This window comes from Caloenas nicobarica, chromosome 2 (assembly GCF_036013445.1).
Source record: "Caloenas nicobarica isolate bCalNic1 chromosome 2, bCalNic1.hap1, whole genome shotgun sequence".
In the NCBI taxonomy this organism is placed as follows: domain Eukaryota; kingdom Metazoa; phylum Chordata; class Aves; order Columbiformes; family Columbidae; genus Caloenas; species Caloenas nicobarica.
Window position 1 is genome coordinate 47,579,577 of NC_088246.1, and position 144,179 is coordinate 47,723,755.

At 39.8% G+C, this 144,179-nt stretch overlaps 2 protein-coding genes across 5 annotated transcripts in view; one reads left to right on the forward strand and one right to left on the reverse strand.

Annotated features, from left to right (window-relative positions):
- Positions 1-3,062: 3,062 nt before the first annotated feature.
- LARS2 (leucyl-tRNA synthetase 2, mitochondrial) lies at positions 3,063-90,601 on the reverse strand. Of its 4 annotated transcripts, none has more exons than XM_065629699.1 (21): positions 90,520-90,601; positions 87,182-87,432; positions 85,221-85,349; positions 75,975-76,066; positions 71,274-71,334; positions 62,832-62,921; positions 58,374-58,517; positions 47,133-47,240; positions 45,448-45,607; positions 42,204-42,308; positions 39,168-39,283; positions 37,912-38,195; positions 34,569-34,667; positions 31,547-31,684; positions 23,654-23,757; positions 22,410-22,592; positions 21,064-21,233; positions 19,964-20,041; positions 17,739-17,850; positions 9,242-9,369; positions 3,063-3,429 (listed from the first exon to the last, which is right to left on the reverse strand). In XM_065629699.1, the coding sequence occupies exons 2-21, from the start codon at positions 87,413-87,415 to the stop codon at positions 3,250-3,252; spliced, it is 2,715 nt and encodes a 904-aa protein (XP_065485771.1). In that variant the 5' UTR covers positions 87,416-87,432; positions 90,520-90,601; the 3' UTR covers positions 3,063-3,249. The 4 variants fall into 4 exon arrangements, with proteins under 4 accessions (XP_065485771.1, XP_065485770.1, XP_065485772.1 ...); XM_065629698.1 differs by having other exon boundaries at positions 39,168-39,307; XM_065629700.1 differs by lacking the exon at positions 31,547-31,684 and having other exon boundaries at positions 39,168-39,307.
- A 52,852-nt stretch (positions 90,602-143,453) lies between these two features.
- Positions 143,454-144,179, forward strand: part of TMEM158 (transmembrane protein 158) — a 1,262-nt gene continuing 536 nt past the window's right edge. Inside the window, exon 1 of the mRNA XM_065629483.1 lies at positions 143,454-144,179. This exon is cut by the window's right edge and continues 536 nt beyond it. Within this exon, the coding sequence (XP_065485555.1) occupies positions 143,569-144,179 (611 nt within the window). The 5' untranslated portion in view covers positions 143,454-143,568.

Sequence of the window (144,179 nt, forward strand, 5' to 3'; positions counted from 1 at the left end):
AGCAGCATTGGCATGTCCATGTCATCTCAGTCACTGGAGATGACGATGAAACGCCCACACCTAACGACACATTTTTCTACACAGTCGTGTCTTCCAGCATATTTCAGTGCCCCCATCACTCCAATGTCTGAGATCCTGCTCATGAAATCAGTGGCATTGGAAAAGTACTTGGTGACCTTTCAGGACTTGGTCAATTTTTATTTTTCCAGAAGCAATGTTTGAAGGCTGGACTTTTTGGAAATTCTGCTGCATGAGCAATTTTGGGGTAGAAAGTGTGCCAATAATTCTTTTTAAAATTTTATTTTACTTAAAATAGAAATGTGATACAGACTTGATCAGTACCATGACCAGTCTTCTATCACCTTGAGTGACAAGATGCAGAAAATGCTCCTTCCATATTGTGGATGTGTTTCTTAGAGTAGTTTGTCCTGGGTCTCTCCTGCTCGGTTTAGCAAATCTCCCACATCTTTGTTGGCTCATCGTTTCATGGAATAAGGACAGTGGCACCAAACCCATTTTAATGCGTGTGATGAAGTGGTGCAATTTGACTGATCACCCACCAGCACCTTCGCTTCTAACTTCTCAAGAATTCCCTCCCAGACTTTGAACTCCCGCACTATTTAGCCACTTCAGGGTCACACACTCTGTGGCAACCCTTTAAACCACCTTCAGCATAAAGATGCATCTGTACCATGACACAAGTAAGAACTGTTAAATAAATGAGAGGCATCTGCGATAAATTATTATTTTTAAAACGCTTGGTAACAGGATACAGCCTGTGTATCAGTATTGGTCCCATCTAAGCACAGACCAAACCTGAGAGTCACAACTATCATAAGATAAATGACAATTGTGCTTCGGAGCAGTCAGCCTTATGAGAAGTTTCAGCAGCTGTCAGGACAACTGCACAACTCCATAGCTGGCACCTCTGCCGTCTCTCAAACATACACTTACCAGGGGATTAGCCTCTGTCAGACTTCCTGCATCATCTCTCTCCCTCACTTTTACCCCCCCTTTTTTGTATCCTCTAGACCACACTGAATTTCAACTTACTGTAAACACGCTGGCGTGACTTCTGGCCATATGCTTTTTGCGCAATTGCCGTTCACTACCTTTCCTTTTTTAGCCTGTAGAAGTCCATTCCTTATTTTGATTTCTGCCTGAATCACCAAGTGACATCTACAATTCGCTTCCTCTGGCAAGAGCAAATACCCTGCCAGTGCTAACACCAATAAACACTGTGGGCTGCTCTCAGCCCTGCAGTGACTGCCGCTTTTGTTTAAAGACACCATAGGGCTGCTGAGCGTACAACGCCTTTCTTCATCCTTGTGAATTTTAAAAGTTTTTATTTACACCAAACATGTCACCTTTCCCCCAAAGAAAAACTCTATTAAAATGGTTCCACAGGGTGTGCTAAACTTTTAAACAGAAAAAAACCCCAAACAAACAGGACTGTGCTGTGCTACAGATTTTGCTTTAAAGGATCTCTTTCACGGACCTTTTAGGGGCTTCTGAACAGGAGTTTTATGAATTTACAACAACATATATGTCAGGCAGACACTGGAATTCAAATTATTTTAACTCCAACTAAAGGCCTGTGTTTGAATGTCTGAATGCATTCCTTTGTGGCTGAGATTTCTGGAGTCTTAAAACTGCAAAGACTGTATCTTCATTATAAATATTCCATTTCTTGGTCATTCTTGTGTCAAAGGACTGCTGAAGAGAAAATCTGCACAAGTGTACTCCAGGAAGAAGCAGAAATCAGAAGAGTTTTGTTGCAGAAGTAGAGACGTGTAGCCTGGCATCTCTGCTACGCAGCTAGAACTTCGGTATCAAAAATGCAGAAAACCAAAATGAATATTGGTGCTGCTTAGCAGATAACTCACACTGCAGTGTGATCTATCTTGATCCTAGTTGCTTAGCATCTGTTGGACTTATTTACTGTTAAGAGGGAGATTTTTGTTGGTTTCCTTTGCATATAATACAGAGTCTGGATGACTGCTGGGCTGGGGGGTTAACACTCCCTCTCTATTTGCCTACCTAGTTCTTCTTGCTGACTTCTTCACTGGCTCATAAACGGCTGGTTTATGGGACTACTTAGTTTAATGGCTGTTAAAGAAAAGACATTCTTACACAATGAACCCTGTAATTGTCTCTTTGGAAACCCTTTTTCAAGCATTTGCTAGATACAATAAACATTTCCATGTGGATATAGCAGCAATGCAGAGCACAAATAAAATGGTTGAAATGAGGCACAAGAATGGCTGCGTTTTATGAAAGTCTGATCGATTTTTTAGAAACATGCTGGCTATTTCCACTTACTGAACCCCTCAGAAAAAAAATAAAAAAAGGAATTTCAATTCGAGTTTTACAATCTAGGCACCACAAGAACTAGCAGCAGAGGCAAAAAGCACACTGTCTGCCTTCCCCACTGCTGCATTTCTAGCAGCCAGCTCATCCCTTTCTTGAATCCCCCCGCGAGTCTCTGAGATGGCTCATGTGTGGGAAGTAATGTCAGTTTGGTTCTGTGCAGCAACAACCGCCAGTACTCTGCTGAAGTTGAATTTCTCATGTATGAGCCGACAGAAATATGCCAGCGAGGAAGGAGGATTCTGGCTAAAGCAGGGCTTGCCAAAATGATCTGACCTTTTTCTTGGCTTGGCTCTGAAACATCTGTGAAATGTATCAAACCACCCCATTCTGGCTACCTGCTGTGTGCCCAAGGCCAGTGACAAAATTCTTTTTTAAACTAACACTCTGTAGTAACATTTTCTTATAACTTCAAATGTTAGTTAATTGTAGGGTACCTAAAAATATGAGATATAGGGAGCAAAGACTGACTGCACCTAACATTTGCTAGAGCACATACCCAAGGCAGTTGTTTAGTCCTGGAATAATATTTGTGCCTCTGCATTTACCCAAGCCAGCTTTCCAATAGGATATATTCCTGAGGCTGACACTAAAACCCCTGCGCTTTGTATCATTTACATTCTGTTACAATCATTTAGTCCTGTGCTTCCTTCTCATTCTCCTGGAGAATATGGACAAACAGCATCTCACTGTGACCTGCTAAGAAACTTTAATTCCATGCATTTCTCCACACTGAAATGAAGACTTAGCAGCAACCTGATTTTAACAACGTTTCTTTCCCCACTGTTACATGAGATCTATATAACCATATCTGGTATTTTTGAATTGGTTTCATATCTAAAGGTTCCAGTTCCTTTTTACAGTCCAGCAGATTCTTCGCTATTCTTGCACTAAGAAGTTGATAAGCGGAGTCCTTGGAGACAGAAAGGCCTTTTTAATGGTTCGTCCTTGGAGATGCTTGGCTCCAAGTTCACTTTGAAGAACTAGCTCGTGGACTTCTTCAAAATTGCGGGCTGCTTGCTGAGGCACAGGAACTTTGCCACAAGCTTTGTTATTGATCTGAAAAAAAGAGACATGCAAGCAAGAAAAATAGAAGTTACTAGACTGATTTACACAATTTCCCGAATCCAGTCCAAAGCATGAATCAAACTCTTTGTTCTCCAACACCAAACTCTCCAAGTAGAAGATAAAATGCTCCATACCTCCTGTCCTTCTACTATAAAATAAGAAAACGGAACTCTGACTCACAAAACTCAAGGAAAATTGAAGAAGTGGCCATAGGAAGTCTTAGTTTTGAAGACAGCAAGCAGCATGCGACTATGCAATGCAGTGATCTTCTAAGTTTAAAGACATGATAGTTACACAAACTGAACAATGAGAGTGAACACAATGGTTTGTTACGTGGGAATCCTAGTTTGTACATACTTTCAGGCTGCAATTTGGATTCTTTACAGCTAAGCGATTCCTTACAGATATTCAAATGCAAGATTCATTAAAATAAAAATATTTGTGGCTGAAAAAACATCTGAAAGATTCACCATCACTCATTTTTAGAAAAATAGGGTTTAAGTCACTATACGTTGCATTCGTACTAAACACGACTCGTTAAGCCAACACCAACCACAAAGATGACAACCACTTGCAAGTTAACGCTTTCCTGTGTGTAGCTGGTTTTCAGAGCAGCTTCCATGCTGGTTTTGCGTCAGCAGGGCAGAATCAAGTAAGTAAAACTGTGTAAGGCCTACAGTGGGAAGCACCTTAATTTATAAAATTGTCTTATAAATCTTTTCTGTTGTCCAGTAAGAGCAGATAACAGAGACTACAGAGCCTTACTGTGTACCTTTCTGGAATTGGCATAAAATTCATTATTACAAAAGCTTTCAGATTTATATGGAGTACTTTCAGTGGATGAATGAAAAGAATATCAATCCCACATTTTAGCAAATGAAATAATTCAAAATTTTTAATCCAGTTCAGTCAAATTACTTGCATAAAAATCTGCTGCAGGTACTACAGATCTTTGACCTTTAGACATCATTGTAACGAGTTTTCAATTATCTAAAAGGAACATATGTTGCTGCATACAACTTGCACATAAAAATGCATACAACTTGCACATAAAAATGCACACAGCTTGATTTTCATCTGGATTTTATTCAGGATACATGTATGAAATGCACCACGAATGAGAGAGACCTACTTCACATACCTAGTTCGTCTTTTATTGAAAATAAAATAATCTGTGCAATTCTCAGAGAGAGGAAGTTGGGACAGATTTTTAAGGAACAAGACGAAGCCTCAAATAATAGAGTTATAAAATCACAGCAGCTGGATGAAATGCAGCTGGGATGAGTAATTTCTGGGTTTTTTTACTAGACTTGACATGAATTTTCAATGATAACGTAGGTAGGCTTTTAACTATTCCTACACACATCTGTAACATGGTCTCATAAAAGGCTGGCTGTGTTAAACTTGCCTTTAGCACCTCGTGCAAAGTAAATCCCTTGAAAAACACAGAAGACTTCATTTTTAATGCTTTTGTGAAAAATAAATACAAGTAGTTCTTTTTGACAGGGCACTTCAGAGAAGAAATACATTCCCCAGGAAAAAAAAAAAAGAAAAAAGAAAATGGTAAAATCCAAATAGATACGGTTTTAGTGAGACTATAAAGCAAGCTTTTGAGCTTGCTGCTAGGACACCCAGCCTGCAGTTCAAAACTATGCCTGCTTAGTTAAAATGTCATTCACGGTCCTCCATGATGCAAATTAATATGTCCCAGTGGACGGAGGCTGGCAGGGGAAACCTTGCCACAACCAGCCTGTTTGGTGCTGTTCTCCACAGAAAAGCCAAGCGGTCTCAATCAGCTCAGTAAATGACTGCCAGCAGTCGTGTTTTGCTAGAAAGGTCGAGGAGCCTGGGCGACCTGACACTGTGTACCTTCCCACAGCATCTCTCCTGATCTTCCCACACCACGCTGCGAGCTGAGTCCAACTCCCTCCAATGGGTGATGATTTCAGCACACGTTTGCAGCATGGCTGTTGTTATGTTGTAGCTATCGCGATGGGAAGCCAAACACATTAACGCCATTCTTAAAATAAGCATCTGTGTAATAAGCATCCTATTCACGTATTCTTTTAGTCGAGGGGTTAGATTCTCAGCAGGACAAATATCTTCTGCTGTGCCTCCGTCTCCCTCCAGATCAGCGTAACCCTCGGCAGCTCCAAGTAAAAGTACCAGCACAAGAAATTGGCAGCTTTGTTTCTCTGAAAAACCACAGCAAACCGCAGGAGGAGAAACAAGTGAGGCTTGGGTCCTTTCCTTCACTGAGGAAGAAAGCTGTTGCTCTTTCTCTTCCTTTCCTTTCCCTTCCTTTCCTTTCCCTTCCCTTCCTTTCCCTTCCCTTCCTTTCCCTTCCCTTCCTTTCCCTTCCCTTCCTTTCCCTTCCCTTCCTTTCCCTTCCCTTCCTTTCCCTTCCCTTCCTTTCCCTTCCCTTCCTTTCCCTTCCCTTCCTTTCCCTTCCCTTCCTTTCCCTTCCCTTCCTTTCCCTTCCCTTCCTTTCCCTTCCCTTCCTTTCCCTTCCCTTCCTTTCCCTTCCCTTCCTTTCCCTTCCCTTCCTTTCCCTTCCCTTCCCTTCCTTTCCCCTTTCCTTTTTCCTTTTTTTTCCTAACATTTGACATTTTATACTATTTTGGATATAGAGGGAGCTAGAGGGAACTGGAGAGGTTATGAAGGATTAAATGAAATCGCAAAAGACTGAAAAATAAGCACCTGGAGGCTGCAGAGAGGAATTTTCAGTTCAACTCAAATATTTTTTTTTACCATTGATGCATAAGTCTTCTGAAAAGTCAAAAGGAAAATAAATATCTGTGCACTTTTAGGCCTTCCTCATACGCCACAGCAAGAAAAATGACACCAACTTTTTTCTTATTTTATAAAAACATTATATAACCACAGCTGCTAACAGTTCTGCACCACCTAGAAAATGTGAGAAATGCTAGTCAGAAGGGTGTTTATAGGATGAAATGCACACTACATTCAGGTCAGATTTTTCACAGAATTAACAACATCGAGTATGATTAAAAATATTCTACTTTGCAGTAACATTTAGAATAACAGATACCATGCACATCCAGTGAATTTAAGTGTCTTTCTTGCAGGCAAGATACAGATCAGTGTTGTATCAGCCAAGGATGCAGTGAGTTGGTTGCTTCTGCTGCTTTGGGTTAAATATGGAAAGACATAACTCCAGCACAGACAGGAAATAATGAGGTATTTTGTGTCAAGAGAAACGAAACCATAATGTCTCAGCAGGCAAATCCCTGGCAGCCTGGGGCAGTTTGATGTCTTGAGAAGAACAGGGTTGTGGCCCAAAGACTCAGAGTGACTGTGCAGCCTTGTGAAGAGACACAGCCTCTTTGCCACCAACTAATTCCTCCGTATGTCGAGTGTTTCTTGGCTTAATGAGGGCAATTCTGTTTTACAGCCATACAAAAACTTACAGTGTCTACAAGACTTTAAAATATTCACATTTCTGATGATTTCTCCCTACTCCTCTGTATTGCCCTTTGCCTTCCTCTTACAGTAGAAAGCCAGACACACCCTCCAGGCACTGTTTTTAAGAATTATTCCCAGTTTAAAAAAAGAACTTGTCTCTCTGGTCTTCCAGTCACTTGCTTTCTCAATACTCGGGCAAGTGTTTACATACATCATATTCTTCCATGAATATATGACTGAGAACACAGGGGTTGCTTTTTTTCTTATTACAAGATTTCTACACAATGCTATGGCTTTGACAAAGTTAACTAGGAAAAGAAACAAAAATAATTTTCATAATGGTTGTTTCAAGGAAAATTAATTTTTATTGTTCTGTTTTCTTTTGTTTTTTGAGAAGGAAGTTTTAATGTCAGCAGAAAAATATCAGTGAAATATTTAAGCATTTTTGTGTTCAGTTGTAGTCTTAAAAACATTAAAACATTGAGTTCAGTGTTTTCCCTGTATTGCTGAAGTTTTTATTTTAAAGATATATTTAATAACATGTTTGCTTTAACCACAATTGCAAAGAAGTTTCTAATTACACTGTTTCTCATTCATGACTTCCTTATAAACTGAACACTGGAATTTAAGATGTTTGCTAGCTGCGCTTGAAGGTGAAGGTTTATTTTAAGCTGGAGCAAAGTGATTATACCAAAGTGAGCTTTTTGTGGATATATGACCTTTTTACTGGTATAAATAAATACTTAATCACTTAAGAAAGGAAAAAAAGAAAGAAAATAAAGCAATAAACCCACAGTGAATATTAGGCTAAGTCTGCTATCAATCCCAGCTGGCACTTCGGTCCTTCTCCGTGGTTTGGGAGAAGATGCCAATTGAAAATTTCCTCCAAAAAGACATACTCTGTGGCCTCTGCTAAGCATATACGTTGAATTTTAGAAAAATTAGGTTTTTAGCAGCATTTCTCCCTCAGTTCAAGTGGACTGTGTCTGAGAGATCTGGCAAGCTATGACATGATTTGCAAAGATACTTGGATTAAGGAAATCTACAGCAACACAACTTCCCCTAAAGGCAACCAGTCTCTTCCCTGCTCAAAACAAAATAGCTGAACAAAAATAACTGAACTTACTCCTCCTACCCAAAGGAGCTAACATAAAAAAATAGATAAAATACAGATGAAATGCACTGCTTCTGCTTCCCTTACATACACACGTGCGGGCACACACACAGAGGATGAAGTTTTACATGACCAAATGACATTTCTTCCAGAGGTGCCATCCCCTTCAATGCCCAGAAACATAGAAAGTGTTTAAGTTGAAACATTTAATTTAAAACATTTAAGTTTACAATGTCTGCATGGTATATTCAAGGTTATTCTTTGGCGAGCAGTGAAAAAGGCAGGAGCCCTGCATCTAGTAGGATGTAGCTACGTAATTCCAGACTGCCACAATGCCTGAGCATGAAGCACTTGAACGCAGGTTGACCAGGAGCCAGTTGATGGAAGAGCTGGTGGATCCCACTCCCTGGCTCCAGGCCCCACAGCTTCTCCACGGCCTGCAGCGGCACTTGCCGCTACTGTGCTCCATGTAACGATAAAGCTTAATGATGCTGAATAAAGACTAGCTAATTAGAGATGTAGGGGGAAAAAAAAGACAGTAAACTGCACTGTGCATGTGCACATACACATTTTGGAAAATTACAGGTTAACTAAATGTAGTTTTATGTCCAGTCTTCTACTGGACTGCCAGCTCTTTCCCTAGACCACAAAGGTGTTAGAGCTCAAAGAGAAACTCGAATGCAGTTCTAACATTAGGACAGATACCTGTTTTTCCTCAGCCTCATTCCTGCAAATATGCTCTGCTGAAATGTGCCAGAAGTTCAGCCCGAGGCAGACAGGAAATGTCATTTGGCAAAAATCACAGCAACCCAACCCAGCTTATGATAAGTTGTATTAGGCAACCATAGCACTACAGGTACCACAAGAAATGTCACCTAATTAAACATTTTTGTACAGGGCCAAGATCATAAATGCACTCACTGTCAGGCAAAAAATCTGGAGGGACCTGTATCTGGATCACAGTTTTGACTGTACTGTCCTTGCCCACAGGTGTTCCTTGGTCAAATCTCCACAGATACTAATATGCATCGCTCCAAAAGATTTATATTTAGATTGCCTCCCTTCCAGACTTGCTACATTTTTTAATTTAGGAAACCACTTTAATTACTCAGCACAACAGTAATTACAGCTTCTATTCTACCTGACCTTTCACTGAGCCATCAAAGAAGGGAACTGACTTCCACAACAGCAGAAGTTCTGCCACCCTCTGAGCTTGCAATGCATTAATTGATGACCACTGAAAAGAAATGAAAACGCCCTTACCAGAACAGACACCTCCACAACATCTGACGGCTGAAGGTACTCTGAGTCTACTTTGGGCCAGGACTGATGCAGCACATCAACATCCCAGTGATGATGAGTACAAAGTTTATTCTGCACATGTGCCAAACCTGGAAAATTAAACCAGTCAAACATTTAGATGTACTGTAACCAGAACATTCTATCTTTGGAATTTGTTTGATAAATAACAACAAAATAAAGTTGGCTTTAAAAGTAAGTCCCTTAGGAGGAAATAACATTGTTTAGATTATCACACAGCACATCGTGAACAGAAATATATACATTGTGAGCACATTCTAGATTTGGATTAGCACTCCAAAACTTTGCCAAAAGCACAGAAGACCACTGTTTATTATTTTAAATTGTAATGCTGCAACACAAGCTGACCTCTACTTCTAGAATCAACCATAATACTGAGGTATTTTTCAATAACACAACCAGCTTGATTAAAATTTTACAAACAACTCAATCAAAATGATACACAATTTTGGCTTATTATTTTACCATCTGTAATATGCTAGTAGTTTCTAAATTTGCAAGTCAAACTACTTACAAGATTTTCTCATTTTTTTTAAGTATCTATTTTTTCAGAAATTAAAGGTGCTATGTAAGAATACCTTGCACGGCTTGATCTCCTTCTTATGATATGTACATTCTGAAATGCTTTATCCTTTGATTTTATTTTAAAAAGCTCCTAAAATGGCTACAAGTGATCACCTTTTATTAAATGGGCTTTGCTCTCCCTAAGACAATTCATTCCTGATTTGTTTAAGTAATAGGAGAATAGGATGCAATTCATTCTGAAGCCGCATTCTTTAACTGAATAAAAGCTTCTGAGTCAGACTTATGTTGCTGTTTACTCCAGCTGTAGGACAAAATGAAAAGATTTCACTTAAAAAGAGGCTGTCAAATACGATCAAGATTGATGATGATTGCTCTTGTGATTCTCACAAAGCCGGGGGATTTTTAAATTAAAACCATTCACTGTGTATGAATAAGAATACAGACCAAAACAGTTTCTAAGCACACGTTTCATTCAGAACTGCAAAATGTATTTCAAATCTCTTCTGGTTTAGGAAACCTCCAGCAAAAGCATAAAGAAAACCCATTAACACAAGATTTGCTGTTGAGACTGAGGTACCTGAAGCTGTTCAAAACACAGCACAGCAGCAGACATAGGAGCTAAACCAACCTGTCGAGAATACATACTTTAATTTACCTAGCTGGATTGTTTAGACTAGAACATTAAATTACAGCAAGCAGAGACATAAAGGGAATGCAGCTTCCTCCAGAAAAATCTGCCAGATTTTTGTCAGCACTTTTTCAGACAAAGCACTTGGGTAAAATGACACACAGCCCTGCTATTTGCTGAATGATTCAGAAAGGGGCAGTGGGGTGGACTGGTGGGAGCTGTTTCTAATGGCAAGCAGGAATGTGCACATTTCCGAAGAATAACAACTAAGCCGCAATCTTATTAGGTAAATAATTGATTAAAACACTTTAATGGATCTGGATTTGTGTAAATTTTTTCTCCTGTGACAGCAGCTCTGAAACTGAAAGAGCAAAAGATAGGAACTCGAGCAGAAAAAAAAATAATCTTTGCATTGGTGATTCATTATCACGTTGTCTTTAAAGACAACAGCTGCTAAATTTTTCCCTTATTGGCTTTTGAACATCTAGATGAGCTCATTTCTTTCCAACTCATCACATGCCTTGTGGTAGAGGCATGCATACCGGCCACTCCTTATTTTTGTGTTGAAGTGGATTCTTCGAACTATTTAAAAACCACTTTCTGATAGAAGTCGAGAGCTTCTATCTATGAAGGAAAACCAGGGTCACTTTTAATCCATGTGGAGGCTGTCAGTCCTAATAAACCTACTGCTAAAAAAAAAAAATGTATTCTGAAGCAGATAAAGCATGACCAAGCACAATGTTGATCTTCGGTTTCATTCTCTTGCTACAAAATGATCTATGAGCTTCTCCATAATAGTAAAAATGTACAAAAGTCAACAGAACCAGTTTCATAAAATGGTTTGACAGGAAACCAAAATGAAGGTTTTAGTTATGTTGCGTGTTTGGCTTCCTGCCTTAATTCACATTTTGTGAGCCGTAGAACACAGAAAACGCAATGATTTGGTTTGCATTTCCAAAATACAACACACACAAAACCAGAAACTTGATCACTGTGATCCAGAATGGCAATGGTCCATTTGTCAGGACCAGGCAGAAGCCTCTTCCAGCCTTCCCTCCTGATTCTGAGATGTTACACAAAAGTGCTGTTTGAGAAGAACTGACCATTTAATAGATGTTTATTGCAAAAACATTAAAAACCTGTTTTACTGTCTTACTGTACTGGAAAGTGCCTGTAAAGTGTGTATGATGAAGCAACATGCATTTTGCTTCATATTTTTTGACTTATTTTGCTATTATGGCTATACATTCTCTTGCAGACGTAGGACAGAAAGACAACTGAGTACCTTTTTACTTACTGTAAGCCATATACTTACACGTACAGTCATCTTTCAAGACAGATCCAGGACTACACTTGTGCTCAATCTGAAGCCCTGATCCTGCAACTGGATCTGCAGCAATGGATTTTTACTGACTAGAAAGCTAACACTGAAACAAGGTTTCCTTAACCAATAACTCACATCATTAGAGTCCAAGTTAAAACAGTAAGTTAAATGCACACTGTCAGTGAGTGTGTTGAGAAAATCATAGAACAGTTTTGTTTGTAAGGGACCTTCAAAGGTTGTCTAGTCCAACCCCCTGCAATGAGCAGGGACATCTTCAACTAGATCAGGTTGCTCAGAGCCCCATCCAGCCTGGCCTTGAATGTCTCCAGGGATGGGGCATCTACCACTTCTCTGGGCAAAGCAAGGGACAGGACAAGTCTAGCAATGTTTCAGCTCATGGCAATGTTTTATTAGCATTACCTGAGTATTTAGTAAACATAATACTTCCCCTAAGGTGCTCTCTGAGGGACAGAGCAGATTCTCATTTCAAAGAGACTTAAGAAGGAAGATGTGGAAGCAACCATGTAGCAGCAAGGTAAGTTAGGACACCAGGGTAATTGTAGCCTTACAGAAATAAAAAAGCACTAGAAAAAATTTGCTGTAAAATTCCAGCAGTACTGGAGCTAGTTTGACACAAAATTACGCAGGCAAGAGAAAAATATGTGAATATGGAGTAAACTGAGTAATTTAGCAAAATCAAAACAGTGGAAATCTGTGTTAAGTAAAAATCCACCACACTAGCAGATGAGCAGATAAAGTTTTTTAAAAGCTCAAAGCAGGATCATGTAACAGTAAGCAGAGATGCACTCTGTGTCAGCATCTTACTCGCCTCTGCAGCCTCTTCCAAGGACAGGACTGTTACCATGTTACTTTGTTCTTGATGCGTTTTTTTTCTATTTAATGAATCTTCCTATTTGACACGATCAGGCAAGTTGCATATCTGAAATACCTTTCTGCAGCCCGGGAGGAATATGCCTGTCGGTTTTATGTGAAATGATCTGCAATCTCAAATAAATAAGAGCACCACAGTAACAGCTGTTTCCAGACAGCTCTGAGAAAAAATGTATTCTACTACTGGTATAGTAGTACAGAACTGGGTAAAGTCAGAAAACCTTATATTTACCCAATACAGTACTAGGGGATCATTTTACGTGTTCCCTAGTGACAGATGTGGAGCACCAAGTAGGGGTGTGAAAAGCCCAGGTTACCAAAAGCTGACTCTAGAATATGCTTCCAATGCAGCAAACTCCACACGAATCCTTTTAACCTTCTGAAAATTATCTACCTTCCTCCAGTTGGATGGACTCACTGTCCTTCACTTTGGGTTATTACTCTTGGAGAAAAAAAAAAAAATTAATTCCAAAGTGTGTTTCTTCTTGCATTTGTGAAGGGGGACTTCTGCATTCAGATTTTCAATTAGAATCAGCAACATCAATTAGCTTCTACTCAGCTCTATTCTTTACAGAAGCTTTCTTGAGCAAGGACTGAATTTAGACAAAGAAATTCTTTAACAGAGCTATTGCAATGATAGTTAAAATGCTGCTACGACAATTATGCCATTACGAATCCCAATAATTATATTTCAATACATCTTCAGATGTGTTTATCATCAGTGTATATCTTTCATGTGCTATCTCTAATAAAAAATGTAACAACTCACAATAAGCAGTTTCATATCCTTGTCAGGACAGCAAAATACTGTACTACTACAAACAAACTAAACCAAAAACCATGTCTCAGATGGTGTCTGTATATTCCTCAGATACAAAGTTTCAGGAAGGAAACAGATTTCCTCATCCTGTTAGTGTTCATAAACTGCCACGATATCAGCCGGATGAACTCTTCCCACAACCGAGGGGCTGCAGTCGCTTTTTATGTTATTAAGTGATAAACCAGTGTAGCCCCTGCACGGTTAAGACCATTTGGTTGACACACCAAACCACTAAAAACTGTTTCTCCTCTAAGCAGGAAAAAAGAACTCCTCCATACTCAAAATATCAAGGCACTGGGTTACTGTTGTTGAGCTGCTGAAAGGTGAGGCGCTTCTCAAACAGCGTTCAAGCAGCTCTTCCCTTCGCTCACACTGGAAATATTTACTGCCCATACTGAAGTATGCTCTTCATCCGGCTCACAAGGGGACCAAACTCTTCATTCCTGCCTGATGCATGAAAACAAGATGGTCACATATAAACTAAGCCCCATGGGAGAATAAGTCTTCAGCTGCAGAAGAACAAAAAATTGCTGTATCTTGAATCTACCTGATTTTACTTCAATTGTACTTAGTAGTTGAACGTTACACCAGAAGAATCCTTGGGGTATCAAACTGAAGTTCTCAGTTAGCAAATCTTATTGGCAAACCAACGAAGGAAACATACTGAACTAAAAATCTAAAATTTCTTATGAACTCTGACGCAACCCCTACTGAACAAGATAGCATTATTACAATCAAAATTACTTATACCACTGATGCTAGTCATTACTTAAAATGTCAAGCAAAGTATATTTAATTAACAATCTAAAATAATCTTTTCGATTTTCCTATTATTTTCACTAGGTAATCATTAAGATGGACTGATTTGCAGTTAAATCTGGCTATAAAGAACTTTTTTGCTAACCAAGAGGACACCTACATACATGTTTATGCACTCAGCCAAGTTTTAATTTTTACAAACTATTGTATTAGAAGACACTGATTAGCTTTTTTTTTTTATATTTCATTGTGTCAAATAGCTTTGAGATTGAAATAGAAATAAATTAAAATGCAAAAAAGCATTTTTTGCTGTTTAAATATAAATGCATTCAGAATGCAAGTATTTAAGAAAATTCATTATATACTTCAAATATTTCATATAACATTTTGCAGTTAAATGTTATTTTTTCAAGCAGAGGAGAATATTTTATGTAATTGCTAAATAAAACTAACAGTATCAGATGGTTTTGGACATCAGATCCTTCAAGATTTTAATATTTACAGATGCTAGCCTCCTTTGCCTAGCTTTTTATTCCAAAACTAGAAAAGGAAAAAAGGTTTGTTGATTTTTTTCAGCACACCTGTCATTTAAACTGAAAAAAATACTATTTGCACATGCCGTAGAGCTTTCAGTTGTCACAGGTTATTTTATTACCTCCACAAAGTTTCATTCCAGGTGCTTAGCCAGAAAGTTCTATAGTTCTGTGGTTGTCTTCAAATCTTTGGCGGAATTAATATAATAAAATACATTGTCAAGGTCTTATTGTAGGTTGTCGTTATTTCACATTTAGTTTTAAATTCTACTGTAATTTCTTCTTAAATGTTTCTTGATCATAATAAGTGATCAGTAAAACATAAAAAGAGAGATTACAATGCAACAGTGAAAGTATTTTTCATCCTGTGAAGCATAAAGCAAATAGTGATAATTAACGAGGATGCTCTTCTCTCTTTTTTAAGGTTGTAGTAAAATTAATATTAGGCATATCTCACTATGTAATCAACTTAATAATGAGAAACATTAATAAGAAAGCAAATTACTTTTCTTAAAAAAAAGCTTAAATATATAAGGCAGCATAATGTGGTTCAGAGTTAACACAGCAAGTCACTATTCCTACCAGCATTCCTATTCGACTGTGAAATTATGTTTGGTATTAACTACAGGGCTTCCAAATTTCCTAGTTTCCCTTTCCCCTGAATAAAGAAAAATGCTCCTTGTTTTCATCACTAAACCAAACAAAATGTAAAGGCTGCATACAAGTTATTTTAGAATGAAATGTCGGTATTTAATTATAAATAAGTTGCTTATGTGTTGTTTATTATTGGCATTACAATAGCAGACAGAGGCTTCCATCAAAGTGTGGGGGTCCACTGCTATATGTGCTATATTTATAGAGCTAATAATATACAAGGTCCTCTTCCTGACTAGTTTACGAGAGAGGAAACAGCACTATCCCTACTTTTTAGATGCAAAGCCAAGGTTCCAAAAAGAGGAACTCTGAGTGTGTATGGAGCATTAAAGCACACAGAAAACTAAACAGAGTATTTAGAAAGCTTAATTTTTATATTGAAATTATTTAAACTAAGAAAGCATCATCACCTATATATAATAAAGTTTAAGAAATTGGTTACCTCAGAAGAGCACCAAGACTTGGTGGAACCAGAGTGCAATTCAGAACATGAACTTGGGGAAATCTGTCTCTAGAATATAGTTGGATATTTTTCACGAGAAATCCCAGGACAGAATTGCTAGATGTTGGCTATTTCAAAAAACTATAGTCTTCTTACCACAACACAGTAGTTAAATGTTTTCCTGATAAAATTGGTTTATAACTTTGATGTAATTTAACAACGACCACGCTAAAAGAGATTGTGTTTTTTAAGTTCAGTCATAAAATTCGTCAGGTAATAATCAATGCACAATCTTTTCATATGCTAGTTGCACTGAATTACAATGCACAGTCTTTGGACCACACAAGCAAAATTTTATCTTTAAATGCAGACAGGAGATGAAGACAATACACTCCCAGTTTTTATTATGCTTCCTTTTCATTCTTACATCAGAGAGAGATCCAGAAAATGTTTATCATTCTCATTCTCCAGTGATTTTAGTAGTAAGAAAAGACTTCCTTCTCTAACATTCAAAACATGACAGGATAAAGCTTTACATTTGACAAGTTATGTTAATTAAGACATCCAAGTGTTCTTTGTCATTTTATCAAATATATTTGATATTTCTGTATTCTCTTAACATTTATTAGAATTTCAAGTTCACAGAGCACTGTAGGTGTAGGAAATTAGGCTGTACCTCTTCTGCCTACATCTCAACCAATGTGGAAAACAAAGTTGCAGCAATTACTTCAATTTAAGTATAATTTTAATTGGATGGTACTTCATATTTTAAGAGAATATTGACCAGAAGTAGCTTTCTCCAGATGGATCATGTCTGATGCTTTTATTAAGATATCTTAAAAATACTGGAAATGAAAACACAGAAAAAAACCCCCACTCTCCCTAATATATCTTGCTCTTTCCAGAGTCTCTGCCCTTATGTTATTGCTTTGAATAAGAGCAGTCTTTCTTTGGCAGTTGTTATTATAGGACCATGCACAGCTCTGGCTTTTAAGTAGCTCTGCTCTGTAAACACTTGAATGCACAACGTTTTAGGATGACTGTTGCAAATAAAACTGTTAAAACAGCATCCAAAAGCTAAAATTAGGTTCAAAACCACAGAGCAATTTGTGGCCAGTCTTAATGCAGAATATATTCGTATCTTCCCACATACATCTTAGGACTTCTACCAACAAACCTTATAAGCAACTACTGAACTCCAGCATGCACATCCCTTATTTGACAGGCTTTAACTGTAGCAGTAACATGCACCTTAGCCCACTCGGGACTGAGACCTCAAGGGTTTACAACTGATAGATCTTAAAAAAGATTTCCTGCCTACCATTCCTGCTCTCTGAGAGCAGTTAATTTGCACCATAACATCCCACAGCCTCTGGAGAATTTTACAAGAGTAGGATTTTTATTGAATACTCCTTTAGCCTTTTTAGTGCTGACGTGGTCTACTGACGTGTCTGAATTCCTGAAAGAACATATTTGTAGTCCAAAGACTCTGAAATGGTTGTTTGAAAAAGGGCTGTTTCTATCCTCAAGTTCAGCTCTTACTACTGCAGTACAGATACAGGAGCAGCTAGCAGCTGGCATATGAATTCCTCATGCAAGTCCCATCTTGAATTTTTCTTCCTTCTTCCTTTGTCTGCCTAGTCTCAAGAAATCCACCCTTGTGTGCAAGGGGAAACTAAAAGCAGAAAGAGAGATCTGGGAACACAACAAGTTTCAAGTTTGTTTAGGAATTATGACAGAAGGTGACAAGAGAGACGAAGAATTCAGGGATAAGTGACACGTGTACTATCTTAAAGACATTTCTGCAAATTTTTTTGCCTTTTTTTTCCTGGAACATCAATAAAAAGTTTATTTCTTGAAATACCTTTCCACATTTCCGATGCAATGTGCGGAGCCATGGGTGCAACCATGACACAGAGTGTAGCCAAAGCATCTTCAAATTCTGCGCTGTGGAGAATAACAGGCCGAGAAGCTTGCTAAGGGTAAAGACAAAAGGAAAATAAAATAAATTGTTAATATAAATACTGGTGGCAGGAAGTAATTTAATTAAGAAGAAAATGCAGTAATAAAACCTCAAATCAATGTCTACGCTCAGGACAGTGTAATTTCACGATAAGTTAGAAACTTATGAAAAGTTCTGGAGAATTAAAGTCAGAGCTCTTGGTCACAGAGTGCTCTCTAACACTTGGGAGCTAATCCCAAAGAGGCTGATGCAGACCCCTGGGGATCTGCTCTGGTACAGGATTCTGAACACAGACCCATGTGGGAAAATGTGGCCCTCAAAAATATTCTGTGTGCTACCACTTCTAGAAGTGCAATCTTAGATAAAATTGGTGCTATCTGAAAAGAGGTGAAGTAAAAGAGCCTAACTGCAATGGATGCAGCATGATTCTTGTTGGGACAAGGTCCAGTTGTACGGGATCCTAGTGTGGCTTAAGTAAAGCTGAATTGAGTGACGGGGTGAAGTTTTAGAGCGGAAGGAAGGTTTGGGAATGAAAAGTGCAGCACAGTCTTTTACAGTTTGATGTTCAGATTGCTTTAGTAAAGTGTTCAGCTTCTCCAGTACAGAAAATTTTCAATTTCTTGCAAAAGGTGCTAGGCTGACAAAATCTGAACCTTCATTCCTCTATTTATTGTATCTTAGTAGAAAAGATATTGCACTAAAAATAGCTGGATAATCTTTTTCTCTCTTTGTCTGTTCTGATTCAGAGACATTACATCCCATGGTAAGTGCAGATCCTGTGTTTACTTTGTAATTCAACCCTCTAATGAAACAGCACAGAAAAATGTCAATACATGTCAGCTTCTGAGAATTATTTGGTGGGTGCGATCAACACCTGTTCCCATCTAAGCAGAAAATTGTCCAAACCCAGTTATTTGTTTGACACAGACCACAAACATTGTCAGATAGCATCTTCTTATCACTGATACAAATGAAGTCAGTGCAAACTAGATTTGAGTAAGTTTTAGTAACTACTCCATGTTTTCTATATTTAATCTTCATCCACCTCCCTACTTCCTCCTTTCAAATGAGACCGAAAGAGGAAGTGTCAGCATGAATACGGAAACTTGTTCTTGAAAGATACTGCACTGACTTCTTTGGTCAAGAAATATGTCAGTGTTCAAACATCTGGCTGGCTGTAGGACACTGCTTGCTTTGTTTTTTTTTTCCTTTTTTTAACATTCACTCATTATCATCCACCAGCCCAAAATGCATCCAAATCACTGAGCTGGAGATAAAGAACTGTGTGTCACCTTCCCAACACCACACAGTACCCCAGACTTAGGTTATCTCAGTACAGCACTTGTGCACACCCTACTTAACTTTTTGTTAAGTTCCTTGGCTTTCCCAATAATCTCCTTGGAATCCATAAGGTATAAGATGGTATTTCAACAAAGAAGTTGAAAAATCCAAATTTTTATTTGATTTCTGGTCTAGATCAGGTTACCATTATATGCCTGAAGGATTGCTCAACCAGATCCAAGGGTAGTAACAAAAATAATGATAATAGTTCATTGTATGTGATCTATTGTCATTGGTAATAAACAACCTAAATTAAAAAATGCTCAAGACTTAAGTTATTTTCACATTTGTTTTAAAAAGGGGAACTCTATTACTAGTAGCCAGTTCAGTAGTGAAAGCAGTCTCTGAGGAATGTAACATTATGTGGCATTTTTCTTGCAAATAATAACCCTTTTCTTTAAATCAGAATGTTTGGTAATCCTATATAGTTTACTACTATACCCAGCTACTATGCAACTTGGTTAAAAACAAAAGAGAACAAAGAACAGAGCTAAACAAAATGTATTCTTTTGAAATTACAGGATGCAGACATAAGCATCAGAACCTAGTGGCTCTAATACCATCAAGCTCTTTCCGCAAAACCCTGTATTTCAGGGTTACAGTGATACCAGAACATGCTGCTTTTGAACTCAAAATTCAATGAGACTCTTGACTTAGTAGCAATGTTTATGATAGTAAATGACTTATGGAAAGCTGGACCTATAGTTCAGGCAGCTCCTGCTTTGTATAAAGACTTACAGGAACAGGGTCTGAGAGGAAAAATAGCTTTGTTATCGTGTACTTACATGGAGTACGTTAGTGAGGCTCATCAACCAGGAAATAGCTGCATTGAACAAATGATCCTTTGTGAAGCACTCTGTTACCTTGTATTAGAAGAAAAGGTCTATCAGCAACTACTTAAAATTCTCAAACATGGAATATTTTGGTTTTAAATGAAAAAGAATTATCGATAATCAATTTCAATCTGTGAAATATGCCCACCTTACCTCTTACATGAAAATCACTTTGGCATGCCAACACATAATGTATGCAATCACATGTGTACAGGAAAATAATAATCATATAAAAATGCAGTAGACAAGCTTCCCCTCTGTTTCAGGATTTTAAAAGCTTCAATCAATGCCAATGAGAACTGTGTATTATAATCACCCTCTATTTCCTTTAATAAAATATCTTCCCTTTGCCAAACAAGAGGCATGTAAATCCGATCACGCTAGTGAAAGCTTGTCCACAGATCACAGAATTATAATTCTAAAGTCTGTTAAAAGACCTGGAAGGTCCCTCACCAGAGGGTTTAAATCAGGGCAAGTTTTTATCCAGAGAAAAATATTTTAAGCTAATTTTGCAGGTATTTATGTCTCCTTTTGAGTCTTGGATAATTGAATTGACACTAATCACAGCATGAGACAACACATAGAAGAGATGAACAATCATTTCAGTAATTTTTTTGTAGGATAAGCTAATATATTTTCACCAACTTTTTTTCATTCTGTATGAAACAGCAGGCATGGTAATGAGGTGTGAAGCAAACAGATCAAAAGCTTTTGTTAGGGATAACCTGCATAACTTACCTATAGCTTTGCTACTGGAAATGGGGTTACTTGAAACCCAGACTGATAACATTTTAATGACATAACATTTGACCCTTTAAATGAGGCACACGGCAGAGAAATTTTGCCAATCCAAATCTTACAACTTCGAGAAAAATTCTGCCCCGCAGAATTTGCAGGTAAATAAAGTTACATATACAGAGAATAATTCACTTACAATTATGAGCTACTCATCTAGGGGAAAATACTTATGGCTCTTAAAGTCAAGCATATGGTTTTACCATCAGCAGTAAATTATTTAACCATTTACAAAATATGGAAGTGCTTCTTTTAACCTCAGAAATCACCAGATTCTTCTGCTCCCAGATCTTTCTGGCTTCAGCCTTCTCTTTCTTATTCAGAAGCTCTCGATTGGGCATCGTTCCAGAAGTTCTTGCTTCAATAAGTTTGGTTACAAGCATCCAGAGGCGCGTCTGCCATCTCTGAACGCCTGGCATAGCATCAGCTGAGATTAACGAAAGATTGCAGAAATAAATTTCAGTTACAATGAATGAATCCAGAACTTTAAAGAAAAGCAGAACAGAAACCAAATGCTAAACATTTTTTTTAAAAAGCCCCGTATTTTAAATAAAAAATGTCAACACAATGAAAAATGTCTTTACAAATAATGCTGGGATGCCTTAATGGGAAAAAAAAAAAATCAATAAGATAAAATATTTTTCTTCAATGACTTTAAAACATATATTCAGCAAGAATATTTGCTAAATCTGTAAAATAACCAAGTGTTATATCGATATTAGAATGCTCATCTCATGTTTTAATGATTCAACAAAATAGTTCTATGTGCTCTCATTTTTCCAACTCATCGAAAAATACAAACACACATACATATACATATGTGTATGCACATACATATTTTTTAAATTGAGAGCTTTCTTCTAGAACTTGATTTTAGAAATTCTATATACTTCTGTTGCTACAGAGATGCTACTGTGCAAATGCATATAGGCTCTGATCCTTGGTACTATCTTTTGATACAGCTTAGTTTGGGATGGGGATATTATAAAGCTGTTCACCCTGACCCTTCAGGCATCTGTCTTGCTCCATGGCTGCTCCAAGAGTGTGTTTCTGTGACCCAGGGACCGTGCTACAGAGAGGCCCCAGGCTACTCCTGCTCACAGCCAGTTCCTCCGTGTGGGATGGTGCAGAGCCACTCGTGAAGGTACGGCTTGAGGTGTGGCACTGATGTGACTTTAGCTCTCTCTTCCAGACGCGCTGTGTTTCTACTAGGCTATACCACACTACACTGCACAGTATCAGCATCTCCTAGGGCATCCCAGCTGGCAAGAGATTCCAGTTCTGCTCGAGGAACTGCACTTGAAAAGACCACCACGGCTACTACTAAACGGGGAGAAGTAAAAGACATGTGACTTTAATACAAGTGGATTATCTGTCTGATTGCACTAGGTGAAAGACTTCTTGTGTATCTGGGAACAGTAAAATACAACCTGATTGACTATGTCTACATGATCCTCATGAACTCTCAGGGGTGGCACTGGGAGTACAATGCTCTCCGCAAACTTTCCATCCCCTGTTCATACCAGATAATCTAGACACGGTACTACTTTTGTGTTTAAAATGTAACATACTAGAAAAACAAACAAGAAACAATCTGACTTACTTTTAGTATCCCACAAAATATCCTGTTCTGGAGGAGCAGCAAACAGAATGTAAAGACGTAGGGTGTCAATGCCATATTCTTTCACTAATTCTTCAGGGTCTATTCCATTGTGCTTAGATTTGCTCATTTTTTCCCAAGCAACTTGGAGCTTCTCACCAGTTTTTAGGTGAACTGGCTCAGTTCCTAAATATTAAGACATATGCAAAATATTAAAACAAATTTTGCTCATTTGTAACAGCAATTAATTTTGTTGCCTAAGCATAAGAAGAAACAACTATTTATAGTGATGTTTTTTGGTTTCCAAACAGCTTATAGAGGAAAAACATCCATTGTAAACACCCTCTTCCCTCCCAAGTTATTCCTGCTTTAATGTTTTAACGCAAGTAATATCCCAATGCTCCATTACATCGTGACAGAAAGTCTCCTTCTACCATTTGGAAGCTGTATCTGGCACTCATCCTGTGTGCTGCCTTGACAGCCCCTGAGTTTTAAGCATTGTTCTAACCATGACATTTAAAGCCTGCTAGATAGGTGTACTGCTTTGGTACAATTCTGACCTGCACGTAGCTTTTATAAACATCAGATTTATAGGTTTCAATTACAGTAAGTTATTCTGACAAGAAGGTAAACATAAGGAGGTGGGGTTTTTTTGTTTTGGTTTGGTTTTTTAACCAGGAGAACAGTGAAAAAACAAGGTTGCATGAAGGGAGTGCTTAAGGGAGGCAAATACGACCAAACCACTCTTCTTGTTGCAGGTCCCCAAGCCAGGACCTGCTGCTCCAGCTTACGCAGCAAAGGCACTGGACAGAACTTGAGAAACAGCACTTTTTTGTATACACATTTTACATTCCCAATATCTACTGAAGACAGCAACATCTGTGTTAGCTTTGCCATGGTGTTTTTGTAGGTTATCTGTTTGCTAGGACTACTGGCACCATTCAGCAAGCTGCTGAGCAGTGTCTTAACAAAACTGACTTCTGATCTTTTGGACTATACTGGAACTAAAATAATACCATAGCACTGTTTCTGTGTTTGGATGCAATTAAAAACTGCTGGATTAGTAGAGTCTCTGTGCACTCAGCAGTGCATATGAATCCAAAACTCACAGAAGTTGCTCTCCAGTTTAAATATTACAAGGATTCATTTTCTCTTCCAAATTTTCCCAGCACTGAGCCTTGTACAGCAAAGCAATCCCTGAATTTCTGGATGTACCTATGCTGATTTTCCCATGCAGTCTCTCTTACCAGTGAAATCAATCTCCTCTCTCTTCAAACACTGGCCTGTTGTTGTTAGTCTGAATGTCTGATTCTTGATAAGACCTTGAACCAAGAGTTTATGGAAAGGCTCCCTAAGGAGAGAAGAAAAAAGAAACTTGCCTGTTGAAAAGAGCTGTCAAAAGCATACTTTATGATAAGCCTCAGGTGTCGAGCCAATCAGGCACAATTATTCAATAAAACAAGAATTTCAAGTTGACTATATATAAATAGTTGTCACCTTAGAAAGAGTACTTTGTGCATTTATTGATGGTGTCTGGCTGGCAAGTATAAGTATTTCTTTGTATTCTGCACACATTTGTGCATCCTGATTTAGTACTGAGTTATTCTAACATCACTTTTCAAATCAGCAAATGGATTATACACAAAAGTTACTCGGCCAACAGTGCAATTTCACTAAATTCAAGCTAAATCTCTATGCGTAAAAGCATTCAAGTACCTGGCCTCACTGTCTTACAAATATTTAGCACTAGCTTCTCTCTGAGGAGCACAGTATTTTGAACGAATCAAAATCTTGCTGCACATTTCTTTCTATAAACAGAGAAGACAGTTTCTCTAACATAAGCACTTGCATGCCTTGTCCCTTTGCAGAACTAGTCATGAAGACCTAGCTGTAAGAAAAAAGTACACTAGAAAAATGGCAATGCTGGAAAGTTCATATGTCTGTGGATCACTTTTTTAGCATCTTGAACATTAAACCTTGACTTTTCTAGCAAAATTCACATCAGGAAGAGTAACATCCCATCAAATGTGTGAATGATAGAGCCAAAGAGACCCTTAAAAGCACAAAAGCTAAGGGTAGTAGTGCACTCAGCAAGAAAAAAGTGCTAAGTAAACACTGCTCTGGTTGACAGATACATTATTGCGGCCACCTCCTTTAATGACCTTGCATTTCTAATTCATCAAGTCAGATGTTTGCCACTGTTTTCTCTGACAAAAAAAAGGCAACAAAGTTAATCTCTAGAGATTTTGGCCCCCACTCAATAGGCCAGGAAAGCAAGGCAGTTCTACCAGCAAGCCTAAGAAGAGTAGAGGCCTAGGAGGAGGTGTGGAGCCAGGCCCAGCCGGCATACACGGTCTGGAGAGTCTTCTCCTGGGATCCTCCAACACAAAGACATTGGTGACCATCACATTGGAGGACGTGCAGCCCAGCGCTGGTTACTATTGACTTGTGTCTCCTAATGCCTACATGTGTGCTTGACGTCAAGTAATCCGGATCCCCCCCACTTCCACCTAAAGAAGCTCCACACATCTACCAAATCAACTTGTGTAAAAGGGATGCATTCCTCCTACTTACATATTTTTTTCAAAAAGCTGAAATAAAACCATCTAAAGAAGAAAGAGTAAAACCAGACTTCCACATTTTACTTCACATGTACAAAAAAATCATAATCTAAAACACTACTCACTTTTAAGGAGTTAATTTAGTATTTTACATTATTAGGAAATATAAATTGTATGACAATTTATCTCATGATTTAAAACACCATTATTTAATAATACAGTTAAAGTATTATTAAATTATATAACAATTATGCATGTTTTCACTTATTAAAGCAGGTATCTTCCAAGCACTAGTCTTTAAACCTTTTTGATGACTCTGAAGAAGATATTTGAAGGAAAAGCCTTAAACTGGGAACGTGACAGGCTTCATACTTTATCTTCAACATATTCATGTTTGAACATGGGTTTCCTTCCTTGCATATTTTGTATACTTCTAAATATTGTGTAAGTACTGGCACATAGTGGTGTATCATTCAGTCACCAAGCAGCACTAACCTCTGCCATGCCACCTGGCTTTATCAATGATATTAAGTAAGAGTAGCAATTCAAGCATCTCTATAAGTATTTTCTAGACAATATTTCACAGGTTGCCTGAAAAATCCTGTTGTTTAGAAATAAATCAAAGGAACTTAAGGAGGTGAGAACTGAAGTCAAATTTAGACAGTACAAGCAAGAAAAAGTATTTTAAAAATAGGAGGCAAGAATTATCTAAAATCTCAAATAATTATCTCAAAATATGCAAGAGAATTAGAAGATGAAAATCGGGAACAAACCCCTTGTAATTCTGTCATCAATAAATGGTGAAAAAATGCTTCAGGAGATAACTGTTCAGAATAAGTTTCTTCTAGAAACTAAAGGTATAACACCAAGGAAAAATAAAAATATTTTTTCCCCGTCACTGCGTATTTCAGTCTCTTCAAGGTCTCACACCATTATTAAAATAGCTACACTTACTGCTATGTAAAATAAAGCTAATGAAGTAGCCAGAAAATCCAAATCAGATAGGGCTCTCCACAAGAAGTGACTTTTCAAGGAAGACTTGTTTTTAATGACAAAGAGTAAGCTCAGATCATACACCAAGTTAGTAAAAGCTGAATGCAGGAATAAGCATTTCCTATTTTTGTTTATGCTGACAGAGGCTACAAAAATGCAACACAAAATACATTACCAAGTATGGGGAAAAAAACCCCCGACGTGTTCCTAGTGGGAGACTGCAGGAGAATGGAGACATGCCCAAAACGAGCAAGCCAGAGCCCATCTAACAAACACAGGGCTCAGTAACAGATCGAGCCCTGCATTGGATTTCTCCTGCAGTGCACAGCGTTTTTGCCAGTGTTGTGGTGGCTCCATCTCACGGTGACTCTCAGAGTTACACGTTAATTTACATTGATAAAACCGAACACCTAAAAACCTTCCTCTTTGAAGAAAGCGACGTGTTTCTTGGCTGCAGAAGGGAACTACCAAGACGCCGCAGCACATCAGGTGTGACGTGATTCTGATCTAAATACTGCAGCACCAGTCATGGCCTGGTGTCATAAACACCTCCTGAGCCACACCACTGCAAACACCTGAAGTGAAGCTGTGTTCAGACAGACATTTCTGGCGCAGAAAACGAAGGGGTGGCTTGAGTTCTTTGAACACTTGATTACACTTCAGATTGTAAGGGTGCTGGAATGGGATGTGCCTTCACCTGCCTGTGAAATTGGTTTGTGCCCACGCTGGAGTACGGGCACCATGGCCTGATTTGTGTGCAGCTTTTGAACATGTACGTCAGATGGGACCCCACCGGTGAAGTCTGCTTGACACCTCCCAGAAGGATCAGCTGTGCTAGCCATGAAGCGTGTAATCCATCTTTTTCCTTTCAGTGATGTTCATACACAGGTTCATTTCTACAGCAGACCAATTTCTCTATACAGGAGCACGCAATGGATGGAGGGGCAAGCGTGACTGACAGATCAGGGACTCCTGCTCACTGCCAAGTCCTCAGGCTACTCGTTCTCCTCCACGCACCATGAGTAGGACTTTCAATCCAATTATGAACGATCTGCCTGGAAGGACTCTGTGGAGCCTGCCACAGTGACAAAGAGCAGAGTCAGAAAAAGGGATGGCTCTGGCAAGGGAGCTCACTGCTTGTGTTTGCATCTCACACTTCTCGAGCGGCTGAGAGTGCCCGACGGTGTGTCCTGGGGCCAAGACAAGACCTTGGTCAGTCACTGCCAGCTGAGTTCAGGTGCTTGTGAAACCTGCAGTCAGACCTACATGTAACAACCTGGCAATCCTGTAGAAAGCCAGAAATGACTGAGGGATGTGGGAACTCATCATTTTAGGCAGAAAAAAGATCAAACAATATTGAACGTTCAGATTTTACACAGCCAATAGCTGAGTGCTTTTACTTACCATCAACACTATCGACAAAGTCCCTAATGAATGCAGAGAAGCTCTAACATCCTGCCTTTACAGGATAAGTTATTTCTGTCACACACTTATCCTCTTTTATTCTGTAATGTAGCTACGTGAAAACAGTGCCTTCTCTATCACAGCCAAATCTGCTGACTTAATGGCAACAGTAAACTTTTTTATTGCTTTATAATCCTCCAGGGAGTATGTGCTAGATCCCATTTCCAATTATTCATCAGGCAGAACCAATTACTAAAGCCTAGGGAAAAGTCAAATCCTGTGTAACTTGTATTTGCAATAATCCAGTTGAGCAGGTGTAAGCGAGTGTGTCAGCACAGGCTCACCATGGTGGATCAGACTGGAACCGAGGAGGAGGCTGCTGGCCCCAGCTGCCTACCTGGCCCCTCTTCCAGAGGTGGTCACAGCTGGGAGGGCTGACCGGCTTGTGAATTAATCCCAGAACCAATACACTTTACAGACCAGATTCCTAAAAGAAAATGACATCAATTTGGGCTTAATCTGTTGTCACATGTACCAATACCCAGAGGGTGCTATTTATTCTGCCTTGTTATTACTGAGGAAATAAGCAACACTTCCCAACATCTCCAGTTCGATCATTAAAAATATAAAAGATCATGTCCCATCATCAGGGGATATTTAAATGATATTCACACCTTTACAATTTCAGATGTCTACAAACATTGCATTTTTTATGAAAGCATGTGTGACATCTGTAAATGAATGGCCTACAATATTTCTATTGTAATAATGTACATCATATCTGAAGAGATTGCTTTGAAAATCTAAACTATGAAATGTTAAACTTTAGGTTTCACCTTCCTGATTATATTAATAGCCATTGGTACAGAATTTAAGACTACCAGAAAATATTTCCATGGAGTTGAAAGCCAGAGGATAGGAGCCAAACAAGGAAAATTTCCCTGAAGAATTAATAGGGTAATAATAAAAATTTGTCAGGATATTAGATAACACTTTAAATGGTGGCAGCTCTCATTAACTGAGATGTAGCAGAATTTTATTAATTTAATCTGTGAACAAGACCTAATCAGCTAGAGAAAGACTGAAAATGCACAAGAGGGCAGTGTTTTTCAACATTTTAATGTTTTCCCTTGAAGCTGTGGGCCTCAGCACCATGACTTCAAACTTCCTAACAATAAGCTTGTTGTTTCTAATCACTCTTTTCAGATCTCTCAGACCAGCCCTTGAGCTGTCCTAAGAGAAGACTGAGCAAAAGTGGCTTCTGACCAATGCTAAAACATATTTTAAACATGTGGTCATATTTATAAAGGAGTTGAGATTTCCATATCAAAACAAAATCCTAATTTAACTTCATGACTTAAAAGCGCCTAATGCTCCAAGTGCATAGAGCTAAAGCAAGCAAACAATTTTGTGCATAATGATGAATTTGTTACAGTCATCTTGTGTTCTGAGCACAGATATAAGCAGTACGTACAGCAGATCCTAGGGGCAATGCTGCAACATATCTTCACGTGTGCAACAGTTCTTGAGATTGTATATGGCCTCAAAGGAATTCTCTGCAGTCTTGCAAATTACTTCTACAGAAAGAAATTTTCTTTGCTATTGTCACTAGACATAGTTGAGTGCTTCTTGAGCATTTTTTTCATTGAAGTTAAGAGGTTTTTTTCTGCAATTTACCATATGTAGACCAATCTAGGCACAGTGCTTTGGTATTACTGCTCTGTCACAGCAGAGTATGAAAAAAACACATTTCAAATTCATACAGGTACAGAATCACGGACTCTTAAAATAACTAGGCTGGAAGGGACCTTTGGAAGTCATTTGGTCCAACCCCTTTCTCACAGAAGACCTAACTTCAGGCTGCTCAGGGTCTCATCCAGCTGAGTTTTGAAAATACCCAGTGATGGGAGATCCTCCAATTTCTCTAGTCAAACTGTTCCAGTCTGACCACCTTCACTGTCAAAATTATTTTCCTTCTATCCAGTTGGACCTTGCTGCAACCTGTGACTGGTTATCTTTTCCTTTCTCTGTACACCTCTGAGAAGAGTCTAGTTCTGTCTTCTCTATAATCCTCCTGTAGCAGACTGCAACTAAGCATGCTTGCCTGTTCTTGAAGATGAGTTTTTTGTCTGCCTTTCTCCACTCAACAGGGACATTCCCTGATCAGCATGACCTTTCAAAAACACTTGATAACAGTCTCACAACGGTAAAAGCCAGCTTCTTCAGAAAGCCAGCTCCTTCAGCACCCTTGGATACATTCCATTTGGTCCCACGGACCTATATGTGTCTGGTTTACCTAAGTGATCCCTAACTCAATCCTGCTCTAAAGTGGGTAGTGCCTCTCTCCCTCAAACTCTCATACTAAGCACAAACCTTGACAGTAAAGGCCAAGGCAAAAACTGTGCTTTGCTACTAGGCTCTTTGATTTTGTACCAGGCCAACACTTGCCTTGATGTTCCTGTCAGTGTGTCTGCAGAAGCCCTTCTTAATGCCTTCACATTCTTCACTGGTTTCAATTGTAGATGAGCTATGGCCGCCTCTAATTTCACACTGCCTACCCAGTTAATGCTTTCACATTCTTCCAGGGGTCGCCCATCCTCGCTTCTCCTTTCCATACATTTCTTTAGTGCTTGATCTTGCTCAGGAGGTCCCTTTTCAGCCAAGCTGGCCTCTTCCCATACCTCATAATTTTCTTGCACACCAGACTGAACCACTTACTTTGCAAGCAAACCTCCCCTTCCTTGTGGTCTCAGTTTACAGTGACAATACTTCAGCCACCATAGTTAATGTTGTTTTAGGAGGTGAAAGAATTTGACTAGCAAAAGAACATTTTGATGCTGTGTGTTATAGCTCCACTAGGTGGCTGAAACATGAGGACTGTAAAGCCTTTTGTAGAACTGATAACCCTGAAATTGCTAGCAAGGAAAAGCTCTGAAATTCTCTGCTTAAAGGAATAGTGCCTATAACAGAAAGGATCTGCTTTGCGAGGTCCACTCCCTTAGAACAGGAACAGCCTTCCTGCTGCAGTTGCGCAAGCTGGAGACAACAGGATGAAACACAGGTACACAAATCATCCACATCCAAAATCCCAAATACAGCTTTCACTATAAACTGTTTTGCAGGCAAGAATGAGTGATGAAAACACATCTCCTGTTTTCATCAAATTATTATGAAGTAACTCAGGGAAATATTCTGCTGGCTCCACTAACTAGTGCATCTTCTTCTGGCATACAGCTACTTAAGTTTTAGTTTTGTAGAAAACTGCTGCATTCAAGAGAGTTCAGCGCCAGGTGTATGTATGTTCCTCTTTCCATCAAGTTTTTAGAGTGGATACTAGTAAAGAATGAATGCATACAAGTTTCCAGCTGAGAAATTACTGAGCAGTTGTTCTCATGGGATCACCCATTCTGACTCAATCTATTCAAACATCTCTGCTGACGGGAGAACTGGACAGGGCATGGGGCAGTATTTCACTATTCTGACACTAGCATTCTCCCTGTTAAGGCATTCTTGAGATGGCATTTTAGGTCAAAAAGAGGGCAGAATTTCAGTGGTAATGGGGACGTCAAGCTGGGAACCTGATAGGACAAAGAACAGAGCACCAGATGGCTCATCTTCCTGCCTCAAAGTTTACCTCTAACCAAAACAGAGGATAATGAATTAGGCTATAGCACCATCACCAACAAGAGCAGTTAAAAGTAATTTATATAAAAGTCATTAAATAAAAAATTATTGGCAGATACATATATTGCTTTTGCTTACCAAAAACTATTTTGCACTGTTCAGCTCCAATACTGCAGTGAATTACAGAAGTGCTCATTTTTCCATGTATGCATGGTTACACTGAAATTAATGGTATTACTGTGCATGAAGTTACCTAATTTGAAATAATAGCACTACTCGGAATGCCTGAAGTTACTACTTTATGCAAGCTTTTGCAGGTTGAAAATCTAGAGCAACATTTTATCACTTGCTCTGAGCCAGCTAACAGTCATGTAATAAAAATGCCATGTATGTATGCACACAGAAAATGCAACCGAGAAACCAAGTAATTAGCCAAGATTGACAAGTAGGAAAATTAAGGGTTATTCAACGTAATGTTCTACCATCATAACAATGCCCACTAACACTCTTGCTAGTCAAATTAAAAATGAAAGATTTTTATAGGAATATGAGGCTTACTTGTGTTTTATCATCTTTAGGTCACGGCAAAAATGGTTGAAAAACCTTGCATAGAATAAGTGCATAACTGCATGCTCCTTTCCTCCAATGTACAAATCCACAGGCATCCAGTAATCTGCTAAGTCACTATTAAAGGGCCTGAAAAAACACAATTATAGAAAAAATACAATGTGGAAAAGAAAGATCAGCTCTACTAAAGTAGCTCATCATACTCGACTAGACAGTATTATTTAATGAGATCTATAAGTGTGTAATAAAACTTTTATTAATGCTATCAGATCTCTTTAATTTTTAAGAAGTTACATGCTCATTAAATCACAGAAAAAAAATAATTGCCTCTGAAAAGCAGATGCACGAAAATATTATTTTAATATATTTTAGGGAAGCAGCTAAGATTTCACATACATTACCTGAGAAAGTGATGAAAACATTTGCTTGCTCTTGAAATGATTTTTTTCATAAATACCCTGTGGCTACCCTTTAGTTTTTTTAGTGTTTATCAAGTTTTACATACAAATATATTACAGTGAAAAATAAAAGACATGCCCACTCAAAACCAGGGTTTTTTTTTTAAAAACATAGGTTTGCATTGTTGCCATTAGGGGGCAATGAAGCAGCTAACTACAAGGTTGCAAAACATTTTGAAGAGTCAGATGGTTCATCGTACTCCAACTGAAGTATGTTCTATGAATCTAGAGCAAATTTGTCATTTAGAGCATATTTACTATGTTGTCGGAGGTCACCTGCATGGTTTACTAGCATTGCTTATTGCTTCATTAAATATTGTTATGTCTCCTGTAATGGGCTCCCGCCTTCAAAATACCATTTGTATGTATGTTCTTCTTTAATGTATGCTTTATGGCCTGATTCTAAGAAATTTACTTGTTTTGACACCTTGTTCAATTATTCCATCAGTAATTTTTGTTATAGCAACACTTTTTTCCCTCACAATGAGCCCAGAAGCAAATAGTGGATCTGAGATTCATGTCTTCAGAGGAACAAAGCAAAACTAACTTGTTCACAGGGTTCCAAAATCAACAGAGTATTTCTCTCAGATTCTAGACCTGTGAAATACAACTTGTAGAAATAAAGGGTTCATGTATACCCAGCTTAGTTAAAAAAACCCCAAATAAATAACAAATCAAACAGAGGTAGTGATCGAGTGCAGAAGACCATAAAAGTAGTATTTCGATATAAAAGAGATTTAGCTACAGTAAGCTGTTACTTTGACAGCTGGATGTTACATCGGACTTATTTCACCTTCAGCTTCTGGAAAAGTCCCTCTCGTCCCTGCACAAAAAATATTTTAAACTGTCACTGGAGAGGAATAATTTAATAATATTAATAATAAAGCCACAGTATCACTAGAATATTATTAAAACTAACATGAAATAAAAGTGTTCACAGAAGATATTTCTTTAGTTTAACTGGTGCTGCCGATATATAAAAAAAGTATAATTTGCCCAGCTATACTAGATCACATGGTAAGTAGGATGTACCCACACACTGCTCTGGACAACAAATAAGTAATAGAATCAAAGACCAGTTTGGGTTGGAAGGGACCTTCAATGCTCATCTAGCCCAACCCCCCTGCAATGAGCAGGGACATATTCAACTAGGTCAGTTGCTCAGAGCCCCATCCAGCCTGGTCTTCAATGTCTCCAGGGATGAGGCATCAACCACCTCTCTGGGAAACCTGTTTCAGTATTTTACCACCCTCATTGTAAAAAAATTTCTTCCTCATGTCTATCTAGCCTGAATCTCCCCTCTTTTAGTTTAAAACCATTACCCCCTGTCCTGTTGTAACAGGCCCTCCTGAAAAGTCTGTCCCTATCTTTCTTACAAGCCCCTTTTAAGTACTGAAAGGCTGCAACAGGGTCTCCCTGGAGCCTTCTCTTCTCCAGCTGAACAACCCCAACTCTCAGCCTGTCCTCATAGCAGAGCTGTTCCATCAAATCCCCAAACACCCCTACATGTTGGTATGAATATCCAAAAAATGCAACTCTGTCTTCCTCAGACTACATAGTAGACCTGTTCCACTAATTCCTCTTTAGAAAAACCAGGGCTATCAGCAGCAGTACTACAGGCAGACTATGAAGCAGAAAAACAGCTTAATAACTACATCTGTCTTCCCACTCTCTCCATGCTGCAGCCACTAATAAACAGCACATGAAAAATCTCCTTTCATTAATTATGCATATAGTCAAAGTGCCAACACAGCAGGAGCTTGCTGAGATGCCACTTCACTTTAGGTCTGTGGATGAGGAAATAGCAAGAGTTACAGGAATTCCAAAAGAGAGAAATGAAGGTGATGTTTTTGGCTGTGGATGTTACACCAGACTATTCCTCTTCTTACCAGTGGAAAAGCACTGTCTGTCCACACACTGAAATACTCAGTGTATTGTCAGGGAGGGTACACTCCATGCAACTTACCACCATCTCAGAGAGTCATGGTAGCAGTGGAACTGGCTGCCCATGGAAGTGGTGGAGTCACCATCCCTGAAGGTGTTTATAAGGCGTATAGACGAGGTTCTTAGGGACACGGTTTAGTGCTAGAGTTAGGTTATGGTTGGACTTGACGATCTTGAGGGTCTCTTCCAACCAAAATGATTCTCTGATTCTGTAGTAGGCTGCCATTCTTGGTGGCATCTTCCACTAAGGACTATCTTCAGCTCCTCAGCTGAACATTTCCTCTGTGCCCTCCCCCATAATGCCCTTTCATGCAAACTTCTGCCCTTGCCTGCTTACACAGTTATGTCTACACATTCTGCTCTTGTAGAACTCCTGGCATGGGCGCAATGAAACGCCACAATTTTAGAGCAATTCCTAGCCTACCCTGTGCTGTGCTCATGTCAGAGCATGGGGACAAAATCAGGGCAGCCCAGGGGTTTACACAGCCTCTGCAAAAGGCAGTTAGAAGCGAGAAGAACAAGAGTGTTTGGGCTCTTTCCTCTTTCTTCCTTCCCTTCGATTCTGTGAAGGGGGCTGTCCCAACCAATGGCCCTGTGCCTGCAGCCCTCACCTGTCCGTGTTGTGAGGGTCGGTGTACCTCAGGTAGTACCAAGAGGAATCGACAAATGTATCCATGGTATCGATTTCCCGCCGTGCTGCTGCCTTACACCTGAGGAAGAGAGAAGGAGAAAAGTTATTTTTAGAGAAGTGACAAGGTTGGAAGAAAACAACTATGTAGGTACAGAGTGGCCATGAAGACATTTAGACTGAAAACTTAATGGGTGTGGACAGTCTGAAGACTGGTATGTTCAGAAGAAGCCCAACAGAATTAACAAGGCCCACTCTCCTTCCCTCTCCCATCCAAACCAAACAAAATGAAAACGAGAAAGAAGCCTGAACAGCTATAGCATCCAGCAATAGTGGAAGATGGCACTGCACCTGATAGCCCACTCCATAATTCCTGGAATTTTTTAGAATTGCCATTTTAAAAGAAATTAAGCAAGTCTTAAAGCACATACAAGCGCACTTCACAATATTGTTAACGGGAACTCAAAATATATCACACTCATTAGGTACCAGCAGACAAATCATTTTATAAACATTCAGCAGACAGAGCAGGTCGTTTCCTCTCTGAGTGTCTGTACAAAAAGGTGTTTGTGGATTCCATTTATCATCTCTAGAAAAAATGAACTTAGTTCAATTTCAGCTTTCACCAAGATGTAACAAATCTCTTGTAGATCTTGTAGCGCAATTTTAATTTGTGATTACTGCAAACCAGTTTTTGCCAGTAGTTACATTGGTAGACCTCAGAAACAGTTTTAAAACAAATTTTAGAAGCCCAGGTTACTTTCTGCTAGTTTCTCCCTAGATAGAAATTATATGTTTGCAGGAGCCAATAACCACATTTCATGAATTTCCACTTGTTGTAAACGATCCTTCTTAAAACTATTACTGTTAAAACAATGGGTTTATTCTAGTATAAATAAAACTTTGCAACCTGTAACAAACTTGCACACAAATGCCACTGGCTCTATGTAGCAAATGTATGAAATTTATAAAGGTATCTAAATTTAAATGTATGTATATGTGTAATAAATATACGTAATAAGTGGGCACTGGCTATTTAATGCTTTCCAAGTGCATATTTAGTCTGTGATCAGGCTTGATAACTGAGCTGCAACATGTATCTGCCTGTCTGCCTGATACTTTGGCTTGGCTTGCTGAGGCAAGTTTAGGAGAGTACCACCAATTAACATTTTCCTTTTCTCTGTCTCTGCCCCAGGTCCTTCTTCACCAGCAAGTTTTTCTTTCAGTGGCAATAATGCAGCAAAGTAATTTTACTTCTAACTGCTTTTTTTAATGTAGAGTAACTGCTTTTCAGTATAGAGTAACCATTTCATTAAGTTGTACTTGGCCAATGTAAACTAATACTGTATTACATTGAAACAGAATGGCTTTTCAGTCAAAATCAAGAATACTTTACAGTCATTGAACCATAATTATACTTGCTTCATGCCTCTGATGTTGCCTGTATTCTAAATGGGCATAGGTCACTAAGACACAGATAGCATGAGCGTAATTCAAAATTATACAACAGGCACAACACCGCTATCTCATTAGACGACCTTGAGACAAGTAACACAATTACCTGGACTTGTGTAACGATGATTAACTTGGGCATCTCCTCCCATTTATGATTGCCTACATTATTCTCACTCAAATACTCACAGACTTCTGTATCTTTCCATCTTGCTTTCCTTATTAATTCTAGATATTAAATGCAACTAATGAAAAAAAACCTATGACTGGAGAGAAGGACTAAAGGAAGGGATTACATAATTTCTCAGAGCAAGCACTACACACACAAAGGCAACAGCTCAAAGGATTTGAAACTGTAGCAGACATATGGATGAGCAATACTGAAGATAGCTGTCAAATAGGTGAGAGTTAAGCCAAATAAAGGTGTGAATTTAAAAAAAAAAAGTTAATTTCAGCAAATTACCACATTTTAGGCTAAGAAACTAATCCTGTATGCCTTTGTTTCTGACTAAACAAATGCCCTTGATTAACTTCTAAGTAGGGCAGCCACAATAACTATCTAGAAGCCATAAGGATTTTTATACATCAAAAGTACCTTGTTGCCTGGTAAACAACAATATCATTTTTGAATTAAGGTCAGGAGGAAGCCAGGATTGCAGACAGGGACTTACAGTAACTTCAGAAAAATTTTTCACTTGAAATTAGGAATTGTAGACCAAGGCATTTCTAGAGCTTTTACTAAACCTGTGGATTGTGTTAGTAAGGCTTCCCTGCAAGTGTTACACTTTAAAATACACTAACTGTATGTAATTTAAATAGGCATATCTGAGAAGAAATTTTCTTAGCAGAAACATGGAAGTAAATGTGTATTTCACATAAAATGCATGTTATCAACAAAGGTCAAAATATATGGTCCCAGAGAACCACAGAACTGCTATGCATGAGCTACCTAATTAGAAATGAAAACCACACTGATATTCTATCCTGCAAATGTTAAAATACAGTGAGATACTAAAACTGCTGCATTATCAATGAGAGCCCTAATGAAATTTATTTGTCTGATTCCCCTTCCCATTTGGTCAGTCCGTTAGCAGCAGCATTGCACTGCACTGCTGATTAAAAACTTCTCTGGGATACCTCATGTTCTACCAGTTCTTCTGCAGAACCTGTGTGCAAACTCCAGTGTACAGAGTATCTCAGCAGCCCTCAAGATTAGACAACTGGTTTTCGTGACATATCACTCAATATAGGCTGTTTCATTTCTTAAACAGCTGGACTACAAACAATAAAGATTATAACACTGACAAGATGCATATACTTACTGTCTCTTTCAACCTGAATTACATGCTGTCACCTCTAATACATAGTGAATGTGATTCTTCATGATAAAGAATTATATAGCTGAGGAAACACTTTATTGTTGGACTGTTACTAAGAAAATGAACATGATGTTAGTTTCCTTAACAAAAGGAAACAATTCAATGATCATTATAAGCTTTATATGAGCTCTGCTGGTGAAAGATAATGAAAATTCTTGTAGTAAATGAAGTGAGAAATACTATTAAGAAATGGAGGGCAGAGGGAAATCATTCTCTTTTCCCTTTTTCTTTCCCCCGACTTAAAAACAGCAAGCTTCGCTTCAGCTTGTTTAAAAAAAAATACCAGTGGGTGTTGTGTTGCAAAAAAACCCGGAGTTTTACAGAGTATATAAGAAAAAAAACCCAAACCACCTATGCTGGGTGAGACTAAACATCATTCTGGAGTAGCATCCCGTCTCAGAGTGGTCAGTTATCAACACTTACGGAAAGAGCACAAGAAAAAGGCACGTACGAAGCGATCTCTCCCAGTCTGCAGCAAATGCAGCATTGGCTCACCTGGGACAGGGACAGTTCACCCATTCTGGAGCACTTTCCAAAGGGGAGGCTCCCTTTCCCGTGAAGGTGGTCACGTTTGGCAACACCACAGGCAAGTCTTCATAAGGTACGGGGACAGTGCCACATGTCTGGCAGTGAATGACAGGAATAGGTGTTCCCCAGTACCGCTGTCGAGATATTAACCAGTCTCTTAATTTGTCACTTGTTAGGTCTCCACCTATTCCTTTATTTTTGGCCTGCTGGGTAATAGCTTTTAAAGCCTCCTGACGAGTCATGCCTGTGATCTGATTAAAAAAAAGAGAGAAGAAGAAAGAAAAATGTGTATTTGCCACTGGTGAAAATGCAAGAACAGACAAGAAAGTCACAAATGCAATTTCTGAGAGTCAAAGTTTATGAGCCTCATATTAATTTTCCCCTTTCCGCTGCTTAACATCCTTCTACCCAAGAGACTATTCACTATATACCAGTTGCTTGATTCATTTAAACCCTCTTACTCAAAGGGTAATTTTCTTGATGGGCTGAACAGAATAAGGCTGAGAAAGAGCACTGTAGATCCCTTCAGCCTTGATTGGCAGATATTTGCATTTACTGCTGATGTTTCAATCAACTGCTGTATGCTGAAACTTCCAGAATATCATCAACACAAGGTAGAGACTGAGGAAATATGGATGGTAAACCAGCTTCCTTTCTCCTGCGTGCATTTGGGGTTTTTCTATTCTTGCTTTCACACACATCTTAACCACTTAGACCCTACCTGCCATGCAACAGAATATGAGCTTTTTGTCTGCTATCAAATGCATTTTTTTCAAGAGCCGTAATACAATATATATTTTATTTAAAGATAAGATTTCTATGTCACTTCAAGCAGATATGTTACCATAAATGCTTACACCACATTTCAGTAAATATGTGGAAAAAGGACTAATATGTTAATATTTAGCTTAAAAAATTATTGAGATGATGAAATAAGAATCAATTTTTAATCTGAGTTTAATGATTAAGTTTCTATTATAAAACTCAGACCAATACTGTACCTTCCTCTCATGTACAAAAGGAAAAAACTCATTTTATTGCTACAGAAGAGCCAACATATTTAATCATTAAATCATTCCTAGAAATTTGGAAGCATAAGCCCAGTTTGATTTAAAAAAAAATAAATCCCTTTAATCTTACAAAGTATTTGGCACTCTTGAGAGAACAGACTTAGTTTGCATTGTTATCGTAAGTTGGAAAGAACTCCATACTTGTATACCCACCTCCCCAGAATTAATTACTTTCTCCAAACCATTTGGCAATGTCTCAATGACTTCAGTAAAAGAAATGCCCAGATCCTTTGCTACTGCAGCATCTTCTGCACTTGTACTAGGTATTCCTAGGGGAGGAGACAAAAAAATGTCTGGGATTGACTAACATGGCTATCAGTCATCAGTTTCAACATAAAACATTTTATTTCTATGCTACCCTCATTATAATGACTTATATTTGCCCAAAGGAGTTTAAAAATTTAAGAACAACAAAAATGGTTTCATGTTCTCTAAGCAGTGAAATTCAAGCAGCAATAATTGCAAACACATTTTCTTTGCTTCTCTGTAATCCAAATGTTCATCAATGTCCTATCTCAGAAAATGCAGAAAATTAGATGGTTCAAAAAAAGTCTAAAAGTAAAGCTATAAAATTTGGATAAAAATTTCAATTACATTATATTACCTAAATATAATATATTTTAATAATACGGATTTAAATTCTATTTGCTAATATGAGAAAGAAATACTAAACAGTTGAAATAGTCGTCTCATTTCAACACTAAATTTAATATCTAATTTTATAGTTTATTGAAATGTACCACATCACAACAGTCTCTAACATTACTACCCCTTTAACTTATTATTAGGAAAGCCACAATTTGTTTATCATCTCAGGAAAGCAACTCAAATAACATCATTTTTCTATTCAGAATATAGCTACTGAGAGCACTTCCTACTGCTGTTCAAATCAGTCATAGAAGTCACAGTATTTAAGGCCCCTGGTGTTTTCTTTCCCTTTGCATCTTATTATTTGGGTCACTCATACATCTTTAATACAAGTTCCTCTTCTAAGCCATGTAGACTTCTTTTTATTATAGCAATTTACTAGCAACATAGAAAGACACAATATTTTAAAATATTTCTTATTCATATTGAGAGATGATGACATCTTCCCTCTGATTTTGCTGCATGTATTTTGAAAGATATGTTGTTCTGCATTGGAAACTGCCTTTCAGGGTGAGTTAAGAGATTTCTTAACTTTGTTATCAGATATATTCTGAAATAACACTGAGATACTAATGGATTTATTATTTCCACAGGGAGAGACATCTTTCTGCATATTTTTTCCTTTCAGTCAGAATTTATTTAATATTTTGAGCAATCTTGCACAACTGCCTCTTTAAAAGGCAATGAAAGTTATTTCAACAAGCCAATGCTAACATCAGGTTGGTGAAAACTACAGACAAAACCACTCAAAATATTCCTCAGCATGTTAGAATTATTAACATGCAAACTACTTTATTCAAAACCAGTTTTATGACCGTGTTTGCTCAAGCAATGAAATGTGTGCTACAGTAAATACATGAACTCTGTCAATATATGGAAGTTTGGAAGCAGATAACTAAAGAAAACCAAGCAAAACTCCCCTGGGGCAAATAACTCCCTAACTAGCAAAATAAGGAATTGCTATTTTATCTTTCCAGCAGATGTACGTTCTTGCCATTTCAAGGCCCTGCTACAGAATAATGTATGTATCTTAATTTGCCAGAGAGCCCTGCGGCCTGCAACAGGTGGCTTCACAATATGCTCCACGCATGGAAAAAAGCGGGCCCCATTTTTTGGTCTTCCTTCTTTTGCAAAGATGATGCTATTAATGTACATTCACAAAGCTCAGCAGCTGGCATCCAGGACTTCCTGGGAAGACCTGAGCTGTTTCCAACAGACATAAGGCCTAAATACGTGCCAGCGAGCAAGCTGGAGGCTTTTAAAGAAAAATAAGATTGGGTATCTCAGTTATTTGGCTGCTCTTACACGAGGGAAGGTTCTGGTTCTTGAAACCAGATTCATTCCTAAAGAGTAAGACGAAGGCATAAGTAAGGTACACAGCCCAAGTGGATCACTTCCATCAGCCTGGTGACAGTCTTTCAAGACATTTTTGCACAGTCAGCTGGTTTTATTCAGTCCAGTTATTGTGCAGGAGCAGCTAACATTGGCGGTGATGTAGAAAAGAAAGTAGCAGCTCCAGGGCAGGAAAGAAGTATCAGCAACAGGGAAACAACAAATGGGAGTTAAGGGATAAGAATGCAGTGGAAAGGGGGAAGAAGAGGTTAAGAACTGTTTCCCATTAGGACTGGCAGAGAACATCGCCTACTGCTTGTGGCTGAGACCACAGCAAAGCACAACAGCAAAAAGAAAGTGTAGCGGGTGCTATTGATGAAGATACACTTCGCAGATTAAAATGGGCACCACTTTTAAAAGTCAGTACAATTTCTAGTCTTGCAGTCACATCATCTAACCATATGAACTTAGCTGCCTAAGTTGAGGGGCTAAGCTCCCTGTGCAGGAAAGGAGTAAGATAAGCTGCTTCATCGATGACTTTGAGAAGGCCATGACAGGCAACTTGGAGTATCCTCTGCCAACACCCTTCCCCCCACCTTTATGGAGCCTCAGTCCTAATTTAGGTGCCTAAACTATGGGAATGCTTCCTTCGGAGATAAAGGGTCTAAGATAACTGTCAAACAGAATAGAATTATTCTGAATAATTTTACTGATCTCAACACAAATATTATCAGATAAAAGTCAAAGTTGGAAGTTGTGTACACTTACTGTTTGAAACATTTCTCTATAAGGATGCACATAATTTAAACGTAAGACAAAGAAAGCTAAATGTTTGGGTTGTTTGCAAATTGTTTATGTCAAACAATGGTACAGTTCTGTTTTGATTAAGGATGGTGAGAGGCAGCCAAATACACACGCACTGTAGGTAATCAATCTTCTTAAGATATACAGATCCTCAAATTTAGCTCATTAAATGTACTAATTTTATAATATTTCCATTAAAATTTATCATCCTGTAAATCTCTTCCCCAGACAGATCCCACGTAGTTACTTTTCCCTTCCTTCTTCACTAATGAAGAACAGTAACAAAGAGCAGAGTTCCAAAGGCCAGAAGAGAGTTGCTGTGTTCTAAGATTTACCATAACAGTATCTGGTGCTCCAACACAGCAATTGAAAACTATACTACTTCACACATTAAATGTCACATACCTATTTTAGTAGTGAGAAAATTCTCAAAATTGGGTTTTGCTGAAATGACTACAGGAATCTCCTGATTGGTAAGCAAATTCACGGCTGTCACTGAAGTAAGGGAGTCTGAAATCAAATGTAATGATCACAGTAAGTAAAATACACTAAGAACACTATCTACTATTGAAACTCAGTTTATCTTAAACATACATGAAATTTAAATTAGAATTTTGTATAATAAGAAAGAAAATTAAAAGCCTAATCACATTTCTAAAATGTTCAGACATATTAAAACCTTCAGTAAGTCTAGCTGATAAATGTTCATTATTAGAAAACATTCTTATAACAAACACCTGAATAAAAACAGAGTAAGATTTGAACCATAATAAAAAAACCCCAGTGAGTCTTTGACTACTATTCGTGTGCTCCAGAGTTGTCATAAATTGGGTCTAAAAAGCCCTAAATTATATACTAGCAGACATTACAAAATTAAGCACAAAAAAATACAGTTATTCAGATGAAACTGAAGGGGAGCATACGTACTACACTTATGACTTGCTTTCTTACTGAAGAACTACAAAGTAAGAGAAATATTGGCCAGTGTAAAAAAGAAATCTAAATAACTAATTGATTTCCAAACAGAATATTCATATTAGAGATGAGGAACCCAGTGTCCACAGGAAAGGGGAGAGAGGTGAGAATCAAAGGTGATAAACTGAAACTGATTTACAATGTGCAACTTGTGGCTTGGCAAGAAGAAAATCAAACCTGAATACCCTGAGTATTCAAACCCCACAGCTCAATTTGGACCTGTTTCCAACTTTTTCAGTGCCTTTAAGTCGATGATAATTAACATAATTAAATAATTAAAATAAATAAAATATAGACTGCTAAGAGCTTCATTTTACCTATCTTCATAGCTAAGCTGAGGAAAGTTTCAGCCTGGTATTACTATGCGTAAAATCTGCTTGAAATAAAATAACAGCATTTTACAGAATAGGGCTACTATATCTCATCAGTCTTGTTAATACAAATAATATATTTATATATTTCTGGTTACTACTTTTTCAAATTTCAGGTCTCTGAGACACTCATATTCTGGATAAAATCTCTCACATTGAAACCACTGCACGTAGTTTTCCTCCTCTCTTTAAAAAAATGTATAAAAGGAACCATTTCACTCTTTAAAACAACTAAGCAAAAAGCCTTGTGAACAGGATGCTGAGTGGGTAGGACAGTCTGCTTTTAAAAATAATTTCTCTCTTACATCCAACAATAATTTTGATTTTATGCTGGAACTTGAAATAATAACTCCAGTTTATGAAGGCACTCTTTCTTTTGCTCATTTGCTCACATTATTATTATAATAGCTGTAAAGAGATGATATTACAGTTAGAAATGTAAAAGAATGTATGCATAGTATTATAATGAGATAATGAACAATATAAGGGTCAAATCTTTATCTCGGATACCTCACACCAACAAAACTAGAAGACTTATCAGATTCTAAATTAACATAAATTTTGCTAACTGTAAAGGTATTAGAACTTTAAGCTACTCTGCCATACAACATCTTTTTTTCCTCTCCTAGAAAACTCAAAAACATACCCTCCTAATTATTTAAATGAGAATACAGTGAAGAAAGGGAGTCACAAGACTATTTCTTCTGAAAATAAAACAATTAAAATTTCAATGTTACTGCTGAATGTTTCAAAAATATATTGTTTAATGTGAAAATATGGTCTATCCGAGGCCATCAAAATTTATTTTTACTTAAATGCCATTGTTGGCCCTTCATATGTACCATGGCTGAAATGCAAATCTGAAAGTCCATGTAGAAATTATTCTCCTTTGTGTTCTCTTCTTTAGAAAATACCAGTCTGTGCCTTTGAAACAGTAAGAAATATCAGCCAGTTGCAAATGAAGAATGCGGATAAGTATATTTACAAATAGCAGGAGTATACAGTAATAGCAGAGTTATGATTCTGGAATTGTGTCCACTTTAAAGCCTCTTTTTCAGGGAATTACAGCTGTCATTATTCCAGATCAGAGTTTCTTCACTTAGCTCAAACAAAATGTGAAGTATATTGTCAACAGACACACAAAAAAAGCCTTTCAACTATTTTCACATAAAAACAATATTAAAAATATACTGTTGTCGTTATTAAAAACAAGTTTTGCACCTGTCTGGTTTGGCTTAAAGTGCAAGGGCCAAAGATACAGGCATGTACATAGATGTGCATTTTGGGGGTTAGTGCTTTCATTTAGCTGAACTGTAAGAACAGCAAATTTGTTCCTTACTAAAAATTCTCCAAGCTTTGCTCAGCTCTGAGGCAAGGTCCCCACATACTCAACACATTCAGGCTCCATTTTTTTCTGCTGGCAAGAAAACCTTTCTAAAGTTATAGAAGTGAAATACTCAAAAATAAAGCAGGTTCTGTGCAACCATCACAATTTCCCACAAGATTCCTGCTTCATTGCTGTTGACATCAGATATTATATAGACTTGAAGCCTCAGCTTTACCAGTGAGGAAAAAAGTAACTATTGAACACCAGCCTGAAGTAGAAAGAAGAAATAATCAGTATAAATTGTATTTACTCTTGCAATTTTCAGGTTTTCCAAACAATGAGAAAATAGTAGATGCTAAATACAGGCAGAATCAGTGGTAGGAGCCCTCAGGAAACCAGTTAACACCAATTAAAGAATTATCACTTATTTGTATCCTCTGTACAAGTCACGACCTGCCATAGGGATACTCTGAATTTCGTATTAACTAAGGATCTGCACAGCAGAGGATTATTTTGCTACCTATCAATGATCCACTTTGCTATGTATTAGTGATCTATTGCCCTCTTTATAATCCCTGTGACAAGAGGAGATCATCGCTGGTGCACGAGTTGGTTCTGCTGTCTTTGTGCTAACAACAAATCAACATTTGGCCGTGAGATTTTTCCAATGGGCTGACACAGTCAGAGTTGGACTATTCACTTCTGGTATGCTAAGAAACAAGAATCTGTTCCATTGCTTTTATATGCTATGAAGTGTCAGACCCATCATAAAAGGAAGAATCCTAACATAGCTGCTCTTACCACATCTGAAGCCAGGACAGGCTGATGTGCTCCTGTTTGACATGTACAAAGAATCAAAAGACCTGTTCCCTCTCAACAGGAACAGCTCCTGCTCAGCTTGACATGCATTCTCTGAAGATCATTCTCTAAAATGGTTACACTTTTACAACACAATGCAGTATGAGAAAAATATCACCTTTCCCTGGGATGAACTCCCTCTGAAAGACTTCCTTGAGACTGCTATTCCCATGCAGCAGGCTGTGACTCGGTAAGATGTATATATGAGAAGCTCCATAAATGGCTTCAGGGGTATAGGTGTAAGCTGCCAGCTTCTCTCCTGTTACTTTACCATTAACCTGAAAAAGAGCAGAAAATATCCCCGATTAATTTATTTTTTTTCTCCATTTGAAGTGCAGTGGTTTTAGATTCCCCTTCGTTTTTATGGAAATAACAAATCTGTGTAGAAAATACACGATTCTGAATAACAAAGCCTGATGCATTCCTACTATAGGGAAATTTCACAATCAAATCTTTACAAAATTTACTTTGAGATCTTGACAAAGTTGCTTTACAGTCTTGCCTCGGTTTACCCAAATATATATTAAAAAATTCTATTATAAAATAATATGTAATATTACATTGTGCTACTGAGTTATATTCAATCCCTTGTTCAGTAATCTGGAATCCTTCTATTCCCTTTTAATGTGCATGCCCTGTTTCCAAGAAACAGAAATGAGATGTTACCTCTGAAATCTAAAGGGAATTCAAAAATTTTCTCAGCTACCAGGTTTTCCACCACACTTCTCTGATGAAGTCAATGCTGCAACTTATGTACAGAAATAAAAGAATAAAAGGTGGCACAATATTAAAAAAACTGGATATAATATATGGGTAATAAACTCAGGAGAGTGCTTAAGAATTACCACCTGGCACTATTAACAGGCTTTATATTTTAGGTCAATTAACTGTGAAGTGTATGGGGGTCTTAGAAGGAGATTTTTCTGCAATCATTATAGATAAATATTTTCAGAAACCATTGATAAAAACAACTTTAAAAAGGCACCTTCTAGCAGTGTGCAATTCAGAGGTATTAAGAAAGTTTAAGCTGTCTCAAATTTGAGTTTCTCCCAAGATTCAGTATTTTAAAATAAGAAGTCACTTTTACAATATTAGACCAGAGTAAATGAGCACAATAAAGCTCTGAAGCACAAAGACTGAAATTCCATCACGGTCTCTGAAAATCTCTTTTGTCACTATCATGTTCAAGAAGCCTTTTGCATCTCTTGAGAAAAATGAGAAAATCTGAAATACTTCTGTAGATAATTGCAATTTTCTTAAAGTTTCTCTTTGCCTCCTATCCTTTCTATCTATCCAGACTGCTCTGTAGGTCCATCACTACCTACAATAATTGTTTGGTTTTCATTATTTTAATTATTTTATGTAGTAAATGAAATAATGGACAAACATAAATAAAGTGGCTTGCCTGAGGTCAGCCTAGGTCTGACAGAGAAGGAGCTGTGCAGATAGGAGCTAAAGCCCAGCTAGATCCCGGCTCACTTGTGCAGTGCCACTTGATACTGCTCTCGGTACTGCTCTCCTACATGTCCTAAATTTCAAGAATGTTTACTAGCTGGCATGTACTTTGGCACAAATTTGGGCCAAATTGCATTCAGTGTTGCACTTGAACACACAAACTCTTTCTCAAGGATGACAGCAGGGAGCATCATCTCTTGAACTCACAAGTGGGGCTCTTCAGGAATTTGTGCTGTTCTTGGTATGAATGTGCCCAAGCTTTTTAGATCTGAAAATCCGTTCCCATTATGCATTTCAGGGGTTGTGTTTAGCCCAGCCAAGACAGCTGCATTGAAATTTCTGACTTACCTTTAGCAAGAAGTCAAGAGAGCATCCAACACAGTCACCAATCCAATTTGCTTGCATTTCTTTTATACCATACCACTCGGGGAGATCGGACAAAGCATCAAACATAGCCTGATGCAATAAAAGAAAGAATTAGGACATTCAACTTTTGTAAGCATACAAACTAAGACTACAGGTTTAATTATAACTAACGGCAAAATGATAAGTTTTTAAATGAGTTTTTATACTGCTGCTGCCTCAAATTCATCTCTTTCAGAAGAAAGTTAACATGGTGCAAGCGAGAGGTATGATGTCTCCGACAGAGACCCTGTTATTAAAAGAAGAGGCCTTCCTTTTGTATGGACCAAGCCTTAAACATAGAACAAAACCCCTAGATGAATACAGACACAGAGAATATTCCCAATATGTGTAAACTGCAGGAAGTGTAAGTGACCCAATGAGCTGAACAAGATTACGGATACATAAGAGATGTGCTTGCAGATGTGAAGACTACATTTGGATTAGTTGTTCTAGACAATAGCCTGGAGATGGCAGTCAGACAAAGGACATTTACATATCCTAAAATTTTCGAGCTCTGACTTAAAATGGCAAAACAGAGTTTCCAGCTGCCTATCTATTTTTCATATTTCATATTGGTATTTTACCAAGCGCAACAGCCTGTAATATTGAATGGGATCTTTCGTTGATATTATCTTGTACAAAAAAACCCCCAACAACCTAACAACCAACAAATCATAATAATAAGGGTTCATATCAAATTCAAAATATAGATAATAATATAATGACATAATAATACAATAATATAATAATACTTTATGCAGCAGAGAAGAAATAAAGGGTTGACTCCTCCATTAGCCGTCATGTTCAATAGTCAACCTGTAACTTCTATGTATACTTTTATACTCAGCAAGAGATTTATCCATATATTTAAGTACTTTCTGACGTGTGGCACGGAAGCATAACAGACTATTCCAAGTCAACTAATATTTGCTTAAACAATTTGAACAGTATGTTTCTAATAAAAGAAATATATAAAAAACTAAAGGAGAAGATGTACAAAGGGATCAATAACTCAAAGCTCATCTCATTTCCACTTCATAATACTTCATGTTTTGGTTATGAATACTATATGACTGTCCAAAATCTTTACTTTGGCAGAAATATAGCCAGAGGCAGGAGTCACTCAGACTCAGATATGCTGAACAATTACAATTAGAATCTGAGAATAAGGCAACATGTTGAATATTTTTTCCTTCAGCTGTGAGTCCCAAAATCAAAAGTGCAAGCTCTTTACTATCTCATTAATTGCTAACAACCTGCAAGGATGGACAGTAGCTATTATGTGCTGCTTAAACTAAATAGTGGGTAATTACATCATTAGTGAATATATAGAACTAATTATTTTTCAGCTGTTGTGTTTTAACTACATTCTTAAACATTTTCAAAGTGAGATGTATAAAAGATATCAGAAGGATTACTTTCTAGTTGCTGCTCTGTTGTATATCTATCATTCAAAATACAGCAAAGGCCATGTCTCTCATAAATCATATTACACTACCACTTGGGATTATTATTGCTCTCTACATCTTTAAGAATCAAATTAATTTTTGGTAATTTATAAACAAAAGAATGGTGAGGTTTTGGAAGGTTTTAAATCATACTGTAACTTTAATCAGTTTTAGCTCACAATTGCAAATATACTATAACACAGAGAATTCCGAGTTCTCATTATTCTCACTAATTTTAGTGTTCCAGAGACTACTGAGCTTTATCTGCAATGAACAGTCCATGTACATATACACCTACCAATGAATAATGAATAACTGGAGAGATATAGATATATACATAATACTTGGATACATGCTTTCTAAAAATTTTATGCATTTTAGAAAGAATGAATTGTGCCAATACACACAGAACTGGCTGGACACATTAGCAGATTTTTCTAAATTCTCCTGCTTGGATATCCATCCTGATCTACATCACATTTTTCTGGCAGAAGCAGCTAAATGTTTATGTGCTCTGCTGAAATTGTACAGTCTGTAATTGCCTGCCAGCAAAACTTCCTAGATGATTTTTCACTGCAGGATTATATACAACAAGATTCTTAACACCAGTGTGATAATGATTTTAACTCTAGTTAGTTGGCCTTATTAGGAGCTATAGGCTACGGTCTGACCTAGCCAAATTAATCTCTTAATAATGCCATTACTTCATGCAGCTAAATACAGTAACAGGCAACTTAGCGTCACCTAAATGAAGATAACAAAACTCACTCTGCATGATGACACAGCCCAGCAGAGTTTGCAAACTCAAACCCTTCACATCTTAATATGCACAAGAACAGTATTATAGCATGTTAAAAAAAACAACCAAATAAAAAACAACGAGTAAAAAAAACCCCAAACAACAACAAAAAACCAAACCACTAAAAAAATTGCAGCATGGAATTATGATTCTCTGTTCTTTGTACTTAACACACTTTTGCTTTCTTGTCAAGGCTACAAATGGCAAGTGAAGTAGAAAACAAACAACATGTAAACCACAGAAACTTTACGTAGTGTTATAGAGACAAAGATATACAGTATGTATACTGCTAGCATGTTAAGAGTGTTTCTGGATGGTAAATTAACTTAGGATACTCACTAACAGGAAAGTAGAAAAACACATTAATTCTTACACAGACACAAATGCACTTGAACATTCAAAATTCATCTGTGCAAATTAGGACGTTTTAAAAAATTGTGTAAGAGAAACCCTTTAAAAAAACTACTATTTGAAAAGTTAAATAGTACCTCCATGTATTTTGCTTCCATGTTCTTTTTTAAAATCTCTGCCATCTTTGATAAAACATCCTCTGAATCATTAAAGTAGTCGTACTAATTTTGCTCCCATTGTTATTTTGCAATTACTGATATGATTCCTTAAACAAAAATCCTGACCCTTAAAGGTATGTACATAACTCCTAGTCATCTGTGCCACAAGTTTGTTAACCAGGTAACACAGAAAAGACAATCAACAAGAAGATTCCCAGCACACAGGCTAATAAACAAAAGTAAAACCACACTGGATTCTGCAAGGGACAAAGAACAATAGCAGTATTACAATCCAGTAAGCAGTGAGTGATAATCTGATAGTGAGAAACTTGGAAACATTAGATAGCGGAGTCTTTCTATTTTCATTTTTCACAGCTCAGAAAGAGACAACGAAACTTTAAATGCAAATGTCTAATTAGTGGAGAAATTACTGTCATCTTAATTAAACACAAGTCAAGGTAAAGCATAAGTATGTTTTGCCAGTCTTTGAGATCTAAAGACAGACAGACTCAGGAAAAAGCTAAACAAATCAAAGCTATGTTTAGGGATGAGAATTACTTCAAGACTCTTACATTTTTAGGAAAGTTTGATATAAGTGCTGGAGAAGCTGATGATTCGAGATAAAGTAATGTTTCACTGCTTTACTCTTTCAGAATATCTAGAAAATTCTAGCATAGATAGAAGATGAAACTCAACCAGCTGAGCTGATTAGACAGTGACAAAATCAAGATAAGTTGCGTGAAAATTCACCACAGACAATGATGACCAAGTCTGAAACTAGAAGCAAAGCAAGTGGAAAACTCATTTCACATATCCAGGTGTTTAGTTTGTTGAAGATTCATACAGAAACATAACTTCAGTTCAGTAATCTTCAGACAGAAAAACGTCCATCAAATAAAAGAACAGAAGTGCTTTATAATTTCCCAAGAGTATCTTAACTCCAAAAGTCCCCCTGCTTGTAGTTCAAAGAGGGAGGATTCTGCAGAGCACCTAAAAAATTCGTTCTCTGACTTTGGGAACTAAAATTTTTAGTATGATCAATGCCTGCCACTAATTTCATACTTAGTGAGAGTGTTTCAACTCTTCTATGACAGTAAATGAAATAAAGTGAAAAATCTAAATATAAGCTATAAAGCCAAATGTTTACTTTATTTTCAATCAAGACACTTTAATGAAGTTCGACGAATTTGCAACATGACAAGAAGACTAAAATAAAAAGGTCAGCAAAAAGTTTCATTTCAAAAGCATTCAATCCATTAGCAAAATAAAATTGTCTTCTACTAAATTAAAATAAAATTTAAAAGCTTTGCTTCTGAGGAAGAGTCAAATAAATATTCAAGATCGGTTTGGATTAAAATTAAATTCTTCACTTTATTTGATCAAGCTCCCAAAAAAGTAAACAAATATAAACTAAAGATCGGACAAAAATAATTTAATACAATTTAATATATTAACTAAAGTACAGGAAGTTAAAGTTAGGCAGCCCACTGTTTTATTTTGTACTCTGTCGCACAGTCCCAACTGTAATTATGCAGTACGGCTTCTGATGGCATTTAATTTCTTCTTGTTTGTTGGGTTTTGTTTGTTTGTTTGTTTTACCTTCAGTAGTTTCTGCCTGTACTATCCTAGGTCACTGTTGACTCTTATTTCCCATGTGTCAAGTATACTGAAAACATACATTAAAAAGGAGCAATAGCATGGATACTGTGTATACGTCAAATTCTTTCTCTTAAATGTCTGAACTGTCAGCAGTTTTCCCCTTTCTTTACCCTATAATTTATGGTCAAACACAAACCTCTGGTTTAGTTACATAGAACAGAGGCAAAGAAATGATTCCTCAAAAGCAAAATGTAAAGCCAGCGTTCTTCTCCAGATTTGCTCTCCAGAGCTGTTCGCATTGTTTTCAATTGCCTAAGAGAAGATACTCCCTTTCCAATATAATGAAGCCTATCTTTGGGATAAACGAGCAATTGATTTCATAAATATAAAAGCTCTTTAAAACATTTCTTATCACTTATATTAATAGTAGTACTGAGCATTCACTGTCCTGATTAATCTTATACCAACAGGAACTTCAATCTATATTGCTGTAGCATAAAATGAGATGCTGCATTTAAACTAAGGTGAAAAGATCAGCCTGGTCTGGGTACCTACAAACAATTTTCTGTCTTGCCAAGCTGACATTTCTTTATTAATGGAACATTAAGCAAGCTGTGGAGTGCTCTTAGTCCCTGTCCAGGAGAGAGCTCTCAGCCTCACTTGAGAGGAAAAGTTCCAAAGTGAGGTTTATCAGGCCCATTCTGTTGGAAGAAGACAACTATGGGCAAGAGCCCAAGTGTGGGAAGTGAAAAAAAATCACACATAAAGCATGAAAAACAAAAGAGACAGAATTTCTATTCGCCTCAATGACGAGGCATTACCTTATGTTATGAAATCCAAAATACTGTCAAGATTCTTAACATCCTAAAATGCAGTACTTCAGTTTCATTACCATTCTGCTTAGTATCTCACGAATAGAAAATTTTAAAAATCAAGCAAAATACCATTATGTGAAATAATTCCAAATCTATTCAGACCAGACAAAGGGGCTGTCAGATGCAGTGCAAACCCAGAGAAAAGCTGTACAAGAACTGGTAGATCATTTGCTGTTTTCCCTTCACGGGGTCAGCACCATACTAAACATCTCAGTTCCTGCACTCCACGGAACAGGAGAAGGATTTGTCTCTAAATATCTGTACAAAACCCCCCCTATAAACAAACAAAAATCCCCAACAAACTAAGAAAGAGTACTACTTATCTGTATGGCAACTGTAAATTAAAGTGGTAGAATTTTCTAGGCCCTGTCACTTTCCCTAGTATTTAAATTAAGCATACATATACTATCTTATTGCTGTGCAAAAAAGGGAGATGATTCAAGTAAAAACTTGAAGTTTCAAAGTTGCTTCTATTTTATTTTGTGCAAATAAAGATTATTTTCTGGTTATTTAGGTCATTTCTGAAAAGTAAAATATGAAAAAATATTGTATAAAATTATTTTAGGAAAAACATGGACTATGCAAAACCTAACCTTACAGATTCTGATTTGAGGACTCAGTTGACTGCGCATAAAAAAACCACAGGAGCAATTCACAGGTACACACAGAAAATATTAACATTTACAGATAGATTTTTCCAATGAATCTGCCTACAGATTCAGTTGGGTAACCATAGCAACTAAATGTTTTAGCTTAAACATCTCAAATGCACAGACAACAATTTGAATAATAATGTCATCAGTTAAGGCATTATACTTTTATCAAAGAAACCTGTCAAAAGAAAAATGACATTTAAAATGTTCTTTAAAACTCCATAAAGCTGCTAGACCATTTCATATGTACTTCACAGTTTAAAAAATGGGTCACGATTACTTTATTACTTTACATAACCAAAATGCTATTTGCTAAGTGTTTAAAGCATGGTCAGTATTTTTGCCCTTTGAAAAAAGTTCATTGCCAATGCTAAATTGCCACGTGAGCAAACACTGCTTTGTTGGCATTTTTTATTTCAAGAAAGGACAATGAGCTGGTGCAGTAACAATAAAGAAATCAAAGCAAATCCACAGATGATTCCTCTAGACACAACAGAAATCTAAAGAATAGAGTGTGCAGGAATAAAACACTGACTCTTGTAACACACGAGATGACTTCACAGCCCATTACTGATCAAGTAACTCCTTGTTGCTATTTGACTAGCAATTTAAGCTTTGCAGATGAAGATTACCTTTACTAGTATTTGTTTTTATTAAGGTTGTGATATACAGGAGAAAACATAAAATGACAAACGGGTGAAAGTGAGGAACATAGGTGACTAGAAAGATCATCAATATGGAGTATAAATACGTTGAACAGTTACAACAAAATAATTTGTGGATGCTCCAAATAGAAAATATGTTCATTATTGCTAGCTGGTAATTTGCATGAAGAATTAAGGGATGGCAAATTCATTAAATGTATTTTAAATGGAACCTTGCCTATGAACCACTGTTATGAAATAGAAACTTACATTTTCCTCTAAGCCACACAGGAGAGGAGTTAGTTACCAGAAATAAAGCTTTTTTTCAACATGCTTTCCAACTATGTCAACTTAAAGAAAACTCAGGGTTAACTTCTCGAAGAACAGGAAACATATTTGCAGAGAGTCTTGTTGCAGAAAAAGGGCACAGAAAGTAGAGCTCTCTGACATTTGATGTTGATTTTCTGTAAACTTTTGAGAGGAAATAAGTCACCGCTGAAGGTGCAAGCAAAAGGTGACCAAAATCAAATGGCTTCCCCCATGAGATACCAGAACTAGATAAAGGCCTCTCTGCAGAAAGCTGAGTGGAAGTAGAACATACTTAAAAATATTAACCCTCTAGGTCTAAAAGTTGCCAAGGTGGGAAAAAATACAAATCTTTCCCCAAAAGGTTCAAGGATTAACTTACTATCAGATAATGTCTTAGTGCCTCCCATTTTTAATCTCAAAATAAAAAGTAGTGAAAGTTTAGTGGGTAACAGAAATCCAGCCATACAACACACTGAGAGCCTGATCCACCTGGCTCTCTACATTTTCCCAAACTTATCATAGGAAAAACATCTCACACAAGGAAGGAATAAATCTGCTCTGTACCCATGAACTTGTGCAAGCTGTGAGATACAGGAAATAGAGGGCCAGGTGAGTTCTGATACAAATTCTGGCAGTATGGCTCGAAAACCTAAAAGCTGCTCTATAGTGACAGAAAACGTAGGTCTTCAGATCAGAATGATTTTGACCACGCCAATCTGGCACCATCTTGCCTTAACTTTCTGGACACCTTCAAAAGAAGCAGAAGTGGACTAAAGATGTTCAAAGGGCAATTGACTCAGAAATGGGGAATAAAGACCTCAGGGCCAGACAAGGTCTGGAAGAGCAAACTTCGATTGTTGTTTTCTTAACACAAAAAAAGTTGACCATAGATTTGAAATCCCCAGTGCTATTAAAGATAATCTTTATAATGTCCTCCCAGACTTCCCATTTACAGGAATGTGGCATAGGGTGTATCATAAATAACCTCCACCATCTAAGCCTAGCTTGGATAAAAATGTTCTCTACTACGGTAGCATCTTGAGCCTTCAGGTGCCTGAAAATAACTGCAGAGAAGGTACTACACACACATTCATGGCAAGCCCCCCAAAAAAACAAAAAAGGGAAGTGATATACATAACAAACCTAATTGTTGTACTCATTTATCATTAGAAACACAGATATCTGAAGTGTCTGAGCAGCAAAGACTTGCAAGAAAAGGAAGTTTTGCTGGTAGTGGTTCTGGTCCGTGATGTAAGCCAGGAAAAATCTCTTTATGGAAATGAGTGTCTTCAAGATCAAGAGACATGAAATAATCCCCACTGCTGAAGTGAAGTTATTTGCACCACTAATGTTATCATCCTAAAATCATATTAGTGATTAAAAATCTTTAGCTTCTTAAAGAGATGCCCCTATCCTCCACACCAATTAAGGACTAGTCTGTAAAATCTAAACCCTCTGCTCCAAGATGCTCTGTAAATGACAAAGTTAAATGAATGTCTCTCAATAAAGCCTGGTCTCCTAGCAAGGGCTTTTGAAAAGAGGTGGGGAAGAAGGCTTGAGGAATACGCTAGGAAGAGTGACTGCTGTAACCATGGTGTTCAACACTATGGTGTTTAGGACAATAGGGATTCAGATCAACTGTCAACAGCCTGGATCCAAAGTAAAAGTTTACAAAAGAAACAGATATAGAAGGAGGGACTCATGTCTCTTACCATTCCTTGAAAAGTACTGAAATGACTACTGTAAGGAATAAAGATATGTGTACAAAGTTGAGTTTCAAGGATAATTCATCAAGATATTCAGAAACAGGAGCCAAAGTTTTAATTTGGCATCTGTCAAAATGCTTTTGTGAAGCTTCCTGGTTGTGCCAGTGTGGGCACAGAGTCTCTAAGAGATTGAAGTACTTGGGCCACAGTTGGCTCAGAGACTGTCTCCCTCTGAAGGACAATCTATAATTGTGGCATGCAGTTCATTGGCCATTCAGAGCTGTATGGCCAAGACAGTCTTCTTCAGAAGGTAAGACACAACATACCATGTTGTCTAGCCTCTTGCAACTGGAAAGAAAAAATTAAGTAGCAAAAAAGGGCATTTATTTGTCTTAATTTTCCAAAGCATGAAATCCATCTAATATCAGATATTGGATTTGGAATAGCAGAGGTAATCTGCTACTCTTATTTGAATGCTGGGGAAAAAAAAAAAAAAGATATTTTTCGCCCCTCTACAACCAAATGTTTAAAGCCCTTGCCAAAAGAAGCAGAGTGAGACTCTTTAAAATCTGCCAGAATCACAGCAACAAAATCAGGAGTCAGTGGAGGGTGAGTGAAAAGGAAAATCCAAACCACCAGCTGATACTTGGTAGCATCTGTTACTATACAAGAAGTGGGAGCACATAAAGGCAATGCTTGCCAAAGCACTTGAGCTGGGAGCAATATGGCATCATTTATCAGCCTGGTTGTATCAGCTAGCACAGACCCTATAATGTCAAACAAGCACAGAACAAACTATTGGGAAACTTTTGCAGAGATCTGTAGAGTACCCAACCGTCCCCTGTAGTAATGCTTAAAGGTTTTGTAGAGGTTGGTATAAATGGTTATCCCCAAATAAAAAGTAGAAGAAGCTCTCATTCATGGTGCCATTAAGATGTTAAAGAACAAGGGTTGTTTGCACTTTTGCCCTTCATGTAGGTAGGGGATGTGGCAGTTTCTTGAAGTGACATCTTTAGGGGGGAAGATGAGGGGTTGTTGTGAAGGCACAAGTTCCTTCTTGGCATCTACTGCACCAACTTACTGGAGAATGACAAGTGGGAGACCTGAACATCCCAAGAGCTGATGCCTTTCCTGTAATGACATGACAGACACTAAAGACAAAAGATTAATCCTCCTCCCTAGAAAAAGGTGGATATTGACCAAGACATAATAATACCATGAGCCAAGGGTGTTTTCAAGGTTAATGAAAAGCTCCTCGGTTTTGTCTTCTGGTCTTCATAAGTAAAACTTCAAGGCTGATTCACTCCTCTTAGGAGGAGATGAATGAACAGTGATTTGCTGCAAGCACAGATACAGCCCAGAAATACCAGTCATTATTTCCTATAACCTCTATAACAATAGACAATAGACAAAAGGTGTATTAGTAAAGGTAGAAACTCTAGTGAAGCTCCAGCCTCAAATTGAGAGAAACAGTGAGTTGGGGAAGACCCTGAAATATCACAAAGGTCATTATGACATCCGGTGACAAGAGCACCAAGAAAAAGCTCAGAAGGTTGTGATCATTTTGTGATTATGCAGACACACTCAATTTTTCCTTCAGCTCTAGCAAATGTTCCCTCCTTACTGTCAGAACAGGCAGCAGAATCAGAAAACATGCATCTCAAATATTGTCTTTAAATAAGAGGAATCAAAGCATGACACAGGATATCTAAGGTTTTTCTCTTTATTATTCTAGAGTGAAACCTAGAGTGAGACCTGGATTTCTTCTCCCTGGATGATGGTGGAAATTTGGTCTTCTGAGTCTGAGGCTCAGGAGAAGGGTCAAAGATGAATTTTTAATATTTTATTTGGAATAATTTTCTCAATCTGTACGTGAAGTCCTAATACACAGAGCACTTGGATGGAATAAAAAATTCACTCAGAAAAAACCAGGAGTTCTATCCTTTAATTTTAGAGAGCATAAAGCCAGTACAATTTTGTTGAAGAACTCCTAGATGTGGAAGCTATGTTCTCCCATCTCAATCAAAATTTCAGCTCATAACAAAAAAAGATGTCTAAATAACATGAAAATATTTTTAAAGTTAGAGATAGTCAAACACAGTAGAACATGAAGTAGAATCGAAGATCCAGATGAATCTTCAATAAAGAGCAGTTAATCATAAAGAACATCCATTTCAGACACATGTTGAAATGAATGCTAGGTGACATAATGTACTCCACTGCTTATACCGTGCCCGTAAGTCCAACAGGTTGACAGACAAAGAAGTTTTTAGTTCAAAAGATTGCATAGCTGTACACTCAAAATATGATGCAGAAAAACACTTGATGGTAAATATGGCACGACAATTTGTGAATGCAGAATTCATTCATTCATTCACCTCTAATTTATGCTTTTAGATTTCTTCAAAACTTAATCCCACACCAAATACTTAAATTCTTATAGAAGTAAAAAGCAAGACTTTGGGAATAACAGCTTCTTACATACACACATACACAGGTGTAGACCACGTATATTATTATCTAATTACGTATTACACAAACATGCATACATAAAAGACCACATTCAGCTTGATGAATATTTCTGGATGAAAAGTTGCCTCTTTTAAGTGCTACCACAGTTACCAAAAACTGTATTCTCATACCTTTGCATAAGCAGTAGTTTTGATAAACCACTGTTTGAGGTATTTCTGTTCCACTTTTGCTCCTGAACGCCATGAATAACCATTGTCATCCACCTGTTCGTTAGCTAGAACAGTCTGATCCACTGGATCCCAATTAACCAAAGCCTAAAAAAAGTTTCAGGAAAAAAAATATTTTCAGTAGTTATTTCAAAATAATAATCTTACTTTTCAGACACCAAAAGAATTACCCAGAAACATTCCTTGGGCCCCTGAGTTTTCTACATTTTGATGACACTCATTTGAACCAGCGACATGGAATCGACTGAAGGTGTTTTGGATAGTCATCTTCTCAGAACTTGAAAACCTGAAGAATGCAGTTGGGAGCATTTGCCTTGATTGATTATGCCAACTGTAAAGGCTGACATTTATTATAACATTAAATAGCTACGTCTTCCAACTGACTATACTGCAAACTACACAATCTGATGCTTAAAAGCTTGTCCACCACTATGTTCAAAAGTGTTGAGTCAGACTGAGGGGGATGGATAACCAAGGATCTCCAACTTGAGAGGACAGAATCACAAAGAAGTATTACAGTGGTCAACTACATTTCAAGTAAAATACTTGACATTTCTGCACATAGCTTGTCAACTGTGTGAATTGCTTTTGGAATCATTTTTCCTTATCAACACAAATATATTAAAGAAGATTTAAAGTGACATAAATATTGGTGTTCAACTCCACAAACCTTGCTTTTGGGGGGCTAACTGAAATACCAGACATAACATACTGGGGGGAGGAAGTAAAAATAAATAAATAAATAAATAAACAATCGAACTACTCCCCCCCTGCCCAGAATTGAAAAGTTTAGCTCATCAGTTGTCATAAAGGATATAAGTCCACAGAAGAATTCTAAAGAGTCATTCCAGAAAGAAAAAAAGCAATAGAATAATCCATTTTATGAGTGTTATTTAGTATTTGAGCTAAATCAAAGTTGAATCAGCCTGACTGAAAAAACAGTAGCTCCAGCTCCATAGTGTTCAGCTGGGACTGAGTTAATTTTCTTCCTAGTAGCTGGTATAGCACTGCATTTTGGATTCAGTATGAGAAAAACGTTGATAATACAGGGCTGTTTTGGTTGTTGCTAAGTAATGTTCATACCAAGTCCAGGACTTTTCAGCCTATGGGGTGTGCGGGGTGTTTAGCTGGGTTGAACGACAACAACATTAAACATAATTTCAAAAACTGAAATGCATTCTCTGGGTATGGGGAGGACTTAGTATCTCAGTCTAAAAACTAATCACTGTCCTCATATTACTCACTTTACATTTTCTCTATCACTGATCACCTTCTGAAATGCCCCAGTCTCCAAACAACTGATGTTATTTAGTTTTAAATATGCTATATATTCTTAGATATAGTAAATATCACAACCATTTTACAAATCTTATAGCGAGGACAGCAGAAAGGCAGATGCATGGATCTTCTTCCTTAGGAATACTGTCACTGGTTTTGTTATCCGTGTGTGGTATGTGTGTGTGCATGGACGAAGTCTGATTACCTACATTGATTTATACCACATTTATTGTAATTAAATGAATGAAAGTCATTCTTTGATAAAAAACAACTCCCTTTCAAATGAAGCTTGTGCGAATTCAGTGTGACACTGGAATTTCTTTTTTTTTTGTTTGCCTACCATTTATTTGTTACCTACCAATAACTCCACACTGGTTTTTCTAAAAGCCTCCTGAAAATTCCCTGGGAAACTAAAAGCAATCAATATATTCAACTATTGCAGATCTATTTTCTAAACTTTCAGAATACACAACTTCTTCAGTAATGATACAACACATTATGAAGTTGGCTCTAAAGTAATTATCTTTTAAAAGTTCTGAAAAAACCTACATCACTACAAAGTTAAAATAACAGAGAGAGAGATGTCAGATAATATTAAGAAATAATAAAATGCCAGCTGCATAAAGCAGTATTAGTGTATGCTTGTATTAAATTGGCTATGACTCAAAGTTGAGAAAAAATACTGTTTCTCTTTCGATGATATTGGATCATATTTATGATTAAAATTTTAGAAGGTAACTAAACTGATCTATATGAGTATAATTATTTGGCATAACATACTTTCATTATTCATAACAGGAAGATTTACCTAAATAAATAATGCAAAACAAAGCAAATATGCATTTAAGAAATCTGTAGCTGAAAGTTCTTCTCTGTGAATTTTTAGAGTTGCAGTTTGTTCCTCCTTCTCTCATAGACTTTTGACTAATATCCAGAATGTGGATATTAAATGAAATCCTTAGCTCCTACTTGTACCTCACACAGGTAACTTCTTCACAATGACAGCCTCTGAAACTATGGCCCCAAGAAGCTGCTAAATGTCATCTACACAAAGAGAGCTCAGCACAAAAGTGTATAGACACCACAAATTAGTTAGATCTCCTCACTAAAACAATGTAGATCATATGTTTTTAAGATAGGACTCATCACATCTAACTTCAGGTATCTAAGCGTAAGTATCTGTCTCCAGGTTTAGTGTCTATAGTTCCACTACAGTCTACAGATAACTAATAAAAATAATCAAGGGAGTCTAGATAGAAATTAATCTCAATCTAAATAAGACACCCACATCTGGCCATGTCAATAACCTCTACAGTACATTACGTAGATCAGTATTGCAGGAAGAAGAGAGAGGATTTTGCTACTGTGAATAAAGATGCCCTCTATGGATGCTGCAGCAGCCAGACAGACATTGTTAATTCTCACTAATTCCAGCTGCAGGACATACTGAGTCTGTGTCTCCCTACCGGGGTAATTTCTGGCCAGATACACTCCTGGAACAGAGCGTTAACTAGACTAATACTCTACATATATTATTCTTCTCACCACTGTAAAACTATGAATCAGCTCCTTGTATCCAAAATGAAATTGTAAGACAGGAGACTTCAAGCTGTGCAAAAGTACTACCCAATATATATATTGCAGGTAGGCTGAAGACACGGGATAAATATATGCCTTAATTACATATGACTGTTTGAAGGGACCCTGGGTTATGGGCTATCTCTGCCATCTGTTTCCTGCCAAAAAGTAACTGGTTTATATCCACCAGAGATTACATCCCCTACAGGTTGACAGCTGCTGATTTAAGTCCTCAAACTGATCCTTGACTTCTAAGAGGGAAGCAGATCCAATCACTGGTACCCAAACACCTCCAGGATCCCACAGTACTGGGAGGCTGCATGCAAAATTTGTTTTGTATATCATTATTGCTTCTAACGAAACAGCAAGCCTTGTGCTTTTCAGATTCACCTGGGATCACTTGTCAAGCAAAGTTACAGATAAAAATAAGTTTGTTACGGCAAAGCTAGGGGTTCAATTTATTTACCACAGGAAAAAGAAGTAACCACTCCCCACCCACCCCCCCTTCATCCCCCAAACCCAGCATGTTAGGACATATCAAATATTGAATCTTTTTGCTGGCCATTGTTTGAGGTCTCTGAATACATCTTGCTTATGGAAATAGAAGTAGCTCAGTAACACCCTGCCATTCCAAATGCCACCTTTCACCATCAAACTCTTCCTCTGGGTTCAGAGAATAATTAGAGTTCATCCCTAATTACATCCTACAGGGTTTCCTGGTTTCTATAAAACACAAATGAAACACCAAAGCATATTTAAGAAATCTTAGTTTCCATTTTAAGCTAGAAACATTCACTAAATTGCAGCTTTGTTTAGGTGCAGCTGTTCAGGTATTTTGGAACTGCGTTGCCTTGGCTATATGGAGAGTTCTTTGGAATGCTCACTTAACATCTTTGTTTCACCTCCTGCTTAAGAAGTTAACTGAACCCTTCCCTTTCCAGATAGCCTGATATACATTATTTACAAAATAATATAATGTCAATATTTTCTTAATGTACTCTAACAGAAAAGCAGTTGTGATAATCTTATAGCATCTAATATTTCTGTAGTATTTGAGAGATCACAAATAGTGTCCAGGAACTGGATAGTTAGGCACAAAAGCTTCAACTATCTTATGCTATGTTATGTTACACAGTTAAATGATCTTGTTGCTGAAGAGAATCCTCATGATCACATTATCTTATATGTTTTCATGAGAGGAAAGTTAAGAGCAAGAAAATTCTATATTAAAGCCATGAATTAAACTAATAGCAGCTATATTCTGATCCTGCACTTCAAGGAAAATCTCTGACAACAAACATTTCTGATGTGACTTGCTACAATACCCACTCATGTTAGTTAGTTACATACAAAATTTACCTATATATAAAATTCGGTTATATAAAAAGTTCATTGCATTTTGCAGTGATTTAAAACCAATAGAGCACAATAAATACTCATCCACTTAATGAATGTGAATGGATGATCAAGAAATGTGCCACTGACATAACGATTGACTTGAGTTAGTGCACTTGCAAAGTATTAAAGGTCAAAGTTTGTACCTACCTCTTTTTGATACACTAGCCCAGCTTCAAAAAGCTTAAGAAAGAGATATTGTGTCCATTTGTAGTACTCTGGTAAGCAAGTCATTATTTCCTGCAGAAATGAAAGAAAAGAAAAATTCCTAAAGCTATTCTTAGTATTTTCTTATGGCGTTTTAACTTAAAACAATTAACTCAGGCATGTATAATATATGCCACAGAGAAAACATAAATGCAATTTTAGGTAATGTTTAGAATGAGGGATATTCACCAATACACAAAAACAGAGAACATGGGCTTTGTGTGGGTTTGATGTGCAAAGAAAAGCTTTCCTGTTAACATGGAATATAAAAGCCCTGTAAAATCAATGCTGATAGATGTAAGAACAGAAGATGAATGGAAATGACCACAGCTGCCTGCCCAGGGAAAGAGCCAAATTAGAAGAAAGCAGAATTCTATCAAAGAAGTCATCTTGGCCACGTTGCCTTTTCCTCTGTTGCTCAGCGATGAAAAGCAGAGCAGAGACTGTCGAGTGTTTCAAGGCAGCAGGGAGCTGGCTGCAGAGAAGCAGGCAGACCAGAGGAGCCCACAGCTGAAGCAGAGATGGACAGACAGACAGCAGAACACCACTGAGGAACCGAAGCTGTTGGCAGAGTGTGGGAGGCAGACAGGAAGGAATATGGGGTAAAGACTCTCAACTTCATGAGGAAAGACCTGCAAAGGATACCTCGCAATCAAAGGTCAAATAAGCAACTGTTTCAAAAGGCAGGTCAGCTCCAGGCAGGAGAATGCTCTGGGTTAATGTGTGGAGAAAAATATAAGAATTGTGAAAGAATTCACAAATGAGAGGATTGTTAAGAGGGAAATAGAGACAGATAAAAACCAACATAAGAATAAGGAATGGGAGTTAGGAGAAAAGCAAGTAACAATATAGTGGATTGTTTTTTTGAAACTTGCAAACATTTTACAAGTTTTTAGTGAATTCTAACAATTAAAAAGAACTTATCACCTGCTTACAAAGTTCCATATTTTACATGTTTGTTCTTAAAAAAAAAAAAAAAAAAATTTGCATTTCAAATAAACATTTCGATATGTAGAGGGCTACAGGATTACATGATTACCCAATTTTCTCTATGTGAACACCATGTTTTATAGGCACAATGGATACACATACACTTTCACTCACATATTATAAAGTTTGGCCAAAGTTAAAACTGTGTCACTCAGTATTAAAGCTCTAATTACATCATAAATATGTCACAATAAACAGATGCTATTTCCCTCCTCAGCAGCTTTCCTGTTTAACTTGCACATTTCTACAAACTTTGTCTGACCACATTTGAACTTGGTGAAGTGGAAGATGACTCCTACACTGAACTTCAAATCAACAAGAACTTCTCATGATTTTACAGTTACAAGGTTGACAGCAAACTCCTGATAAAATTTGTTCCTTTTGCAAATAGTTATCAGCTACCTGAAATATATCAAAACGTGAAATGTCTTTCACCCAGGCCTTCCTATCATCTAGGCTTTCCACTACACACAACATCAGCAATACCATCTGCTACTCCAATGACATCTGAAAGACTCTAGCACAAAAATTTTATTCTTATTCTTCAACTTTATATTCCAGTGCTGAAACATTGCTTTGAACAATTAATATGACCTTTGAATAGATACGCCTCAAAAGTGTGTATAAGAGGCTTTCAAGACCAGAAAGAGACATTTAATGGCAAGTTTTCAGCACAGCATGTGAAGTCTTGGTAATGCAAAACAGTTGCTTGATTAAATTCCCGTGCACTGCATGGAAAAAACCACTTGATAAAAGTTCTGATTTCCACCTCTCCAACTAAACACTATCCATTTAAACTTTTTTCTTTCTTTCTTTCTTTGTCCCCGCTTCTCCACACAGTGGAGTTCTTCTGCCAGTGTGATGCCACTACAGGCAACAGAGCTTCATCACTGTAATACGACAGACACAAAAGAAGAGGGACAATCCCTTTTGGTCTAATATAAGATTATGTGACCAACAGGCAAACAGGTTAAGGCAAATGGAGTGAGTTGTCAAATAAAGATAGTAAAATGGACTGAGATTTGTCCTTCTGGTCCCGAACAGCAGATATGTGCCAACTGAAACAAAAAGAGATGACATTTCTCAGTCTAAACAGACAGGCTTAGGACACGATACAAGCTAACTGCTGGAAACAGATTCTCTCTCACAGGTTGTAAATTGACATTTTTTAGAAAGAAATGCAGCTGTTATCACTGAAGAAAATGTGTTGTGTGGTCATTTAGCTTCAAAAAGACCACTCAAGCTCATTATTTAACTTTATAACCATGAAGGTTTGAAGCGACATCTACTCAGTGCTTGCCCGGTCACACCTGGAATACTATGTTCAATTTTGGTCCCTGTTGTGCAAAAAAAGATGTGGACAGGCTGGAGAGGGTCCAGAGAAGAGCCACAAAGATGATCCAAGGACTGGGAAGTTGCCATATGAGGAAAAGCTGAGGGAACTGGGTTTGTTCAGCCTTGAGAAAAGAAGGCTCAGGGGAGATCTCATCGTCATGTTCCAGTATTTAAAGGGTGGCTACAAAGAAGATGGACACTCCCTGTTTACATGGAGTCACATAGAAAAGATGAGGGGCAATGGGTACAAGTTACTCCTGGGGAGATTCCGATTGGACACAGAGGGCAATTTTGCACCATGAGAACAGTCAGCAATTGGAATAATCTCCCCAGGGAAGACACTTTTAACATTCACCTGGAGAGAGCACTGGGCCACCTTGTCTAGACTCTGCTTTGCCAAGAAAGGTTGGACCAGATGATCCTTGAGATCCCTTCCAACCTGGGATTCTATGATTTGCAATTAACAAAGAGAGAGAAATTACATCATTACCAATGCCGATGACAAGCCAGCAACCTCTTGTCAATCTCAAAATGTGTTTTGTTTTCTTTTCTACCGTTTATCAGATTAAGATTTACGGTGAAAAATAATTTTCCATGTATGCCAGTTACTGATCTTGATTAAATAAATGAAGTCTGGTAAAAAGTTTCTATTAGGCTGCTATCATGCTTAAATTAAGGTGAATGTTAATGTTTCTATTTATACTTCATGAGCATGGCAAAGATTTGCAGTGCATTAACAGAACTGACTTAACTCAGAAATACAGAAAAGGGCTTATAAAAGGGTTTGCAAAACAGCACAATGGAGCCCTTCCACCCTGCCAAAAAGTGTAACTTTCTGCTTCTCATTTGTGAGCTGAGCACTAGCATATCAGTGCGCATACAGAACCCCACATCACAAAGCAGTTCAGTGAAAATATACAAACAGGATATTGGCATATTTTCTCCAAAGATAAAATATATACTAAAAATCAGAACTCTTTTTACAAATATGAAATACTCTGCTCAGCTGTCCACTGCATGTGCTTTTCAGTGCTCTGCGAAGGATTCAGTGATAACCCATCACCCCAGCATTCCAGAAGGTAATATGAAATGAGAGGAACAGCATCTCTCTCTTCCTCTCCAACCATTTTCCCTTTTCTTTTGTCAGCTTGCTCGTTAAAAAGACTATCCGACACTGTCACCATAATGCATCCTTATCATCAGTTACTGTTACTACTCCTTATTCCTACAGGAATTCCTACTGTTACTGTTCCTTATTCCTAATGACATTCATTAAAATGACTAAAACAAACGACCTTTAAAAGTGGTCTGCTTATAAAAATAAGCAGATATAGCCAAGGTATATGACAGATCCCTATTCTTACCAAAAACTACCCTGCTAAATCCCTTTATCACAGTACAGCAATCTGTTTCTTACAAATAGCATGATGGAGGTGTTAGTATCTTAGTTATTTCTGCAAATAAATTCTCGGTTACAGACTAAATAGTTCAGATAAGACAGCAGTGCGACTTGGGAAGTAACTGGTCCACCTTAAGATTAAAGTGCTGTTCATTATTAAAAAATCTGATGAAAAAAATTCCAGCTAGCAAAACCATGGGAAAACCAACTGTAAAGAATCCTGGATAAACAAAACAAAGGAAACAAAAAACCACAAACAAACAAACTGGATGGAAGATTTTAGTCATTAATAAAGGAAAAACTAATTTTCGAATGCCTTGTTTTATAATTCATCATTTGTTATAAATCTGTTCCATTCTTACAACTTTCTATTATGTAGCTCTGAAGCTAAAACTGGTTTCTGTTTGTTGTTGGTGGGTTTTTTTTAAGAAGGTTATACCTTCAAGCTACTTTCATGGTTGTTTTTGTTCATTTGTTTTTAATAAAAGTAACATTTACAGGCTGCATGAAAGTGTTTATTTGTTGTAAGAACCAAGAGGCTTTGTGAACAACATTTAACTACACTAGAGAGAAGTAATTTCCTAGTTTATTACTAATAATTTTATTTCTAGCACAGTCTGATGCTAGCCTGAAGACTGCCATGTTGCACTTGATACTTATTAAAAAGGCGATAAGGAGAAAAAGTCTGAACATATTTTTTCCAAATCTATTTGGGAAGATTAAAAAGTCTTTAATCTATTTTTTTCCTGTTTTGGTATTAAAGGGCACGTATCACCTCATCTGGAATTATAATTATTTGATTTTGAGAGGGTTAGAGCTAGCCCAAGCTACATTTCTAAATTCATTTGAATATTTGTATTTCAAAGGCCCTTAGTTTCATGCTTTATTAGCTGCAAATGCAAACGTCGTGCAGTGCCTACATTTTGGAGCTTGAATGTCTTTCCTGAAAAAAGTAGCCTTGTATCAACAGTTTCCTTTTTATTTAATTACAAGTAGGGTGACTGATTATCAGTGATACGTGGATAAAAAGAGAATTTAATAGGTAATGCTTTAGCTACTGCTACAGCTTTATGCATGCTCAGGCAGTGCACAAGAACGACAACTTCAAAAGTAAACAGAAAAATATCTGCACAAAGAAAATCTAGCAAATATTTCACCTTTTTAATGTAGAGAGCAGAAGGGGAACATTACTCTTATGCCAAAAATTATGTTACTTGGCATGCATGACTTGAAAAGGCTAAAAAATGTTGGCAGTATGAGCTACCTTCTAGAGGAAAGTTACAGATTGATATCATAATACAGTGGTGAACTGATGGCTTGCTGGGAACACGCATTCAGTCTGATGGCACTCCTGAGCAAAAGAAAAGAAAAATATTATACAGTCTCCATCCCTTGTTGCTGATTATATGAATATTTGAAAATTAGATTGCCTAATTCCCCTGAAAATAATGTTTAAGTAAGTGGTAGGCAGTTTGCTATGCTGTCTGGGATGGTATTTTGGAGAAATCTGATCACCAGAAATGCCTAAATTATTATTATCTTAAAACCAAAACATAACTACAATGGTTTTTATTTTCCAGGTGTTTTTCACGTCTCTCAGAGGCATTTCTTCCATCCTCAAACTGCAGCTTTTCAACCCTGGATCTAACAAACATAAATGTTCAGAATAGAAACGTTCTCTCTCTTATTCATTATTTTTTAAAAATCTCTCCCCCAAATCACACCATTTTCAAAGCGATTTAAAAACATAACATTTAGTACTTGAGGCACTTAAAATACCTACATGTTTCAGGGAAAAAATATCAGATCACTATTAATATTCAAAACTACTCTAAAGCAAAGTACTTACAGAGCTATTTTATGTATTTAATTGCATTTTTAGTTTGCTTACATTTTCTGTTTAGGAGAATAATTTTCAAGTGTCTTTGCAACCTCGCTTTCTGAATTAACCTAATTAGCTTTTAATAATGCCTTATTTGTGGTACCTTACTGGTTAAGTAATTTCACTGACTGCTACAACATAAAAACACTGTTGCATTTTGATTTGTAAGACAGAGGGAACAATGAAAAAATCCAGATGAATAAAAGGAAACTTCTAGTATCTCAGGTGCACTGGGATTTGTTCATAATAATTTTGCCAAGCAATAAAACTACAACTAGTCTTCATATTCCTGGACAGGACTTTCTTGAACACCAGACATGACTTTATAAGCAGTCAGCTTCTTCAGCACAGCTACATGAACAAGGTGTCCAAATGTACTTTTTATTAATTTCACACTTTTTTTTTTCCCTTAACATTTGTAAAATGGTAAAATTTACTTAAGTTTCCTTCACATCATCTCAGCATATACTCTAAGCTGGCCACAGAGGACAGAGACAGTTAACATAAAAGGTTTGCACTTTAAAAAGGCAATTCACTGCACACTAAAATAGGGATCTCAGGCATGGGAATGGGTTGCTTCCAGTATATATTTGCTAGGTATTACGCTCTAGCACAATGAAGCAGCACATTTAAGAAACACCAACGAAATGAAATTAAAAACAAACTCCTGTTTTGTACAATAGTCTTGGTTAATTAGACTAACCCATATAAAAAAGCATATTTCTTGCATTTTACATAGGACTTGTGCTAGTGGGTTTGTTTGCATTGCCACAGTATTTCGTAAGCCACTGATTTAGTGCCACACAAGTACAGAATAATTAAAAAAAAAAATTCCTGATCCGAAAGAGCTCACTTTTAAGACAAGTACCCGCACAGTGCGGTGCATCACTGTGCAAAGATGCCTGAGCCAGCCCAGCAGCAGCGCAGCTGAGGCAGGAGATGCTCTGCCCAAGACTCTTCAGCCTCGCAGAGGAGCAGCCTCTACCATCCTGGAAAATACACCCGCAACAGCTCAGCCATGCTGCTTCCGAAGGCAGTTCTTTCATGGCTAGCTCAAGGATCCATGCATTTGGAGATCATGTAATACAGATATCCTTCAGGCGTCATACAATTTTTTGCGATGAATAAACATACCTATTTCGAATTGTTACCATTCAGGTCACTCTTACTCCAGTTAATAAGGCAAGCTTTCTAGGTAAAATAAAAAATAATAAGCTAAGGAGTGAAAATTCCAAAATTCACTGTGTTTCAAGGAACACTTTTCAGCTGTTTTAAAAATCTTACCTTTCAAAACCACAAACTCTGTGCCCGTAGACCATTCTAAATTATTTTAATTAAGCAAATGTTCAAATTAACTTAGTTGTACAGCATCAAAGCCCTTTCCACAAGTATTCATTAACCAAAACGTGGTTTACTAGAAAAGCAAAGGTAAGCCTCAAGTAAAAGGCACAGATGAGGAATTACTTTCCCCTGCACACTTATACTTCCTGCCATGGTTTTCAGCACTGCCAGTTCTCCATCTCTTCTTCAGAATGGAAGGGTTAAACAAAAGACCATATATAAAAGTGAATTTTCTCAATTTTATTGAAAGGTCCTCTGCAACATTCAACTCTGGTGTGTTCCATAATACAGTCTAGTCATATGATTTCACTGTTTTGAAGTACTGCTGTGGGTTACACACACAGAAAATCTCTGAGATACTAGCAGTTTTCAATACAAGAAAATAATTGTCAAGAATGTGTACAGTAAACCTTCCACAACAAACTTTTTATTTTCAGAGCAACTTTTTGGTTATCAAGAAAACAAAAATCTTTCTAAAAAGGCTTATACTGAAAATCTTGGCATATATATGACACAACAAAATATGATTTTTAGATATAAGACATACAAATAAACAACTTCACCTTCAAGATTAAAGAAAACAAATGGCAGGTCTCAGACTGCCAGAAAACGAATCCTTTTCCTTTTCAAATCTACAATACTGCTATAAAAATCCAAGATTAGCATCTCCATCACTCTATTCAGCTTCATATTAAGGTGATAAGCAACGGGTATTGCTGAGAATATAAAGGTAGTGACTGACTTTGATTTGCTGGTAAATGCAATAGCCTTACAATTGCTTCAAAATTAATTCCCTTTTTATCTTGAAAATGACATTAGCGTATGTCTGATTATGTTGGTAAGGTTTTTTAAGGTGAACACCTGATTCTCAAGCATTAGTGTTTCAGGTAAAATTTCTGTTTTCCAAAACGGTCATGATATTAACACATACAAAAGTGCGGACTTGGGCTTCAAATTTAGAATAACATAACCAAGCCACTCTTTCAAGTTACTAGCTTTAAACCCTTGAGTATATTATAAAAATGTACACATTGAAAAAAACACTCCTCAAAGCATATATACCTTAGCAAAAAGGCATGCTGCTTCATAAATATCTATTTGGATGACTGCCTAACTTCCAACACAGAAAACTGCTACTTTGAAAGAGCCAAAAAAGCAGAGGAAAAAATCGAATGCAAAATGGAAATTACATTAAAGAAATATTCTCCTAAACCTTGAGATCATCAGATGATGACAGTATCTCAAAAATAAGAGAAGTTTGATAAGAAGCTTGAGAGAAGCTCAATTTCCCACTTTTTTCCAAGTGTTTACAGGTTAACAACTTAAACTGCTTGCTTTCAAAGACTTCTACATATATTGTAATAAAATGGTGAAATTCCATGTTTTTCTATGTTCTATAATACAATAAAGCAGCATCCCTTAAAAAAGAAAATCTTACCCTTTCCCACGTAAAAGACAGACCTAGTGCATCAAACTGTTCCCTCATGTGTTGAATATTACTGCAAAAAATAAAAAAAAATATTAATTCAAAAATATTTATATAATGCGATCATGTTTAAAATCAGATGCTTATGAAGTTGTGAGAAATCAAAAGCACTAGTTAAACTCTAAACACTGTTATCTCACTAACTCAAGTAACTGTCAGAAATAAAATAATAATAATAATTTTTAAAGTCCCTAGTGCATTCTAGTTCAGTTTCAATGGCTGTGTGTACAAGACAATGATTTTTCTTCTCCTGATTTGGACATAACTGAAAGGCAAATATGGCACTGCAGTTTGAGAGAAACATTCCTGGAGTATCACTTCTCATTATTTTCAGTTATCTTCATTGCAGTTGAGTAAAAGGGCACTCTGAAATCTTCACAATGCACTAGGATGCACTTCCACAATCAGCTTAATCCTGCTCTACCCAGGCAATGACATCCTGGCTGTATTTTGCTTTGGCTCTAGTGACTGTGTGGCTATAGAATCAGCTCACCCATTCAACTGTAGACATGCCCTACAAAAACTTCTCCAAAAATCCCCCACCAGTTTTCTTGCTTCCCTCTGATCAACAGACTGATCACACCAACATTGTGGTCGCAAAAGTGGCTGAACCAACACAAAAGAGGTGGTGGGAAACATATATCCTGAGAGGTGACAATGAACCCTTAAACTTCTGGTGGTAGCACAGCCATAGATAAACTTAAGTCAACTGTTAAACTGTAGGACTAGACCTTGCCCCAGATGGGTTATATTGCAAATGTAAAATAAGATAGATCAGAATATACAGCAAAGCTTTAGTTTGAAAATGTACTAAATACCGTTTACTAAAATACTCACAACTACATAATATTAACTAGTGACCCGGTGTGGATTCATTCACATACCTTAACATTGCTTAGAATTTCTTACAGACTTTTAACTTTCTACTAAAATGCATTATGTCAGATAAAGTATCATCTATCCTCCCACAGTGGTTAATTTGAAAGCCATGAAACCAAGCATTTAATTCTGATCCAGAACAAACTTGCACTGCTGAATAACTGTGTTATGCAAGTATCACAGAATCACACAGAATCACAGAATGTTAGGGATTGGAAGGGACCTCGAAAGATCATCTAGTCCAATCCCCTCGCCGGAGCAGGAACACCTAGGTGAGGTTACACAGGAATGTGTCCAGGCGGGTTTTCAATGTCTCCAGAGAAGGAGACTCCACAACTTCCCTGGGCAGCCTGTTCCAGCGCTCCCTCACCCTCACTGTGAAGAAGTTTATTCTCATACTTGAGTGGAACTTCCTGTGTTCCAGTTTGTACCCATTGCCCCTTGTCTTATCATTGGTTGTCACTGAGAAGAGCTTGGCTCCATCCTCGTGACACTCACCCTTTACATATTTATAAACATGAATGAGGTCACCCCTCAGTCTCCTCTTCTCCAAGCTAAAGAGACCCAGCTCCCTCAGCCTTTCCTCACAAGGGAGATGCTCCACTCCCTTAATCATCTTTGTTGCCCTGCCCTGGACTCTCTCCAGCAGTTCCCTGTCCTTCTTGAACTGAGGGGCCCAGAACTGGACACAATATTCCAGATGTGGTCTCACCAGGGCAGAGTAGAGGGGGAGGAGAACCTCTCTCGACCTACTAACCACACCCCTTCTAATACACCTCAGGATGCCATTGGCCTTCTTGGCCACAAGGGCACAGTGCTGGCTCATGGTCATCCTGCTGTCCACCAGGACCCCCAGGTCCCTTTCCCCTACACTGATCTCCAACAGGTCGTTCCCCAACTTATACTGCAACCTGGGGTTGCTCCTGCCCAGATGCAAGACTCTACACTTTCCCTTGTTATATCTCATGAAATTTTTCCCCGCCCAACTCTCCAGCCTGTCCAGGTCTCGCTGGATGGCAGCACAGCCTTCTGGCGTGTCAGCCACTCCTCCCAGCTTGGTGTCATCAGCAAACTTGCTGATAGTACACTCAATTCCCTCATAGTACTGGTCCCAGTACCGACCCTTGAGGGACTCCACTAGATACAGATCTCCAACTAGACTCTGCCTCACTGACCACAACTCTCTGGCTTCTTCAGCCAGTTCACGGACCACCTCACAACCTGATCATCCAGTCCACACTTTCTCAGTTTAGCTGCAAGGATGCTGTGGGAGACTGTGTCAAATGCTTTACTGAAAACAAGACAGACCACATCCACTGCTTTACCATCATCTATCCACCTGGTAAGTATCCTGTAGTAACAGCTGCAGAACCCCAGCTATACTAGAAAAGGCCTGTCAGTAGGGCCATATCAGTACAGGTAAACCAGGAAATTAATCTCAATTCTCTTAGGGACTCACAGCTTCCACTGGGAGAAGCCATACTTGCAGTAATACTGCTTTTATTAGTCCCACTCAACATGAACTGTACAAATAAAAAAATTTCAAATTCGAGTGTATTTCTATAAAGCTTCTGCCACTATATTAATTCCTACTAACAAACATTTCTGTGTGTTTTGTATAAGTAACACTGTCTTCAGTTCATTTTATGGGTTTTTTCCTAACTTTGAGGATGTAAGACGTAACAGTCAATTGGAGCTCATTCTACATCATCTATTCAGAAAATTATGATGCTCTGAAATTTGGTTGTTCACTCCTGAACCAACTAAGTTGAAATGCTTACAGTGTGGCCCCTTCCACATGAGTGGCTGACTGTGCTCCAGGGATGACTAAAACGCATCAGGTTGCTATCACACCACCACAGCTTCATGTTCAGTTCAGTCATCCCTGCGGCAGGCATGAGAAACATTCAGGACAGGCACAGTGAAGAAAACAGGAGACAGCAATTATGTCAGTGGTCAGAATTTAAACTGCTGGTATGATGAACCATCTGCTTTCCTTAGCAAGATCCAAAAATTTGGGTAGGTAAATAATTTTCCTATTTGGTTGTCATTATAATCAGTCTCAATGATGATGCACTAACTTGTCTGTTTGTCGTTATGATATCATTATTTAACTCTAAAAACTAGATGATCACTCTTTTCAAGACTAAGGAAACTTTCAAAGTAAAATTTTCTTCCACTGTAAAATATTTTGTAATTACCAGATGAACTGCTTTAAGTGTATGCAACAACATGCACCTTTTTACAAGAAAAGAGAAAAACAGGAGAGCACAGACAGAAGCAGAAGAGAATCAGCTCAGGCTGTGCCCTGCTACATGTTTTTTGATATGGTCCAGACAAACAGCTTAGATGAGACAGGCTGAGCCGATACAGCCCTTTGCTATGGCACAGTCTCTCTGCACCACATGCTCACTGCTTTTCTGTTGAGACAATTCAACTCAGTCAGCTGGCAGAACAGCTTTCTTCTAAGTTAGCATGCTGGGTCAGTCCAACAAGATGTTCTACCAGTGACAACACTAGTACAGTAGGTGAGGAGGGACCACATAGTAGAGAGGAGGGGAAAATACCGACACTTTTGTAGTCAAAAGTACTTAATGTCAGCCTCGTCTCAAAACTACAATCTTCACTTCTTTGTTCTCATTTATCATGTAGGTAAGGATCACAGTAACCCTCTATCTGGTGAAGTTTCCATCAAGATAACAGAGTTAAAACTGAGGGACTCACATAAAACAGATACATAGATGTGTTTTACAGCTGAGCTCCAGAAGAATTACTGAAGGAAGACAGAAATCATCGACTTACTGACCATCCTACAATATAATTGATAGGCCACAACACACTGCACAGTGATGTTTCAGACTCACAAGAGAACAAAACCAGGTTTTTGTGTCTTGATGGTAACTGGTTCTCACACATATTCTCATCTAAACCATACATGAAGGAAATCTTTTAAAAATTAGTATAACTAACTCAGAATTTGTGTGCAGTGCACTCATGCATTCCCCCTAAGTGAAATCAGTTGCCATCACATTTTAGCTGGCAGAGTATCAAGTATCTTAACATGGGACCAGAAGCACAGAAAAAAAGAACCAGTATTACCAAAGAAGGAAACGGATGAAGGTCTGAAAAGATACCACAGCTAGATTACTGCATCCAGAGCACAACAAACAGCTTCACTTAAGAAGATTTGTTTCTGAGTCATTTATAGAAATTAAAGTTTATTTATATAACTTTCTAATAATTTCAAAGCCTATTAGGAGAACATAACACCCAATTCTGAGATTTAAAGCCCAAAATTTTCACATAAATCATCAGCAATAATGGCTGTTTACCACTTTCCAAGACCCAGTCTCAAATGAAAAAACCTGTCATCTTTGTCTGTCACATGTTACCGAAAACTGCTAGTAAATCTAACCACATAGCTCATAATTTTCATCTGTGTGTTCTGTACTAAGATTTATATTGCCATAATGAAATTCCGATTTATTTCTTACTCACTGATTTGGGTGTTTGGGAAATGTCACTCTTTCAATATTCTACCTTTTTACAAGTTAAAAGTAATTGAGATGAAAACCTTGAAAATCATCCTGATCCATTTGTTTTTCAGAACTCAGTCACCTGCATAGTCCCATCAAACACTAGCAAATAACCCTCGTTCTTTCTGTACCATCTTTCTTCTGTGCTGGTTTTGCTCCATTTTTTGTTGGTTTAGGGGACGACAGTACAGGTATTCACAGCCGGAACATCATATTATTTAAATTCATTAAAAACTACCTTTGTGTCCAGCTTGCAGGATGAAGCCCATGTTCAACGGCAGCATTTTCTGCTGGTAAACCAAATGCATCCCATCCCATTGGATTTATCACCTGTCAGCAAAAACGAAAAACACAATCTTACGCAACTTTCTGGAATGGCATCAGCAACGCGCACAAGCCTCTAAATAATGAACAGTGGTTTGCATTCAAATAATAAACGGTGGTTTGCATTTCAGCATTTGCTTTGTCTGAATTGAACCTCTTCGAAACATGCCCACTACAGCTATGTCTGGTTTACAAGATGGATATGAAGCACACTGGTGATCTACAATGCGATATTAGAGGGTGCTTAAAGCTTTATGTACTAAATCCTCACAATCAGTTCCCAGTTGACAATAATAAAACTCAATCCTTTGTAAATTTGTGTGGTGGTCAAAACTAGTGGCTGATGCTACCACCAAACAGAATCAAATATTCATCCTAAAGAAGGAGAAGAAAAAAGCAAGCAAAACTAATTGAACCAATGGATTTATAACTGTACCTGATGTGTAGCCTACTTATTTTTTCTTTTTGTTGAAGAAAAACAAATACCCTATGATAACCTCAAATCCAACAGATGAAATGAAGAGAATGGAGAAAATTATTTTAGTCGAATTTTTTTAAAATACCTTTTGTAAATACAGACCGCAGACTGACAAATTGTATTTCATGACCACAAAGAAATAAAGATGGAAAAAATGTTTACTACAAAATATGATCATTTATATTGAACAGAAATATATCTTTTCTATTAACATGCAAACTACTTAGAAAAATAATCGAGCAATACAGTAAGTATTCAAATACCTTTTTAATAACCAGGGAAAGAAAGGCCAGTACTCAAGATGCTGCCTTTAAACACCCTTGTATATTGGATACCTGATAAAACCAATGCCATTTCTTACAAATGTGCTCTAAATTCAATAACTATGATTAAAGTTACACAAGCTTAATAACAGCATGATTGAGTAATGTTTCACAGGTTGTAAGAAATCAACATTTTTACCCCTAAAAATATAAAGCATTTGTTCTCTAGCGGCAGGTAAGCAAACAAGCAATAAGAAAGCAAGTCCAGCAATACTAAACACATAAACATATAAACTACTAAACACATAAACTATCTCCATGCAAAAAAACCTGTTCGTTTCTGAAGCACAAGAGTTACTTTTGTCACTGGTTTGAAATATTTTTATTCTTCATTGCCACAAACTTCCAATCCTCTGTCTTCAATGGATTATTTCATTAAAAATATTTTACAGGCATGTTTATAAAGGTGCCCTAGGCACCAACTCAGTGTAAATGAAACCCAGAATTTAACAGATGTGACTCCTCAGCATTCTTGTTTTCAATACTGAGCTAAAACTAAACCTGCTGCATATCATTACTCTGCTGGTGCAGCAACAAAACCAAAAGTATTAACCTCTGGTCAACTGTAATTCAAGCCAGTACAGTAAGGGTCCATGTGCCGCCCATTTTTTATGTATAAATCTATTAGAAATCCAAATGCTATGCTGTGTTACAAATTTTCCATGTAATCAAGAGAGATTATTGTTCCTCATATCACAGTTTCAGAAAATATGAGTCAGATTTCCTAACTCCCCACTTCCTCACATTATGTTACATGGAAAATCTCATTTCAACCCTAAACCACTTGTCAATGCCTCTTTGAAGCACACCTCTCTCTAGCCCTTCTCCTCTCCTTCCTCCCAACAGTAATCAGAACTATTGGTGTAAAAGAGATAGAAGAAAGGTAAACTCTACATAAAATACAAATCTCAACAGAATTTTTTAAGGACACACTAGAATATTAGTTTCTGCAGCTTAGCTCTTTTGACCACTGCTATTGCTGACCACCCATCTCTGGACAGAAATGATGAAATAAACCAGATTGTTTTTTTCACATATAATACATATTTTCTCTTATTTAAACCCCGTTTGTTTGGACAAATGCCCTACACTTGCACCCCTACAAATACCTTCTTTTCCTACAGGCTGATGCACATTGAGATTAAAAAAGCTACTCTTGATTGATATTTGTAAAATTTGGCTTCTGAAGATCTCCTGCAGCCAAAAGCAAGGCACAATCTCATTCCTCATGCTCACGAGCAAAAGGATGTTGGAAGAACAGCTTCACTACTGGCTACGGGCTCCCCAAAAGGGCTGACTGATGCTCCAGACAGCCGATGTGCAGACATTTTATAACTGTGCTATCAGCGCTAGCAGGAGTTATCTGCTCACACAGATCTTCCCAATTCTAGCATGTATATTAAAAATATCATACAGTGTATTCACTTATCACATTCAAAAGACAGTTCAATTTAACAACCAATAGCATCCCTCAAGTTAAAGGGCTGGAGAAATACACTAATTCAAGTTTCAATCACAAACCTGTATTTCAAGAGACATTAAAAATATGCTCAAATTAATCTCCAGGATAGATCTATTTATGTAGTTGCTATAGAGATGAATGTAACACGCAGAGTGGTTTAGAAAATGATTTCAAGTTTATTGTCTCTTCTATTTCTCTACTGCGAAAGGCAGCTGTGTGTTTCCGGTCTTCACCATGAAGTAGACAGGTAACTCTCGCTGGTTAAAACTACTAGGTTAGTCTTGAACACAGAGGGCTTAAGATCCTCAGAAGTTCACATGATCTGGCAGGATCAGCTATGAAAGACTGGCATTTTTTACCACTCATCATACCACGTTTTGCACAGGAACATGGAGTTGCAAGGAAACCATTTATTAAGCGTGTGGGGAACAAAGTGCTTGGTAGCTACCACACTGAGCCATCTTTTCAGAAGCAGATTATTAAAAAGGAAAACAGTTGCATCTTGAAACATTTTAGATCCCAAAGACTCTGACTTCGTATTAGCATCGATGTAAAATCATTTCACAGCATGGTCAAAAAATCTGTCCTTAACAACGGCTGGAGCTCTTAATGCAACTGTGGACGAAGCAGAGGAAGACACAGTAACTCCATATATTAATTTCTGAGATCTCAGCTCTTCCTTTCAGAGGATTTTCATCTATTCACTGCCACAACAATCAGCCCATCACACTGACATCAGTAGGTGAGATCAGCAGGTACTACATGACACGAAGCTGACAATGATCTCATAACATTCAGTTCTCTGCCTCCGTCAATATAACTAGGACAGACAATTCTGTGAATTTTCCTCAACGTTTGTAAAGAAACAAAGAACTTGTTTGCTCTGCTGATGGGCTCAGTAGGTCTCAAAACTATGGCCAGGGTGCTGATGTATCTTTCTTACAACCAGATCGATGCACTCTGCATTTTAAGAAAGATGGCAGAATCAGTGTCAAAAATGCCTGTAAATAAATGTATTTATCTCAGAGAGTGTGTGATAAGAGAAGGCGACCAAAAATGAAAATGAAGAGGCTTGCTGACAGACCAGTGATTTGAATCAATACAGCAAATTCCATGCTCCTGTTCTGGTTATAGTCTCATGACATGCTCGACGTGAACTAACCACAAAATGCTGACAAAACAGGTCATCCATGCTTGCAAGCTCCAGGTGCCAGAAAACATCCCTGGCCCCAGCAGCAACTTTCTGTCATCCTCCTTGCACTCGATCTCACAATCGTGTAACAACACACAAGTGAGATAGTAAGGACAGGGGGTTGCAGAGGGGAAAGGAAGGGATGGCTGCTTCTTCCACTGGCTACCTACAATTAGACTGAATACATTGAAAATCTCAGTTTTAAATTGACGGATTACAGATACGACACATTTTAAATACAAGACCTCCAGCTGAATGCAGCTAGATTGTCTTTTAAGTGTATAAGGTAATAAACACCATTACATGACGGCTAAAAATAACCACCACCATCACACAAAAAACTCCGAACAGACAAAGCACACCTGGAAATAGATTAAAATAGTGAATTCTTACTAGTGTGTACATTCTAACAAGGACTATTTCAGTACTCCTCTGCAACAGAATACTGCAATATTAGCATTCTGATAAGGCACTTTCAAATTAAAAAATAATCAACCCATACAGATTTCTATCAAAACATAACTCTGCTTATAAAACACTCTCATGTATTTCTTGTTCCCACAAGATACAAAATATGAAAAATCATTCTATGTCCACACACTACCACAACATTGAGAAAACAAAGGTGTGCCTCTTCTCCTTAATCTCACGCATTCTTGTCTAACATAATTGCATTTAAAATAATATCTCATTTTCTCCTTTTCTTTTGAAATCAGAGTGAGCTCATTAACACCTTCAGTACTTGTTGCTGGAAAACTAAATTTAAATAAGATTCGATTCACACAGGATACTTGTAATACTTCCCAGTTAGTTCATACCACAGCAAATAACCTGGCAAAAGGGCATAACAGCCTCACACAAAAAAAGGTAGAGACTAGCAGCTAATGACGATCGGAAAATGGAACTGTATTGAAATAATTTATCCTACTGATTAATTCATTATAAAGTTTTAATTAAACTTGCCTTTCTTCAATGTCATTTATTTTTTTCAATTTCAAGAGTATTAAGATTCACTGCTGAAAGGAAAAGCAATTAATGAAAATATATCAAATTAAAAAAATATATGTTCTAGATAAAATGAAAACACTCTAAGTCATTGGAGGATATTGTGGAAATATCACTGACTATATTCCAGTCCCATCTATCAGGAGCATTTTAAGTATAAATTAAGAAATCTGATCCTAGTTTACAGGAATTTCACCCTGAGTTGTCCAATGATCATTCTCATTTCTGCACAATTCACACATATGACAGCTTCACTGTGGTATCAATTTCAATTCAAAATTTTATTAAAAAGATATCACAGGAACTATTGAACTGAATCACTCTCTGTTTACCGATTGCTAAGGGAATTATTCTCAGTCCTCTGAGAGGCACAAATTATCCACTTTGGAATTTATCAGAGACATGATAATAACAGTATGATAAAACAGTGGTAAATAATTTTTTCCCGAGCAGCAGCAGACTGGAAATCTGTCATGGTGAAAATTATCATTAATGTCTCTATAATGTGTTCATGGCACTCTCAAATAATGAATAAGAAATCTCTTAACTTCTTTCGAAACTATGACATTTGAATTCACAATATACATGTAAATTCATGAAGAAAAAAGCAACCAGAAACTGCACAAAATGGTTCTGTGTTGGTTTATTAATAGATAAAAATTTGTAATTTAAAATATATAAATTACTTTTGCATAGCATTTTTAAAGAAATATGTTTGTAATAAGATCTGTGACTAGAACCCTACCTACATAAAAAATGTTTTAATTGCACTTCAAGAAAAATATTCTCCTTAACACATTTGGGAAAGAGACTAGCTCACTGCATCCATGCGAAGTAATCTATATCGTTTACAGTTCCCACGCAAAGTCTTCAAACTTCATCTGCAGTAACTAGAATGTAAACAAGTTATCTTACAACAGATGTACTCTACAAATCATTTACCCAGCAACCTAATCCAAGTGCGTGACAGAGTTTGTTTCCCATGCACTGCCCGCAGGCACTTGAGGGGTGTTGGAACAAGACAATGATCAATGCAACTCCCGTGATCCCCACTGTACTGCAATACCCACCTTCATGCACCCCCTACCAAAAACTCCGCTAAGCTGATCACTCATCAGTACACTGAAAAAGTAACTGCTTGCTGTGGTTACACTTGCATCAAATCCTGCCCCTGCACATCATTTAATAAATGTCCAGCCAGTCATGTATCGCAGAAAAGGCTGCTGCTCATTGGGTAATCTGTCCGATTGCCCATTCTCACTGTCATTAGTCATCAATATCATCTACGGCTTTATGCTAAAGGAGTATTTCTTCCAAAAACAGAGAGGGGGGGAAAAAACCCAGGAAACCATATTTATTTTCCCACTTAAAATGCTGTTGGAGTACAGGTTTCTGGCAAATACCAGTAGATTTCAGTGTGTACTACCTTTCTAGAACATTTTAATTGAAACTAAATCAGATCCTATCCAGCCAGAAAAAATGAAATACTAATGTCCCAGTTTAGAAAAACAAAAAAAGAGCATCCAATTGATTTTACACTTTCACAGATAAGATTTCAAACTAACTCCAATATGAAGAAATTACACAAATGCATTCCAAAGAATGCTTCCAATTGACTAAAGGAGCTCTAATCCCTCTGTAAAAGCATTCACGTTTATCCTTATTTAAGTATTACAACAAAGAATCCAGTTCTTGCCTGTTCAGATCAGATCAATATGAAACTAATTTACTATTTTCTCATGAAGGCATTTTCTGAGAAAAACATCTCTACCTTATTCAACATGCATTACTTTCTTACTCAACCATATATACTTTCCCTGATACTTTCCCTCATTGTTTATTAGACAACAAATATACATTTTAGTCTAAAGTTCTCCCTGAGAAATTTAAGTCTGAACATTTTTCCTCTCTTTTTCATGGTAACAGCCCATCACTCCTCGTTGCCTTACTTTCAACCTGCCTCTAGTACAGTTTTATGACTTGCTAACCAAGGTGAGCTCTACATCTATATGTAGAGATATAGTTCCTAAGATTGTTTTCAATGACTCTTCCTTTCTGTTAGTTTGGAAATGATGGCAGCAATTACTACTCAGAAATCTTTCCCTAAACTTGGCTTGAATACCTGAAACGCATTAACTTCTACTTAGAATTTTGACTTGAGAAAAATTAGCAGTGCCTGAACATTCAAACGTGCACTATTTAAGCTGAATATCCAGAAAAAAAAAATATAACAACTTCAAAATTATGCATAGTAATATTTTTTGTTTCTAAAGCATTCTTTCTTTTTATGTACTGAAGAATTCCAGTAATTCCCTGAATACAAGGGGAAAAAAATTCATGGGTATATTAAATTTTATCTATGATAAGACATAACCATGTTGTAGCCTATAAACATAACAATAAAGAAATCTTCAACAGATTGGACAACTGTGACAATGGACAGGGAAAATATCTAGAGGCTGATAAATTAATTGCGAGGAGAAAATCAATTATAAAGACTTCCATTCTAAGTGACGGAGAAATTTGCATGGGTAATCAAGAAAAGGGGTTTTTAAGGTAAATATAAGTTCCAGCAAATTAATGTACATCGGTAGCACAACAGTTCTTAGTCTGACATACTCAGAAAACAATTTGAGAGATCTTTAATGCCTCTTAATCGTACATGAAGGTTAAATTATTCGGCTGCCCAGCTTTATTCATAAATAGATGTTCAAAGTGGTTAACACAACAGAAGATACACATATTTATAGAAATTCAGCATGTTCTATAGGCGCTGTAATATACTTCAAAGTCATTTTTTACATATAATGTAAAAATAAGCTGAAATGCAAGATTTAAAAACTTTAAAAGACTTTCAAAACTTTTCTGGATAAAATAGGCAACTGGAAATAAAAACTTGCTTTCACAGTGGCTCTTGTATTTCATTGCAATTATATTAACTTTTTGTTTTCTCCAATGGTTTCTGTTAAAGGTGCTTACTTCCCCTATATTCAACAACTAACACCTACAGCATCCTACTGGATGTAGACAATTATTTTCACTTTATTTTAGTTAGTACAAGAAGCAGTCAGTTTTCATCTTTTTGAACAGAATTTTAGTGGATATCTCCACTGTTATTGATGAGAAATGAGCTGTGTCCTGAAATGACATCTCCAGTGGTCTTAACATCAAGCAAGAATTAAAAGTCCTTCAAGAACACAGTTGGCTCTTTTTTTTTTTTTTTTTTTTTTAGTGAGATCTAAGTTCTGGTCATTCAGAGGACTTAGGAAAGATTAGCGTTACATTAGACATTGTTTGTGGGGTTTTTTCCTCATTTAAAGTCTAAGGTAGCTATTTCTTTTTTCTGTAATTTTAAAAGCATGACAATGCATTTCTGTAAAGCAGCAGCACATATTCAGTGCATGGTATGTTCATCATTGGCATAAAATACATAGTATATGGAAAGGCAGTACACTGAATAATTCAGTGACAATACCTTTAAGAGTCTCATGGATGGTGATAAATCCAGGAGACGCTACACTTCTGCAGCATTTGTAGCAAGGAAATTGCGTTTAGTACAACAACTAGCAACTAACATTTTTTCTTCATTTCATCATCTTTGTACTCTTTGGAAGTTCTGATTCTTATATTCTTGAGCTGCTCTTTCCCTCTTGAACATAAGAATTCCTTTTTGAGTTTCATCCTGGATTCTTGCCTACTGCTATTTCTTTCCTTTTGTTCCCTACTCCAAAATCGGGTCTTCTTTTTCCATAGTCCTCCTTCTCAGCTTCTTAACATTTTCCCCCTACGAGATGTCTTATTCCCCTTTAATATGGTTGTCACTCAGGCCACAATTCTCCCTTCCTCACATCCTTAAAATTTTATCCACCAGTCTTTACTGTAGAACACCAACCAGGATCCCATCTGTAGGCTGCAGGGACTAGGCTCTCCACTACACCTTCTATCTACTGGAGAGAGAAAAGGGAGCGAGGGAGAAACGAGGGAGAAATGATGGCAGGCATGGGGCAGACCGGGAAACAGAGGAACACAGAAGGGAAATGTGGCAAGCAGATCCAGCGTTCCATATGTACGAGCAAGGCTACAGTAGGGAAGCCAAGGGGTCAGCTGCTACTAAACAGAAACTTCTACAATTACGGTCACAAGATGTGACACGTGACATGACTCCGTTCATCTGACTTACAGCAGCCATGAGAAAGGGTTTCTCTCCAAGCTGGCCCAGAAGAGCAAGATGTCCCTCTGAGTCTGACAAAGGACATCAACCTTTTGTCAGGAGTATAAGAGGTGAAAGGAGTTGATTTCCGTGGTCTCTCAGTTTTCTATTGCCAGTGACGCTTTTTTGCCCCCCATGGTCTCACTGAGATGGCAGTAGGATCTTGTCTCCTCTCACAGAAATGTTTGGGTCCACATGTCTCATCGGCACTGTGCCACACATCAACACACTCAGGTAGCTGACACAGCATCAGCGGTATCATTTGAGACAGCTTCTAACAATTTGTTATCAACCCTGAGTTCTGAGCACCACTTGTTTTAAAAGTCTAAAATTCCAATATTCAAAGCTCCACAGGTCATTATTTATCGATTTGTAGCATATATTCCAACTAAGCCTTAATAGACTTTGGAAAATACCGATTTCCTGACTAGTTCTGACATTAAAACATTAAAAAAAAAACCACTCAGCCCTACTGCTGCTATTTTCTTACCTGCATCCCTCTCATTTTCTGGAACCGAGCTACAGCGTCACTTATGGTGTAGACACGAACATGGCCCATGTGAAGTTTTCCAGAAGGATATGGGAACATAGAAAGCACATAAAACTTTGGTCTTGATTTCTAGAAAGAAATTTTTAGAATGTTATGACTATGTGAGCTAGCATTTCACTTAAATAAACACATGCACACATTATCAACTACACAGCACCATGAAAAGACACAACGTTCTGCTAGAACTGATCCAACTGATCCACTGACAGAGTTCCTAGGATCAAATTATTCGGGGCTGTAAACGGAGATGTTTTACCAGACTTTGCTGCCATTTATATTTTTATTTATATGACACTTGAAAATTATTTTTAATCCACAGTTACTCAAAAAAAGATATATTAATATAACTGCAGCTTAAGAAATCACCGTTCCCTACCATAGCATCTGTCACTGATTATCTACGTGCTTCTAATCGGTCCCACCAAAAAATGAAAACATGACAGATTAAATTATCCTCTTAACAGATAAATAAGCATTTTACTTTGTATTTACAGCAAACATGGAGCTCACGCAGGGCCAGTTGCTTTTTGTCAGCTGAACTGCTGCAACTCACTGAGTGACTAAATCATTTGCAATTGCATGAACAGCCACTGACATGAAACTGTTCAGTTCCACTACATATGCTCAGATCCAAAGACATCTTCCAAGCAGTATCTTGCATAGCGAAAAGTAAAAATTTAATTTAGTTCGTTTTGAGTAAATCGACGAAAGTTACAAGGAAACCAAACATTCTCTCACATTGATTATTCTTAATGCATCTTGTTTACCATTGAATTTATAATTAATACATGCTTGATAAGTTCCTACACTAATTTTCTTATGTTAATAATGCAAAAAACATTATGGGCAGCTTTAACTATTCGGCACCAAACTCTATTCCCATTTATCATATATTCCTTCTTTATCGCTTTTCTCCAATAATAGCAAAATTAGAAATACTCTGAATCCTTCATTGCAGCACTATACACTATTTGCCTCTTAATATGAGATGTTATTAAATTTACCTCAACAATAAGCATAAAAGATCATTAAAATGCCATTTCGAACTTAGCATCCATATGATATATATATGATATCTACATATACATGTATTGTCAGATATTAAAGACACAAGCCTAAATTAATTATCTCCCTGCTACATGTATGCATGCACATCATTTTCATCTGTTTTATTCCTCAGAAAAAACAAGCCTCTCTTCTCTCTCCGACACTTTAATTGAATCATTTTTTGGTTGGAGAGGGGGCACATTTTAGGAAAGACTAAACAAACATGAAAGGGCACAAAAATGGTTTTTATACCTATGTGACTGAGCATAACTGTGAAGGCAAAAAGAGTCAGAGACTGAGATTACAATTGTTTTCAAGATCTTTTATTGCATGGGAAAACTTTTTTTTTTTTTCTGCAAGACACTCATTATTCCTAGGACACTGTAAACCAGGAAATATTTTTTAAAAATCACCTTCCCTTAACACAGATTTTAATTAATCACAATATGCATTGTAATAGATTTGTCATGAACATTGGGAACAAGATCTTTAGAAAATTGTTTACAAAACTTATGAACATAGAAGATCTTTCTTTTAGTACTTTAAATAATTAATTACTAAATGAGGTATAACATACAAAGAAAGAATTGATTACTTAAATACTTCCTAAATTTACAAGCTCATACCTTGCTGATTGTGTTTTTCCTCAAATTTTTTTCCTCAAATTTTTTTCTTTTTTTCCACTAATTTCACTGTTTTTAATAATCTACTATCACATAAAAGTATTTTCCCCTGAAATGTAATATACATCTCATCATTATAAGCCAATTGTACTAAGTAATTTTCAGTTCATTTCATTGTGAAAAAACCAAAACTATTAATCATGTAATCTCCAAATTTCTCGTAATGCTTACATCAGTTTCTGAAATTTTGCAGAACTGATCCTTTATTCTTGGGAGCCACCAATTTTCAACTCTTTTTCTTGTCTGCAACCCATAGTTTTTTTCCCATTTCCCCGTCTCACTGTAAATAGTTCTGACACAAGCAGGAACCAGTCTTCTCTGCCATTTAATTAATCCCAGGAAGACATTTAGTTGTCTCTTCAAACACAAGGAACAAGTGCCAACTCTCTGACAAACCAACTGCATTCTTAAGGTTATGATATCTGAAAAAGAAAAAAAAAGGTATTTCAGTCCACAATATGTAACAAATTCTGTGGTTATTATTATTGTACAGAAATTTGGTAGCTATGAAACATATTATAGCTTGATTTAGATTACTTGGCTGTTTTCCATGGTACTTGCATTTTATTCCCATGCGTTTGAATTATAAAAGCATTTGTTTTTTAGCTAAGAGTAGGCCTTTGCACAGAACAAAACTGTTCTGTTAAGATTTCTCCTCTAATAAGATACAATTCTTGCATTCAGTCTCACATAAAAGCAGGATTAGCAAACTAAAGGTTCAAGAAACCCAGCTTACTGAACAGAAGATGGCCAACAGAGTGTTAGAAAAAGATTTATAATGAAATAGGGAGAAGCAGAAGTTGGATGAAATTATCCTGTAAAACTACTGAATTTGTCATCGCTGAAAAGATTTGGAGGAGGAAGACTATATTTAGTAGATTAAGTGCGTATTCTAAATCAACTATTTGCTAAAGGGCTTCCTCCTCAGTATAGTTTCCTGTAAGAACTGCATGAGAAACTTACACTGTACAGACAAGATATAATTTAACAAGTCAAGCAAGTAAAGCAACTCAGTTCTCTATCAACTAAACATCCAGCTAAAAGAACACCTCAGATGCTTTTGAGTGAATCTTCTAAAATAAAAATATTCAGATGTGACAAAGATCAAACAGTCTGCAAGTTTGTTATTGGTCTCAATAAACATTTACTGATTTTACACCCTACAGTAGGACATACGGCATTAAAAACCCCTCTGCTGAGAAGATTTCTTCCCCATCTTAATGTCTAATTCCTTTTTCAAAAATGTTATTTATATCAATATTTCCTATCCTCTGTGGTTGTATTTTTACCAAGTTCTAACTTATACACTTGATTGCTGTACCAAGCCAGCTATTTCAGTCAGCTCATAATTTTTCTTGCAGAGTTATATCAGTAAAATCTGTGTGTAGAGAAACTCTGCATGAAGAACAGTTGTATTTATGTATTTCCCATATGATAACAACATTACCAGTAGAAATAGTTGCTGTACTACCAAAATTGGGTCCCCAGTATAGCTAGTGGGAGTTAAACTTTAACATCCACCACATACATGTACACAAGCCCTCCTTGCCTGTATCATTACATACGTACAGAATTGCATCTTTCTCTCTTACCAAGGAGGCTGTTTGAAACATTTTTTTCATTTACATAAGTCACACAAGTGCTTTGAATTTTTTGTTGCTAATCTCTAAAATCTCTCTCACTTGCAATAACAAATCCAGGGCTGAACTCAGGATTCCCAGTGCAGGTACACAGAAGTTATTCAGGAGACACCTAATTTCTCCTCCTCCATAACCTCACATTTATTCAGTCAGCTCAAAATGAGCAAGCGCACTTCAGTACTTCATTGCTTGGCTTATTTTTATTAATTATTTCCTTATTATTTATGTCTTATTTCTATTATTTCAATTTATTTTACAACAGAAAGGACCACTTCCTTATAGCAGGCCATTTTCAGCATTGCTGATCTAAAAAAATTATGCATTTTAAAACGTAAGTTATACACACATGAATCCTTCATTGAAGAGAGACAAAAAAGACACGAGCTAGACCCCGCACCTGCGCACAGCTCAAGAGAAGCCAACCTGCCAATGTCACACCTGCCAGGGCACATTTGGGTGGCCTCAGGCCCTATGGGTCACGCGAGCAGGGTTCAAAGCAGCGGATGCGAGTGGGGAAGGGGATGCAGTCTGGGTCACACAGCATTAGAGCAAAGCTCATCTAAACACATGGACACCCAGGATGAGAAAGAGATCTGTGGTCTCTTTCCTGCTCCCTGACCCCCTCATGCACAAGATGTGGATGACCAGCAAGTCAGACACTGGGCTGAGCAAGGACGTGTAGCACATGAATTACAGAATGTCCTGAGTTGGAAGGGACCCACAAGGATCATCGAGTCCAACTCCTGTCCCTGCACATGACAACCCCACAGTTCACACCATGTGTCTGAGGGCATTGTCCAGTCTCTTCTTGAACACTGTCAGGCTTGGGGCCGTGACACCTCCCTGGGGAGCCCGTTCCAGTGCTCCACCACCCTCTGGGGGAAGAACCTTTTCCTAATATCCCCTGGCACATCTTCCTGCCATTCCCTTGGATTCTGCCATTGGTCACTGAAGAGTTCAGCGCCTGCCCTTCCTCCCTCCCTTGTGAGGAAGCTGTAGCCGCCATGACGTCTCCTCTTAGTCTCCTCTTCTCCGGGCTGAACAAACCAAGTGACTTTAGCCGCTCCTCATACAGCTTCCTCTCCAAACCCTTCACCAACTTTGTAGCCCTCTGAGCGTGACCAAATGCAAGAGAAGTGGCGTTAAGTGGTTTTGCCTTTCCAGGCTTGTGCGCATGGGCCTAGGACAAGAAGGGTGACCCAGCCCAATGTTGTGTGGGTCTCTGAAGCAGCAGGTCACAATCTAAACCTGTCTGGCTCAGGAAGGTGTGCCAGGAGGGGAGGAAGGGGCCGGGCCTGACAGAGGAACCAAGGTTGAGACCCCGCTCTGGAAGGATGCAATAAGCACACAAGAGAGGAGGCCTCTACTAAATTAAGATACTGAAAACTGCTTGGTAAAGGCCAAAGCATTTCATTCACCCTGCAAGTGAAACAGGCCGCCAAACTCCTTTCTTTTCACTGCTGCTCAAATTTGAATTAAAAAATAAAATTTAAATCTCCCGACCTTCCCCCGCCCGGCCCCGCAGTTTATCAGCAAAAGCCCTGGGCTGGTGGCCCGCTGCTCAAAAGCATGGGAGCAGGCAGCTGCCTCGGCGGGAAGGAGCGAGCGGGAGGGCAGTCCCGCGGGGCGGGAGGCTCGGGGAGGGGCGCTGCGGGGCACGGGGGCGCTCCGAGGGCGTGCAAAGCCGGCGGGGCAACCAGGCTAAGGGCGAGGGTAAGCGCGGCTGCACGGCTGCACGGCTGCAGGGACCGGCGGCAAAGGCCGCCCAGGGGGTGAGCGTGAGGAGGAGCGGAGGCGGGCGGCCGTTAGAACCGTTGGGCTGACAGGAGGCGAGCCCCGCGCTCGCGCCCGCCGCTGGGGGACCGTTACCTGCGCGCGGGAACCCGCCGCTGCGCCTCAGGCACCCTCAGCTTCCCCGCGCCGCCATCTTAGTCTCCAGGTTTTTCTTTTGGGGGGGCGGGCGACACGCACATGCGCGGAGGGGCGTTCTCCCGGGGCGGGGCTGTGGGGTGGCCTCTCCCCCTCTGTCTGGACCGAAGAGACTGAAAAAAAGTGCGGGAAATGTGCTGTGTTTTTAACCCTGGGCCTCCGGGTAGGCGGAGTGGGAGGGAAGCGTGGCCCCTGCCGTCCTGCCGAAGGCCACCCGGGTGCGGTGCCCGCTGAGGCGGGATTCACTCGGAGTCTGCGTTTAAAACTTGACCTGCGAACGTTTCAGGAGGTGTTTGGTGAGGATGAAGGAAGAGCAGGCTGCTCACCTGAGTAACACATAAGAGCACTGCTGTAGGTCTGAAGGATCTTGTGCTGGGCACCGCGAGGCTGAGTTTGTCACTGTATCTTTGTATTTCAGATATTTAAGGTGTAAACCTAGGGAATCGACAGCAAATAAAAACATTAAATAAATCGGGGTTGAATCTGTGCATAAGTTGTACAGTCTTTGATTAATTTGCTCACCTCCACAGCACATACAGATACTGTGTAAGGTAACCATACAGTTCAGGGCTAGCATTTTGTCTTCAATAATTTTATTTCCCTTTCGTAATTTTTTTTAATAGAGGCAGATTCTGAAATAATAGTTGTTCTGTGATGTTGTTTTGACTAACGAGGAGAAAAAAAAAATCAGAAGTCAATAAAGGCAATCTAGAGCAGCATAATTAATTCTACCTCTGGCTGGAAAACAACATTGTACCCAGTTGTCAACAGTGTGCAGCTCAGAGTTGTTTTTAATTACTGCAAGTAGCTTCTAGTAGCCTCCAAGGAACAGGAATATTTTTTTTCTTTTCCTGTGGATTGTGCCCTTTTGCTGCTGGCAACTGTTGATTCTTTTCATTTTAAAACCTTTTTCTCCACCATGGGTTTCCAGCGGAGTTTAAACCAACACATTCTGTTTACGCAATGCAGTGCCTACAGTAAGGTGAACCTTTTTGTACTCTAGAGATAGGGGCTTCTTACATGACTAAGTATTTACTGAGTAGAAGTTTTCTGCTTGTCGTGTACCTGTCAAGTATACTTAAATTATAAGCTTTTCATCACAAAAACGAACTGAGAGCAGCGCTGATGCTCACTCTGCTTATAACCTAGTACAGTTTCACCAGGACTGTGACAATGTGCCCTTGTGGCCAAGAAGGCAAACAGTACCCTGGACTGCATTAAGAAGAGTGTGACCATCAGGTCGATGGAGGTTGTCTTCCCCTTCTACTCTGCCCCAGTGAGGCCGCATCTGGAGTACTGCGTCCAGTTCTGGGCTCCCCAGTTTAAGAAGGACAAGGAATTACTGGAGGGAGTCCAGTGGAGAGCAACAAAGATGATTGAGGTCTGAAGTTTCTAAACATCTCAAGGGTGGGTGTCAAGAGGATGGGACCAGACTCCTTTCAGTCGTGCCCAGCGATAGGATGAGGGGCAACAGGCACAGACTGAAACACAGGAGGTTCCATCTGAATATGAGGAAAAACTTCTTTACTTTGAGGGTACCAGAGCACTGGAACAGGCTGCCCAGAGAGGCTGTGGAGTCTCCTTCTCTGGAGACGTTCAAAACCCACCTGGACACCTTCCTGTGCAATCTGCTCTGGGTGAACCTGCTTTAGCAGGTGGGTTGGACTAGATGACCTCCAGAGGTCCCTTCCAACCCCAACCATTCCTTGATTCTGTGACTGTGCATAATTTTGCTTTGCTTTCCTCTTGACCTCCCTCTCAGAAGTGATGATGACTTTGTTTTAACAGACCTTCTCATCCTAAATTTGCTGCTGTGTGAGTTCCTGAGCTGGGGGAGGATGAGGAATTTTGCAGTGTGGGGGAACAGGCAGTGAGATCCTCAGTCTCAGGATAAACGAGAGCTCGTGACCAGGTGGGACATGTTTTCACGTTGAAGGATGATTTCCCTCGCACCAGCCTTGATCCCTGAGCTCTCCTGATACACATAGGGTCATTTGAGGGCTTGTGTCCCTGCTCACTCCCTGCCCTCCGCTGGGGCTACTGCCTGTTAAGGAGAGACAGATGACCCAGCAGCATATCCAACACCTGCCTGGCCTATTGAGATGCACCCTTGTTGAATTTAATTTTCATTCGTGTGGTGAGCGTGAGCTGCCTTAGCTCTTACTCATGATCCCTGTTGGATTCAGCTCAGGCACCTGAGAGGTTCCCACTTCCAAAGAGAAGTGACCTCACATGGGAGAGCTGGCTGTCCTTGTTTGCAAACGAAAAACTCTTTACTTTGTGTGGGTAGTGCCTTTCACCTTGACTGGGGACAACACGGTAGGGCTCAGAATGAGTAGAGGTAGCAAAATAACAAGATAATTATTTTTTGTTTCCTTGAAAACATTTTAAAAGTCTAGCCGCTATCTCAAATTTAGAATTATGATTTTTTAAATACATTTAAATCTTAGGGCTGTTGAAGTAGCTAACATTAAACATATTGACCTATATTCCTCAAGGCCTGCCATCAAGATTATAGCTGATTGAGTAGTCAGACCTTTGTCTTATCTTTTTAATCCATCCATTTCACTAAAATATTGCGTTCTCGTCCTGACAATCTTCTTATGTATTTCATTTGCTTAAAGCTGAGGATAATCCATTTAGATTAATACTAAATTAATCACAATCTTAAATGCCTCCAAAGAAGTTAGATGGATGCTACTCACAAATGCAGACCTGCCATACCTTGGAAACCCTTATGTTTGGCCTATGTGGAGCCTCCAGCACTTCTCTGTTCACCAAATTATGCAACAACTCAAATTGCTTGCATAGAAGTCAGACAGGTTTTGATACTGCTAAAACAGGTACTGCCAGTGAGGTTTATAAATGGGTGGAAGTTTTCTTAGAACCACAGTGTTGTGCTAAGCCTTGGCTATAGGCGCCATTTGGCACCCGTTATTTCAAAAAAATAAACTCAAGAAAAATGAAAAATTAAGGCATGTGGTTTTCTATTATTCCTTATTTACTTCTGGGAGGACTTGCTGGTATGATTCTGATTAGCTGTTAATAAAAACAAGCAAGCACATTTGACACAGGTTTTAATTGTGTGTTACTTGATGATATGCAGAAGACGCTACTGGGAACTTACTCCAAGAATATATTGAACTCTTCATTTGTGTCACTTTCTCATTTTATTGAAGCTTCTTCTGTTGACTGAATTCTGATAGTGACAAAGGCAGCCGATATCAGATGAACCTAAACGAGGTGCAAGTTTATCTGTAACAGAAATTAAAACTAGATGAGAAAAACTGAGACCAACTAGAGGTATACACAGAAAGAAAGAAGAGCAAAGATATTTTGACTAGTGTGATAATCTATGAGGATCAAAAACCATGCAGATGCAGTTTGGCATTTGGGCTTGTTCATTGCTTTATTCATGGTAGGAGTAGTAGTGAGTTGTCTATCTATTAAGCACTAATTGTTTGGCATCACCATTTAAAAAATACCGAGATCCAATGTCAGCAGTAAGTTCAAGAAATGGCAATGGATAGTTGTCCCATGGTCTGAAAAGAACAGTGAAAAGTACACCAAAGCTTTCCTCCAAAATCTGATACTGACTTTTTTTGTGGTCTTATCCAAGCCTGCTAACGTCTCTGAGATATTTCCCTCATCCAGCAATGGGAGGTCAGATTTTCCTGTCTGCTGTGCCCTTTCTGTGTGTTTGGATGGGTGAAAGGTTGGCCAAGTTTTGCGAGGAAGGTAATTCACCTGCCATGTGTACGACAAACAGAAAAAGGGTTGGAGGAAATGACCAGGGGCAATTATGCTCTTTTGAAATGGGAGGGAGCTTGGGATGGTGCTGAAAAATACTGGGAGCTTACAGGGAACTGCTTTGTTCTTTAATTTTTGTGTGAGTTGAATAAATGAAGCAGCAGAGTTTATACCAAGTACCTTCCTTGCTGCATTCAAGAGTGCCCAGATGTGCCAGAGGCTCAAGACAAAATCTCAGACTATGAACCCCACAAATGCTGGGTTGTATTGTCATGGTACATATACAAGAGATACTCATACTTTTCCAAACTGGAGACGTACCTCACGCTCCCATGATCCCCACCTTCCCCAAGTTGGTATTGCTAATTAACCTGGGCTGTTTGCTCAGTCTCCTTTCATTACAGAAAATCAAGGATATAATGACATTTGTATTTGTCTTCATAATAAACTTGGTAGTAAACTAATTTCCATAAGGCTGATATTCCCCTGTTTTCTTTTTTAGAGTCTATACTAACTTGTTTGTTAGCATTTCTGTTAATCAGCGCAAAGCCTGGAGATGATTAAGTAGTTAGGCAATTCATTAGTTCCTGTACGGGAAATATGCAGAAGTGCCCCAGTTGTCTGTCACTTAAATAGACATGCTTCCCAGATATCCGGACAAGTATAATTTTGCCTTTGCTGATAATTATCAGAATTGATGCTTGTGTTTCCTGGCATTGCTCTTTCGCTCCTACATCAACAATATGACTAGTATTTTTCCAGCCTCCTACAAAAAGAAGATTAAAAAAAGCAGTACTTGGAATACAAAATTATTTTTATTGCCTGCATACTTCAAATCCCAGTGCCATTTCATGTAATTAAAAAGTTTGCTTGTTTTTTCCATTAAACAACTTGAGAGTGGCTTTTCCTTCTGAGTTTCTTTTTGCCTTTGTTTACATATACATGTATAGAGTGGTTTTGCTTTAAAACACAAGGTCAGATAAAAAATGCAGGGATGTGAGGAGTAGCACTTGAGAATATCAAAAAGCAATAAAATAATACACTAAATAAAAAAAAGTAACCTCTCAAAGCCATGTCCACCATCTGAGCCTAGATCTCAAAGGGAAGAATTCTGAGTGGCCTCATGAAGATGAATAGAAGCTTCATTTTTGCAACAGATTTTATTTGAAAAGCACTTAAATATTGTGGAAGAATAAACTCCTGAAACAGAGAGAAGAGGTAGAGTTATAATTTAGGATAAATCCATGAACCTGTTGCCTGCCTGACTCATTACACTGCTGAACGATATGGAAGGATTTTGGACATATGCTGCAAGAACTGACTGAGTGGAATTGTATTTACCAGTCTTGTTTTAACAGGCTGATTTTGTTCCCTGAGCATGGAGCTGGAACATGGGTCTGGGTCCATTTTGAATCCTAGGTGAGCCTTATTCTGAGGGGATTTTGTGCAGCCCCTGTATTGTGTTGGGTGTTTGCAGAGGGGTGTATTTAACCCAAAATGCACATCCTCGATGTTCCACGCGAAGGTATCAGACCACTGCCTGTGATGCTTGCAGGATCTTACTGATTCAGGCTAAAGTTTGTGAGTAGGCATGTGCAGGTAGGTAGGGAGAAGTTATGAAAATCAACATACTTTTTATTTTTTGCCTTTCATCAACAGTCCATTTTTCAAGCAAAGCAATCTGTGCTGTATTTTCATCTTTGCCATCTTCTTCTAATTCACTAGCACGATTTTGCTGTTGTTTGGAGCTAGTTACACACAGTGATGAGCAAAATTACCCTTTTGCAGCGTTCAAAGCTCTACTTTACTTGCATTTAATCTGGAAAAATACGGTAAGGCTGCATAAAGTTTTGAATTTACAGTCACAGGAATAAGAGCCCAATCCTCACAAGCTGGTGGACTCTGGTTATGGTGACACCATATTGTCATTAAGTTATGGACAACTCAGATGCATCTGGGAACATGAGGTCTCCTCTGTATAAATAGGAATGCAAATTCTTGAAATCTGGGGTTTCATTATCTCTTTTTTTAAACCTGTCATTTGAGATAGCAAGTCAGTTGTGTGCCAAGAGGCCGGCGATTCCAGCTGCCTTAAGCTTTCAGCGAAGGCTCCTGCGCTGATATGATACGTACCCTCTGTACATACGTGTGGGAGAAGACCACCCATCTGGACAGCCAGCTTATAGAGAAGTGCTGTGCCCCTCTTCTCCCACCTTCTTTCACAGTAAGTTTGTGTATTACAACAGTATGTGCTACCATGTCAGACAAGGAAGAATAACAAGACAGATACTCATTAATTAAACCCTTGTCAGGTGATGATGTTTCTTTCATTAAGAACCAGGCCATCATATTTAAAATAGATGGTGAATGGGCATTTTTCCATTCACTGCGGCTATGAAAACAGCTTTTTATACTCATGGCTCAACTTCATCATTGCAATTATTCAACAACTAGGTTGCACTTAAACTTTGTAACGATACCTGACAGCAGAAAACAGTTTGAGTTCTAGGTAAAATCATCCCGCACACTGGGTTTGTCTCCTTGGCTGTGAGCTGGCTCCAGAAGAAGTACTGGAGTAGAATAGGAGGAAAATATCTGCACATCTTAAAATTAATGAGTATTAATTGATCTTTATTGTATGGGAAAGTTAAAATGCCAATATTTACTAAAAAGCTGAGTGCAGCTTAGAAGCTGTTGTATACACGTATTTACATGTATGTGTACATGTTGTCTGTGTATATATATATATAAGCACACATACATATATGCATGTTTTATATCTACGTACATATAAATATGCCCCAGACTGAAGTAAATGTGGTCTACTTTTTTTTTTTTTTTCTGTATTTCTACACACAGTGTTATTACCAAAGGAGAAAGAATTATTAAATTATTCTTTCTAGTTAAACAGAAAGCAAGATGAAAGGAGCCTGGGTTTACCAAGGGAACATGGTGTCAGAATAATCTGATAGCTTTCCTTAAATGACATAATGGATTTTCCAAAATAGAAAATGTGGTAAATCTCATTTGGACCTTAGCAGAGCACTTGATACACTCTCAAATGGGAAAATAACAATGAAGCAAAAGAAGATGGAGGTTAACAGAGAACACAAAAGGTGGGGAAGAACTGACTGATGGAAAACAGCAGAGGAAAAGGAAGAAAAGAGTAAAGAAGCAAGTTACTGTGAGTTCCTCAAGGGTCAATTTTAGGGCCAGTGCTGGTAATAGTTTCATTAACTGTATTAGCATAGGAAGTCGGTGTGCTTTTGAAATCCGAAGATGAAGAGACGTTGCTAACATGGAAGAAAACTGTCATATATTAAAACCTTGCTGACTCAGACAGGTAGATAAATGGGAAGAAGTGTTTGATTACAGCAGAATGTCAGGGTATGCACTTCAGAGTTAATGAGGAATTTCTTTAAGGAAGATGAGGGATGACTCTGGCAGAGAGAACTCTGGGTGTCATAGAAGATCACAGAGTGACTATGAATTGACCATGGGATGAAGCCATGAAGAAGGTGTACGTAGCACACAACAGGCAAGGTATTTCCAGCAGAAAGGGAAATTTTCATTGTATAATGGAAGGCATAGATGAATGCACGTCTGCAACACAGTTGCTGTCACTTTTCTGTAAGAAAGATGAATTAATCTGCAACCAATGCAGAGATATACCACAGGGCATGTCATATGAGAGATGGCATATAGTGCTATTTGGTCTAAAAAATAAAGGCTATGATGGGATACTGATTTCTTTCTAGGAATATATTGGTTGGCCTAATACCAGGAACAGAGAAGAGCTATTTAAGGAAAAGAATTTAAAAAAAAACAGGTAGCCATATTACATTTAGATTGGAAAGCAAGAGCAGGTTCTCACTATTGGATAAGAGAGATCCTCCATTAATTCTAGAAACTTTTGGGATGAAAGTCAACCTATTAACAGAAAAGATGATGTGGCATGATCTCTGTGAAGAGCCAGGGTCTGGTCTAGGTCTGGCAATGCAGACTGACTGTAACTAGTCACTCAAGTCCTTATTTCCCTAGAAAAATTTGAAATTATCTTGTGAAGTAACACTTAAAAAGGGAGCCTTGCTCCCTTTTGAATCATGAAGTAAGGCAGATACAGGCACGTGCTCTTCATCCCACAGTACAGTGGGAAACCTAAAGGTCTTATAGATGTAATGCAAAGTTGGCATTTCGGTAAATCACTTTCTGCTCCCCCTTCAAAACTCATTATGCTTTAATAAAACTGAAGATTTAAGTTTTGAAAGGGAGAATGTTCTTCTGCACATTTTTCAGCAAAACTGCCTGCATGGCTTACAGGCGTTCAGATGTACCAGATAAGCTCACTCAGCACTCCTTACTCCCATTGAAATGACTTGCTAGAGAAAGGCGGGAGAAGATGTTCCATGCCTTCCTGCCCCCAAAATCAGACTCAAACAAAGGACGTACAATTTCAGCACAGTATATACTTTGATTCATACTTTATTGATGTAAGGAAACCACTTGTTCACTCCAGAATGACCTAAGCCCAGGAATGACGGTCATGGGTGGTGACTCAGTGCTGTTCCCTATCAGCATTTTTTTACAATTGAGCAATGGCAGCTCCTTGCTGTTGGGGTGATAAAGTAGGTAATGCTGCAAAGGACAAACAGACTCTTTCCTTGTGCTGTTTTATACCTAAAGTAGCCAGATTGTGTGGGTCACTTTGTCCCTGAGCCAGTGAGGAGCTGCCTGTGGAACAGGCTGCCAAGAGAGGTTTTGGAGTTTCCTTCTCTGGAGACATTCAAAACCCACCTGGACACATTCCTGTGTAATCTGCTCCGGGTGAACCTGCTTTAGCAGGTGGGTTGGACTAGATGATCTCCAGAGGTCCCTTCCAACCCCAACCATTCTGTGTGGTAAGCCTACCTAGGGCCCCGTGGCGCCCACCCTGGGCTTGAGGCTTGGGACAGTGTTCACCAGGGCCTATTTTAGGTGAGGAAGGCTTAGCAGTCAGGTGGAAAGTTCATGCAGTGACAATGCAGGGTACCTAAGTCAGACTCCTGCTCTCTCCGTTGACTACAGAAGGAGCCAAAAAAAGGAGCTGGCCTCCCTTAGAATACCTTCTGTCAACACCTTGTTCAGCTGTGCCCTCTGGGCATGGTGGGCTGTTGTAAAGATGGGAAGGCTGCAGGACATCTCTGCACTTTAAAATTAATATTTTATGTTCCTTTACCAATCTGCTGCTTCTCGTGATGCCAGGACAGGGAGGAAAATCTGCAGAAAAGCCAGCAGTGCATAAGAATAGCATGATAAACTGAGCGTGCGAAATTTCACATAAAATTGAGTGTCATGTTTTGTCCAAACCTGTGTGCTGCACTGTGCTGATACAATAAGGACTCCATCATCAACCAAACCAAAGATAATAAATGGGAAAGTCCTAGGAGGAGCGACATTGCTCATAACCTGCTGTCAGAAAGTCAGACCCTCAGCCCCATAGCAAAGCCGAGGGGGGAAACAAGTTAGGCTGGGAGCCCCAAGTCCCAGAAAGGGCTCAAACCAAATCTGGGAATGGTGAAGGATGTTGAGCTGGGGGACCCCAAGCAGGACCAGCACAAGGACAAGGAGCTACTGGAGGTCATGCACAGGAGAGAGAGGACACCTGCACACAGTCCAGCAGAGAGACTATGGTGCTGCTTTAGGATATTGCGTGTATTACAGCTGGGTAAGTGATGATGCTGTTATGATCCCCTGCTGTCTCGTGCAATTGCAAATACCTTATATTCTTCATTAGCACTATTTGCAGCTCTGAGTCCTGTTAAAGGAATTTTTAATTTAATTTTATTTGGAAAGGAAGAAAAACAGGATTGGGAAAGCATTGTGGATGCTCTTTGAAGTCTGGTAGTCTTTCCTAATGATCATATACTATAATTTAACTTTTGCCTTTTTAAAAAAAATTAATTTATTAATGTGACCGTCAAACAGATACATTTAATGCCACACAGACTGTACAGAGATATTAAGTTCATTACATAGAATGGTCTTGGCTGTTACCTATGATGCATATGCTATTCAAATCCATTGGTACTAGATATAAATCCTCTTGCTTTCCAATGGTTAGATAACTAATAGGATGATTGAATGGACTGCAATTCTTAAATACCAAATAACATTTCATTTTCAGGATCTGATATTATAAAACCTGCCACTCATTTTCCCTTTATAGCTGAAATTATGGGAAAAGATGTCACAAAAACTGTATAAGAAAATGGACTATATTGCTTCTTAATATAGGATGTTTGAGATACAATATCTCTAAAATAAGAAAATAGATTTAAAATATTAAGTAGTTATGTTTCAACAATGTAAGACTTTTTACATGAGTGCAACTTTGCTTTAACAGTTGAGAGTGTCTCTTTGGAGAGTACGGCTCATTTTAGATTCTCTTGCCATAAATAAACTCAACAATGCCAAGTTATATTCAAGGTGAGTTTTGCTTCTAGCTATGCAGACCCACAGGGATGCTGAGGTGACCTGTCTGTGTGTCCTGGCATTGCGTCCTCTCTGAGAAGTACAGGGTTGCCTCAGTAGCCAAATTCCACTTTTTTTTCAGTTCAGCTTGAGCTTGTGAAAAAGAATTTGCATGAAGTGAACAAAATACCAAAACACCTGCAGATACTCTGTATATACTGCCCATGTAGTCAGATTCCTGCTTTGATTCTTACTTCTAAAGGTTTTTTTGGACATATTTTTTCCTGTTTACATTCCCAAGTCTAAGCAGAGTATATAATGTTTGCAGTTTTTATGTATGTTTTGCAAATCCAATACTTATACTGTTAACCTTATGCTAATTTAAATATTGTTTGCTACTCATCAGAATTCAAAAGCCCACTAGAGAGTTAAGATTAGAAGACAGCTTGACACCTAGAATCCCCAGCCCACAATAGCACTTCTTTTACGTGAATGCAACGCTAAGATTTCTCAAGGCTTGTCCAGGATTTTTAGTGCCTATTCTTTATTAACTGCTTTGCTGTATGTGAAAAAAAAATGCATGGATGCTGGCTGCATAGATGTGTTGGGAGATGGTTACCACAGGCTAAGTCTATGACTTACCAAGTCGCTGGTGGGAGATCAAATGTCAGTGCTTTCTTGATAGGAGTCTACCAAGTGACTGTACTACAGCTTATTCACAGGTTGAAAGCTGGTTACTGGCTGCCTTTCTATCCATCTGAGCTTTGGCAAAACTGGAGACTACCAACTAGAAAAAAATTTACATACCAACAACTTTCCAAAAATCTGGAAGGAGTGATGAAGAATTAGGTGGGTAAAAAGGTGTATGAGAAGTCTGCATCATGCCTTTAGACATGCCATTAGAGAGAAGAAAAGTAATTCAATTTTTTATAGAAGTTTAGTAACTCTAGACATATACAATGCATATGCAAAAGCTAATTCTGGGGCAGTGCTATGGTTCAGTATCTTGTGAAGTACAAGCCGCAAACCGAATGCTTTATGTCCCCTAGGAAAGTAGACAGTCTTGTCTTCCTAATGACATAAAGCAACCCATTCCTGCCTTAATGCCTCCAAGGGTTCCTGCCTTGAGTCAAACTCCATTTCAGTGCTGCAGACTTGCTGTTTGGGGGCTGCAGGCAAGTGTAGTTTTTGGAGATTAAATTCACATTTTAGGAAAGAAAGAGAAACCTTTGTATGTCTGGTATGTTGGTTTGTGTTTTAAAATTGTAGCTACCCTTTGTAACATGTTGGTGTGAGAAGCCGCCATGTGGTATGTACTTGATGCTCATTGTTTTCCCAGGAGTCAGGAGGCCAAAGGTGTGTGATAGAATAGAATGATTCTATGATTCTATGATAAATAGAGCTTATTAGACATTTAGCTGGTCAGCTAGTGACCTACTTTTTGAACTGAGTGTAACTTAGGGTGCTTTTTGTTCCAGTCTCCTGGATATCACACGGTTAAAACTGACCACCAAGCTTTGTGAAACATTAGTCATCAAATTTCTGCTGTGAAGGATGTTGGCTTCTTCACCACTACAGATTCATTTTCTATTTCCATTCTTTTCCCCCAAAATTTGGAAGCAGCAGCAGGTTTTTGTAATTTGGAATTGAGCAATTAAGCAATAGTCCAGAATTTTCTTAATCACAAAGATCAAGAAATAGAGAAAGAAGTAAAGGGCTTTTTTTTTTTTTTTTTTTTTTTTAATTTAAAGCTCTTTATTTAGATGCTGAGAAGGAGTAGCACAGTACTCCACGCCTCAGAAACATGGATGCTTTCCCCCGCCCTGGCAGTAGTCTACAGGATGATCTCACATCAGTTATTTCACTTTTTGGTTTCAAACACTTGCTTCCTTCTGATCTCATTTTTAAGAGGTTCCTCATATCCAGTGGCTTACAGCTGAAGAGTTGAGACTCTGTATAACTTAAGAAGAATAGAGTGATCTACTCTAAATTTCAAAGCTTTCCTTGAGTCTGCAGGAACACATGAATGCTTTTACCAGCCAGGGATTTGCAAAAGCAGTCTAGACTTTGTAAAAGCAGTTATTAGATCTCATCTAAAGTAATTTATTGGAAAACACTGTATACACAGCAAGGGTAATTCTCAGATATGACAGGATTTCCTTTATGCTTGGATCTTTGGTTTTAGAATCTGTAGGAACTGGTGTACAAATCAAAATGCCGGCCAGTCTCTTCTGGAAATCTGGGTTCTCACAAAGATGAGCATGCAATGACAGCTTTGCTTTTGCCCAAATTGGCAACTTTTCTGTCCCATTGTTTCCTACAGTCCCTCACATCCTCATTGAGCTGCTGCAGCTAAAACCTTTCTCCTCTTAAACTATTTCGACGACTCCCTCCTTCTGACGCTTGTGATTAAAAAATGTGATAGGAAGATGCCACCTTACAACAGAAGAGGCTCCCCTGTGAGTTATCCTCTATAGCTATAAGCAAGCAGCGATAGTTTATTCCCCAGAGACTATGACTAGGTGAGGCAGTGGTTATGTGTTTCCCACTAATGAATCTGGAACTACAAGAGAGAGGCTCTACCAGGTTTGCACAGGGAAGTAGCAGGCTTCAAAACTGAACCCAGATCCCCTGACGTCCAGCTATAACTGTACGGGCACCTCCACTGTCTCTTTGTGATTGCCAACACAGGGGTGTTAATCCAAAGCAAGCAGTGCTGAGCACTTTCAGCTCCCACCGAAGTAAGCAGGACTCCGAGGTGCTCAGCCCCATGCGTCCTTGTCAGGAAGGTGGCGCCCACCGGTCCTGCTCAAGGCCAGCACTGGTTCAACCTTCACCACCCCCAGGCTCTGCTACCTGCCTGCGTCAGCCGCCTTCTCCTGTTTCTCATATGTCTCTAATCCACCAAACACACATGTGGGAGTACCTAAATTAAAAATAGCAGCCCGGAAAAAAATACCGTGCAGTCGGAGAGCTGATCTGCAGCTGAATTATTCATCCCCACGTATCCCTCTCATCCCAGGATGATGGTACTGGGGCTGCACAGGTGCAGCCTGGCTTGGGGACTGGCGATGTCAAGGAGGGACAACAACCTTGCAGGCGTCTATCCCCTTGGTGCCTTGACAGAAAGCTGAATTCCTCACCAGTCAGCTCATCTGTCTTTTTATATTAATACCAACTGCCGCATGAAAACACCTTAAAACATCAGCTCGCTCCCCTTTATGCCACCTCCCTTCGCTTATCACACAACAACCGGACTAATGCAGCTTGGCTTTTGCAAGCCCAAACAACTGAATTAGTCTAACCTTTCAAAAGGTTATTGGAACATCCTGTTCCGCTAGCACCAAACCTTAGTGCAGAAACACATGGAAAACCTGTTCCTGTGCTTTTATTGCCCAGGCCTGAGCCAGGGTGCTTTGCTGGGTTGCCAGTGTGTGAAATTGCAATTTGCAAGAGACCATGAGTGATTTTCCCCATGTATCTGCAGGAATGGCCCTTGGTTTTAATCAGCACTCTGGTATCCGTGATTGCAGTGTGCATTACAAAAATTGCTGGCAGTTAATTGTCACTTTTTCACAAGGAATTTTTCTAAATAACATTTTCATTCCCACAGAGAATCACTCAATTACCAGAGCAACCATAAAAACCTCAGAAGTCAGTACATCCTGAGACATGAAAGAAGGATGAATTAAAAAAAAAAAAAAAAAAAAAAAAAGAGTTAACTTCGAACTAGTTTTCACAGTTCCTGGCTGGCATCCTGCTTCCCTTGCCCGGTACAGCGTGTTTGTCATGGCCTCCCTCACCACCATGGTCCTGGGCTAGAACCTCGCAGGACCCTGCTCAGGCATCCTCCCCAAGGATCCGGCTCGGCTGTGAAACTAACAGGTACATGATATCCCAATGATAAAGTAATGAGAAAAAACTAGGTGTTTGGTAGTGCCGCTTTTCTTCTGGCAGATAAAACCTCCCAGTTTAAAACCGATAATATAAGTGAGATGTTAAAAGCTTCTATCGCACAAAACACAGCTCAGCCCCAGACTCTCCTGGGCAATGACGGATGGTTTCCATGTCTGCGTGCTTCTCTCCATCGCTTTTCCTGCCCATGGGGTCCCAGCCCCATTTCTTTTCTTCCATGGTTTCTGTAGGACACCTACATGGGTGTCACGTTCCACGTCTTATTCCTGCAACCTGGTTTCACATGCCACCAACTCATTGACAATCCAGCTGTGGCTGCCTTGGAGGTGCGCCAGTGTCTTAGCAAGCTAATCTTCCCCTACAAAACTGCAATATCTTAATTCTGGATTACAGCAAATTGTGGTCCTCAAAAACACATAATGGAGACCTGAGTCTGTGGAAGGGTGGTCCCGCATCACTTTGCTACTGCAGGCATTCAAAAAAGAAGGTAGCAATGGCTGCAGTAGAACCCTCCCTCCTCCTGTGGTGCAGCACATCTTTCCAGCTTCCAGCTCAGCCTGTGTCGTTGCACAGGTGGAGCAGGAGACCCAGTTTGGCTTTGGGTGTTGGCCAAAGTGACCAAGGGCCTGGACTCACCAAGAGAAATGGGAAGACATTCAGCAGCCTTTGATTGGAGATCATCCAAGGAAGCACTTGCTACTCGGATAGAAACGCTACAATCTCTTAAGTTTCTGACCTACTTCTGCAGCTCAGGGATATGGGAGACTGTGCCAGACATCAATCTGGGTGCTTGTTTCAGGGCTTTAGCTTTGCTTTTTTTCACTAGTTGGCACTCGGCAGCGTCATTTCTTCACTGCAGGGGCCTGTTTCTTCTCAGTGCGAGCTGCTGGGAACAGGTCTGCTACTCATACATACCCGGGCATCCTTCACTGGGACATAAATGGCCAGGCTTGAACACTTCCAGAGTACAGCCAGAAAAATGCCCTCCAGTTTTCACAGCTCTATCGCTTTTACTAGATTTTTGTATCACCTTGTCTTTAGCTGATAAATCCCAGCTGGGAGGCAGCTGTTCACTAACCACTGAAAGGGAGCCGATTTCTCCAAAAAGGGCCAGTCAGTGACAGTCCTGCTACTTTCTGTATTCATGCATATCCTCCATACACTTCATTTTTGCAGCTAAATATCAGCTTCATGTGGAGATTTGCTGAGCAGTGAAAGATAAATCAGGCTGGAGAGAGGAGAAGAGAGCCAGAGAATGCTGTTTGCATTATGTCAAAAGAACACCAGATTTTACTGTTATGTCTGATGAAATGCTGAAGGGCAAGGTGAGAAAATGGGGATTTGTTAGCACTGATCATAGTTCCTCCCTGGATGGACTCGCAAAACAGCAAGCACCAGGGAAAAGAGAGACTTTTGAGTGGCATTCGGCTGTATATTTAAGCATGAATCATCCTCCATCTATTGCAAATCCTCCTTTTTTTTTAAATGTAATTGAATTTTCATGAAGGAATATGTGAACTTTGGCTACAACAGATGTCATCTTGGAGGATTTTTTTAATATCTGACTGTAGCTCTAGTATAATAGGCAATATTGGGCTTTCATCTTGCACGACTACTAGCCATAAAATCCAGAGCAGATGATGATTAGCATGCATTACTGGAGAGAGGTACAGCACTCAGTGAGTCAGTGTACAGACCAAGAATTAATTGTCGAAGAAATTAAAAAATAATCCATTGAGGAACAGACTCATTTGAGAATACTGCAGTCTGTCCAGACTCCAAAGAGCCAGTGCACAGTGAAGACACCTGTAGTAGTGTGTTGCCCTAAGGCTTCCCTGAAGCAATGCAGGGAGAGTTTGCTGGGGATCATAGAATGGTTTGGGTTGGAAGGGACCTTCAAAGGTCATCTAGTCCAACGCCCTGCAATAAGCAGGGTCATCTTCAACTAGATCAGATTGCTCAGAGCCCCGTCCAGCCTGGCCTTGAATGTTTCCAGGGATGGGGCATCTACCACCTCTCTGGGCAAACTATTCCAGTGTTTTATCACCCTCATTGTAAAAAATTTCTTCCTCACGTCTAGCTTAAGTCTCTCCTGCTTTAGTTTAAAACCATTACCCCTTGTCCTATTGTAACAGACCTTGCTAAACAGTCTGTCCCCATCTTTCTTATAGACCCCTTTTAAGTACTGAAAGGCCGCAATAAGTGTCCAGTGGGAACACAGCCAGGGTCTGCCAGGGAAGTTCTGGCAACACGCTGCAATGGGAGTGTGGAGGGTGAGGCTGGACAGTGGCAGCCTCCAGCTCCATGTTTGAATTTCCATAGGAAAAGGATCCAATCACTGAGCTGAAAATGGCCAAGGTGGCTGCTGAAGGAGGGAGCGAGAGCTGGCCAGAGGGCAGGTTACTGGAGGCACCTTCTAACAGGCTGCAGAGGAGTGGACTTCGGTTTTAACAGCCTTCCAGTATGGACTGAAGCATCTGCAACAGGGTGGTGACCTCTGGGTCATGCTTGGAGATGCATGGAGAAGTGCTGAAGAGGCCGTGCTGTGTGGCAGCATCCTTAGCCAGCGCTTAGCACCTGGGGGCTGCGGCTGAAACAGAGCCTTTCAGGAGCTCCCTGCGCGACTGCCCTGCTAAGCTTTCCTTCCAAACATTTAAATCTCTCCTGAACAACTGGCTTGGTGGCAGAGCCAAACCTCTGCCATGCCTTCTGGATGCTGGGAGTTCTTTCTTGCTATTATTATTCATCCTGCCCTTTATGCAATGCCAGCACTGCTGCTGATTTATCTGCTACATTTCAGGGCCTTTTTTCAAGACCCCAGTTTCCCGTAAGAATGTTTCTCACTGATTTACATGGGCCATAGTGGAGCACGCCATTAGGGACAGAAATGGCCACACAAGTGGCCTCAGCCTGCAGGGCTGCATAGCGAGCTGTGCTGTAAAATATTTGTGGAAGAGCTGCCCCAGAGCTCTGGGTTTTGGGGGGAAGAAGAACAGGTCCATCCGGTGCAGACTGTTTATCTCTTCACCCAGAGTAACTGTAGGATCCAAGCAGCTAGGATTTCTCACCGCTTTCTTTGATTAGATCATCCCTTTGAAAAGAAATTATTTTCTTCTGCTAGTTTTTCACAAAGTTCTCCCAACTCTCTGTACTCCCCGTACTGCATCATGCATGTGCTCCCCAGATTGTGCTCTCCAGCTAAGTTCCTGTTGCTTTCATGCCTTTTGTAGCTTGGGCAAGTCACAAAAAGCAACTCAGATCAAAGCTACCTGAAATCAGACTAATCTAAAAGCTCAGATTCTACCTTCTCATGTTCATATCCAACAAAAAGTGCCCCTGAAGCCTGTTCATCAGTGGAATTGCCCAGGGGATGCTGTGCCCGGAGCAGAGCACAGGCAATGCACCAGGACAGTGCCCCTTGGCTGGGTCCGTGGTTGCCTCTGCTCAGCAGAATCCTCTCTGCTTTGCCCAGAGTCCTGGTACGAAAACTCTTCCCTTTTTGTTTACTAGATTGGCCCTAGGAGATGCATATTGTTAAGAATGACAATTTGGAAGATGGTGATTGATTTGGTCTACATGTGTCCTGCTTGCAGAAAGCAGAGAAGTGCCTCACATCATGTTTACCCTGTTAGCTAAGACGACAAAAAGATTATTTTTCTTCCATGGACTTTGTAAAGTATGAAGCTCCAGAAATGCCCCACTAACTCCAGACCAAATGTGGATGACTGACTGTCCTTGAGCTCTTGCCAATAGTTCAGGGAGACGTAGGGCATGGAAAGACATTTTCTCTGTTTTCAGTGCCAGCAGTGATTATTTCTCCAATCTAGAAGTCCAAATTGCTAGATGTTTCTGGTGCCCCTGCTAGAAAGTAATAATTTTTAGAGACAAGGTTGGCCCTGCCTTAAAGCCAAACAGGATCCTTAAAAAACAACAACAACAACAAAACAAAAACAAAACTACTCTCAAGTTGTTTCTTTCAGACAAACCAGAAACTTGGCACTTCTGCAAATGAAGGGTTTAATTCATCACACTGAGACTTAATGACTAAGTACAGCAGTAGAAGTAGGGGGTTAAATGGTGGACTCTTTACTGGTTATCATTTTCACAAACTATAACTAGTTGACATTTTTATTGCCTTTCCAAGAGGTTCCTGCCCCATTTCTGCCCCCTGCCTCCTGGCCACAGACGTCTGCCCTCTCATTTTTGCCACAAGCTGAATCAGCTATCTTTTTATGGCCTGTCTCTAACAAAAGTCTCCTTCCTTTATGGGTTGGTGGGAAAGGATGATAAATGGCAGTTACTGTTTGTACCTAACGCATTACTACCCAAGCAGCATTTACAAAGGTAACAGCCCTCTCTGAAGCTAAAGCAGTTTGGAGTCACAAAAGCCCTGTCATTAGAGCAAGCATATTAAGAGGTTGGTGTCAATTTCATTGTCTCTTGGTGGCACAAAAGACCCAGCGCTAAGAGAAAGAAGAGCTGTCATATGTTACTTTGCTGATGATAAGCTCTGATTTATTCCCTTGGTTAGCAATTTGCCAAAGAAGGTCTGCTGTGCCATTCAGAGGATGTATGGAGGCTTTGGTACCTGCCCGGGTTGGTCCTATGGAATAAGGAGAAGGTCTGATCCTGCCCCTTAATCTGACCCATGCTAGCTTTCTCTTCCCATCTCAGCAACTTAGGTGTCCATGCCATTCCCCTGTCGCTTGCTATTGCAGCTCCTCTCCACTGTATGAACAGAAGAGAGGTTCGCACTCCCTCAGAGGTGAATGGAGCTGGGACCACTGGCTGGAAACCCTCACATCCTTCTGAAGGATGGTCCCAACTGACGGTCCCAGCCAGTGGTCCCAGCACTGTTGTGGGACAGATGTTCAAAAGCTGCACTTGGGTTGGGAGGCGATTAGCACCCTGCTCCATGCCCATGGTATTTGCCTTACAAAATAGTCACATATTTGGGTTATTTTCTGCTACTAACTAGAAGATGCTTATTTTTAGAAGAAATTACTCACAAACAGTAGTTTTTCCTGGTCATATCTGCTGATAGAAATGTCTGTATTGCAGATGGCAGTATGTCTAATCCCCGTGAGACAAATTTCCTGGAACTGAACAGAAGACAAAGTGTGAATATCACAGCATCATTTAAGTAACTGTGCCTGTTTAGTAGAAAATCAGTCAGCAATACAAAACAATAATTTTAAAAAGCAGTGTCTTGGACATCCGTTTTAAGTTGCAAATAAACAGCTCGATCTTTCTCAAGCTAGTTGTGGCTGCAGAACAAAAACAGGGTAATGAAAACATGGGTTTGGACTGGGAATTAATGAACAAGTTACTTGCTAATCAGGGAGATGTTTCTTCACTGGCACGGCTAGATGCCCTCTGGTTTCTTTTCCTTCTTCGACCACTGTAGTGATGAAACAAAATAAAAGCCATTACTTGTGGGGGGAATTACTAGCTCAGAACTAGATTGCAAGCCAGCAGCAGAAGAACAGGGTCTTGAAGGGCCTCCTATCAGCTTTCTCCTTGTTCAGGCTGAGTGGACCAGCTACCAGCTTTCACAGACAGGCAACCAAACAGCCAGAGAGAAACACTACAGCCCTAATAAGACTAGTGAAAGGCAATGCCTGACGAATGTCTTTCAGATTAGCCTTTGCTATGTAAGGATATTGTAGAAAAAAAAATATATTCTACAAACAGGTTGAGAAAAAAAATCAGAGAAAGAAAACTCGGGTTTTGACTGTCCTGAGAGATCAGGACTATAATGATGGTGTAAAAGGGTTTCATATTTATCTTTTAACATTGCTTAATAACTAGGAACTCAGGAAGAGTATGAGTCAGTGTGCTAGAGCTTGTATGAGTTATGCCCTCTGTCACTACAGTGAATTGCAAATGTTTGTAGATGTCTCCCTGTGTAAGTCTGTGTATATATTTGTCTATATAAAAGAACCGTCTTCAAATGAATTGCTTGTGTTCAGCACTTCTGGCTATGGGCTCAGACTAGGAAGCTGGTGATTCTGAGTCAGGAGAAGAATTCATATTTTTAAGCACAAAATGCTCTTCTTGATGTTTTCTGTCACTACGACATCTCACATTTAAACATACTGTATTCTCTGTGGGGTAAAGGTTGGGCAAGGGGACACATGAGAATAATCCCTCTGTGCCTGAGCAAACCACAGCCAGGAACAGAGAGGAGAGAGGATGCCTGGTCTTCGTTCAGTGTGCCAGCTTTCCTGGGAGATAAGTATTAAATCAACAAACCACTAGTTCTGAAGGCATGCTGTCAGCTTGCACCTTTAGTACTACTCGAGTCACTCTAACAGGAAATATTCCATCCAAACCTTCTGTGTTGCATAAATGGAAAAGGACCTCTTCCGACCAATGCAATTCATCACCATCAGAAAAAATATCTATTAAATCTTATCTGGATGCAAGCACCAACTGTGAAGCCTTTTATAAAACTCCTCTTTGTGACAGAAAGAGCAAATAAGCTCTTTACAATCTCTCCTATCGCACTTGCTCTATACTTTCCCCGTCTCTTTCCTAGGCATTTGTTCGTGCTCCAAGGGGTTGGGTTTACTCAGTGTTGCCTCCACTGACCCACACAGAAGTATGTCATGGGCAAGTTTTTGGAAGGAATTCATCGTTTTCAGTAAAAGCTAGCAAAAAGAAGGGGAATGCCTTTTCATACTTAGCTACCAATCTCAGGGAAGATGGAAATAATTTTTTTTCGTGTGCATTGAGCTTGTCCCTGATCAACAGGGGCAGAGCTTCCACACATAATAGGTTTGTTTCCACATTCTTGCAGTCATTAGAAATGAAGGTCCCCTCTTTACTTTCCAAAAGGCAGAAATGTACCAATGGGCTGGTATGCATGGAGAAGATTTTCTTTGCTGGACCGGGTGTGGGGGATTGGACTAGATGATCTTTCGAGGTCCCTTCCAATCCCTAACATTCTGTGATTCTGTGGGTCTATGTACAGGCAGGGCAGACTGCCTCCCCACAGCCTCTGCCCAGGCTCATCCCTGGTGGGAAGAGTTGCATTTTGCCGACCTGGGCAAGAAGCCTCGTGCTCTCTCTCTGCATTTCTTATGGAAATGGTGAACTCAAACCATGGCACTTCTGAGGTCAGAGCGTCTCACTGCTCTTATATAAATGAGATATTACAAGGCACTCTTTCTGGAGGAATAGCAGCTCAGCTAGTCCACAGGTTACCTTACTATGCATTAGTCATCCGTGCTTAAATTCCCCTGGCAGTTTGCATCACCGTGTGACAGTCTCTGGAAATGAAACCTTTTGTGTCAATGCAGCCCCGAACAACCCTCTGCGTGCCTCCGGTGACTGACTACGAGTGGAGTGACCGCAGAGTTTTCCTCTGACTCCCAAGCCCCAACTGCTACTGCAAAAATTAAACAGGCAGCAAAATAGACCCACAACTGATGCCACACATAGTTGCCACGAGGATAATAGCTGGCATTTGAGCCTCATTGGCCAGTTAAGGATAGCATCCATGAGGCTGGAGAGGTCACCATACCAGGCCCGGGATTTAGAAGTGAGATTAAAGGCAGCTGTTCCTTTATCAGTGTAAAGACGAAAGCTCAGAGTATAAAAATAAAATGCAACTGATCATCACTTTCCTCGGAGGCCGCAGCCAACTTCGGCAGCGGCTCTTGCCTCGAGCAGCAGTGTTGGCATCGTGGTGTGCCCACACTGCCTTTGTGGAGGGCAGTGGGAACACATCCCTCAGCCCTGTGCAGGGGCTGCTGGTGTCTTCAGGGGGACCTCCAAATTGCCACAGGTTTGCAGCTCCCTGGAGTGATGTGCGCTGGGGGAACCCGGCGGGGACAGCTGATCCTACAGCAAGGCTTTGTTTGGAAGAGCTTTACTACTGAATAAACAGCCGTTAACATTGTTTGGAGCTGGGATGAAGGGTGCTTGCTTTTGTTCTAACTTCATGGCTTCATTTTTTTCTGCAGTGAAAAGCATCCATGTAACTTGCAGGCTGGGGAGAAGCATCTTTCATCTTGCTTCCAGCCTCCTCGTCAGAGGTGAACAGAGCAGGGCCAAATCGCTCTGCATCCAAGGTGATCTCACCCGAGTCCTCAGCACTGAGGGACAGCCACCACAGAAATGCTGAAAATCATGCCGTATGGGCCAGGGAAGAGATGGATTTTCCTGCAAAGACAAAAATGTAACTAGCTGTCACAATGCAAACACAAAGTGAACTATTAAAAGCCAGCCAATCCTAGTATGCCTTCATCTGGGTAAGCTGTTCTCTTTAAAGCATAGTAAATCATAACTGTTTCTACAAGCTGTCTCTGTACAGGGAGACAAGAACACAATACAAAACTTAGCAGAAAAATTTCAAAACCTTAATCCCAAGAAAGGATACTCTTTAACATTGCTTATAATTTCTGCAGTATTTTATTAAACATTTATAAACGTGTGGTTTGTTTAGAAAAATCAGATTATTCAACCCAACATAGCTTAAAAATCTGTCTTCAATGAAAATGTTTTCCCTCTGTGAATATATTAGATCGCCATCATCAAGTTGCCCAGTGAAATAATTATTGTTTGCCCTCAACATCTGAAATGAGTTATGTACCCTCTTAGTTTTACCCCTTAGCCTGTATCATACTTTTTTTCATCAGCAGATACCACTGTTAATCACATGAAACAGCATGCTGATATAATGCATTATTCAAATATAGATATGAAGCTAGAAAGATTATTAATATCTAAAAGGAATCCTCTTTGGGAAGGGACCAAGCAACGAAAAACTCATTCCCCAAAGTGATTGCATCAGAAGGTTATGAGCCCCTCAAAACTGTGGATTTTAATGACACCTTCCTAAACTACTGATGCCTGATTTGCTTTAAGTACAACCTGATCATCTGCCTTGAGAATGTATCACTACTAGTCATAAGTCATAAATATTTCACTGTGTAGCCGAGGAGTGCTGGGTTTTTAGACAACTCAATAAATGATTGCCAGATTTCTAGGCAATTGTCTTTCTTTTAACTGACACTTAAATACTTTATTAAAACAAAAATGGCAGGATTGTGTCAGGTAATTAAGAGAATGATACTTAAATCCTCATTTTGATTCAGTTCTTACACCGATCTTCATTTACTTCACTTCTTTTGAAAAATCATCAAATCCTTAGTTCCCAGTTTTAATGATATGTGGACTGACATGGCTGAAGTTATATATTTGATCATTCTGTAAAGCTCTGGAGGCCTCTGCTCTGCTGCTGTTGGGCAGCTGTAAAAAAACCTCAAGTACTTTCTATAAATCCCAGGAAGCTTTGTGGAGTGTGTGTTAATCTCTGCTCTGAATATCAGAACAAGAAGGGAATCAGGCAGAAAACAAAATGAAAACATCAAGAGTGAGGAATCTCAGTCTCTTAGTTCTTCATAGACTCTTTCTTGCTCGTAAATTAGATTTAGCAGAGTGTCTCGGTATGTAAAATATACATGAAAGAAAAGTCTCCTAACGGAATCAGCAATTGTAATTGTCCTCATTTACTTACTGCTTTCAAATAGTTAGAAAATACCAGGCAGAATAACAAGTCCCTTGCTAGAGCCCCAGCAGATCTGCTGTGCTCTTTGGCCATGACAGTAACTGTATTACGTCCCAGGAGAGGTATCATACCAAGAAGTGGGGAATCAAAATGTGCCTTCCACTATTTTGGTCTCTGCTCAATTCAATGACCATGTGCAGCTTAAACACACTGAAAATCTCTTCGCTCTGTACACACAACATGTACAAAAAAAAAAAAGCAGTGTCATAAACCAGCTGAACTCCCCAGGTTTGATTATCATTTGCATATTTATGCAAATCATCCTGTTGATTTCTGTGGAAGTGACACAAAGGAGAGAGGTTTCCTACAGTTCCTCTTGGAGGGAGAGGAGTTCTTGTCTAGTCACCCTAAAGAGGTGAAGATCCCAAGGCACTTGCTGGCGGCGGGGCATTTCATCTTTCCCACTGGACTATGCCCATCCTAATGAGAGCCTGCCTGCTCTCCCTCTGCCGAAAATGGTCTTCCATGTGCTGAAGAGCACATTTAACACGGGCACCCATCTGGAGCCAGGGGAACGTCAGCCTGGATGCTCTGCCTCAGCTCCTTCCCTGCCAGACAGACCAGTACGTGTGATGAAGACTGTGCATCTTCAAACAGCATGCGGGAGACCCTGCTGCTCAGCGCCCTCCAAACGTTCGCTAATTGCCACAGCAGCCCAGCCCAGCACACGGCCAGGACCTGCGCTCTGCGCTGATGAGGAATTCGCGCACAAGGGGAAGAGTGTTGGGGAGAAGGACAGCAAGAGGCAGCGATAAAGAAGATCAAATCAGACAGGCAAACAGGGAGAGAACAAACTGTAGATAGAGTTAGGAGTGTCAGGGATGAAGGCAGTAGCTCCCAGAGGTTACATGAGTGTAACAGGCTGGAGGACAGGAGACGGAGGGTTTGATGTCTCCATTTGGAATGCTGCTTGCACCAGCTGCTGCTGCAGCATGATGCTCCTGCTGGTGTCTGTGTGCACGGTGGTCACTGAAGAAAAAGACCAGGAGACAACAAGACAGCACATCCTCCGACACAAGAAAGGACCTCCAAGCAAAATAGTGGCTTTCAGCAAAAAATAGATAGGTCAGGCTAGGGGAAGAAACAAGGAAAAATTACAAATACATCAGCAGAGTCTCAGTAGGAATCAAACCTGAACACATAGTCATGGACAGTCACCTGCCTTCCCGTATGGGCAGAGAGCCATCTGGAAAGCCTTAAGACACACCACACTTAGAGTACGCATCCACTCTGGGCTCGGGAATGAGGACACACACACCTTGCAGGCTTTGTTCAGCCCAGGTTTAGGGCTGAAGTCTCTCAAGACCAGGCTTGCTAGATCTCCCACAATTCTGTGACTTCCTGCTCATCCATCCCATACTCACCACAGCATGTTCAAAGCATCTTGTTTGAGGAGGTTTCCTCATCTGCTTTGGCAAAGATGTGCTAAACACACTCGTAATGTCACACATTGGCATAACTAGACTCTTACTAATAAATATTAAATTTAGGCACGTAGTTAGTATTGAAAGGGGCATAATTCCCAGAGTCAGTCCATCTCTGGCACATAATATTTGGATTTTCGTGTTCTTGAAAAGCATAATCACAAAACTCCTGTTAGCTTTCTACTGAGTAAACCATCATTTTGTTCAGATGAAGGCAGCAGTGTAGCCAATGAAGATGCCTGTGTTTCAAAGGAGTTATCCCTTGAATTGGTGTCTAGAAGATAAGAGAGGCCTGAACAACAGTAAGTTCTTCCCTAAAATCACACTTTGAGAAGCCCTGGCCAATTTTACTTCATTATAGTGTTTTGCAAGAGTGAAATTAAGCTGTGTGAGCATGATGGAGCAGGGAAGTTCTGCCTCAGTGAAGGACTCCCCTACGCACCTGTTCTAGTAGAAACCGAGAGAAAACTCTTTTAAGAGATGAAATACGAAACCGAAGCATGACATCATCAGAAGTATCTCGCTATGAGCAGGTTACGGTTACCTAGCAACTCCTGCAAGCAGCTCACTTCAGCGGCAAAGCATTGCGGTTCAAGTGGCGGATGTGTACCTGGCGCTAAAGCCTTGCTCTATTCATCAGCAGAACCCTGTGTTCAGTGCCAGAAATCAGGAAAAAAAAAAAAAAAGTTGGGAATATTATTAAAGACCTCCATTGCAGCCTCCAAAGATAACTTATTGGGGGGCCCACCCTGCTGTGGTACTGCGTGGGAGATGACAGGCTTTTTCTCCAACAGGGTCCACTCTGCAAGGCAAGCTGGAACATGCTGGTGAGACAAACAAGCAACAGAATGCACTGGGTGTCTCAGAGATCTGCAAGCGTTGCTTGTAGATGAGACTGGATGCTGACATCCAGAAATTTCCCCCTGCAACTCTGTATTGACCTTAATTGTGTGTGTCCAGCTGATGTACCTATTGTAGGAAGGCAGCTGATTTTAATTAGAAGGCACTGAGCATGGAAGAATCGACTGCCTCCCGCATTCTGCAGCGCGATGTCTGCGAGCTTCCCTGGGAGCAGCTGCGCAGAGTTTCCAGGAAAAATGGTGTGGAAAAGCCTGAACAAACCAGCATAATCTCTCCACAGGCTTTAAAGCTATTGCCACTGACTCGGACAAGTGAATTATGTATTTATCTGTCTTCACGTTTGCAAAGAAGACCTGCATCTCTACTTGCCTTTTCCAACCTATCTTGGCATATCCCGAACCACTCACGCAGTCAGGATTTCACTCAGGTTTGCCATGTACATTGGCATCTGCAGAGAAATGAGACACTTCCCGTGTCTACATGTCAGTGTCTAAACTGTCGCATTGATGGGGGAGCTAAGAGATTGCCAAAGTCTGCGGCAGATAAGGGGTGAACTGATAGCAGTCTATACTGAGTAGCTAAGAAAACCCAAATTGTGTGAGCACGATGTAATGCAATATATGATATTATTTATAATCTCATCAGGCTTTTCATGTCTTCGACTGCTTCCTCTTCGGATTGTCGTAGATTTATTTCTACATGACAGTCACAGCTTCTATTTAATATCAAGGTGATTTTCATTTTTCCTGTTAAAACACTGCAATTCTAGGAAATTCATCTATCACTTAGGTGTCTAGCCCTCTTGATGGACCGTTCTCAGTCAATCTTTTCATTAAAAAAGAGGTGAGCTGTGATGTTCCTTCTTGCAATATTTTCATCACACTCTCCTCTCCTGCAAGCCTGTCCTCTACAGGATATTGCAGTCTTGATTAAGATAGGGCCTGTGATGGGGTGATAAATACAGATGTAGATAAAGTCCCCAGAGCAGGGCAGAGCAGCACAGAAGGGGAACCCTGTGCGTGGTGGTCCAGGCCCACTGAGGACACCCATTGACACTTCTCCTGCTTGCCCACAGGTCTCGGTGGACCATGCATGGCTGGCGTACATGGGTGCAGCTCCTGGTAAGAGGAGGGCTTTTTTGTTTTATAGCATCTCTATGAAGATCAACTGTGTCATCACAGGGCTCCGGTGCATGGGTTTGGAGTCATACAAAAGAGGTGGACAAAGAGGGAGGAAACCACCCCCTGACCATGAAACCTAGTGGATTGCATTTGTATTTCACCATAGTCAGCTCACAGCTGCATTGCTGCTCTTTGGATATCTTGCTTTGGGAAAAAAACAAAAACCAAACCAAGAACAACAAAAAGAGGGATTTACTCTATATCTACAGATATTACTCCTCTGTCTACTGCTGTGGTATTACTGTATCTGAAAAAGCTTAGTCCCCCAAAAGAATGTTACGCAGATTTATATGAACAGTCTGAGGCCCAAGAGTGAGCTGAGCTGCTAATGAACACACTGGCTAACCTTTACCATTTCTCTTCTTGATAGTAGTTTCATAGGTGAAAATGCAAGAACTGCTGTTAAGGAGCAGGTGAATGGCCCACCTGTTACCATATCACTGATTCTTCCATTCCCCAACACTGTAGAGGAAGATGATGGAAAACCAAATGGCAAACAAACAGGAGATTTGCTTGCTAGCAGGAAGGGAGACTACTTCTTATCCTTATGCTATTAACTTGACTTCTCTAGAGACACAGAAGCTTATAGCCTTACCTTAGATAGGATAGAGAAAATATTAAATGAATACTTTAATAATTTATACAGACATCTAATCCTTTTTATAGCCTTGCTAAGTTCTTGGCTTCAGTTGCTATTGTAGGAGGTTAACTGTATTCTCTACAAAACTGACTTCCTCTTATCAGATTTCATTTTGTTGCTTTTAAGTTAACATCTTATTCTTGTGTTACATGAAAGACTAAAGAGCAGCACCCATTTTACCTTCTCCATGATGTGCATGGGGGGACACAACCCCGTCACATCCTTCTAATCCATGCCCTCTCCAGGTTCAGTGTTGCCAATTGTTCCAGCCTGTTTTCCTGCAATCACTATTCCTGGACACCAAGGCCATCTTTCAAAACACCAGCTTCTCTTCTATCTGCCATGGTTCTTTCAGTGTGGTGGTCAGAGCTGCAGGGCGCTGAGGGAGGATATGCTATTCGAGCATCACAATTTAATGCCACTGGGGCATCTCGTTCTGCTCAGCTGTCTCGGGGAGGACTGACTTCACCTGGTGAGCCTGGCAGAAGTTTTGCTTCATTGGTGAACCCATGGCTGGGTTCCCGTAGCAAAGAAAAAAGTCAAAATGAATGCTGCTGTCCTGCCTAAATCCCTCAGCAATCCTAGAGAGGAGAGGAACTGATTGTTCTTTAGCCTCCCCTTTTTCTTCTCAACAAACTGTTAGGGAAGTGTAGGAGCTGCTAGAGAGATAACGAGAATAACTAAAATCCCTGCAGTGCAAGATGTGTGGAGGCTCGGAGAGTCGTGGTACCATCTGTGCCTGTCTATTTACAGCCAGAACAACTAACGCCCGACTAATGGTGAGGAGAAGCAGAGCATCATGTCATGGAGATAGCTCTCTAATCTTACATAAAAGCAGCTTTCTGAAAAGCCTGAAGTGTTCAGATGGAGAGAGGCACGGTCACAATTTACACTTGGGAGGGTTTATTTATGGAGTGGTGGAAACACCTCTTTTGTTTCAGCCACGTCATTTGAATGATCTTCATCTGAGACTCCCTGGCAAGTTTGGTCAGAGCTTTTTCAGCAATGCATAGTTAGCTACACGCAAAACATGGCATTACAGATAGATCCATGGTTACAGCAAGAGATCAGTAATGAGAGGAAAAGTAAGCTGTGAAAACAATCTGCTTGTTTTGATTAAAAAAAAAGAAAAAAAAGAAAGATTCTTTGTGTTTGGTACAGCTGCTGTGTGAAAGGAATAGGTATTAGTCTAAGGCAATGAACAAGCTCTTCCCTTCATGCTTTTCAATGAAAATATGTTTTGAAAACAAATATGTTTAGGCTGAAATTTTAAAAATCGTCTTTGAAATACGAGGAAAACACAGGGTTAAATCCACAGTATTTACCTCTGTGGAGTTGTCCTCAGGGATAATTTTAGATCCTGTGACTCAATTTGGCTCCAGCAGGGATATGAGATTGGAAGGAAGAAAAAGCATTGTTTTCAGGTGAAATGGCTGCAGGCAATTATCCACCTAATGAATTGAGCTGGGCACGCAGGGATGGGGCAGGGACATGGTGTATTCTGAAGCTGGAGACACATCTGGGAAAAGGAGAACCTGGGGACTGGAGAAAGTCCAAGATGAAGGAAATAAAAGGTAGAAAGGAAGGAAAAAGCATTCAGATGGAGGAAGTCCCTGCATAAGCGAATAAAAGTCTTATGTGGTTTTAAAAAAAAAAAGTACATAGAAAAAACAGGTTTCACTCAAACCTTTAGATGCCAATGATAAATTAAAGTCCACCTAGTATCTGAAGTGATAAACACTACCAGAAAGTATGCTGAATTTGCTGCTGTTCTGTCTCCATTGACTTCAGTGGAGCAGGGAATAACTCCCTCTGTCCCTTTATGTGTTTTTTTATTTACTTATTTCAGAACAGGTATCTAGACCTCTAAACACTCACAGAAGTGTAATAGAAAGCAATAAAACCCACAATACAAGAGAATGACAAATGGTCACAACCGAGATTGGGTATGCTCTAATACACTCACACCCCAGTGGATAGAGACAGGATGCCATCACCATCATCTCATCAAAAGTTCTGGAAGAAAATACGAGCTTTTCAGTTATGTTTGCTCACAGAAATGGGCTTCTGCAAGAGGTTGGTCTTTTTCCCTTCTGACTGTCAAGTTTGAAGTGATGAAGGAAAAATTACTCATTTTGCTGATAAACTGTGAGGCTACAGAAATGTTCTGTGACCATCCAAATTGCTGCCTCGAAGCATCTCTGGAGACTTCCATCAACTCCTCAGTACTCTAATATGTACAGCCCAAACCTGCTAATTAACAAAAGTGCCTCTGAAGATTGTACCACCAAATAGACGCAAATTACTTCTCTAATTTCTTTCTTCACTACATTCCTTGTTTCCTTTGATGCTGTAACGCCTTTTTCTCCCCATGACAACACACTAGCAACAGCTGATAACATCTTGAAAGCAATCACTAACATTTGAAATTTTAGTTTTCAACTTTATTCTTGTAGGGACTTTTCTTTGACCATGTCTGGGGTTTCTTCCTACAGCTTTTTCTTCAGCTTTCTCCCATTCTCCAAGGATTGATTCTCCTTTTCTCTGGAAATCCGGGACTCTGTTTTGCTCTGCTTTCCCCTAACTTTCCTTTTTTTTTTTTTCTTTTCTCTTTTGGCCAACTATGGCAAAAAGTTATCAGACCAAATTATGCCATTTGTAAGGAGGTATGCCACCCAATTTAGAGGAGTTGAAGCATGGCTGCATGGCTTCATCCTGTATGTTTGGTGAGGAGTTTATGCCCAGCTCCTCTGTGATATTTTAGGTAACAAATTCCTTTTGACACCAAAGCTGCCTAAATGCCTTTGAGGAACTGGACTTCTGACAAGGATGTCAATGCAACTTGCCTGCAGGGAATAAGAAAATGTATGTTTGTTATGAATGGAAACAGAATGAAATGTCCTAGCAGCTAGTAAAAAATGTTTATTTCTATATATAATAAGGATGTATATTTATCAATATGTAGGTATGGATTTTATAGGACAAGAGGAAACAGCCCCAAGTTGTGCCAAGGGAGGTTTAGATTGCATATTAGGAAAAATTTCTTCATGGAAAGGGTTGTCATGCACTGGAACGGGCTGCCCAGGGAAGTGGTGGAGTCACCATCCCTGGAGGTGTTTAAAAGACGTGTAGATGAGTTTCTTAGGGACATGGTTTAGTGCCAGTGTTAGGCTAATGGTTGGACTCAATGATCTTAAGAGTGTTTTCCAACCTAAATGATTCTATGATTATGCATTCTTACCAAAATAATAAGATTTCTTAATCTTTATGTATGTCCTATAGTTGTGGAGTAGCAACATTTTTACCTCTTACACTATTTTACACAAACCAAGCTCCTAAAAATAGGAAATTTAAGACATTTGGAATAATTTGTTTTTCTGTGAGCTAGGAAAAGACGTCCTGGACTATCCAATTGTTTGCTTTTTACATATTTGGGTTCTTGGCAGTAATACATTTGGCATTCAGCAAAATTATCTGCTTTTGGCATTTTGTGGTTGTTTCTCCTTTTGCAAGCCAAAGATAATGATAGTAAGCAGAGGAAAAGATTTGCTCCTTTCACTTGTCGAAGTTCAAAATCAAGCTTGTTCCATAGAGAAAGCACAGGACGAACCATTGTGGCATAGCTGACCAGATCCCACACAGGTGTGTGATCAGAAGAACCAAATGTCCTGTGTGGGCTAGAGCTAAAGAATGTTTCAAATGCAGACACACAAATACTTCTATAATTTGTCTATAGAAGAGGTTGTGAAGACATTCCTTTGTGTAATGGACCCGAATATATCAAGGATATGTTATAAATTATAAATTAAGTAAAGTTGACTTAGGTTTCAGTGTACTGCCAAAAATAAGTATGTGAAGTACTCTTAGAATGGAGAATGAAAATAAAAGCAAGACTTAATCTAATGGTAAAATGAGATATTACTGAATCCCTCCAACTTAATTTAATCACTGAGTAAAACCAAAGTAACTGGTAACATGTACACTAAGAAGTGTTTATGCACACCACAGAAGAGGGGAAGGTGGGAAGACATATCTTATTACAAGAATCAGCATAAAAAGCAGTACCTGGACTGCAGAAAATGATCGTGAAATTATAATAGAGATCCGTTCAATGTTCAGCAAATCTCTTTAAATATTGGCAAACATTTCTGGGTCATTGAAGTTTTCCTGAGTATAGTCACAAACATGTAATACGGTATGACTGCAAATCTCTCTCTTTTGGAGAATTATAGGAAACTAGTTACCTTACAGCACTGAAATCACAAAGGAAGGTTTTCAACTCGTAGCACAGCCAGAGGAAATGGGTAGTCTAAAAATAATAACTCAGTCCTCCTTTCATTCTTCAGACATCCCGTAAGAACGACATTTGGAGGGGTGGGGTGTCATTCATACAGAGAAGTCCTCGTCTTGGATTAGAAAAGCAGAATAAGCTCCTTAACCCTTCTGCATAGTCATGGTGGACTGACTTCAAAGAGGTCTTCTTTAGAAAAAGGGCCACTGTTTTCTCCAACTGTGGCAGGAACAGCCACTTTCCTAAGTAACAGAGGTAATTCTGGTCACTGTAGACTGAATAATTTTTCTTCTAAAGGAGAAATGCTCAGGCCATAAAATATACATACATATATATATACATATATATGCACACAGCATTCATTTTACAAACAGCTGTACCACTCCCAGCTGCCTGTCACCACATCTGTGTTGAGGTTGCCACTGACCCAGCTCCATCAGCGGAAGGGACCTTGGGAACACTCCCTCAGCTGCTTCAAGAAAAAATTGTTGGTGGGGTCATCTTGCTTTTAAGGATGAATATGAGCCAATAGTCACAGAGCAGATCAGGCAGAGCTGATACAGCAGTGCGGTGGATGGACAAACAGATACCTCCAGGTGGTGGGCAGCTGAGAGCCCCAAGAGACCCACAAGCAGAATTAATGTTGTCCTCAGTTGGCATCGCTGGAGCCAGGAGAGAACATCTGCCCAGGACCATGGGTAGATATTGGTCTCCTTGACACAGAAGATGACTGTGAGCTCCCTGTACAGTTGGCAGCATCTTGACCACCCAACAGTAATGACCTTGTTTGGAAAACTTTTCCAAGTCAAACCTGGAGCATTTGTAGTGATCTATTAAATCAAGCTGCTCATTTCTCTATGAACAGAGACAGAGAAGTTGCGTTCACCTCACAACTGGTTCTGAACAAAAAGGGGCAATATCTAGTATGATACTGCACTCAGAAAAAGCATCTCATGTAATTATAATTACATAATTATCGACATGTTGGGTTTTTTTAAAAAAAAACAAACTAAGGTCTACCTGCAGTGAACAGACAGGCTTTCATTGATTTTCCTATCCTTCCATATTTTCCCTGCAATTTGATTCCTCTGGTTTGCTGTTTGCATTTTTTTAAAACCCAGTGTTGAACTACAACGTGTTACCATGTAGGTTTCCGATTTACTAAGCTATTAATAGAGAGATTTCCTTGCTGTGTCCTGTGCAGTTACTGTAACTGCTCAAGGTTGAATATTTGGCGGTGTTAATGGGAACTCTGCAGGGTCATATAAATACACAGCAGGAGAATCACAGTGTAGGAAAATCTACATAAGCCCATCAAGAAATGCACAAATATAGGCATTAGATTAGATTATTCTAAATATATAATTATATTATTTCTTTGTGTCCCGTTCTGATGGGATACAAGCAGGTGTGTCCAACAGCAGATACGAATTTGTGCTTAGTATACATATTGTTCCCTTCTGTGAAGAAAAGGATTAAAGTTTAGGAGTGAGTCTAAAGAAAACTATCAATGAATGAAAATGAGAGCCTGAACTCATTAGCAGGTTTGACATCGATGTTAGTACAGTGAAGACTGCCTTAGATTTCACAAACTTTCCCCATATTCCAAGACCAAAAGTAGAGACTTCATGAAGCCATTTTGTTCATGAGATTCCTACAAGTATTTGTATGTCTTTGGTTACATCGCATTATGAGCTTTACTTGAAGTTTCAGTCTAAAAAATGGAAGTGAACTGACCACATATGATACCTGCTGTTTACTCTCACCCTTTGAGTTTCACATACTTTCAAAAAACACACAACAAATTTTAGCCAGTAAGAATAGCACAGACGTAGAACGGGTTTTCCTTAAAAGATCTGCTTTCCTTAAAAGATCTTGCCTAGAAATTCTGCTAGTCCCACCTGATGATAGACTATGTTTAGCAGAAAGGTTTCCTGCTTCCTATAAATCTGGACCTAAACTTGAGAAGAGTTTCTGAGGAAAACAATTTCTATTTAATTCATCTATAAGAATAATTTCAAGCAAAATGGATCTGGGATGAAGTCACAGTCTTCACCTTATAAGACATTATTTCCATCTCCTTTTCTTTGCTCCAGACCTGTCAATCCTCGTGCCATGTGTTCCTCCTTCTCTGCTGAGGGCTCAGATACCGCCACAGCTGTGCAGCCTTTCTCCATCTGTGCGATACCCTGTACTGCTCGCCCAGGTTGGCTTTGCTGAAGCTCAGCAGAACAGCTGCTCCGACATCCTGGGCTGAGAGAAACGCAGCAGCAATGCTCCATATGCACCAGGAGCTCCTCGGTGGGGCTTTGTGCCCCTAGGAGCCTTCCTAAAACATACGCGTCCCAGCTCCAGTGCTGTGACTCTTGTCACCCTGTGAACCAATACATCCCTCATATGACTGGATGTCTCTGCATGTGCCTCTAATGCAATCAATACCGCAGTGCCCTCCCCAGTGACTCAGTGTTCTTGTTTCTCCAGGAGGAAGAAAGGTGTCAGGCGGGCAGGGAACTAAAGCCACCGAGGTCTCAAATCAGCGTGACCACTGAATCAGGTAAGTAACTCTAAGCACTTGACCAGTCCTCTGTAAGCCATGCTCCAAATGTGTTCAGCTACCTTGCTTAAAATGGGGGCTTAATACCCTTGAATTTCCTGTGAAAAACACAAATGGCTGCCACTTGAAAAAGAATCAGCCACAGAAGTGCTGAGATTTGAAGAAGTTCGTAAATCAGAATTTAGGCTTCATGGTCTGCTTTCTGCTAAGGTCACACACCTGGGCAGTGTCATATCACAACCCTCTCTCTGCTATGAAACCCCCGTAACTTCAGCGGAAGTTTTGAGTCATCAGGTGGAAATAAATCCTGTTCTCCAGGGGCATCTCTACCAGCCCTGGTAACAATTTGGAAGAGCTTGTTTTCCATCAGGGCCCATTTCTGGCCCCAGTCTGCACTCGAGAAGCCACTGCCAACCCAGTGCCCTGCATGGCTGGAGTGCCTTGTCCTGCGGCAGCAGGGGCACCTCCAGCCTCACGTGCTCTTCTGATGCTCCACACCAGCCCATGGCAAGGGCGAGGCAGCTCTAAGCTGCGACTGTTGGCTCAACATGTGGAAAGCTGAGCTGCAGAACATCAGACGGTCAGCAGGAGACCACGAGTGTTTTAAAAGCCCTTGGAAATCAGCTACCAGCTCTTTTGTTTTCAGCAGGGAAAGAATTATGCACTGTTTTCTTCCTCCTCTCACACCAACAGCATGACACAAGGATGCCTGCCGGTGCAACACCTGACTCAGAAGTGGAGGAGATCTTGTCCAAGCAAATATAGTAACTGGGGACAACGTGAGCTGGTTTACTTATCTCCCCAGGCCCCTCAGTTTTCCTGTTCCTTTTATGATTTCCTAAAAATGGGAAGCGGCCCCAGCTGCAGCTTAGTGCTCACTGAAATGCTGCAAGTCTCAGGCCCTGAACAACCTTCTTGACAGGTAAAGATACAGGAGGGTCTTCAGCTCCCCTGCCCTCTTTCCCCAGATTTTTTCATCTGACTCCTCTGCAGCAGCAAAATCATCAAAGAAAATGAGGCAATGGGAACTAATTTAGATCATGAGAGTTGATTGGAAAGTTTAGGAATGAGAAATAATTTGACAGGGGGAACAATTTGATTTGATTTAAAATTCTGCACCATTATGGGCTGTGTGGGGGTGACAATTACTCCTGAATGGTGAGTAAATAGCCAAGCAAGGAAAGTCCAACAAAGTCACAGGTATTTCTGCTTCACACGTCTCCTGTGAGGTGCTTGCAAAGTGAAGCCTTTTCAGCTGCTCAAGCAGAGCAGACACCAGCTGCAACTCAGTGCTACTTCGACAAAGAGGACCTCTTGCAGAAAGGAGGGAGCACACATCATGATGACTCTGCACTCCACAACCGCACCTCTGCATTTTCCATCCAGCTCCCAAAACATGCAACGTATATTGACTAAATGCCTCAATGCTCCTGATGCCTTTCCTCCTGCTTAAGAACTAAATAGTTGGAGAAAACAAGCTTGTCTTTCCAATCAGCTCAAAATATTCTGTCATTTCTATGAGAAATTCCCAGTCTGTAGTAACCTCTAAGCTCCAAAATATAACAAAATAAATTAGCTCATGGTGAGCACTATGTTGAAGTGACTATTTCATTATCTTCTTGCCTAAGGCAGAGGATTGACAAAAGGAAGAAAAGATCCAGGTATTTTCTGGATTCTTCCTTGGGATAAGTTACAGCTTTAATTAAAAATGCTGCCTGGGAAGACGGCTGAAGTGCAAAGGCTCTGTTGGTGCCCGGAATGGAAAGGTCTTTCTCCTTGAAGGAGAGCTATGCACATGTGGTCTATGTATTGCTTTCTCTATAGTCCATCTATTGCTTTCTCTGTCTTGATTTGGAACAGTAAACTGGAAATATATTTATTTGTTTACTTTTAAGGACAAGTTCAGGATCGCGCCTCCCATTCGGGGAAAAAAAAAAAAAAAAGGCAAACCAAAAAAACAACCACACTGCTAAAAACCCAATGAGCCCACTGGCTCTCTATAAGCCATGGTGGCTGTTTCAGGTGCTTGGTGAAGCCGCACTGGTCCACAAGCAGCCCCTACATCAGCCAGCGGCTGCTGGGAAGGCCACAAGATGAGGCTTTGCCCATCTCCCCCTTCCCCACATCTACATCCAGCTCCACCTACGCAGCCTTCTCCTGCTCTGCAGCTGGAGCGAAGGGCTCGTGTCCATGTGCAGTCTAAACTGCCCTTTCGATAGAGGTTGGCTGCTGCAAAGAAACCAACACCAGGCTCTGGGATAAACGACACATTTTTGGAGACTGCACCTGTGCTGCAAGGAACATCCAGTGACTTCATTTCAGTGCAACTCACCGCTCAAGTCATGTGCAATATATGTATAGTGGTAATTTGTGTTGATTTGGGGATCCTTTTCTTTGCTTGTAAACATGACATTTTGGGGTAGTACAAACATCCATCTGGGAATGGCGAATGGGCAGCACAGTCCTGCTCGCCTGGAGTGCTGGTTTAATAAAGCCAACAGCACTTTCACCCAAAAGACTCCTGAATAAATTAAATAGCATTAAATAGCACATATAAGGCAACAACAGCTATTTTTTTTTCTCTCAAGAATGTCAAATACATTTCCAATTCCTTAGTCCCTCAAAAAGTTTTCAGTGGTTTTTGTCCTACATCTGCTTTGCTGCTATCATCTGTTTCTTTGTAGATAATGCAAAGGGTCAAAACTCCTCTCCTCTGGGGTAGGGTTGCTGGTCACCTTCCAAGGCACTCAGGATGTGGTGCTGATTCCTTGATTGATTCCCTCTGCTTAAGTACTTAATAAAGTTTGCTCCTTGTGGGTAGTAATGGTTATGTTTTTGATAAGAATGTTTATTGCATTTGTTCTTCTTTTGCTGAGGGATGTATGCATTAGTGGCCGCAGATGTGCAATGCACACCTGCAAATCCCTTCACGTCATGAGGAGGCAGCTGCATTCACCAGCCCTCCTGCCCCTTGGGGCTTACTGGTTCCACAGCCAGCAGGACACTGCTATCACAGAAGGTCCCAAGGGTGTTTCTGAAGCAAGAGCCAGTCCAATGGAGGTTTAAAAAATAGGAACTGAAATGTTGAGCTCACTGCTCTTCTCATGAGGTCTGACAGGTAAGCTATCGGTATTAATATTTAATCGCATTCAGCTCACTGCACTAAACATGTTAGGAGGACACAAACTATGGGCCTAAGGCCAAATCCAGGAGACATGGGTACTGGGGACTGTTCCCTACTGTCACAGACGCTCGTGTATCAGTACTGATGAGAGCTGCAGAAAGGGCTGCCTTCTGAAGGCCATGTCAGCAAGTGGATGACAAGGATGACAGATACCTCTAGGGAAGCAATGGTGATATTAGGATGGTAAATTCCTGACATCAGCATTAATGTCATACGCTATATCCAGATTATCAAGAGACCTGCTACAATGGGATGTCTTACAAAAACTGACATGTCCTTCTTAGGGATTCTGGCACAGACTACTGCTTAACGGGGTCATTATGAACAGTTTAGCGAGGATGCAGTCAGTCACTCAGGTGGCAGTAGGTTACCTAGCATTAGTGTTTAAATAATTTAAAAATTCTTGATTGTAATTTAAAAAGGTTCTTGATTGTAAATACAGAAGCTACCACAGGTTATAAAATTGAAGAATGGGGAGAAAGCTCAACTCAGTAAAATGTGACCTTCCAGGAACAGAATTTGTCTTGTATCTTACTCAGTACAGTATTTCCACTTAATTTTCTGGCTTTTTACACTAATTTAGACAAAAAATGTCATGTACCTATCTTTGAGGTATCAGGCTATTCACAAGAAGATTTAACCCAACAGAGTCTTTTATACTCCATCAGATACAGCTATTCCGGTGAAATATTCCTCCTTTCTGTTCTGTAAGTCAATGGTAACCAAATACAACACATTATCTACCCTCTTTTCAAAACATAGACATAACTGATGCTATTTCCTTGAGATAACAAAAAGTGAAAATTAAAAGCCCAAATTATTGAATTAGATAAATTGGCTCTGACTGCAAGTTTTAAAGCCTTTTAGTGTCATGGGTCACTCAGTTAATAAATACTGTACTGGACCAAATTAGAAATATGGCACTAATGCAAAACAGAGCCAAGTTTGAGTTCAGATTTTCAAAGACACTTCATTCAGCCTCCAGAGTTCAGTTCTGACAAGCTCAGCCAGGAAAAAGCAGCATGAAAAGTTCTATTCATAACAAGCCCTTTGCATGATACAGACAGCTTTAATTTGGTGTGGGGAACAGATGATGCTGCAAAATGATGGGAACAGAGTTCAGAAAAATTCAAGACTAAAGAGTCAAATTATTTGCTTGGGATATGACTTCAATTTATGCCAAAACCCCTTTAAAATGGTAGATCTATAGGATATCAGTAATTGACCACATAGCTTAAATTTTAGTTTGAATTGAATTGAGGGGGGGAGGAAGTTAAGGAGCAGAGAGAAAAGAGTTCTTATTTCTTGGGAACTATTGCTCCATTTCTCCACAATTGCTGCTTGCAAAGAGGCTCTTTCCCTTTCTGGACAGACACCTGCTACTTTGCTGAGCAGTACAGGTATTAAAGGCCCCTCCTCACCTTCCCATCTGGCTGTGACCTTTGAACAAAGCTTCACATTACAACACATATTTAGAAGTGGAATAAATACCACATGATAAAGGGTTCAAATGATACATCTGAGTGACTGTAAAAGCAGTGTCATCATCTTTAACCTATTAAACCCAGGACGTTCACAGAAGAATGCTACTTCTACCTCTGCCATACCACAGTAGTGCTTGTCCTTCAGAACCTGCGTTGTTGAGGTAAGAGCAAGTAAGATAAATCTGTTTTGGTTTATCCATAGGATAATTACGTGAGCTTAAGTGAAGCATGTAGAAAATACCCATCTTATTCAATGATTTGTAAAATGTTTAGATCCATAAGAAATGGAACAGCTTAGATCATGTTTCTGGATGACCTGGCCACCATTTTGCAGCCGCCACTGGGATAACAGCTCAGTTGCTCGTTGCATAATTCATTTTTATCCTGCCCAGCTGCATGCAAAGGTTAAAAAAGATATAATTAGTTTCCTTCTCTGTTCCCACCTCTGGCCCACACAAACCCTGTCTCTAATTCAACCTGTCATTGTTAGCAGCATTATCCAGGTCTCCTGAAAAGAGACAGCAATGAAAAGAATTATGGTAATTTAATTCAGAATGATCTTTCCTTTGTAGTTTGCACATTACTTTTGCAGATACATCTATTAATAACCTGTAGGAATCAGCTTCTATTTACGTAGCACTTTTCTTCCCAAAGGGTCTCTGAGTGCTTTGCGAACCTGAGGGATCATTTCATTCTTTCCTGACAAGCAAGACTCAGTTTCACCTTCATGGCAAACTTCATGGGGAGAGAGGAGTACTGAGCCCACTCACTCCTGCAGAGCCCCCAGCTCCCAAATTGGGCTGCTAGGGTCCAGCAGAAGGTTTCCTGCCCCACACAGGTACCGTTACTTCAGTGCCCAAGGCTCACCTGGTCCTTCTCTCCCTGCCTCCCCTCTGGCTGCACAGAGGGAGCTCCAGCCACCAAGGAGGTTCACGCTGTTCCCAGTTCCCACTCCATCAGCACCGAGCACGTCTCAAGCAATGTCTGTGGTGTTAATCATTTAGTCAATTTAATTAAGAAGTCCTGGAAGCCTCTGGGAATGCTGGGGAGAGAAATCCTGCATGACCGTTACTGTTATTTCTCTACATCTTTTTGGACTATAGGGGCACCTGCAGGAACCACCAAGATCAGTTTTCGTTGTGTCACTGCTGTAGTGGTACCCACTGAGTTGTAGCTCAGCGTTACCCAGTTAAAGGACAAGAAGAAATAGAAACAGATTGAAATATAGGAAATTCCATATAAATATGGGTGGTCAAAGACTGGCACAGGTTGCCCAGAGAGGTTGTGGAATCTCTCATCCTTTGGAGATATTAAAAACCTGACTAGACCTAGCCCTGAACAACCTGCTCTAGTTGACTCAGATTAGAGCAGGAGGGTTGGACAAAGTGGTCAAAGGGTCCCTTGTAACTCAAGCTATTCTGTGTTTCTGCACCCTTACACAGAGCAAAATGCAGGACATACTCCCAGGTGCTTGCAGTCACAGGTCGAAGTTGGAGGAAGCAGTGGCAGAGCAAAGCACTCTGTTCTGTCCACAGTTACCAGACAGGTCAATCAAAGAATTAGGGTTCACCCCAGGGCCTGTTCTGATGGCCCATCAGTGGGGATCATGCTGAGGACAGAATACAGAGGGCCAAGAACCGCCTCCCATTCAGAGCAGTTATCCATAAGTTTTTCTAGTGCCTTTTATAACTTCTTTGCAGCGAGCGGAATGGATCCAGGTGCAGCAAAACTGCAGGTGTCCCATTTATACAAACAATGATCTTCTTCAGGGCTGAGCTCCTGGAGCTGTTCACTCAATGCTGACAGTCCCTGTGGGACTCCAGAGCAAATATTTCTGTGAAGCGAATACTTTTGCAACTGATTTGTCTTCAAAAGCAGTTTCTAGTAGCTGAAAAACCTGACCCAAGAAATTACTACTGAAATTACAAACACTGGTATTTTATTATAGCAGGTGCCTGGCCATATTGCAATCAAATTTATAGTCTCAAGCCTCTCCACTCTTATGTGTCTTACTCAGAAATAACTCTGTCAAAATCAACAGAATGATGCTGTTGTAAACCCTGTATTCAGACAAAAACCTGGTGTTTTGAAAGAATTGTTTAGCATTCACATCCATACCTCTCTGTAGCCTTGGCACATTGGAAACAGTATATTAGGAGGGCTGGAAGAATCTATCTGTAAGTGACCGAGAGTAAAATCTCTACAAAGGATTTTTCCAACAGTGCTCATGATCAGGGCAGTGTTACGTGTGTAAATGAGCCCAATGCCTGGTCTGCAAAGTTGGCACAAAGTGCAGCTTTGTTAAGATCAAACAATTCTGTGACAAATTGCTACCTCCCAGTTCAGTTTTCAGTGATGTAACTGTCTTATCCTTTTAATTTCATTGTGATCTTGTAGAAATGCTTAGTTTAATAAAATGCAACCACTTGCAATATTATTGCTTGATATTGGCTTTTGTATGTATTATCTTCTGTATTTTGTAATAAATACTATTAGATAATATATAAACATAATATTGCAGATATGTGACATTTAAGACATTAATTTGATGCAAAGTCTAAGCAAAATTAATCAAGATAGTACAGTTGGCACAGAGTAGTTTTTGTTATTGATTTGATAGTAGTAAGCCAACTCTCTAAAATCCACATAACAACAGCTTGGAAACAAATTTCTTTAGAATTTTAATTTCTGGAGGAATTTAACTTTTCAGGTCTACTTCAGAAAGGTTTTATATTCATTTATTTAGTGTCAAAAGTGCCTGAGGAAGAGGCCTTAGTCCAAACCAGTTCTGATTACAGTAAATAAGAATTTTCACAAAAGAAGCTCTACTGCTTTGAAACTGTCTTTGGATTTTGCCTTCAAAGATGCCATTTGCAAGCATACGTCAAGCTCCTCTTTTCAACAGTGGCACAAGAAATCTTATTTTTGCTCTCGCGTCAAATAGCCTTCCAATATGAAGGACCATCACAAGGCCTTCTGTGTCAGTTAAGCCTCAGATTTGAGTTATGTGGACAATTTTGCTTGAATTAAATAATTTGCATTTACCACTGGGGAAATCTTTATAACACATCGTGTCAATGTTTGATGCTAAAGACGCTATTCGGAATAAGAAAATAATGCTAAATAATTAACCATATTCATCTTCACTAATCAGCAGAGCCTCACTGAGCCCTGTTTATTAAACTCATTTTTGTTCCTTACGTGTGTGCTCAAGAGTATAAAATTATGGAACAAAAATAGCATCAGCATTTGTAAAATCTCTAGAGAAAACCAGCTACCGGTGTACTTGACAACAGAGAGAACAGCTGGAGAGTCTAATATCCACCCCCTCCATCCACATAAAAAACCAAAAATTCTGGCAGACTAAAGCTTATGCTACATACTTCCTCCTAATTTTGTCCCTATAATGTGATTTTCTCTGTAAGACAAAAATATCTTGATTTTAGGTTTTTTACTAACATGTGACACTAAGCTTTGTATTTCCTCTTATGCAATTACCAGTTTAACAAGCAACTACCTTCACTCAACATTTCTGCAGCTTCCTTCCTATCACCACCAACATACCAAATCTGTCTATTTGTAGGCTAGAAGCAGAGACAATAAAAGTGAGATAAAAATGTCCCTAAGCTGAAACTGTGTTCCTTGTCTCCTGGGACCAGCCATGTGGTATGTCCATTTCAGCAGAGTTGCTGGCAGAAAAGGAAAATAAACTATACTGGTCATTTTACATAGTGAGAGACATCTAACAGGGAGTCCCAGTTACAGTTTGAGAACTGGTAGGTACAAATCATAGAAGAGGAGGCCTGGGAATTCTGGTTCAGATACTGCAGGCAGAAACCCCACTCTGCCTGGGGAAAGTTCTGTAACCTCTAAGTATGCGAGCCAAGGTCCTGCCATCTGCACAAAGATGTGACATCAACATAATGGAAAACAAAAACTGTACAGGGATGATAACAGACCGAAGCAGTAAACAGGTGACAGGATCAGAATTGCTGCATCTTTATCTTTGCATGGTGCCAGTGACATCTAGCCTAGACATGAGGAAGAAATGTTTTACAATGAGGGTGGTGAAGCACTGGCACAGGTTGCCCAGAGACGCGGTAGATGCCCCATCCCTGGCAACATTCAAGGCCAGGCTGGACGGGGCTCTGAGCAATCTGATCTAGTTGAAGATGTCCCTGCTCATTGCACAGGGGTTAGACTAGATGAGCTTTAAAGGTCCCTTCCAACCCAAACCATTCTATGGTTCTATGAAATCCAAGATTAATGATATTTTTTTAAGTTATATTGTTATATTGTATATATATGGCACTGTACATAAAAGTTAAGGCTCTGGCATCCATTCAAAGACACCTCTCCACAAGCCATGATCAGTGGATTAGCATCTATCACTCTGCAGCACAGAAAAGCCATCTGTTGGATTAACCATAGGCAAGAACACGCCTATCAGCAGACATTAGTGACAACAGATACAAACAAAAATCAAACGGCAAAAGCGTGAATGAAACTTAAAGGAAAGGAAATTGAAGAACTTGTAAAGCAGGATATTCAGGTAATCCTACAGATTTCTGAGCAAACTGCTTCCCTGTGCTGAGAGAGGAAATGCTCCTTTCTCTCCTGGCATTGTACTTGTACATATTCAACAAAGCTGGGAAAACAGATTCTGATCTAACCTGCTGCTTGCAGATGCTATTGATCTGGCATTAGGCAGAAAATGTAGCCAGTGAGTACTTTATGGCAGGGATGAAAGCTAATTCACTATTCAAATACACAGACAATACAATAGAAATAATATTCTCATAAGGCATTAGGCTAATTAAAGTATTATAAACTGTCTATCAGGTTATCCTCTTTATTCTAGTGGTCCACTGGTGTCAGCATCCCTGACTGTCATTGCACATGGAAATCCCACAGAGACCAATTAAATTTTCCTGACTTGCAATAAGAGTACAGGGGATTATTTTTAAATCCTATTTTTACCTCTACAGATGTGACCAAAAGCACAAACATGCCTATGTCACCTTCTCATAACTGAGTCTTCCTCTAGAGTTTGGGAAGTGTCTACCTGGAAACCAGGGGACCATCCATGGCATTTCTAGCAGCACAGTTTGTCAACTGCAGCAGGATTAGTCTGGACAGACCACAGCATATTGATATAAGGGAGAAGAGAAACAATGGCTCCACTCATAGCTAGAACTCGAGCAGAGGAGCCTGAATATGGTTATGACAGATTATCACCTGCCAGTCTTTCTGAGAAGATAAAAAGGCAATTGTCAGCTCTGGGTGCTCTACAGTGACAGTAAAAAGGTGCAAATGCAGCGATGTGGGTGATAGATTGACATATACTATTAGAAACAGTAGCATTTGATGTGATGGCTTGAGCAAGAGATCCCACAGACTAACTGAAGACACACATCTTAAGGATGACATATGTCCCTCTAATTTGCAGAATCAAGCCAAGATGTAGTAAAAACCAGGGCACAGCTTTTAAACCTGGTCAGTTCAGTGAAGAACCAGGCACATAACACCAGAAGCTATATTCCCTACTTGTTTCGTGATTGTTAGTTCATGGAAAAAAGTGGGTAATGCTGAGTGAATATCGATCCCTTAGAGAGCAAGCTGTTCATACTGCATGTATTTTCTAAGCATCTCCTTCTGCTTCAGAACACTGGGAACATTTGCATGAAAATAGAAAATCTCTGTTTCTGAAGAGCCTGTGTTCCTCTGCTGCTTGTTCAACACATGAGCTTTAAAGGCTGAAACCTGCATTTGTTCTTACTTGTGTACCCCGGCATTAAGGAATCAGTCCTTGCTATCGTACAGAATAGCATTTATGAGTGCAATGGTCCTGCTGAAAGCAATCACTCGCCTTGTTCCTGTGCCGACTTTGCCGGATTAGGACAAGAGTGCTTTAGAAATTAGGAATAGAAGCTCTGACTCCCTTGATTTCCATCAACCTTCTCCAGCTTAGCAAAGGCATAGCAGAGATGTCTGTTGGTTTTTGAGTGCCTAACATGGCTCAGCCAATTGTTGCAATGTCATACTGATTGTGGCCATTGCTGGGAAAATAACTAGTGTGAACTAGCAAGTTCCCTATAAATGAAGAACATTTTGTTTCCTTTTAAATCTTGTTCCTATCTAACCCAGAAACAGCTGACAGTTTTTCGAATCTGTCAGTTGAAACTCAGACTGTCTGCTCGTTTGCAAATAATTATGATGCTGGACTGATGAGTGGAATGGGAGATGTAACCACCTTCTCTTTGATGCCTTAGGACTGCTTCCCAGCTGAAGGAATGGGTGGGCATCAGGTTAGTGGTGCCTGCTTGGACGACTCGGCCCCACTGGCTGGCTTTGTCACTTCCAGAAAGAGTTAATACGGTTCTGCTGACTCACGGAGGTTTTGATACACAGCAGAAGTGTCTCACCAGAAAAGGGACATGCACATGGCTAGAGTGCAGATAGCTGCAAGTGTTACCCAAGTGCTGTTTGAGGACTCAAAGGTCTCCACTTCTGCACATCAACAGCTACAGCAGCTCTGGGAGCCCAAATATAAGTGTCGATGCACAGTCTGGAGGCAGGGAGGAGTTTATTTTTTACTGCTAATTTTACTGATGATGTTGATACTGCTGTGCCTTAAATGTCATTGATGTGTCTCATGCAGCATCTCCAAAGCATTACAATTCGTCTCAGCCTGTTCGCCAAAATTCCAGCCAAGGCCTTTGCATCTTCCTTATCATAATCTCCTCTCTGACTACAGCAGCTGGAACTACCTCACGTTCATTCATTTGGGCACATCACTCTGAGTTTCTCACAGTTCCACTGCTCCAAATGCAAACTCTGTGTTCTCACTTTCAAAGACCTTCACAATTCAGTCCTGCCCCACGCCAGTCCCTGGTATTTGTCATCCTTCCACCAAAACTAGCTTTGTGGATTGCAGCCTCAATTTTTGCTTCTCGACTCTATGCTTCCCTTTATGACTGGGGACAAAAACCTGCAGTGAAACCAGTGCAGTCCCTACTGTAAACTCCTTTGCAATGTCTCTGTCATGTATCACATAGCATTGAAGCACCGGCTAATAACAGCAAGGCAGAGGAGGGTCAGGGCCGCAGGTTGGCTAAGGAGGTGCAGGGTCTGTATCACAGAATCATAGAATCATTTTGGTTGGAAGAGACCCTTAAGATCATCGAGTCCAACCATAACCTAAATCTAGCACTAAACCATGTTCCTAAGAGCCTCATCTATACATCTTTTAAGCACCTCCAGGGATGGTCACACCCTCTCCTTTGAACTTTGATTCTCATCCACTTGTTTTCTGGAAATTGTTTTAGGATAATGTCATCAACAATGTCTTGTGTTTGTGTGTCTTCTGTGCAGTATGGCAAAACAACTCTTAAATGACCTGTGCACTAGCTTATCTTCCTCTCCTGTGGAACAGGATTGCTTCACAGTCCAAGTGTCTTACAGCTTCCCAGGGAAGCTGGAGTTTATATTTTATAGCTGGGTTTTAAAGCCACAGAGAGACCAAGACCACACTGGAACCTCCTGGGAGTGCCAAACCCACATCTGCTTAGTGCAGACTAACATCAGACTTCTGCACCTGTCTCCCTTTTCTATACAGAGATAAATAACAGCAAAGGCAAGCCCCAGGGCCATGTGCAGAACAGGCTGGGAAACACTCAAAGTATTTGCAGAGCTAAATGCTTTCCAGGGAGCTATTTTTCAATGTATTGTTGTAGTAAATGTTTAGATTTTCCAAAGACAAACTCATAAAACAACCATTAAGGAATGCTATTTTACGTACAAATATTTTGCAGAACAATTTATTATGTGTTCATACAAGATGTTTTTGCATGCCTAGTACCTCCACAGCACCGGCATTAAACACCTACTGCTTTAGCTGACATCTCTTTTCTTTTAAGAACCACTGTGACATGTCAGGGTTTGCCCAGAACGCCAGGAATCATTCAGGTGCTCAGAACATCTGTGCTTCATGAACACACAAAGCTTGACACCTGGGCAAACCCACCCTACAACAGCCTTTAGCCATCTGGCATAAAGTAGTCCCAGGTCCTGCAATGTGCATATTCTGGTGGGAACAAAGGTGTTATGTTGCCCTTTAACCCTATCTGAGGTTTCTTAAAAATGACTCAGGTTGCTGGTCTCTCAATTGTGCCTGCACAACCCATTTAGTTTGGATTCATTATCAACATATCAGATCCTAAAGCTGCAAGTTTCAGGCAAGCTCTGACACTGGATAGGTTTACTGGTGAAATAAATATGCATCAAAATAGGTTATAGTCAGGCTCCTGGCTAATAAAATTTAAAATAAGCAAGCGTGGTAGTTACAAGACAAAATGCAGTACAGGGCTGAATCTTGCCTAAGCTTTAGGAGTTCGGTTGGGAGGAAGTCCCAGATGAGCGAGAGTCTTACTCAACCTGCAAGTGGGAGCCTAGGCAAGAAAGTGGACCCAGTCTCCTTAGAACAGTGCTTCAGGTCAAAACCCATCTTAAAAACTTTACTGTATAAATGGAATACATGAAAATACTGCATTTATCACTCTTTGTAGGCCAACTAGATCTAATCAACATTTATTGGAGGGCTTTTTTTCTGTATTGCAATTACCTCAAGCCAGTCTGGTCTTGTTTTAAGATCACCTCCAGCTGCGAAGGCACAAAGTTTGTTCTTCGGACCACTTCTCTCTTATACCCCCTCCCACTGATTCTTCTTTTCCTGTCATTTCTTTTTGATCTTTGTCTAAAAGCCTCAACCTATATAAAGCATGCTACAAAAAAAGTTCTGAAAAGTCTGTTAATACATTCCCTTTAGCATTCTCTGCATATATTTCACACTTATCTTCAGATTTGAAGCAGTCTTTTTAGTCTGTGCTAGTACAACACAGAGTCCAACAGAGCTTTGGATGTGAGCTCTTCAGAACTCCTCAAAGCTCCCAGAGCCCTCATCCTGCATGTCCTCTATCTTACTGACACCTGACGCTCCCAACAATGTTCTCCTGGTTTCTAGCAATGCTGGATTAGACTTAGCAGCAATTGCCACGGACAACTCTCCTTCAGCAGTTCTTTTGGGTTCCTGGTGGCAGTGGCCTTCCCTTGGCCCACACTCCATCAGCTGTGTGGTTTGCAGACCGCAGGAGCCCCACTCAAGCCCATCTTGACATGCAGTGACTGAATAGCCTCAGTTGGGCCCTCAAACCCTCTCACCTTCCCCGCTGCCTTGCCTCACACCCTCGGCTACATGGGTACAGCTTCTTGCAGGAGTGTGTGGTGATCTGGATAAGGGGTTAAAGATGGGAGTTAAGGTTGGGCTGAAAGTGTTTACAGTATTTTAATGAAAAAGGGCATATATATCAAAAGTATTTTAAAATAGCAGTCATCTGCCCCAACTCTTTGACGCGGGCCATTTTATGGCTTCAGGGACATCCATGTTTGCATAGCTGAGAGGGTGGTGTGGAGGCAATATCTGCTGCTGGTACAAATGCATGTCAAATGATGAGCTTAGTGTCTTTGCTGAGATAGGTGTGTTGACTTCTCTGGAGAGATTATGCCCTTGTTCTCAGTCTGCTTGCCAACTGGCTGTTCCCTTTGTCTGGGCTTCTGATATGCATATAAAAGAGTGGTACATAAACCCTGGCTTGTTCCATGCAGTGCATGATCTCTGTTTTCTGCAGATAAATCTCTCTGACATGATGTAGCAGTAGCAAGCTGCTTAGTCCACCCAGCTTCTGTTATCCATTTCAGAAGCTTCAGTAGCCTTTACGTGTTTCATCATAAATATTTTCTGACAAATACACAAGAATACCAAGCAAGAAGGAGAAGAATAAAGTTTCTGATCACTGTGCTCACAATCAAAGCAAGACATTGGTGGGCAGCATGAAACATCCTTTAGTTCCTTCCTCAACCAGCAAACCACTGATTACCCATGACTCTTCAAAGAGCATATTTCACAACTATCATAACAACAGCTCCCTTCCTTACATTACTCTGAGATTCTCCTCTCATATCAGCTGTGAAACCATTAGCCAACCAAGCCTTCTAAATTGTATCACAGAAACATTTTTTTGTCAGCTGGGAATAAGTACCTCTCTCGGAACAATCCCCAGGATGATTGGATCCTACTCCTTTCACAGAACTGAAACTGCTCTTTTCTGAAAGGAGTCAAGTACCAACTTCTTTCTCCTGACCCTTCCTCCCTCTTCAGCTGTTGACTGTGAAATTCTCCTTATTTACCTGGCACTTTTACAGAGATCGGTAACACATCGCTATAGTTACTTGCTCCTAACACATTTTTTCCTGTAATTGACAGTAGGTGTCTTTCCACAGTAAAATATCTCTGTGATGTTATAGCTGGGTATCCAGCACTTTACTCCACTACTTTCCCATCTTCTCTGCCACATGCAACTCCTTTCAGAAATGACAACCTCAAAAGTGCGTCCTCTGCCAAGGAAAGTTCCACCGTTATTCCTTTATCTGAGTACAGATCAGCATAAATTTGCCAAATTGAGGAATGCTGCCTAAGGATCACAAGACTCGACTTGAATCCAAGCACAGATTTTCTTCTGGAATCTGTACCTGCTTAGGGTCAGTTTTGACTGGCTGCAAGGAGACTTCAGGCTCTAAATCGGAACCCTCATGACACATAATTTTAATGGCAGAAATACTTATTCTTGATTTAATCTCACTTGAAGTATTTCACAAGCGATACTTTAATAAAAATGTTTAGTTAAAATGTCATTAAAAACTCTCAAAGATTCCAATTGTCCTTTACCATTAGTCTTAATCTTCCCAACAGCTCTGCAGTCTGTCTCATGGAACTCCTACTGTCTTGTTATCTCATTATTCCCTTCTAAAATTTTATCATTATAGCCCACTTCACACCTCCTCTACCACACTGACAAATGCTACTGTGACCTACAGTGCATATTATAGTTCTAGTTATATCTATAGAATCAAGCCTGCAAAATATACATCCTGATCTACCTGTCACTTGTGGGTCACCTTTGGCTGGCCCCTGATTTCTTTATGCTTCAGCCTCCCCAGCCATAAAGCCACTTTGTTCTTTGAAATTTATGGCTGAAACCCACAGAACAGAGCTATATATTAATTCTATTTATAAAGAGTTTTCAAGTGTGCTGTAACCTCTCTGAATGACTGAATCCATGCAGAGATTAATTATATCTGCTAGACCTACAAATGAAATATCTGTAAAGGGCCCTGCTGGACAGTCTCTGTCAACCAATGATCTAACATACTTTCTGCTTCTTCTGCCCACTTGCTCAATTATTCCTTGATGAAGAAGAATACATATGAGGTACCCATGCATCTCCAGCCTGAAATAAATTGCCCTCTTTTAGTTCTTTGCTGTGGTAGTCTAAATGACGCTAAATGCATTTAGCCTTCCTGTGGCAGGTTATCTTCCCTTGCAGGAAAAGGAACTTAGCTCAATCCTCCCTCCCCAAACTTCTTTGCAAATACCCCTGACTGCATTCAACTGGGTGCTGGGAGTTGAGACCAAAAGAACTGAAGCTCTGCCTGAGAACATTTGCCACCCACATACAGCAACAGCATTCAGGAACTAAATCCTATTTATGAGGCTTAGTTTCATTTCCAGTCCTTTGTGCCAAAATCCCAATGAAATGTAATTGGTGTACATGAGTGGACCCACAGTTTTGGCAGTATTTCCTGTGTACTAGCCTTCTCTTAATCTGGTTTTGAGTCTACAGACACACTGCAACAGAAAAATTTACAGCCACAGAAATGCAGAGAACTGTGGATATGACAAAGGACGTCAAGAGACACATTCAAGGGACAATAAAAAGTATCAGAGAACTCTTAAGTAAGAGACATTGAAATAGCACTGAAAATTGTATTAACTGTATTGTAATATCTGAGCAAAACCCCACAACTGGAACCAGGCGGTTGGCTTTGAACACTTCATCGAGCATTTTTCTTTGTCACAAACCAAACTAAAAACCTAGCCAAACTAGAGAGATCTCGTAGACAATATCCTTCGGGCTAATGAGGGATGGAACACAAATCCGTTTTGGTGCTTAGGTCTCTTTTGAATAGAAGGCAAGCAACTCTGAGTTTTGTTTAGGCAAGGGTTTTGAAAGAAAAATTATTCACTACCTTAATTCATGTTCAGTTATAGCAAATCTAAAATTTACTCTCTACCCTCATTCACTACCCTCACTCATCTGAAAGACTTGAGAGTGATATTACAGTAACTCGTTCTCAAAGTGAGAATGTGTCCATGTGTTGCTTTGACGTGGGACTACGACTGGCATGGGACCATGTCTGACATGGGACCAATGCCGTCCTCAAAGGAGCACCTTACGGAGTTCAGCTCTATCGTTTACATAGATTTTCCCTACGTTTTGTATTTGTACCTCCCTTTTGCATCTCTATTTGTCAAAAAGGGCTGTAAAGGCAAATTTGAGTCCCAGTTCTGGATGCTTGCCAGGAAAATGTAACTCTATTCCACCCTCTGCCCAAGGTAAAGGCTAAGTAATGTTCATCATCTGTGTCATCCAGTTCTGTACAGCCCCGAGGCTCCAAGTGTCAAACTGCAACACAGCGAGCGTCAACCTGTGTCAAGAGTAACACAATAGCCAGCACGGGGTCATGACTGTGGTATCTAGCTTGATTACAAACTATCATGCGTCTAAAGCAGCTTTTTGAAAAACACAACGAAGTCTCACAGCTACCACACTTGGTAGCTTTGTGCTCCTTGTAATCAACTTCTACGTTAAAATCATTGCTGCAGGGACCGACTGCGTCCGTCTGTAGGATGCCCCGCACCCCAGCACCGGCCAGGCTGCGGGAGCAACCCCCGGGACTGAGCCCGGACTAGCAGAGCACCGCTGGAAGAGCCCAGCCAGTGCACCCCCACAGTTCAAACTCCCTTTCCTCCGCGTCCCCCACTGCCCCGTCGCTTTCCCTTCCTACGAAGTCGAGATGAAAGTCTGCGCAGCCGGTTCCCGGAGGAACCGGCCTCTTTCCCTCGCCCCTGTCCCCCGAAGAGGGAGAGAGGCGATGGCCACGGCAGCCGCCGCGGCCGCCCACAGCTGCCCTCTCGGCCGGGAGATGCGGGACGGGAGGGACCCAGCGGGCCCGGGTCCCAGATCGCTCGTCCCAGGGAACCTCTCGCCCCTTCGGCGGGGACGGCAGCGGAGCGGAGAGGGTCTCAGCTCTCGCCCGCCGGGGAGGAGGGGGTGGCCGCAACCGGCGCCGTGGCGGCACGGGAGAGCGGTCCCCGCCTGAGGGGAGAGGGTGCTCCAGGGCAGGGAGGCGCTGGCTGCCCAGGGAGGGCAGCTGCTCGGCCGCGGGGCGGGGGCGCCGGGCCGGCACCTCAAGGCGCGGCGGCGGGGCCGGCCGGTCGCACGGCTCCTCCCGCCGGGGCGCTGCCGGGCCGGGCCGGGGGCGGAGGAGGCGGGGAAGGGGGGAGCCGCTGCCGTCACCGAGGCTCCCGGCTTGTTCGCCTCGCCGCCGCGGCAGCCCCAGCCCCGCTCCCACCCCCTTCGCCTGCCCCCACCCTCCTTCCCTTTCTCTCGCTCTCTCTGCGAGAGCAGTGTGCCTCCTTTCCCAGATGGCAGCCGGCTGCGCCATGCAGCCTCCCGTTCCTCCTCCTCCTCTCCCTCCTGTCCGGCTCTAAGTCAATGCCATGCTGCCGCTGCTCCTCCCGGCATTGCTGGCCGCCTGCCTGCCGCCCTGCCAGGGCTGGAGCCCCTCGGCGGCTGCCAGCGGGCAGGAGGAGCAGGAGCAAGAGCTCTTCTTGCCCCCTGTCAACTCCTCCTCCCGCACCTTGGCCGGCGTCGAGATGGACCTCGACGGGGCAGCAAGCAAGGAGGAGAGCGGCACCACCAGCCCGGGCACGCCGGCTGCCCCTAGCCAAGAGCCTTTCCCCTCCGCTCCCACCTCCTCCGGGCAGCAGCAGCAGCAGCAGCAGCAGCAGCAGCAGCGTCCCCAGCCGCAGGGGCAGCCGCAGCCCGCCGAGGACCCGCACTGCAATATCAGCGTGCAGCGGCAGATGCTGAGCTCGCTGCTGGTGCGCTGGAGCCGCCCGCTGGGCATCCAGTGCGACCTCCTGCTCTTCTCCACCAACAGCCACGGGCGGGCCTTCTTCTCCGCCGCCTTCCACCGCGTGGGGCCACCGCTCCTCATCGAGCACCTGGGGCTGGCGGCCGGCGGCGCCCAGCAGGACTTGCGCCTCTGCGTGGGCTGCAGCTGGGTGCGGGGGAGACGGGTCGGGCGCCTGCGGGGCGCCGCTCCCCA

Excerpts from the sequence above, each read along its gene's own strand:
- LARS2 (XM_065629698.1), bottom strand. The coding sequence starts at position 87,415 with ATGCAGTTGGTTTGTCAGAGAGTTGGCACTTGTTCCTTGTGTTTGAAG. Across the intron at positions 85,350-87,181 it reads GCAAAATTTCAGAAACTGAT|AAATCAAGACCAAAGTTTTA; the intron begins GTAAGCATTACG and ends ATTTCTTTCTAG. Across the intron at positions 42,309-45,447 it reads GGAGTTCATCCCAGGGAAAG|ACTCCCTTACTTCAGTGACA; the intron begins GTGATATTTTTC and ends ATTTGATTTCAG.